General features: G+C 38.0%; 2 protein-coding genes and 1 long non-coding RNA gene across 12 annotated transcripts; 1 reads left to right on the top strand and 2 right to left on the bottom strand.

Annotated features, from left to right (window-relative positions):
- Positions 1-487: 487 nt before the first annotated feature.
- tfec (transcription factor EC) lies at positions 488-47,659 on the bottom strand. Of its 9 annotated transcripts, XM_084407330.1 has the most exons (13): positions 47,561-47,659; positions 47,315-47,431; positions 46,493-46,672; positions 46,247-46,378; positions 43,435-43,615; positions 31,263-31,462; positions 10,012-10,245; positions 9,587-9,688; positions 7,341-7,458; positions 5,270-5,326; positions 4,355-4,430; positions 3,447-3,594; positions 488-1,465 (listed from the first exon to the last, which is right to left on the bottom strand). In XM_084407330.1, exons 5-13 carry the CDS (start codon positions 43,451-43,453, stop codon positions 1,037-1,039), a joined length of 1,383 nt encoding a protein of 460 aa, XP_084263456.1. In that variant the 5' UTR covers positions 43,454-43,615; positions 46,247-46,378; positions 46,493-46,672; positions 47,315-47,431; positions 47,561-47,659; the 3' UTR covers positions 488-1,036. The 9 variants fall into 9 exon arrangements, with proteins under 9 accessions (XP_084263456.1, XP_084263457.1, XP_084263458.1 ...); XM_084407331.1 differs by lacking the exons at positions 47,315-47,431; positions 47,561-47,659 and having other exon boundaries at positions 46,493-46,674; XM_084407332.1 differs by lacking the exons at positions 31,263-31,462; positions 43,435-43,615; positions 46,247-46,378; ... (1 more) ...; positions 47,315-47,431; positions 47,561-47,659 and adding exons at positions 10,595-10,651; positions 13,755-13,980.
- A 3,867-nt stretch (positions 47,660-51,526) lies between these two features.
- Positions 51,527-55,611, bottom strand: LOC311289372. Of its 2 annotated transcripts, none has more exons than XR_014627110.1 (4): positions 55,248-55,611; positions 54,499-54,584; positions 53,176-54,316; positions 51,527-51,777 (listed from the first exon to the last, which is right to left on the bottom strand). It is a non-coding gene; the product is annotated as an uncharacterized lncRNA (long non-coding RNA). The 2 variants fall into 2 exon arrangements; XR_014627111.1 differs by lacking the exon at positions 51,527-51,777 and adding an exon at positions 52,677-52,727.
- Positions 55,612-76,837: 21,226 nt separating this feature from the next.
- LOC311289106 (sialoadhesin-like) lies at positions 76,838-143,901 on the top strand. Its single transcript, XM_084406864.1, has 22 exons — positions 76,838-76,912; positions 77,819-77,882; positions 78,010-78,369; positions 78,790-79,113; positions 79,211-79,477; positions 80,286-80,552; positions 82,282-82,548; positions 102,341-102,607; positions 112,606-112,872; positions 113,779-114,025; positions 116,987-117,147; positions 118,565-118,656; positions 119,399-119,642; positions 129,465-129,833; positions 130,427-130,759; positions 130,857-131,123; positions 134,720-134,980; positions 135,923-136,189; positions 141,062-141,361; positions 142,529-142,616; positions 143,201-143,267; positions 143,354-143,901. Exons 2-22 carry the CDS (start codon positions 77,834-77,836, stop codon positions 143,669-143,671), a joined length of 5,082 nt encoding a protein of 1,693 aa, XP_084262990.1. The 5' UTR covers positions 76,838-76,912; positions 77,819-77,833; the 3' UTR covers positions 143,672-143,901.
- Positions 143,902-144,179: the final 278 nt, after the last annotated feature.

Raw genomic sequence — 144,179 nt, 5'->3', positions numbered from 1 at the left:
CGAGGAATAAAAATCAGAATTGCTGGGATAAAAACTCACAATTGTGAGGATAATTGCGAGATATAAACTATAAAATGCTAATTATTTCTCAGATTTGTGGCTTTATATCTCGCAATCCATGGTGGAAACAAGCTTCCATACGAATTGGAGATTCACGATGAACATACTTTTCAAAAATGTAAACTTAAACGTAAAGTTCTAACATTTTATTATTATTTGATAACTTAAAGGGACAGTTCTCTCTCTCTCTCTCACACACACACACACACACACACATATATATTCTGTCATCATTTACTCACCTTCATGTTGTTCCAAACCTGTATGACTTTCTTTCTTCTGTGGAACATAAAAGAAGATATGTCCTTGTGTTTGTTTTTTTTGGCCACCAAAACAGTTTGGTTGCCAACATTCTTCAAACTATATTCTTTACCGAAACTTTGACTTGAATGACAATTTGAATATGCAAGAAATGTGAGACAGTGTGTTGAGTTTATCAAAAAGGGGTTTATTGTGTTTTCCCACACCCCTAGAGTTATATATAAAAAGTAAAAGAGTTAGAATAAGAAATGTTTTTTTTTTTTGAAAGAATACAGTGATTAAAACATAAATACTTGAACAGTATGTTTCTGGAAAAATACATTATGTATGATACAGAAAGATGTGTTAGGGTTTTCCTGCCTAGCATAATTACATCTGCATCGCTTCTGGTCTCAGTGGTAATAAAGTTAGCTTGCTTTGGGATAAGGCACAAAAAGATTTCTTTCTTTTAACTGGTCCGTCTCAACAATGCCATTAAGTGTCAGAAATATACATTTGGTAATCCAGTGATCGCTTGTAACCAGTGTTATCGCTGTACAGACAGTCCTTTATCTGCACAGTATGTCAATGTCAGTAGATCAATCAGTCAGGCTCCCTTTTTTGATGTGTCTGACTCAACATTGGGGTAAGATGTTGGGATGAGTTCCCGTCGTCTTTGTAATCCAATGGAAATGGGAGGTCAGTTACACAGTGTTGCAGGTCGGCGTCGGGACGGTCAGAGGTCGTCTGCTTCCTCTGAGCTGAAGCTGCTCCTGCGACTGCTCCCTTTGGACGCCGCGGGCGATCCGGCGGAGAGGAGTGGGTCGGTCCCGAAGGGCGAGAGGGGGTCGTCCATCAGGATCTCGTCCAGCCGGTGCTCTTCTTTCAAGGTGCTGCAGAAGAAGTCAGTGAAGTGGGAGAGAGGATCTGAGAAGGTGGTGGAGCCGTCGGTCTGTTCTCCGCCGTTCCCCACAACCATGGCCGCCGGTAAGGGTGTCCGCTGGGTGTAGTCCGGGCCGCTGATGTCCTCCTGAGGGTAGAGGGGGGGCTGGCCTGGCTGTGGGGGGGTCTGGTGCTGCTTCAGGAGCTGGGATGAAAGTTCAACTGCTCCCATTGAAGCAGCCATACTGGGCAGACCGTGAGCTCGAGCCTGGATTTCCAATTCCTGTCAAAGACACACACAGGCAGGTGGGTTGAGATAAACTGTCCGCATTGCATTCAGGCCGTCCGGGTCAAGTCTGACAGAAATAGATGGCACTCTAATTTGGTCTCTTTCCTCCTCCTTTTTTGCCATAAACACATGAAGGGTGCATTCAACTTCAAACTCATCCATCACAGAGATCAATTCTGAGGTAACTTCCAGAAAGCAGGGCTTCCCGTTACAACAGGACAGCTTAACGGTGTGTGGCGCACAATCATTAACTCGCCCAGACCTTTGGCCTTGAGCTGACACCATTACACTGTTTTTGGTGAAAATATTCTTAAATTGGTCATTTCATTGTCCTGTTTATTAATTTGAGTACATTTTACTGTGACTAGAATGGCATCTAATAACAATTGCCTGTTTAAAAAGCAAAATACCCCAAATAATTGACATTTTATACATATTTAAATATCGGATTAATGTGATATGTATAGAATGAGTTTGGGTGATTGGATCATTTAAAACATTATTATTGGATATTACATTAATGTTCTGGATTTTTCTTTGAAAAACATTAATATCAGGCTATTTTTTGTTGTTGAATAGTTTCATTTATTTTTATTATTTATTATTGAGTAATAGTATTTAACAACACGTACGCACTATATAATTAGGGTTAGTTGTTTGTAATTATGCATAATTTACTGTTTTGACTACAGTAAGTACATGTAAGATGTGTAACATGGACACTGTAAAAAAGTGTGACCTCATTATTTGTTTACTCATCTTTTTAATTAAAATAATTAAAATATAATGATTACTCATTTTTGTTATTGTTGATTAAATAATAAAAAATAAAAATAATGAACCAAGATTTGGTCGATGAGATTAACACTAATTACTAACCTACTACTCATGCAAGTGTCTACACTCACCGCTATGGTTTCATATTTCCATTACTCCCACACATCATCTGTAGCGGAGACAGTCTAAATGAGCTATTGCATTGCCTCTCAGCGTGGGTATCTTCAGACACTCAATTGAGGTATTATTAGCATTAGCTTTTGGAAAGGAAGCCTCGGGGTAATTACTTTGAGGGCTAATTGCGATGTCTTCACATGTGTGAAGAAGACTCGCGCCTGGTCCGTGAATATGTCAATACTGTTGGAAACTAATGCATAAATTCAGACGAGGAGCCCAGCTCTTCAAAGTTATTAGCCCTCATAATCTAATTCCGGGGCACATTCTGCTCAGATAATTATTAATCAGATAATCACCTCAGCTCACCGTGTTTTAAAGCAGGGCCGGAAAGGCGGTTACAAACACTGCCGCTCAGATGCCAGGCACATGGTGAGGTGTGTTTGAAGCTAAGATGGTCATCAGCGTAAGTGACCAGTTAAAACCACTGGTGTGGACACTATCATGCTGGTTTTAGCTGCTTGTCCATCAATGTCGTCGAACTAAAAGTACTGATACTTCTAGGTTTTACAGTAGTGACTTTTTTTTGTGCTAATTTTCCAACGAGAAACAAAACAAAAGTGCAATACAGTTTACCGCATTTTCTCATGTCTGTAGGTTTGACAAGGAGAGAGTAATTAAACATGGCCCTTAAATAATGAGAAGCCCAATTCATTTGAGAGAATTGCTTTGTTCAAACGATTTAGGTGATTACGTGATTCAGTGGTCAAACAAACAACTCACCAGTTCATTGTTTGCCCCTTTTGTCTGTTATGTAGGTAAATTCTGCGTAACTCTTTTTGACTGAATTATGAATTCGAGTTTTTCCCCATTTCTTTAAATAAAATTACAGTTAATTTAATGCTATCAGTCCAATTTAGATGTTATTTCGGATAAATGCTCAAAGTGCAGAATTAAATCGTTTCATCCGATAGTTTATAAAGATGTTTTTTTTTTTCTTGCCTTTCGCTCCCACAGCCATCGCTTTCTACCGTCTCTCACGTCTACATCTCATTCTCTGGCCGTATTCCCCTCGTGTCTTTACCTGGATTCGTAGCTGGAGTCTTCTGTTGGCCTGTTCTAGTTTCTTCTGTCGGCTCTCGAGATCACGGGCGTGCTGCTGCTCTTTCTGCAGCCACTTAATGTATTCCACCGAGGCCTTGAGGATCGTCCCTTTGTTCCAGCGCATATCACTGGCAGAGAAACGTAAAAGATAACCTTTCTCAACACCGCCTTTGCATCAGTAGAACTTTCATACACAGAGAAAAGCCTCACAAGGGTCTCCTTTTTTTCCCCGGGACCAAGAAACTGTGATTTACATGGCCAATTATTCATTCTCGGACATTACCTTGCCTTTGAATGGGAATTTTAATGGAATAGTTAAGTACGTCTGCAGAAAGACCATTCTATGGCCCCTTGTACGGTAAAATTAATCCCTGAGCAAAAATAGGTGTCGGAAGAGGCAGAAAAAAAATTGGACTTTGGAAGCCGAAAGTAAAGTGCAGTCATTCCCGATACCATTACTTTTTAAAAGGAGGAAAGTGTCGTGAAATTGTCTCTTTCTTTGGAATAAGATGTTGGCCTGATCTGAGCTAATAATCTCCTTTATCTTGTGTTAATGGCAAGGTGACAGCACTAGCCTTCCATTTAAATTCGATAAAAAGTCCAATTAAGCCGGGGCAATGGGCTCCCTGTCTGCACCGTACTTCATCTCCGGGTTCAGTTGTGCTTAAACTTTAGTTCAAATGGTCTATACTTTGCCTTGAACCTCATTTTCATCATTCAGATGGTGGTCTGTTCGCGCTGTAGGTATTTCCTTGAGAAATGAGCCCTGAACTGTCATCTTCTCTCTCCTTCAGCATCATTTTGCCCTGTCTTTAAGAGTCTATCTCTGATGTGATTTGATGTGAAGACTTTGAGTTCGGCTGTGAATCCAGTAAGACTTTTACTTACGGGTCATTTGATTTCGGTATCAGCGTTCCCAGCTCTTTGATCCTGTAGTTGATGTTGTATCGCCGTCGTCTTTCAACTGGAAATTATGAGAGCAAAGTAAGTCACGCAGCACAAACCTAATATTAATATTAAACAGAATTAATTAATGCATTATCGAATTACAAAATGAATGGCTTATTATTGAATAGAAATAATTACGTGAAATATTTAACCATCATATTTTGTTGAAAGTGACTTGAACTGTCTTTTGAGACCCTAATGTACATTTAAATAATAAATAAATAAAATAACATTTTGAAATTAGCCTCATTATCACAAAAAAACTGAAAGAATATTGGTAACACTCTGGAATAAGGTTCCATTAACATTAGTTAACAAACTAACAATGGAAAGTATTCTAAATGTTAATGTCAGCATTTACTAATACAATATTAAAAGTATCTGTTAATATAAATGCTTAGGGTCCAATTCCCACTATTAACTACAACTTTAGCCTCAATAAACTCCTAATTACCGCTTATTAATAGTTCTTAAGGAAGATGTCAAGTTCAGGTATTGGGTGGATTAAGGGGTGTAGAATGTGGTAATGTAGAATAAGGCATTAATATGCGCTTTATAAGTAACAGCCAATATCCTAGTAATATGCATGATAATAAGCAACTAGTTCACTAAACTGTGACCACATTATATAATGAACCTGAGCCAACATGAGCTACCAGGTAGGTAATGCATGTTAAGTAATGGTATATTTCTCTGACCTAATCATCCATCCAACATTTATTGAAATTGGAGTTAATCTGAGTCCATAAAAAGCACACCACTAAAAGTCATTTTTTGAGTATTTTTGTTATCAACAGATTCAACTTGAAGAAAAGAACTTGAGGGTTAAATAAGCAAGTGCAAATGCCCTCTTACTTAGATTGTGGTTGTCTTTTTTCTGTCTTTCTTTGGCCGTGACTCTGGTGTCGTGTTCTGTAAGAGAAGAAGAAAGGATGGGAAGGTTATTGCGGAAACTGATAAGTGTATATCCAAAGGTAAGTCGAACACCCATGCTGATGCAAAAGAAAGCTGTTAGATTAATAACATCATTAGTTTGAACAACTTCCTAGCCAGTCCTCAAGATTCCTGCCTAACGCTCCCAAAACAACACAGCCACACATCAGCACAAGCCCTCTTTTTGTGTCTGAATAAGTGTCATTCACCCCAGACTCGTCAACACCAGATCTGTCTTCATGTAGAAAAGCTGTGTATCTTCTTTTAATCCTTCCGGACCTTACGATTAACCAATCTGCTGCTGACGTCCCGGAGCGGGTGAAGAGGAGGGAGGCCTAATGCTTCTGCATTCATATTCACGTTCACATTCTTCCAAATTATATAATTGGGAGCAGTGATTGGATTTCTCAATTCATTTCTGCTGATTCAATAAGGTCATTTGAGCCATGCGTAACCAAACAAGAGCGCCGTGCAGCACGCTTATGTGAAAAAGATAGTAATGCACTTATTTTCCTGCCGGAGTGAAGAGTTCTCCAGGCATCCTTTCTATTTCCTGAATCAATTAGCTTTACTTGATGCATGACATTCATAAGAAAAAAGGCACCCACAAAGGAGGAATTGTGCCGTGTCTATCATGCTAAGAATACATGCTACCATATTCCGCTCACTGAAGCATTGATAATGAAGAATGAGAGCAACACAAAGGCGAGCTAAACACGGAGCATGCTGACTCTTAAGAGTAAGACAGCTGGATAATAACATGAAACATACAGTTGTGTTTGGCTTTCACAGCCTGGGCCTTTAGGAATAACACATGTGGAATGAGCCTGTCTGGGTTTGCTTTGCTAGATCTATTTACAGTATGCCCTAGATTTTATATAGTGTTGTTTTGTTTTTAATAGCTGTTGAATAGGACTTGTCTTCCCTACATACACCTATAAAATACATTATATTTGTGTATATTATATTTGTGTAAATATTTAATATTTGTATATTTATATGAAATAAAGCAGAAGTCAATTTAAAATGATTTAGAAAATATTGAAGTATGCCAAATGCATAAACGTTAATGTAATTTTGAGACCGCTAATTCATCATTCATAATTCAAGTATGGAGCTAGTTGTGACAAGGTTTATTCGTCCATTCATTTTATGTTTTTGTGTTCTTAGGTCACAAGTTAAGTCACAAGAAACACACAAAAAACATATTTGTCCCAACACATTTTTTGTGTTTTTAGGTCACAAAATAAGTCCCAAAAAACATTATTATTTATATATATTTTTTGTGTGTGTTCTTACTCTCTTAGAAGAAAAGGTTCTATATGGAACCTTAAAAGGTTCTGTCAGGTGTTTCATACATAAAACCTTTTTTGGGATTCGGGAATATATGGGATAATTTTGTGCATTCAGCTTTAATTAAAGGTATAGCGGAGGATTTTCCCGAATTTTAGAAAAGAACCGCCCTCTCCACTTTTTGAAAAAATGCACATGCGCAACACTCTACCTGCTTCCGAAAGGGAACGCCTATTAAACGTGTGCACGAGAGAGCATGCACGAGCTAATCATAGCTTACATTTCTTAATTTTCTTTAAATTAATTTACAATTTTATGAAGTAAACAGCTTGAAAACATACTTCATCACTAGAAACAAATTAAAATAAATGGTTAAACATGAAAGTATTACGCAATCATTTAAGACATTTGGGTTCTTTAAAATGAAGTCAAGAACCCTAGAGTTCTATATAGAACCCCACTGAACCTTTTTTTTTTTTTTTCTAAGAGTGTAGGGACTTCCACTTGTGACCTTGTCATGGCTATTGCAATGCTCTACCAGATGAGAAACAGAAAATTAACCGTTTCAAAACTGCAGTCGCATCTTTGCGGCTTTTAATCTGAAACGAAACCGCACCTGTAAGTGTATCTTTCTGAAATGCCTTTGCTAACAGCACAGGTCCTGCTCGGACAGGCGTCTGTGCCCTTCTGTGCTCCGTACCTGTGACTTCCATTTTAACTGAGAGCTTTGTGGGCAATGAGGGTGTCAGTCCACCGTGAGCGGCAGTCATACCTTGGTCGCCGCCGTACATCTCCAGCATGCTGTTGTTCAGTGACACCTTCAGAGGAAGAGAGAGCAAGTAAGTCTAGATTCACACAGGGACATTACATGTTCACCAAGTGTAGTGATTCTGCATGCATGTGATCTTTTCTCCAGTCTATTTTGCATCATATGTAATATTTTTGGTGTTACACGCATGATTTTTGACACCGACATTCTCTGTGTTAAGAGTAAACATTGTCAAACAGGCCTAGTTTTCCCACTTTTTTACACTAATTTTGAGGATTAAAATGTGAATATTACAGTCAAATGATGCATAATCAAATGAATTAAAATATGTAAAATGAGGACGTTATGAATGATGGATGCATGATCTGCAGAGCTTTTATATGCATAAAGTCAGTCTTAAATGAGCAGAGAAACTCAGCAAACAGATGTAGCACTCCAGGAGACAAAAGAGAGCGCTGTACAGCTTCTTTCTTTTTTATTCTCGGTTTCTATTATTCTGAGCTTACATTATTGTTCTCCCCACACACTGCAGGAGTTTTGCTATGGCATAATCCTTTAACCATTTACATGTATATACGTTTTTCGCCAACTACCAGTCCAACAAAAGCTAGAGCAGTGAAAAGCTCATTTCTGTCAGTGTTATAGGTGAAATGTAAACGTAGAGCAGGATTAAAGAGGAGGTCAGAGCGTTACAGGAAGACAGAAGCGGCAGGCGTTATAGTGTTTCCTCCGCTCGTACGCGCTCTCCATTATCTCGGTAGAGGAAAGAGTGCGCTTATCAACATGAAAGATTGCCACAGCGCCTTGACTGTTCACGTCGTAATCGCTTCAATCCATTCCCATCATGTTAGCAGATATGTTGACACGGGGAAGCGGTTTGATGCGTCGTGCTGTATGACTAATTAGAACGAATTGATCCGTTTAAGCATGGTATCATTTCTGAACAAGTCCACTGGGAGAGAAGATATTAGCTCAATCCGATGCTTGACTGCTTACTCAAATACAAAACTCTCGCTTGCTCATTCTCTCTCTCTCTCTCTACTTCCTCAGCACACTCTGCCTTATTCGTTCCCATCATGCTCTTAGTATCACATACCTCTCTAGTGAGCTCAGGTGTTGTAGTAATCACAACTCAAGCGATGCTTTGTCCATCCACGGACGTCAGTACGACAGTAACAATTTCATGCTGGTCTCACACATAGTTGGGCCACTTGTGTGCCCAGATGCTTACCTAAGGGTTTTCATTGGCTCTAGCTGAATTGCAATTCCTCAGCAGAATGCGCTTTTGGCATTTAGCAGAGTTGAGGTATTTTTCTAGCTTGCTCTCTCTTTCTGTTTTGGAGAAGTGATCACTCATTAACATAGTTTGGCTCTTCTAAGGCATACCTCTCTGCATGCTGACATCATTAACAGACTAATCTGTATTGTTCCACTGTTTAAAGCCTGAGATTTAAGTCTGTTCCCCCTTTTTTCACTGCAGAGACTGAACTTTGACTCTCAGCTGGACCTCACGCAAAGACAAACCCCTTTTCACAAGCACACCAAAGGCACGTGTTTGTGTTATTAATGTGTTTAATTCATTTTTAAACCAACAAATGTAGCTTATATTTTGGATTCAGACCTGTTTTATTCATCTAATTAAGTGTGCATTTTATGCACATGCAGAAGTACTTTAGTCATTTTCATTTCATTACATGGTAACACTTTACTCAAGGTCTGTTTATATAATGCATCAAATAGCTATTTATACTTTTTTATAATCTTAGTCGTTATACTTGTTGTAGGTATTATAGTTATAGTTAATACTTTATAAATGTTTTAGAAATGTTTTAAAATTAAACAATTATATAAAATAGTATTTGATCTAATTATTGATAATTAGTTTGTTCTTTATTGATATTCTGCAAATATTCTGGTTATGATTAAACTATTTTGTTTTCAATTAAACTGATTATAAGTTGTACTATAAGGCAATAAGTCTATATAAATAAGTTACTTTCAAGTATGATTTTTACTAGATATTTTGATGGTTAGTTATTTTGACATACTGTACAAGCCATTTCTTAACTTAAGTATAATTTCCCAGTACTTTTTACACCTCTATACACAGGTCGTTATCAAATGCACGGGACGTAACAGTTCAACAAAGTGAGGAGATTAACTTGGTATATACTTACGTTATTTTGCATTATGATTCCTGGCTCCATACAATCCAAACCCCCATCTTTGAACCCGGTTTCAAGGCTAATGAGATCATCAATAACTTCATCCATTGGAAACTAAAAGAAAAACAATGATTATAGCACATACTTCTGTCAATAGAGGTTGAATTTGTCAATCTGAGATGTTGTTTTAAGTTTCATTTTTTACTGCCGTCAGTCATTGTGTCAATCCAGAGTAAAAGTGAGAGACGTGTGAATAAACTGGGCCACTAATCCAATAACAGATGATTCATCATCTCTGAAAGACGACTGTGAGGATGAAGCACCACTTATCAGAGCAGCCGACCCATCCTTTAATTGTCAACATGATCAGAGCTGAGTGTTTAAAGTTATTGATGAGTACAAACACTCAGAGAGATGAGATCACAGGAAGTACTCACCTCGCTGTCGTGATTGTTGGCCAGTGTGAGCAAGGTGACGGGGCTTCCTGGCGTGCTGCTGTCGCTCATGGGTGGCATGTGTCCGTTGCGCATGACGGGCACCGTGCCCAGGGCCTGGCCCGGGTGAGGATGGGCCTGGCTAGCAAGTTTGCTGCCCAAAGTTAGGTACTGTTTGACCTGCTGGGCCTGGGTCTGGTGGAGGTGATACTTGGAGTTCTCCAGATGACTTTGAACCTTCAAAAAGAAGAGAAAAAAATGCTTTTTTTTAGCTTAGTAATTTGTCCACAAAGTATGTCCTTGTACTTCCATCTCTTTCATTTAACTTGTTTTCCAACATTAAGCATCTGCACAACCAAAACCACCTTACCGTATTCAAGATATGCAAAATATCTTCCAATTATTTCCTTCAATTAAGCATATATTAAGCCCAACATCGCAAGTCTCAATGTAATCTCAGTTGCCTGCTTAAAACGTCCCCAAAAGTGACTTAATCACTGCAATCCAACCACAGCCAAAAAACCAAACCAAAATTCTGAAAGGGATAGTTCACATAGAAATTTAAATGCTGTCATCATTTACTCACCCTCATATTGTCATGTATGACTTGTTTCTTCTGTGGAAGACCCCACTGAGTTTCATCCTATGGACAAAAACAGTTTTTTTCAGTTGTTCCACAGAAGAAAGAAAGTCCTACAGGTCTGAAATGACACAAGGAGGGTGAGTAAATGATGACAGCGCTTTCATTTCTGGGTGAACTACCCTTTAACCAAGCACCAAAACGGCCCTTATCTTGCGCAAAACAAGTCAAAGCAGAACATAGCGGGTCCTTACGTTGGAAACTCGAGCTCCGTCTCTCATCTTGTAGAAACTACAGTCAGTTAAATGTGGCATTCTCAATCCCTGTACTTCCACACGGAGGAACGCTAAGGTAGGATCCCAGGCAAGTGACTGTCCCCTCTTGTTCCTGTCCGGTCTTTATAACCAAGCAGGAGGAACTCCGTGACCTAATTAGTTTAAAGACCAGGCCTTTCCTTTTTATCGCAGGTCGTAGTAGTCACCTCAAGAGGAGAGATTTCTGATCTGACAGGTTTGATCACTGCAGGGTCGAGGTCTTTTGCCTATATGGCTAATTCGGTGAGACCGCCCAGTTTTGTTTGCGTGAAGCAGCCAATCCCAGACTTCCCCCTTCTACCACTTCTGCTTCAGGGGGTCCGAGACAATTACTGCTTGTTGTGTGTGGTTTCCAAATGACCCAGAGGCCCATCTCTGGACCAGACCCACTAGACAACATTGTCTTGTATCTGTTTTCAAAAACTAACTGTCTTGAACCCGGCGGCTCCCCTAATTTTAGTCTATAACATATCGTAAAGCTAAATATAGGAGGGAAGCATTCATTCGGGGTGATGGAGGCGACCCCTAGCAGTCATTATTATGTTGTCTACGCTCACAAAAGCACAACTGTTGAGTTACTTTTATGGCGGTCAAAGTATTTTCGGAAAAATCCAAAACTGAACTTTTACTGACCGTTGACTAAAGATACTCAATTGTGTGAGCGAAAGTTATGTTTAATTTGATCAAAACGTCTGTTTGCAATAACAAAAGAGGCATTTAAGACTCATGCTAGTTGAGTCAGAAACATTGTTGGAAGTTCGGCTGTATTGCCCTTCAATGGAAATCTTAAATAGAAAATATTATCCCATACGCACTGAAATAGTTATTTAAGCCCTTAAAGGATGAATCCGAGGACCAAATCGGATCTTCTATGCCCCTCTGACTGCATATTCAACAGTTCACCAGAGGTCTGTCTCTGTTTATCAGCCATTGCAAAGCTCTTTTCATTACACACACTAGATTTGGCTTCAAAAAGACCTAAGAGTCTAACTTCTCTCTTATCCCAGGCAAAGGTGAAAGAAGCCATTGTGTCTCAGAGCTCATCTCTGCAGTGGGGAAGGGAAGGGTTATAGTTGTGTTAAAGGGCCACGTCCTTGACTTACATCTCCCCTTTCTCTTGTGAATGCAGGATACAAGACTATTAACTAATCAAAGCCAGTAATGTGTTTGAAGTCGTAGTGATTTCGTTCACAAATAAAGTGTAGACAATGGAAGCCCTATATGTGAAGATGCATTAGATGGCATATTTAAAACAACATTACACACTCATCAACTAAACATTCAGCATGCAGATTATGAGCTGATCTTACACTAAATTATCAATGATACAGTTGAGATTTGCGTGCTTCATAAAGTTAATAAACTTATTTTTTTACACTTTTGATAGTTTATATTTTGATGTATGTTTCTATTGTCTACAATAGTAATGTGTACTCCTTTAAATAACTTTATTAAATAGAACTATTAGAATTAAACATAACATATAATATAATAATATAACATAACATATATATAATAACAAAAACATTTCCTTTACCTTGATTTGGTCTTTAAGTGTGCATCTTGCCTAGAAACCCTGTAAGTGTGTCTGGAATGATGAGATATAATCTATTGTGCTAGTGTTGATGTTGCATAATTTTGTTTCAGCATTAGTCAAGTTCTGGTTTCACTTCAGAAAAATCTGAGTTTTGAAACACTGGGGAGGGGGGCAATTTTTTACCGGCTTTAGAAATCATGGACAAAACCTTTCATGGCCAAAAGGTCAGGCATTATATTGAGTTGGAATGGGTAAAGAAGTTAAATCACTTCAATATAAATCTAAAGGATATGCCTTTATTTTGACAGATGTGAGTCAGAGATACTCTTTTGTTTTGTTTTGTTTCTGAAGACATCAGTTGTGCTATACTGAATATTCCTCTTAAGAATCAATGCTGTTAGACCACAAAAGTTTCTGAGGGGAAGAGAAAGTAAAACTTCTTACACACACACACACACACACACACACACACACACACACAACACACCAAAAGAACGGAATCCATTCACATCAGGTGTTGTTCCTTCTCTTGAATTTGACAGCATGTTCTTGATATTTCTTTGCACAGCAGCAATAAACATATTTAAACAATTTAGCCACACTCAAAAATGCAAAATGTAAACCATCAAACCAAGCATGATTTATTGTATAGAAATATAGGTTTCTAATATGAAAATATATTTGTATATTATTTTTACTATTAAAATATAAAATGCGATACATGCTTATAATATTTCTTTTTTAACATTTTGTCATTTTTGAGGACTTAAGAGTCCAAATACTTTTTGGGAACAATGTGTGCTTTACAGCCACTTAATGTGTGTGTGTGTGTGTGTGTGTGTGTGTGTTTTCTTTCTTTTTTTATCCTACTTCTGTCATTCAACTCTCTTTAAAAGTATCACAGCTATGTAAACATTTTGCTAGAGCCATAAATCTGTTTGATTGTATCATCTCTGTCCATTTAACCAAGGGTCCAACCCAAATAGATATTCAATGTATATTTATGCATTTGACAAACACTTTTATCCTAAGTGACTTATGGTGCATCCAAGGTATAATTTTTTTCATTGTGTTTTCCCTGGGAATCGAACCCATAACCTCGAGTACCATAGTGTACTTTACCAGTTGAGCAACAGGAAGCAATCTCTTCAAACCAGCACTTTTATGGACTCAGAGTAACTGAAGCTCAATCTAAACTCACAGTTTTCCATTAAACAATTCCAAGCAGCCATTAAAGAACATTGCACTCAAAGACTCACAAACAGCATTTGAACTCATGCAGCTCTCATCCCTCATCGCTTTTGCAGCTACATACCGGCAGCAGTTGGATCTCAGTGAGAGAGATGACTTGAACCACACAGCAGCGGCTCATGGTCCACAAGAAGGCCTTCACAGTAGGTCAGACTCAGCAGGAGTCACGCAAACAACACGCACAAACGGCCTGCAGTCTTTGCCCTTAAACCGCAAGCCAAGAGGAGTTGCAATCTCTCAGTCCAGTGTAAACGCAACAAGGCTAGGAAAGCAGAAGGATAACTGAGCATATGTGTGTGTGTGTGTGTGTGTGTGTGGCTTTCCTGAGCTGTGTGTGCAGAAACACGGGCCTGGAGAGGAAGGCATGACACAGCTTTCTCAGCTTCCTCTGTACGGGATCTAGTGGTCACCCAAAGGCCTGACAGAGGCAGAATTTCAGGTGCTAGAGACTCGGAGCGTTATTTTGTTCTTGGTCCTTCCTGTCTGACCCTTTTTACAGCCTTACTCAGCACATTCCCCTGATAGGTCATCTCTTTAACACTCACTCACACACACACACACACAACGTACATAAAAATTAATCAAACGAAATGTTACTGCAGACACATACGCTTGCATGTGCACTTGTAAGTAGTGTAGTGCACACACATTCACTTTGAGAACCAACAAGTACACTCAAGGCCAAAAAGTGCATAGTGCTGCGTACTGAAGCCTCTCGGACTAAAATGACTACATGTTTTGACTGTTTTCCATTCAATTTTGTCTTCCAGGGCAGTTTTTATATTGCACTATGGAGATTATTTTCCCCACAGTCTGCAGTGTTGTTTGTGTTTCTCTGTAGAAACACTACAAGTCTGACTTACTGCTAGTTTGATCCACCAAGTCAAACAGATGAGGAATTTATGGAAGTCTGTTTCCACCTCAGAGTAAAAAAAGAGCATGTTTAAAACAAGAAATAAAGTCATAGTTGTGATTGTGAGAGATGAAGTCACAAATTTGCAATTGGGAGACAAAAATTTGCAATTTTGAGAATTTCACTGTTGAGAGAGCTAAGTTTGCGATATTTAAAAATCGTGATGTTTAAAGTCACAAAGTGATATAAAGTCACAATTATGATAAATGAAGTCGCATTTGTGAGATATTAAGTGATATTGCTAAATATAAAATCACAATTGAGCAAAATAAAGTCGCATTTAGGAATAGTCGCTTTTCAGTGCTGCATAATATAAACTGAGCAGGAAAACTGAGGTCATTATAAAACTAGTATCTCAAATGATGATTTATGGCATGAGAACAGTGAGAAGATGCTTTGGAAATGATTGAAATCATTGCAGAGTAGACAGGATGTGTGTATCAGCATCCTTTTGTTGCCTTGTTTCCTGTTTTAAAGGAAATGCAAAGGAAAGTTTCTAGTAATTGACTAAAGTGCCATTGAACCTGTGTGTGTGTGTACGTGCGTGCGTGCGTGCCTGCGCCTGGTATTCCCTATGTTATGGGGACCAATTTGACCTCATGGGGAAATTTTTTTGGTCCCCATGAGGAAAACAGCTTATAAATCATACTAAATGAAGTGTTTTAAAAATGACTTAAAAAGTTTTCTGTGATGGGTAGCTTTAGGGGTAGGGTTAGTGTAGGGGGATCGAATATACAGTTTGTACAGTATAAAAATCATTACGTCTATAAAAAATCCCCATAAAACATGGAAACGTGTGTGTGTGTGTTTTCTAGAGTTTCTGTATGTGTTTGTATATTTACCTCTAACCCAAAATCCTGGTTGGCCATTTTTCCATGTTTTTCTCTGGGCCCGGTCTGAATTCTCACCTTTGTTAGTCCCACATACAGTATGTATAAAACATGAGCTACTTCCTGTAAGAGTTGGGCCGCTTCTGAGACAAGACTTCAAAGTCCAGCTCACACATCTGAGAGCTGTTTTATCCAAGTAGAAAAGGAATGCATAATAACCAGAAGACTTTAATGATTCATATATAAATTAAATATTACACTCATTTTAACTGTATGATAGGAGTGCCAAACTGTCCTCCCTGAGCTCAGTGCTTCAACCCAGTTTATCAACAAGAAATATGGAATGTGAAAATAGTACATTTATATATGACGTTTACTTGGATTCACTTTCATTGTATGATAAAGTGACCCCAAAAATGTAAATGTTTTATTTTATTCTATTTTATTTCAAATGTACCTGTGCAATTATTCTTTATTATTATTCTTTAAAATCAATACCAGAAGGTTTGTTATTTTGTTACCTATGGAAGCTTGTTTTTGCCACGGAATAGAATAATAAAAAAATAATACAAACTTTTTGTTTCTCTGAATTGGGAGTTTATATCTCGCAATTCAGACTTTATAACTCACAATAGCGAGTTTATGTCTTACAGTTCCGAGAAAAAAAGTCAGAATTGCAAGATGATATAAACTCGAGTTTATGGGCCCTATTTTAACGATCTGAAACGCAAGTGTCAAAGCGCAAAGCGCAAGTAACTTTGTGGGCGGGTCTCGGCGCTGTTGCTATTTTCCCGGCGGGATAAATGACTCTTGCGCCTGGCGCAAATCTAAAAGGGGTTGGTCTGAAGTAGCTTCATTATTCATAGGTGTGGTTTGGGCGTAACGTGAAATAAACCAATCAGAGCGTCATCTCACATTCCCTTTAAGAGCAGACGCACTTTTTCCTTGGCGTATTGCTATTATAACGGCGGATTTGCCAGGCGCGCGTCAAGAGGGGTTCACAGCCGAGGAGACCAACGCTCTCGTCACGGCCGTAAAAGAGAGAGAAGTGACATTGGGGATGGGAGAAACACACCCAAATTAGCTTCGGTTAAACAGGCATATAATAATGTGGGTAAATGTGTAAGCTAGATGTATGCTTTTATAATAAATTATTATATTTATAATAAATTGTCTATCTATCTATCTATCTATCTATCTATCTATCTATCTATCTATCTATCTATCTATCGTTTGTAATAATATGATTTGCAAAAATGAAAACTGCTGCTTCTGTGTAGATTAGAGAATCACAGTGTATGAGCGTTGTGCACTCTATACATTATGGTCAAGCATGCGCCCTTAAAATAGCATAATGAACAACGCGCAACGCGCCACTGACTTTAGACTAGGTTTTTTCTGGCCAGTGGCGCAATTGTTTTATGGAACAGTAAAATAGCACCAGGGAACGTTTGCGCCGGAACACGCCTCCTTTTTTTGCGCTGAACCGCCCAGGGAGCGCAAGTTCATTCCCTAGTTTAGCGACGTGCTTCTGTGGAGGGAAAAGCGCGCTTTGCGCGGGTGCAAAATAGGAATGAAACATGCGTCGGTGTACAAAGTCAATTGCGCTGGGTGCAAGATAGGGCCCTATATCTTGCAATTCTGACTTTTTTCCTCGCAATTCCAAATTTATAATTCACACTTTTTTTCCTCGCAATCCCGGGTTTATAATTCACAATCTTATATTTTATTATATAATTTAGAATCTGCACAAGCTTATATCTCGGAATTCTGAGTTTATATCTAAATTGCAAGAACTGCATGAAAAAAGTCAGAATTGTGAAATGTACAATCAATTCTTACTTTAATTCTTTACTTAATTTTTCGCGATAAAGTTTATATCTTGCAATTCTGACTTTTTTTTCTCCTCACAATTCCAAGTTTATATCTTATAAACTCAAGATATAAACGTGGAATTGTGAGGAAAGAAAATCTGAATTTTAAACTTTTCATGGCAAACGTAACGTGTCTTTTAGTATGCAGGGCCTTGTAACGATGCTTACAATAGTTTTGATTTTTATATTAAAAACAAAGTATTTGGACTGGTAAGTCTCGCTTAAAAATGTTTGAATGTCATTGCATTTGGTAACTCTGAAAGCTTGTCAATTCTGAGTTTTAGATATAAATTCAGATTTGCAAGATATAAACTTGGAACTGTGAGATATAAACTCTATTCCGAGGAAGAAACAAGCTTTCATAGTTAACAAATGTTAATCGTCTGCAATGTTACTTAAACAGCTTCATAGGTTGCTAATAGGTTTGTGCGTTTAAAGAGTGGGCTGAATAGAAACTTGGTTTCCCCAGAAAAGATGTGATTACGTCTAATGCGATTTTCGATGTAAATCAATTAGCCTCCACTCCATCAGGGCCGACAAGGCAAGCCGTTCACAGGCACACCTGAGAGGAATTCACTCAACCCCGTCCCATTCAGACCCACAGTTCCTGTGCGCGGACAGATTTAATTGAAGAGCCAAAACAAAAAGCAACAGTAAAACACATTCCTCTCTATTCAAATACAGGCTATCCGCTTCAAACAACGCATAGTGAATCCGATCAATAAACTGCTTTCATTGGGAAATTTATCCACAATATCTGGAGGAGCAAACGACTTTTCAGAAGCATCTAACCGTTTCCCATGATCTTCTAACTCGGCACCCCGCTTTGCACTGATCCCCTTAAAAATCACAAAATGACCAAACCACATCACATGACTTCCCTCCACACACCAGACTCACAAAAAGGACCCAGCACTCTCAGAACAAGGGCTTATGGGTAAGCTGTGGTTTTGAAAGGCCTTCTTTATCTGGGTTTGGGCTAATCACTGGTTTGAATCACCTACATGGATTTATTTTTGGCAGTGCAGAGTTGTGTTGTAACGACAGATCGTAAGTTAATTTCATGGTATGTCTTAGTGAGGTAAGCTGGGGTAAGGAACATTTGAGGATACAATACACATTCTGTTGCACACAAACGTAGCAAACATAAAGAAGTTACGGTATCACTACCGTTCAAAAGTCAGTAAGTCAGTAAGATTAAGGAAATTCATCATTTTATTTAGCAACACATTAAATTGATCAAAATGTCACAGTAAATACTTTTTATAATGTTACAAAAGATTTCGGTAACACTTTATTTTTAAGGTGACAAAGTTACTTACTATAGTAATAACTAACCCTAACCGTAACTCTATAAGTACATGTACTGAATTAATATTACTCAGTACTTAGAGTAAGTGCAATGTAACTACGTCACCTTAAAGTCAAGAGTCACCAAGATTTCTATTTCAAATAAATGCTGTTCTTTTGAACTTTCTGTGCATCAAAGAAAATTACCATGGTTTCCACAAAAATGTTAAGCAGCACAAATGTTTTCAACATTGATTGATAATAAGAAATATTTGTAAAAATCTTACAGACCCCAAACCTTTGACAGAAAATGCATCACAATCACAATGCTAGGGTGTTGCTCTGCGGTTTCTGAGGCGTTTTGAGCATTTTAAAAAAGTAGTGTTTGCTATGGTCTTCTGGATTGTTTCTTACTGGCCCAAGTTGAAAGAGCCCATTCTCAAATCTATCGGGTCCCTTTTTTCAATTTAAGCCTTTGAGATATTTTCTCACCTGTTTCAAGTTTGATTGCTTTGAAAAGCATACCTTTACCCAACAAACTAACTAGATATCATTCATGGTTGAGGGATGAGTTACATGCTAAAGTTTAGGCTTATGGGTTTGTTCAAATCGCTCACACTAAGTCTGAGGAATAGTAATAACAAGCACCACTGTCTATATTAATGTACAGTCATATAACATATTACAGACTCCTTAATTTCAAACTATACGGTTTTATTTTGAGTACTCAAGCCCTCATGTCATTGTCTCAGCTTTCTGTTGTAAAATAGCTGAACACAATCAATCCACTTTACTTCAAATGTCATGAAAGATTGAAACGGGGAATTCAATTTGGCCTTTAAACACAGACTCTTGCCTTATCTGATTGGAAGAATGTACATTAAGCATCTAAACTCTTATTTATGAGTGCAAGTTTAAGGGAGTATCAAAAGTTGAATGGGTTGTCACTCCAGATATCTGCACAATTGCTCTCTTTATCCTGAAAGTTGAGTTTATAATGTGAGTGATAGTATGGCCTATGGTCCAGAGTAAAATATATTGAACTTTACAACCTTTTTTTTTTTCTTCCAAGAGCACATAAAGTGCATTTGTGAGCTAAATTTGCAAAGCTCTGTTCAAAAGCTTTAGCTTGAGATATATTCATTACGGACTAAATCTAATTGTGTAAAATGAAATAATGCAATAGCTGTTTAATGAAGACTAAGCAGAAAATTAGATCAACTTTGACCTTACCCGAACTAATAATGCGCAGTTTGAAGGATGACAAAGAAACGCTTGTGTCCACGTTCTCTTCAAGTCAGCGTCGTGTATGTGTGTGTGTGTGTGTGTGTGTGTGTGTGTGATGTGTCTGTGGAGAATCTACACAGCGTCCATGTGCATTTGTGGACATACACAGAGGCACAAGTGTGTCTGATTGTGCCGTAACATGCGTGACACGTTAAAGCAGTCATGGTCGTCTCAAATACAGTGTAAAAGCCTTCAGTCATTACACTGACACAGTGAGACACACAAATCTTATACTCGCACACACAAAGATTGTTTATATCTATGCTCAATGTTTCAGCATTCATGTTTGATTTCAGTGTCATTTCTCAAGACATCATTGAACTGTTCTCAAACTTTGTTATATTGAGTGAAATGCATGTTATCACATTACTTGGCTGTACAAAACAAAGGTTTATTCACAAACCCTATAAATATCAGCTCATCAACAGTGCTATAAAAGAGGGGGTGAACTTTTCATATTTCAGACCTCTTCTCTATTACGACCTAATCAAATGAATTGTAATACCCAGACATTTCTTTTAAGATGAATACACTGATTTTGTGATTTAAATTGGATCATTGTAATTTCCTTCCACAGACCGAACTCTCCACACTCTCCCGGCCCAAATTGATTAATCAGCACAGCCTGAGTTGAATTTGATCGTGGAGTAGAAGAACAGACGCTAGTACAAAGTGACCAGTGTGGCGGCCTCTCATGTTCAGGATTGAATAAAAGGCCTTGTCCGTCTGGCTGAAACAGATCTGATCTTCTGGACGGACCCTTCTACTCTCACCTCTGATTTGTGGCATATCAGATGAGGTATTTTGGGAAGTTAATCACGTACAACATGGCTGACACCGCAAGAGAGAGGTTTATTACTACATACACAACAGGTGCATAATGTGGCCACTGAATGTCACTGCATTAGATAACAAAACATCAAACCAAGTGGCATCTGCAAATGAATATTGCAAGAGCTTTACTCAGAATAACCAACTTGTCTTCTTTTTATTTAGCAATCAGAAACACTAGTTTTGATATTTTGTTTTCTAAAGCAATGAAATTCATACACATTTATGTAGAAGTCCATTTCTGCTTCAACTGTAAAAAAAAAAAAAAAAAAAGTGACTTTTTCGTAGCGATTACGTTTTTTTTTTTGTATGTCACATTATGACTTAGTGTCCCTATTATGCTTTTTCGAAAATTGCCATGAGGCATTGTGAAATATGGCTGTTTGTGAATGTAAAAGGTCAGCAAAAATGTAAAGATCAAAGTGCACAACAAATAAAGTTATTGTCTCCGAAAAGAATCGATTCTGAACTGCCCAAAATGAGTCGTCAGCAATTCCAGTCTCACTTCCTGTTATACATACCTATACGTAACAATCTAACAAATTTGCATAATGCCAGTTTATGATCTTCATTGGCCGCCCACAAACAACGTTTACTTTGACCTGCCCTCAAACACTGCAGCTGTAGCTGAGACTGGAAGAGTTTGGGTCGTGTTGTCGACTTGTGTAGGAGATGCTGTTTTCTGTGCTGCAAACCAATCACAACAGAGACTGGACCATCTGACCAATCAGAGCAGAGTAGGCTCTTGGAAAAGAGGGGTTTAGAGAGACTGAATCTTTGAACTAACCATTTTCAAATTGAGAAATTAGGTGATGCTGCAATGTATATTATGAGACCATATTTATGTTTTTTGACCATTGGTGCATGTGAACCTATTGTAGGAGACCTAGACAATATACCATTAAAATAGCAGAATATAATTTATAACTCAGTTATTTCTCTTTCACATTTTGTGGCTTTGTCACAATTGCAACGTAATTGCAACAAAAATGATTTAAACTAATTACATTAATTAAATAAAACAAATTGACTTTTGACTTTATTTCTTATGATTGCAATTTTATATTTCACAATTATGACCTTGTATCTCACAATTTCACATTATGACTTTATATCTTACCATTGCAACTTTATTTCCTAAAATTGTGGCTTTATATCTCACAATTGTGTTACTATTTCTCATAATTGTCTCTTGATTGCGATTTTACGACTTTCATATAAATATTTCATATTTTATAGGAATATTTTTAATTTACTACAGTTAGGTATAGTCACAATATTTAATTGAATATCGAAGACAGGGGACATACTCATCATACTCATATCATACTCTGCCCAGAAATTCTTGAGATGTTTATTTACAACAAAAACAACAAAAAAAATCATTTTAAAACAATCAAATAATATACCAACTGATTTATAACTATTCCTGTTTTCCATTTCATAATTACTGGATAAGGATTTCACTCACCAAGAACAATGTCTAATGTCTAAAATCAGAATCAAAATAATGCAACAAACTTTTGACCCTTTAAAAATGGATTAGTAAATTCTGAGATGAATGTTAACTAAGATTAGCAAATGCTGTAGAAGTATTGTTCATTGTTAGTTTGTGATAACTAATGTAGTTAACTAATGTTAACAAATGTAACCTTTTTGTTAAGTGTCACCAATATAGTAAGTGTTTAATAACTTTTGGGAAAAGTACATATTTCATCAGTTTTCAACCAATAACATTAATATATAATAAGAGTGCTGATATCAATCAAGATTTATAAACGCTGAGTCATTTGAACTGAGGAACAGTTCCTTCCGAATTTCTTTCTCCTTTTTGAAGTTGTCAGCCAGAATTTTCACATCCCCAGAAGTCTTTTAAATTCCTATAAACCAGTGTGATGGCTGTCAAATGGCGAAAATGAATCTTTCTAACCACGCCACCACACTGACGAACAACAACACACTCCGTTGAACGGAATCCCACATTCTTGTGGAGCTTTCGCTTTTTTTTTTCTCATCTCGTTTCCCTCTCAGCTGAGTACGTGGGTGACGTTAACGTGAGACGATGCTTCTCTTTTCATCACTGCAGGGTGCTGCTCAAACCAAAAGTCTGACTTTAAGACCTATTAGGTTATTAAGTGCCTGATATGGCACACCCAGGTATGGGAAAACCACCAAAGTCAATCCTCTAGCAGTCCGAACCGCGCTGGGGGTACGAGCAGCTTCAGAGAGGGGAGTGGGGTGGAGGGCATCCGTCTGAGCATGTTAGGTTTGTGATGAACTGTTTTAAGGAATTTTCCCTCATCACGTGCTGGTAACTTGAACATTTAGATGGCGGCAATTGAGTGTGCGTGAGCAGAGCTAATCGCATGCGATACGCAAGGACAGATCGCGAGTCGTGACATTCTGTGCCACAACAAAGCAATGAAAAGCACCACTGTAAACGCACATGCTTTTGTTTACATACAGACACACACTTTAACAAGGGATCTACAGCATGCAAGCTAGAAATAAGTTTTCTCTGCTCAAAAATGTTTTACTGTTCTCATCCGTAGATGTTGACGGAACCTTGTCATTCATTTAAGGTTAGTTAAGTTTTTTGGACATTAATGTCATATTTTATAGATGCATGTTTGGACGCGTTGCATGTCGCTATAAGAGAATGAATAGAAATTAATTCATTATTGAAGTATTTGTTTTTTTGTTTGTTTGTGTTTATTTGGCCAATATATAAAATTCCATTACCCAAGTAGCCAAATTTGCATTTTTTAGATTAATTTCCATATCAAGACTGTGATGTTATGGCTGGTTTCCAGTCTAAGACGCTTTAGAAGACTGTTAGCTGAAAATATGAAGCGTAAAATGAACAATTATTATAACACACGCAACACCAATGATACAATTATGTGAATTAAATTAGCCAGATTGAATTTACTTTGACAAATGTAGCATAACATTGACACATTATATATGTTTTTCATTATACACCTAGTTTGTAATGTGATTTTTCACTACAGATTAATTTGATGCAATAGGACAGATTTTAAAGCATTTAAAGCAGTTGTTCCTTGAAGTTTGCATATTTGCACTCCCTCCAAAATAATACATTTTATGGCAGGACAAACCAGCATTGAAGCAATAGCTCAATCAGATTAACTATTTCAAGATCTAGAATGCAAAACATTAAATGCTCAACTGACTTACCTGACCGTACCAGTTATATTCCAGCATTTTGATTTTATGAGTGGTATCGCTCTCAAAAGCCAAACTGTTGCTCTCTATGGCACAACAATATCATGCATTTACTTGTGTAGACTCATCTACGGGTCCCACTAAGCCCTCGACACACACCCCAAGCCCGTTTAGCACTCCTAAGCTTACGACCTGTTGATAATGAACCTGAACCCATTATTTTGAGTCAATGAATTGAAAGAAATGGGGCAAGGAATGAAAGCCACAGGGCCAATTACTGATGCTCTTTGATGTATTATTCTCCCTCACTCACTCAAATGGATCTGCACATTTTGTCTTCATCCTCTGTTTTTCATTAATTATTTTGCTTGGGGTCAAAGTTCGACTGGCTAATTGTGCAGACGGTTCAGCTTTAAGAATGGCAGTGATTCTCCAAAAGCTGACACTCTCTCTAGCTGTGCTCAGCCACCTTGCATTATGCCAATTAATCCAATTCTTTGATTTTTTTTTTCTTTCTTTCTTTCTTTCTTTCTTTCTTGTTCAGCCTCTCTTTCTGTCCCTTCTTTTGTAATTCATCATCTTAAAATCTTAAAAGAGTTGGGGGGTCTTGGACTGGTTGGGAGATTGTTAGGTCAACTAGAGTAACTAATAGTTCAGTGTTGGCGACACATGGAGAGCTTTATTTTACAAACTGTATTCCAACCCATAACCTACTGAGAGAGAGAGTGTGTGTGTGTGTGTGTGTGTGTGTGTGTGTGTGTGTGTGTGTGTGTGTGTGTGTGTGTGTGTTTGGCGCAGAGTGTATGTATTATGTATGTATGTATACTTTTTTTGTTTTTATCTTTTCCAGCACTATGAAACATAAAATATTACTAAATATGCATGGCAAAAATTGGTGTTTGGGGGCGACATTGTAATAACTATAGTATTCATTTGCCAACATTTAATATTTCTTGTTTTGTAGGATTTATATATATTGTTAATTTACTTGTCTATTATACACTGCAAAAAATTATTTTCTAACTTAGTGTTTTTGTCTTGTGTCCAGTAAAAATATCAAAAAAAAATTCAAAGATAATACAAAAGATATTATGTCTTGTTTTCTGGGGAAATAAACCCAAATGAAGTGAGTTTTTGCTTAAAACAAGCAAAATTATCTGTCCATGGGGTAAGAAAAATAATCTGGTTTCTGTTTGAATTAAGATTATTTTTCTTACCCCATGGACAGATAATTTTGCATGTTTTAAGCAAAAACTCACTTAATTTTGATTAATCCCCCGGAAAACAAGACATAAATGCATCTTGATTTAGATATTTAGACTTATTTTTTTTTTTACAATCAAATAAGATGCGTAAAATAACTACTGTTTCCTAACTTTTCCAGTTTTCCATTCATAAATGCTGGATATTGATACCACTCAAGAACAATTTCTAAAACCTATATATATTTTTAAGCTGTAGAAAAGTAGAACGCTTATTTATTCATTGTTAATTAAACATTTTCAAGACAATTTCAGGCCTGGAAATCAAATTTTTAAATATCCACGATATCTCCAGGTTTGCATGGGAGCCCTGCATCGTCGCAGGGAAATGTACAAATCACAAAAATGAATTTCTTAGCACCAGTAGGATTAGATATTCTCACACCTTTCCTCATAAAGGGCACATGAATAATTTGATCATAAGTATATACTTTAGTAAAAGTGTTCTTTATGTGGAAAAGTTTTATTTTTTAAATCAGTTTTGCGGTCCAGACATGCAAATCGCTGGCCAATAACAATAAGCGGCTTTTCTCACTATGCTTGACCCTGGGTTAGCGTGCTTTTTAACTCTGGGTTAAGGCCACTTTTAACCAGCATCTAAGCCATGTTTCACAATTGTAATTTGTGCTTAGCAAAGGTGCTTAGCAAGGGAAGTAAATGGGGGGGTTGACCGGGAAATGCAGTGCAAAATGGAACAAGATAAACTAGGATTACGTTAGCTCAGGGAGAAAACGTCCCCACGAGAAATCACAATAAAAGAGCTGCATATTCATTTATAAAATTGTTCATTCTGACTCATGTCGTAGGGTGCTTATAAGGCCCTTACTTCCAGGCTGCCTCCACATTTCGATTCTCACTGTCTTTTAGCTTAGCCCTGCAACTATTTCACAGTGTGAGCCCGCTGATCACGCATATTAGAAGGCATTCTCATTTATTATTGCTGTAAAAGTCATCTTTCATCACTCCACCTCCAGGATAGTTCCCGCTTAGTGTTTTAGTTTACGTGTATGGCATCTTTCATACCGCTCAGTACATCCTAGTTTCTCTCTTACATAAATCCGTTTGCTTGCATCTTAATTGAAAAGGTCATATTTACTAAAATAAAAAGCCTGTTGGGGACTAGAACCTGTGGGGAAACCCACTCATTGACATCACAGAGGATTTAAGAAACAAAAGAAATATTATTCTAGAGATTAACTTTCCATAATGGGACAGATAGAGTAATCTAAATGAGATTAGGAAATGCTAATGACGTTTTCCCTCTGATCTTGATTGACATTTATCTGAATTCCTACAGGAAGCATTGGCTGCCCTTAATGGCTAATACTTGCCACTTTCCTGCTTTATTTTTATTTTCATTTTTTTTCATTTCAGTTTAGTCTAGTCCCTCACAAGGGACTCGTGCATCCTGACTGGAGAGGAACTCCTGTGTCCTTTTCAGTTATTTTGCCCAAAAGACGCCAGCGACTAATCAGTGTGGCTGAGCAGTGATTCTGAGACGTCGGCCTGGGGGTTTTGCGAGGGCCCCTGGTGATACACCACATTAAGGGCCATAGTGGCCCTGTTTGATACATGTTTCCCCATCAAACGCAGAAATGGACTCACACTAATCAGAGGCCAGAGGTCAGTTGGGACAGACAGATAATATCTTTGTAGACAAGAAGAGTCTAGTTCTCCTGCCTTTTACCATTTAATCAATATGATCCAAGCAATTCTACGTAGTGGAAAATCACATGCAAGATCTGTCACTGAGCAACAGACAACTGTGATACTGTGTTTAAAAACGTATTGTTAAAAAAAAATCTTGTATGTGTCTAAAAAATAGAAATTGCTCCACAGAAGCCTGTTTCTAAAGTGGGATTTTTCTCACTGTGAATGCCATAATCTGAACCAAAATAATTATTAAATAGCTATTTATACATCATTTGTTGCATGTACTTTCTAATTTAAATAATCTTTAGTACAGTTTTTTTCTGTAGGTCAGTACAGTAGAGCTTGAAATGTGATCTGAATGTTTTTGTCAGATTCACTCATTAAGAAATGTTCTTCTGCTCACTTTCGTGCTCTGGCAGATGAGGGCAGCAGTGTGGATGGACAGATTGTGGAGTTTTATTATACTGTCTGATTGTATTAAAAAGAAAAAGTAAAACCTTTACTGCTTGTAATAATCCCTGTACACCTAAATAGACCCCCTCCCTCCTTACGTCCCCTGTCTAGCCCTCTGGCCAGATCAGGCCTCACAGGTGCCCCGGGGCACAACGCTCTGTCCCGCTCAAGGCTAAAAGCCCACACTAGCATATATTCCATGCATTGAACCTTTTTCCTTTGAATCCTATTAGTGGCTGAACATGGTTTAACTGAAAAAGACTGCCGACTTCACTCAATTAGGCCTAATAGGATTACAGGGCTGGTATGGGCCGGGCGGTTTAAATAAGACAGGAATTTTGGCAGACACCTGCAACATGTACTGCATTAATCTTATAAAGGAGAGTATGCTGGCTTGTTAATGGGGATTGCACATGCCAAGACTTCAGCTGCCATCTTTGTTGAGGCAAGAATCAAGCTTGTGATGAAAGGACTGTTCACTTGTTTCAGGCCTATTCAGCACATTTGGTATTCGGGCATTTTATGTGCGCCAAAGCACGTGTGTATCATCAGAACCTCATGCAATTAATAATAATAATATTAAATTTTTTTATTTTCTATAATATAATATAAACAGATTCTTTTGAACTTCTGAATTCCTTTTTTCAGACAGATAAACAGGTTCCCATCCCACATTGTTTTGTTTTTTTTACACACAATATATAGAACTTAAAAGGCCGCTGAATCTTATTACCAGGGAACAACCCTGGCGGATCAAAGAGACACGGAAGGACCAAGCAACATCAGGGCTGTAAAAAGTCCCTGGAAATGCTGTACTTGATCAAGAGTACTTCTGATCAGACTCAGTTGTTTTATAGAAAGGCAGAACAGTGACGAGTCACTCCACTGTCCTGGAAAAACCCCATCTTATGTTGCAATTGATGACAGGCCGTTTGTCATAATCAGAGCTGCTAATACGGTTTCCTCTCACTGCTGATTCACAATGATTGGGTCCAAGTAAATTTTGATGTTCATGTCTCCATCCTTCCTTCCTCATTTGCTTTTATTCCATCTTTCATTATTTTTATCCTTGACGATTGTGTTGAGAAATGCCACAGTTTCTCCGGTGTTTGGTGTTTTTAGCCCCCAACGGCGCCTTCCAGACAGCGAGGGGATGGGTAGGTTTAAGATTGAGGTTAGGGTTAGCTGCCTGGAAGGAGTCATTGGGGGCTAAAAACACCATCGAGCCGTTTCTCCAGATCTGCGCTCCACCCACCCTGCTTTAGCAATGCTTGTTGATTGAAAATAGAATTCATACTGTGAGTGAGTATCAGTTATATTATCATGTAAATCTATCATGCAAAAATGCAAATATATAAATATACAATTGCCAAGGTGGCTACTTTTTTGTGGTGTAAACATCTACTTAAAATGGCACATGCACACATTGAATAAGCTGACGCAACACCGCTAAATGCTTTTATACGCATCGCTAAACCTGCAATAGAATTTAGGTCTGTTTAAACTGAAGTTGGGACAGATCTTTTCTTGCATACGCTCAGTCCACTCGAGCACGAGGTTCTCGGCAGCAGCCATCTCAGTGTCCGGCCAACGGATGTACATCCGAGCGAAATGACCAGTATGTTTTATTTCAGGGGGCGTTTACACGATACCGTTTTCAACAAAAAGGTTACAATAATATCATTCATTTAGAAAAATGAAACAATTTTTGTTTCATGCCAACTTTAAACCATTTATGATATTTCCACAATCAAACAACAGTTTAAGCCACTTAAAGGGCCATACATGTTCAGTATCATCAGAGTAAGATTGTGTATGTAACGCTTTCACAATTCTGTTAGCATTCAAGCATATCTGCTCCGTCAAGAGCATTTTAATTGTGCTGTCCAAGGTATGGACTGTTATGAACACCCGCGCCAGTGTACGCTACAACTGTCTATCCCCATTAGACGTCTCTTGACCTGCCCTCCCTCCTGCCAGTCCAGTGGGCCGCAGGATGTCAGACTGAGTTTGGGTCTGAGCCAGACGGGGTGGGTGGTCTTCCTCGCAGTCTGCTTTGGTCTTATTAGTCAGCCGGGATCCCCCCCCATCTCCGTCTCCCATAATACGTCTTCCCATAACCCCTTGGCTCTACCCGAACTGCCTCATAGGCGGGGAGGCGTGTAGATACACAGTTATAGATCTGTGTCTTCTTGAGTGAAAGTATGTGTGTGTACGTCTGCCGTAGCCTCAAGGGACAGCACGCTTCTAAGAGATCAGCCTCTTTCCTCCAAACACAGGTAGTGCTGCAGTGTTTGAAATACACAGATCCACACCAAAACACAGACGCACACACACACTTTAACACATGAAAGGCCTCTTGTGGACCAGAGCAAACACAAGGCAGCTTTGATGTGCTCCAGCCTCTTCTATTCCCTTTCACACACCCTAAAACTGACTGTCTGAAAATCTGATTTTTATCTTTCTCCTCCTGACAGGTATTAAAAGTGCAGATGAAGTGAATGTTTTTCTTCTGTCTGGCCAATTTAAGCAAAACTCATTTGAAAGACAAATGACCACAAAACACAAATGAGATGTGTATTTTTACTATTATTGTTATTAGATTTCCCCATATGTATATAAATAGAAATAATACATCTGGGTTACATAATTAAAGCACCGATTATTGGGTTCCAAGGACAAACGGCTTGTGTAGACAATACAGTTAAACAATGGCCATATCTCTTTTCAAATATAATATGAGTGTCATATATACATGTGTGTGGTTCAGGTGTATACCCTTCAGGTTCAGGTATACATAACACATATCATTATGTCTATGGAAATTCCCTATCAAAGTTGTATTGATTGATTGATAAATAGATCACATTTACTCAAACTGTGCCTAGATTTGATAATGTTAGAGATTTCAATATGAGTTCAATCTTTCTCTGTATTTTGCGCTATTATATAGCATATATTTATATTTAGCCATTTATATTGCTCTCCTATGCTGGTCAAAAGCACCTCTGAGCAAGATTTTTTCTTTTTTTTGCAAAGGATTAAGAAAATGCCTAAGAATGAAAAAGAATGAATGATATATAGAAACTCACAGCCCAGTACAGGAACTTTTACTTTTTACAGTCAAAATAAACACTTGTCGAATGTGACTACTGTGATTACAGTGTTCTGTCAGCACATAGTGTGGAATTACGCTCCGAAACAAAACCGCCAGCAAATCCACAGCATCGGAATTCCAGACAAATGAGTCCTGGGACACAAAGGCTGTTTGGGTGGTTTCTGGCTCAAATGTGCGGACATAGGCATGCGTCTATAATCACATTATGGGGTTAAGTATCAATGTGGCAGAAACGATAAAAAAGCCTCTTTATTTATACTAATAAAATCTTAATTATTTCTCCTGGCATCTAAGAATTTTTTATAAAGACTTTAAATATTTAATTTAATTTTCTTTTGTTTTATTTTTGAAGCACACTGAATGTGACCCTGTCAATGTCCATTTCTTTGAAATATATTCTTATACATTTTAATACATACTTAAACCTAAAATGAATCAGTCTTATTTTAATAAAATAAAATGAAATTATAATCTAATGAAAATAGTAGTAGAATAGTGACATTCACAGACACGCTGACTTTCTTTCTCTCTCTTTTTTAGATCATGTGCGAGTTTTTGCCCCCCTCCACACCAAGGGGTCATTTTAATTTGTGTTACGATGCATGTAACTAAATTAAAACCAGCTCTAATGATACTGCCAGCACTCTTGTGAGTGTGCTAATGACTACCAGTCGCTAAAATAAAGAGTGACTTAGTCAACACAAAGTCAGACTTGTTCCTATAAATGTTGTGAATGCATTTAACTCACAGTTCCACTTAATGAATAATATCAGTTAAGATGCATTCGATTTCATTCAACGCAATGTAATATTCTATTTTTCACAGTTAAATGCTATGAAGCAAAAACTAAACGTGTCAGAGATTTTGCATACCTCCCATTGGGTCCAAGGACAGGTTGAGGGCTGATTGCTGTGGTAGGGGCCCGGGTTCAGGTTTGTGTGGTAGGAGTAGGGACAGGTGGAGAACGAGGGCCCCAGGGCCCACTGGTTCTGCTGGCTTGATACATTAGTTGCAGGGGCCACTGGAACACCAGAGAATGACTGGAACATTGCTGGATTCCTAATGCTGCACGCTGAAAACACAACACGAGAGAGCTGTGAAATGTGATATCTCACTGTATCTACACAGTTCGTTTACTTTAATGTAGTGTATCATTTTAGAAATTAACATGTATTACTCATTTTTAGCCATTTTCAAAACATTTTGTTTTGATTTGCATCTTGAATAAATCTGTCTGACGCGTGAAGTCAGAATCAGTAAAAGCCTTCAAATGAATTTACTAAGCCGGTTGAGTGTACTGTCCCCTAGGGTCAATTTGAAATCTTATTTGAGGGATGTTTTCTTTTAGCCTGTGATCCGATGTTGCAGTGCGTCTTTGTTCAGACTCACGTCAATGTTGCAGGAGGTGACTGAAACGGAGCTGAAATAATAAGGGGCAGCATGCTGCATATATAGTCTCAGTTCAGCTGTCACACACAATCAGTGATTTTAGTGTAAAAGGCTAATTGCCTGTTTCAGTGATATCTACTTTAAAGTAGTATTGAAAATGACATAAATGCTTTAAAAATGTTTTAGTGTTGCAGTGTGACTGTCATTATTGTGATGATTTTCTTCTCTTTTTTTTGTATTAAGGTTTTATATGAATAATTATCATACTGTTAAGTGTTCTATCTATCTGTCTGTCTGTCTGTCTGTCTGTCTGTCTGTCTATCTGTCTGTCTATCTGTTGTCTGCCTATCTATCTATCTATCTGTCTGTTGTCTGCCTATCTATCTATCTATCTATCCATCTATCTATATCAATCTGTATACTCGTCTGTGTCCACTCGTCTGTCTGTCTGTCTATCCACTCATCCATCTATCTATCTATCTATATCAATCTGTATACTCGTCTGTGTCCACTCGTCTGTCTGTCTATCTATCTCTGTCTGTCCACTCATCCATCCATCCATTATGTCTGTCTGTCTGTCTGTCTGTCTGTCTGTCTGTCTATCTATCTACTGTCTATCCACTCGTCTGTATTATGTCTACTCATCTTGTCCATCTATCTACTCGTCTGTCTGTCCACTCATCCATCCATATCTCTCTCTGTGTCTGTCTGTCTGTCTACTCATATCTATCTATCTGTCTCTCGCTCTGATGTAGCTACACTTCAAAAGCTACAGCTGTTCCCCATCCATGTTTGACCACACTGCATATGCAAGGAATGTTTCTTCCTTATTGTATGACTCTTCTACATCTTTTAATTTCAGATATCTGATATGTTACAATATGTAGGCATGGTGTAGAGTTATGCAGCATGAGGATCTGATTCTATCAGAGAGAGATCAGTGAGACAGTGACGCCTCACACAATCAGAGGGGCCACGCTGAGAGCCAGACAGCACTGTGAAAGGAAAGAGCTCCATAATGGAGGAGCAGGAGGTTGAGCACAACGTAATTGGCAAGTCTTCCTCCTTTTTTTTGCCCACACCTCTCTACTTCCATGCATGGTGCAAGTGATTTTAAATTGCCTTCTTTCTCTCTATATTCGCTCATTATTTCTCTCTTCCTGTCAGCATTGCAGAACAGTAGAATATGCGATCCTAGACACCAGTCAGATTCAGAGATGGACCGAAATGCGGCTAAAAAATGTTTCTGTCCATCTGTCAGCATTCCAGGGACAGAGCTGCTTTTAGCTTCATTTACTTGAGACAATCGTCCCTGTCTGCACTTCAGTTGGGTCTGTGTCCACACTGGGCCACTATTTGTGTGTGAGCCTCTCCATTATGAGGAGAGTAAGTATTTCTCCCAAACAACAGGAGCATTTTACAGAGCTAATACTATAATGAGGGAAGGTAATGATACCAAACCAGGGCTTTTTGTTTCAGGCTTCCAACTCTTTAGCAATGGCACTATTTGACACATTCAGAGGTCAGAAATCCCAAGCCATTTTTTCATTTACTACAATTTACTGAACAGTAAAACACTATATTTGGCGTTCATCGGGATGCAAGGGGCATGCTGGCAAACGGGTTGTTGTGCAAAACTGCAACCTGCTGCATTTGGCATTCTTAACATATCTTTCATATGTTGATTTAAATGTTTTTGTAAAGAATTAATTGGTGTTGCTTGCTAAAGTAATTATTTAGCAAATTCTTCTCATTGCTCATTCTGCTTGAACTTCTCATACAAATCATGTGAGCTATTACTTTTCTAAATTATCTTTTTGGAGTTAGGATTAAGGTCTTGTAGACAATAAAACAAAATTAAAATTGAAAATGCATTAAAGAAAATACTCTAGCCACCTTGAGACTTTAATTTGACTTGAGCTCGTAAGCAACCACCCAGCAACTGCAAAAAACATTCAGGACATATCATTATGTCATATCATGCAGACAAGTTTTGCATAAGCAAATGCCTCAAAAAAACTCTAGTTTTTGATGATGAACATGGCTTTTCCCTGTTAGTGTCATTGATTTGCAAAGGGGTCATTTTTGGATGTCACCAGGGTGAAGATGAGGTCAGCGAGACACTGGTGAGCTTTAACTAGTGATTTACAGTGTATAGTAAAACCCTTCGGGCTTATGGGTCATTGGCTAGCTGGTTGTGTAGGTGAAGACAATAAAGTATAGGCTATACTTCGATATTGTAGCCTCAGGTGAAATGCATATCAGCAGGAGTATAAATCCTGCCCTGCTCTCATTAAAAGTCTAGAGGAGGCATTTCAATGTGTATATGTGAATATATGTTATATAAAATGTGTGTGAGGGAGATTTTAGAGGATGTGTCTCAGTCTGATGAGCTCTCCTTTTCCCCCTGAGCTTCATTAAAAAGCTTTCCCTCAGAAACGGCCCTGTGTGGCGCTTTGCCCCTTCACCAGCTCTGGGCTGAGAGACAAAACACTTGTTTCCCCTCTCTCTCTCTCTCTCTCTCTCTCCTCATTCTTTCTCATGTCGTCTCTCAGGTCCTCAAAAGGCTTTGTTACAGGCTTTTCAAGTTGAAGCACCTATTTATTTGCTCTTTTCAAGGCTAATTCTTGGTTTTGTGCTCTCGCTGGCTCTCCTCGGATGCCGAGTGGCGCTGCGGTGCTTCTGCCTGTGCTCAGGCCCTGAGTCACTGAGTCTGGATAATGGACAGACTTAAGCCGGGTTCACACTGTACGATTTTGACCACGCTTTGGCCGTCTGAGACAAATTTTTGAAAAGCCTAAAAGATTCCTCTGATCCTAGGCTAAAATCTGTAGTCTTTGATTGCTAGTTTGACAGCCGATGAGTTGTGCGTACAGTCTGACCATTGCGATCAAATGTTAATTCTGCCAGTGTCCGAAGTGCTGCAGTGTGGCTTGTCCTATGACAACCATTAAATAAAAAAATTAATAGGAGTGCAGAACCTGATGCCGCAATTAGTGTAGCGACAACATTAACGCTAGAGATTGTTTTTCGTTGCTAGCCACCATTTCAATCCTGCATTTAATGCAGCGTCATGGACTGATGATGTAAAACTCTGACGAGTCTCCTTGCCTTCGTCTGTTTTTAACAAGTTTTGGCATTAAAGGCAACATTAATGACAACTGAGATCCTACAGTGTGAAATGGCTTACAGTGAGCGTGATTTCACCAAGTACAACACTTGGCTTTTGGTTTTGGCTTCACCTATAATTTCCTGCTGATTTTAGGGATAACTGAGGGTAGGGTTAGGTTTAGGTTTTCGAACAGGAATGTTGTTCCAGTATCAACAAAATATGTTGAGTATGCAGTAAATTTCATCACGTCTTAATATATTGGATAAAATATTAAACTCAGTTTTCTATGATGAAACACATTTAGTTTTCATTCATCAAAGGTGTTTTCTTTGTTTTGTTTTGCCAGGTTCTAACAATTTTAAACTATTTTTAAAGGAGATATTCCCGTGGTTTTTTTTTGTTTTGTTTTTTTGTTTTTTACTATTTATTTATTTAGTTTTTTTAGAATATAGTTATACTTTTTAATATATTTATAGTGGGGGATCAAGGTTTGACTGTTTAGTATGGTCCAATAGGCAACACATAAATTGCAAATATTTTTACAATATAGGTTGCACTTTATTTTACAGTACATGCACTTTCAATATACTTAGTGTACTTACCCATAAAAGTACTGAGTAGGGTAAAGTAAAGTTTAGGGGTAGGTTCAGGGTTAGTACGTAGTTATTACCCAGTTTGTGTCATTACTAAAATAAGTGCATAGCATATTCATGCAAAACAGAGCTGTAAAATAAAGTGCTACCACAATACATATATTACAAACATTATATTATAGTAAATTATACGGAACCTTATTTTATTTCCTTTTATTTCATATAGCATGGCATGCAAGTTCCTACAGTGCTTCCTCTGGTTTCTCTCAATAGGCTTTTCTAAGGAGTTCACTTACAAGGCTGAGGATTTAGAAGGCCACAGAGAGTTTATTTGTTTTGGTGATTTCTGTCATGTTTGGTGTAATCTGGCAGCTGTAATAGAGCCTTGTCTGGACAGAGAGACTGTTCGCTCTCAATCTCAGTCGTCTATTTCTGTTGTAATCCTGTTAGGAATACCCACTGAGCTGGCATGATAAGTCACTGTTTGCATTCCCCACACCTGATGACCCCCCAGAGAAGGGTTCTGCACTTTTTACTCACACTCAGGTTCGCTATATCAGTGAGGACACCTCATAGAGGCAATGGATTTTGTATGTGATGTCACTTCTTGTGGGTGGGACCCCAAGATTTATGGAATAGTGATGTAAGTGCCATTAAAGAGGACCCGTTATGCTTTTCTACAATTTAAATTTCTTCAGTGTGTAATGTTGCTGCTTGAGCATGAAAAAGTCCATACCAAAGGGAGTTTTATCAGTTGCACACTGTTTCTGAACTCCCTGAAACGCTTTGATTGTAGTCTTGAGTTTTCTTCCAGGAACGTATACGTCACAAAATTCCTCATTTAAAGCTGCAGTCCGTAGCTTTTTCGGGTTAAAAATGATCCAAAAAAACGTTTTGAGCAAGTACATAACCAGCCAGTGTTCAAAACTATCTGCTTGCCTTAGCTCGATTCAAAATGTTAAGCTTGTAATAATGTTTTTAATTCCAGTGGTACTTTGCGTCATTACGTCACATCTGTACACATAAAGAAGAGTCTCGGCTAGTAGACTATATTGCGTGTGAGGATGTTGGTGGTGGAGATTTATAGCCTTGTCTCACAGCACTTGATATAATTAAACGTATCAATTTGATGGCGGATCCAGAAAGGTTCAAAGGACAATCACCAGTGACAACTGGAGATTCACCCATTGTAAAACGCGAAAGAAAAAAAAAAAAGGAGACTGTAACCGGGCCCATGCGAAAACAAGGATAAACATCGGAAGGGCATTAAATGTAGTCACGCAATGCTGATGTTGTTAACATTAACAATTTGAGAACAAAGTATAATTTGCACGGTTTGACGCGATATGATAAGCGATCGTTAGATTTAATCAGCACGATTTACTGCAATGCTTTTTTCCCCATTGTTGGTCAGAACAAAAGTGGATGTTACTTGTTCAGACGACATTTTCCGGTGAAAATTCTTATGTTGGTCATACTTCCAAAAAGTAGAATCTGTGATTGCGAATGACAGTATCCACACCACCAGGGCGGCGACTGACAGCCGCATATTCTCCTCAAAACATTGGATTCATCCGCGCTGTGCCGTGCCGAGGCACAACACACGTAAAGTTGATAATTCCGCGAATAACTGCAATTGCAGATTTCGAACAGAGATGGCGACAAAGAGGAGAAACTGCGGACTGCAGCTTTAAATAATCCCAAGACACATGCAAAATAAAGTGGCGAGGCCTGGTCGAGTTAGTTTGTAGTGTGTTGAAACTGGTGGTTATGGTAAAGGGCGTGACATTTCACTTACATGCTCTAAGTGGGTGACCAATCACAATACACTGCTCCAGCTGACCAATCAGAGCACATTGTGCTTTTCAGAAGGAGGGGCTTCACAGAGACAGGAACTAAACAGAGTGTTACTGACAGACTGGGACGAGAGGAGCTGCAACAATGTCACGTGTGAAAACTAATGGGTTTTTTTTACATTTAAACATAAAATCCTATTTTAGTAGACCCTAAAAACAAAAAAGGGCCCTTCTTTAAAAGGGCATAATATCTTAAAGTAAATTACATATTACATATATTTTCTTGGGCACCACATTTGGGGACGTTATGAACGTTGTCACACACAGTTCAGATGCAGAAAATTTTTGCAGCTTTTCCCAAATAGACCAGACAGAGAAATAGAGGCTTGTTTTTGTGTCTGTCTAGCCAGCGCTCCACTTGAGTCAGTCTCTTCTCAGACATGGAGCCTCAGTCAAACCCAAGAGCCACAGGCCGGGAAGAGCAAACATTCAATGTCATCTCTGATTGGCCAAGGTTGAGCAGCGCCTCACCTTCCCATGAACCCCTCCGCTGTCACTGATTGGACGAGGTGAGCCGAGCCTCACTTGTGTCTGAACCCTGCCTTGTGCGAGACGCCGGTTGTGTGATGTGAGGCCTCGTAGACGCTGTTGGGAGACGGACTCAGGGTGGGTGGTCTCGGTCATGAGGGCTCTCCAACCATCGCTTGCAGTGGAGAGCTCCTTCATCACCATGCCGTCATGATAGCACTACTCATAAGAGCACCACAACCACCACTCCTCAACATGGCAATTCAGACTTCCTCCCTGTCATTAAGCAATATGAAGTCTGGAATGTGAATTCCGAGATATTCGATTCCTGCCCTTTATGAACTTATCTGGGTTGGGGGAAGTTATTAGACTTGAATGTTGTAGAGGAACCCAGTGTACTACAGCTTTAACTGCAGTTCCTTTGATGCTCACAAGAGGTCACTGTGTAGACGGCACAGAACTCTGCCTTGACGACTTGAGAAGTCTGATAGTTTGCATAACTTGAATTTTTTCTTTTGCTTATTCAGTAAAACTCAATCTATTAGGCAGACATCTTCAACATTATGCAATTTTTTAAAAGGACTCATTTCTTTAACAGTTTTTTTTTCATTACAATTTCTTTAACAATGTATCACAGCAGGATGTCAAGATCATATTATTTTAAATAAATCAAAATGTGAAGATGATGATGTGTGTGTGTGAGAGTGTGTATATATATATATATGGTGTAATATTATTAAACATTAATTATAATTAGTTTAATTATTAAATTATAATTATTTAATATAATCTAAAAGGAAAATTATCAGATAAACATTTCTTAACATTTCAATTGCTCAGGGATGTTATGATCATGTTGAATAAATCATTAATTTATAATATACTATACAAGATATATAATAAAATATGATATATAAATACAGTACCAGTCAAAAGTTTGGAAACACTACTATTTTTAATGCTTTTGCAAGAAGTCTCTTATGCTCATCAAGCCTGCAGTTTAAAAAAAAAAAAAAAAGTAATATTATGAAATATTATTACAATTTAAAATAATGGTTCTCTTTTTGAATATACTTTAAAATGTAATTTATTTTTGTGATGCAAAGCTGAATTTTCGTCAGCAAGTACTCCAGTCTTTGGTGTCTTATGATTCTTCAGAAATCATTCTAATATGCTGATTTATGATCAATGTTGGAAACAGTTGTGCTGCTTAATATTTTTTTATAACCTGAGATACTTTTTTTAGGATTATTTGATGAATAAAAAGTTTTAATGAACTATTTATTTAGAATAGAAATCTTTTGTAACAATATACACTACCGTTCAAAAGTTTGGGAACAATAACTATTTTTTTTTTAAAGAAATTAGTACTTTAATTCAACAAGGATGCGTTAAATTGATAAAAGGTGATGGTAACGATTTATATTGTTAGAAATGTTTTTATTTTGAATAAATGCTGTTTTTATGAATTAATGCTGTTAACGTTTTACTCATCAATGAATCCTGAAAAAAGTATTCCAAAAAAATATATTAAACAGCACAACTGTTTCCATCATTGATAATAACTGAGTATCAAATTATCATATTAGAATGATTTCTGAAGGATCATAAGACACCAAAGACTGGAGTACTTGCTGATGAAAATTCAGCTTTGCATCACAAAAATAAATTACATTTTAAAGTATATTAAAAAAGAGAACCATTATTTTAAATTGTAATAATATTTCATAATATTACTGTTTTTTTTGTTTTTTTTTTGTTTTTAACTGCAGGCTTGATGAGCATAAGAGACTTCTTGCAAAAGCATTAAAAATAGTAGTGTTTCCAAACTTTTGACTGGTACTATATATATATATATATATATATATATATATATAAAATCTAATACAAAAATCTAATTTTGACAAAGCAAGGTGTGTATATGTATATACACACACATAAAAACAAACATATACATATATATACATATATATATATATATATATATATATATATATATATATATATATATATATATATGTTTGTTTTTATGTGTGTGTATATACATATACACACCTTGCTTTGTCAAAATTAGATTGTATTATTATGTATTGTGGGTAAAACAGGAAATAGGAAAATATAATAAAAATAAAATGGGAATAAATAGGAAGCTATTTATTTGCTAAATATAAATCTGAATGTCATGCATGACAAAATCTATATACTATTATCTATATACTAACTGAACTAGGGTGCAAACTCTCTTTTATTATAAAAATAATAGTAAACTAAATGTGACAAAAATAATGCACAGTGTCAAAGATGTTTTTAAGGAAAACAGTATGGGACGTGGATGCATTTTAGGGTTCAGCTGGACATAAAGCCACTGGAATTATGGCGTTCAGTTCAGTCCAAGTTTTTTCCTCATTTCTTTCCCCACACCTTGTCTCTGCTGATTTTTTTTCTCCTTTTCTAAGACTTATCCATTATCTCATTGTCATTGAAATGTTAGATATCTTTCCCTCTCTATTTTCACCTTCAGTGTCTCACATCACCTCTGTGTGCCACCGGCTCAACACCTGCGCATCTCCCGCTCTCTATTTCTCACTCATTCTCTCTCCATATAAATGCCATTAATCTTTTGATGGGCTCTTGCTCATCTTTCTCTGATGTTTCCTTTTGTGTTCTTTTCTTTCAGGGCATTTCAAGTAAGACGCTGCCTCACGTCTGTGGTCTCATGAGAGATCAGATGCTCAGCATTAATATACCCATCGACTGCCCAGCACTTCTGCTTTGTTAAAACTCCTCTGTCATGCAACATTATGTAATGTGTGGTGTGGGGTACAACAGGGCTCAAAATAATAATAATAATAATAATAATTATTATTATTATTATTATCATCATTATTATTATATAATTATTTCTTTATTAATATTTTTACTTTATTCTGGTGTTTTATTATTTTTTTCTTTATTTTTTATTCATTATTATATTCTGCTGTAGGATAAAGAACAACAGATTTGTCTGTTGTTCTACGATGACTATTGTGTCAGAAACTAATAAGTGCAGGACTTCAATAGGGCTGAATGAATTTCTGGTATGAATATATACTATATGAATATATTACACACACAATCATTTTTATTTTATTATTTTATTCTGGTGTAGGGTACAATAGGGGCTAAAGAAAATAAAAAATGTTGGGGGTCCCAAATTTTTTTTTTTATTATTATCATTATTATTATTATTATTATTATTATTATTATTACTACTCAATGAATTAGTTATTAACCCTCTGGGCTTCTTCGGTCACACTTAGCTTCCTCCCGGTCAAAAATGACCAGCATAGAAAATGAATGGGAAATACGAAAAAATACGAAAACTCAGAGACACTTTTGGTGGTACAAACTACAAATCAGCCACTGTGCAGAAAAAAAGTGCACAGCAATGAAGGGGTGACACTCTAAAACATCAAGAGTGCAAATAAGACACCCTCCCCCCCTTTTTTTTCTTTCCGAATGGGAATAAAAATAAATAAATAAATAAAAAAAGCTATAGGCAGCCTATAGGCGGTTATAGGACATGACACATATTTATATATTTTAAAGCCACTAGATGGCGCTCTTCTCACTTGAAATTGTTTTTGTTTTTTTTGGCCTGCACTCTATTTTGATGTGAAATGTTGCATTTATTGAAAAAAACAAATATATATATATATATATATATATATATATATATATATATATATATATATATATATATATATATATATATATATATATATATATATATATATATATATATATATATTAATTCTAATGGAAAAAATAGCTCATAAAAATTATATAATTAATGCAAAGTATCATAAAAAAAAAAACCTAAATAAAATTCTAAATAATAATCAGAAAATATTATAGAACAAAAATATATTTGATTGGTTATCCTGGGAAAAAATAAAGTTAAATTTTAAGGCTTCGTCCGTTTTTGACCGGGAGGAAGTTAAGTGTGACCCATTTACGAAGAAGCCCAGAGGGTTAATACTTTATTTGTATTAAAAATTGGAGCAACATTTATGTTTAAAAAAAAATATATATAAAAAAAAATTAATAGGAAAACCATCAGTCTTTGATCTTTAAATAAATATTATGATTTGCAATAGCATAAATGTGCAACATTTAAAATCATTAACTGTTTGATCAGATCGTCTCAAGCTCAAATGATGGCAATTTCGCAGTGCATAATGAAAAAGGTGTGTTTACTTCTGGATGTGTTTGGCCCATTGCCCTCTAATGTGTTAGTACTTGTTATTCACTCACTCTTACAGGGGCAATGGTCTTGAACAAAATCATTTAAAAAAGCAATTATAAATCAGTGTGCTTTTTTGCAGAGTCATACCTCGTGTCGTGATTGTGACAGTCGCTCATGTGCTCGATTAAACGCCCCCCCCGCCCCCATATAAGTGGCATCCTTTAAAGTGAGAAACCACATCCTCCACAAACAAGAAATGGGTTCAAAAATCCCATGATAGATGCGATTTCCTGTATGTAAAACAATAATAGAGGAAGTTTAATTGAAGAATGTGGTGGAGGCTGCCGCTTCTTCATTTTTGTTTTTTTTATAGTTTTCCTTTTTTGCAATGTCACTTTGTTGTTGTAGACACTAAGTTCTATAAACAGAATGCGAGTCCAGGAAATGAATTACCCAAGAGCAAATGCACCAGATTTATGAAAACAAAACCCCTTCCAAAAGATCTGTGTTTTACATTAATACATTTGGCAGACCCTTCTATCCAAATCAACTCTCAGTACATTATTAACATCGTATTAGTTCATGCATTCCCCGTTTCTAGCGCCAGTTGAGCTACAAGAACAAAAGCATATGCCTAATGCATAAAAGTAAATGTTTTATGAACAGATATTTTAGTTCCTTTCTGAGTGCTTAATGTAAGAAAATATATGTTATGGCAACATGCTTTTATATTAACTGATATATAAAAAAAAGACTTGCACAGCCAATTTGATTATACGTAAACATTTTAGGTATATTATTAAAAATTATTAAGTTATTAATTTGAAATAGATGGATTTTATTTTTATGTTTTTTTTTTTACAGAGTGCTATAAACTGCTTTTAGTAAACACTGTTTTTATACTCATAGAGAGACTGGGGCATTTTGCCTTATGAATTAACATTAGAATTATAGTGAACATCTTCACAATGTATTCAAGACTAAAATCCAGAGGTTTAGCAATACTACCTGAAATATTTGGAAATATCTATATTTACACTTAAGACATTGTCGCTAAGCAGGTTTGTTAGATTTGTCTGATGTTCTATGATGACTATTGTTTCAGAAACAAATAAGTAAATTAATAAGTGTATTATCCAGATCTGCAAGTTAATATTTTAAGGATCACTTTCGAAATGGCAAAAACAGTGACACCAGAGACCAATCAGACCTCTAAATTACAGTGATGCTCAGTATAGCTCTGATCTCTCATTACATGTAATATGCTCAAGCATCCCTGGTTACTGGACACAAACTTCTATGATATATTTCTTTATCATAAGCACGTTACAGAAGAAGCCGACTATCAATAGTTCTTGTTTGTGTGGCAGATTAAGCTCAATGAAAAATCGAAATTACCTGTGATTGTCGGCTGCATGCGTTTTCTTCTTCTTCTATGAAGTCAGCGGTTGCTCTCTTGTTATTACAGTTTGCAAGCAAGATCAGCAGGTCCAATATAAATCTTTATCCATTTCCTCTTTTTCTTCGTCCATGGAACCGGATGCAAATGGGAAGTCTCTATTTTACATACATCTTGAACCTAGAAAGTGAGATGTTATTCATTTTTATGTATAATAACCTTTCCCCCCGGTTTCAAAGACGAGGCTTAAGCCTAGTCCCTGATATAGACCCGTATCTTAAAATATGTCTGTGTCGTTGTTTTGTCTCAAGATGCACACCAGTAATGTTTTTTTTCTAAGGCAAGTTTATAAAGCTACGTAAATTTCCTAATTAAACTAAGGCCTAATCCTGGCTCTAAGCCCTGTCTGTGAAACAGGCCTTTATGTATATTACGTTTTTCTTATTGTTGTGTTCTTAATGTAGAAGTTGTGCAGTGTTGAATGTAAGTGTTCACATATTGAACTGATCATTTTTGCTCTCATTGAAAACCATTATTTTCTGGCATAAAAAAATAAAAATGGTCAGGAGGGTGAGCAGAAATGACACGGTGTGTGTGTGTGTATGTCTGTGTAAATGTCTGTGTGTGAGAGATGGTGTGGGTGAGAGAGAGATTGTGTGTGTGTGTGTGTGTGTGTGTGTGTGTGTGTGTGTGTGTGTGTGTGTGTGAGATGGTGTGGGTGAGAGAGAGAGAGATTGTGTGTGTGTGTGTGTGTGTGTGTGTGTGTGTGTGTGTGTGTGTGTGTGTGTGTGTGTGTGTGTGTGTGTGTGTGATATTGTGTTTGTGAGTGTGTGTGTGTGTGTGTGTGTGATATTGTGTTTGTGAGTGTGATATTGTGTTTGTGAGTGTGTGTGTGAGAGAGATTGTGTGTGTCTGTGTGTGTGTGAGTGCGTGTGATTTTGTGTGTGTGTGTGTGTGTGTGTGTATGTGAGAGAGACAGGGTGTGTGTGTATGCATGTATGTGAGAGAGACGGGGTGTGTATGAATATGAGAGAGAGAGAGAGAGAGAGAGAGAGAGTGTGTGTGTGTGTGTGTGTGTATGTATGTGAGAGAGAGAGAGAGAGTGAGAGAGAGAGAGAGAGAGTATGTATGTGAGAGAGAGAGAGAGTGAGTGAGTGTGTGTGTGTGAGAGAGAGAGAGAGAGAGTGAGAGAGAGAGTGTGTTTGTGTATGAGGGAGAGAAAACACTAAACCACAGTCTATATTAGTTAATGTTCTGCATACTGGATGTGACGTCTCAAATGTCAAATGAGTCATAATTAATAACATGACATTAAATGCCATATTAGAAATGTTATTCATCCGTATATATTTAAACATTTGTGTTAGTATGAGGATGAGAAGTGCATTGTGCATCATGTAGGTGTATGATTTATGTTTTTGAAAGAAGTCACTTGTGCTCACCCAGGCTGACTAAACAGTAATACTGTGAAATATTACATTTTTAAAACAATATTTGTTAACACTTTACAATAAGGTTCCATTAGGTAAGGTTCTTAATGCATTAACTGATATTAACTAACAATGAGAAATACATTCGTTACAGAACTTTTTAATCTTTATTAACATTAATTCATAAAAATACAACTGTTCATTGTTAGTTCAGGTACATTAATGTTAATAGATACAACTTTTTATTTTAAACACTTATTAGTAAATGTTGAGATTAACATTAACTGAGAAATATTTGTCATTGTTATTTCATGTTAACAAATGAAACCTTATTGTAAAGTGTTGCCCAATATTTTCTACTTGTATATGTTTTAAAAGGTTATTTACTCATATGATGGCAAAGCTGTATTTGCAGCATCATTACTCATTACATCATTGCTCCAGTCTTCAGTGTCACATGATCCTTCAGAAATCATTCTAATATGCTGATTTGCTGCTCAAGAAACATTTCCTCTTATTAATGTTGATGCTTAGTACTTTTGTGGCAAGTAACCATGATAAGTTTTTTTTCAGGATGCATTTCTTTGATGAATAGAAAGTTCAAAAGAATAGCATTTAATTGAAATGGAAATCTTTTGTAACTTCTGTAAAAGTCTCTACAGTCACTTTTGATCAATTTAATGCATCCTAAACAAATATATTGACCCCAAATTTTTGAACAGTAGTTTATTTGTTTTGTATTGATTGATTTATTCGATACTATTCTTTTTAATTAATTTTATGCTTAATTTTTTCACAAATTCGTTTTCTTTGTGAGGGACTAGATATGTGCAGCGAGATATGCAGGTTTTTCTAAATTGTAATTTTTGTTTGAAGAGCAGAAAAAAAAAGAAGTATATTTAGTGTTTTAAACAAGATGTTTGAAATCACCATACAAAAACACTGATAGAGAAAAAGCACATTTGTGTACTTGCCCTGGTCTATATATCGCATTTGTATGTGTGTGTGGTCATTTCGGCAAGAAATGAAAGATGCGTTAGAATCGACACGGACATCTCTGTGTTTAGCAGATTATCCGCAAGGAAAAGATTGTTCAAAGCAGAGATAAAAAAAATCTAAAGTGTTTTAAGTGTCCCTTTACGCAGCGCCCTCACCTTTATCCCAGAATTCCCTTTGTCCAAAAGTTTCTGGCGAGAACAAACTTCCCCCCGCATCTTCAAAACCTGATCACTTTGCTTTATTCTGATCAATGTGCTCCACGTTTCTCCTCTCAGTGTCAGAGTAGTAAGGAGATAAAAAAGCAGGAGGGAAGGAGGGGTGGGAGGGTAGACGGCTTACTTTTTTTAGATGCCAATTGTATGTGTCTCTGTGGCTGCCTTACCTGTGTTCCTTTGATCATAGCTGAGCATGGAGTGGCGTTTGATTCCAGGGCTACTTTGACAGCTCGCAGGCTGGCAGAAGCCTCTCGGATGACTGGAGATCAGAGAAGACAGGCTGGAAAGCAGAAGTCCAGCTGAGAGAAGATCAGAAGAGGCACAACTTCAACCAGAGCTATTGTGAAGGAACGTAATGGCTTAGATAACTTTTTCCCCTCCATCTTTTTTTTTTTTTTTGTGTGAAAACTTACCCTTCAGAATTTTGAATTGCCCACTTTAAGGTCTGTGGGGCTTTGTCTGGCTTTGACAAAAGAGGCATGTTTTTCTTTCGGTCTTGTCCTGGAGAGCCTGATCTATTTAAGCAGCGTCACTCCTGCTTCACCTTCTCTTGTTTTAAGTGCCGCTGGGGTGACTTTCTGTAGATCTACACACTACGAAGAGAATAATATAATTATATAAATGTGCAAAAATGCCTTCTTTATATCTCAAAATGTGTAAAACAGCTACACTACACTCAAATGCCTATGTAGACTTTATTTAATCTGCATGTCTTTGTTTGTTTTGGATACATTTTTTGAGTGTGTGCTAAGAATTTGCAAATGAAAATGTGTGTTCATTTAACTCTCAATTAATAGTAAATCCATCCAGCGGCATCTGTAACCACACAAAACATCCAGAGGGCTCCTGTGGTGTAATGTCTCCCTCTGGTGGAGGGTGTGATGAACATCTTACTCTGCACTGATTTATAAGTGGAAATCAACAGGTGGAATGTGAATAAACAAAACAAAAAAAAAGGTGGAATGTGTCTTAAACATAAAAAAATACTATTCAAAAGAAGAAGAGTAGTAAGCTCTTACAAAAATGCTACTGGGGTAAAACTGCCATAAATAAAATAAATAAAAACTATTCGTGCACAGTTTGAAGGTGGTCCCATATTCGGTTTAGTTTGAAATGCTTTCTAGAGGAAGTCCCTCCAAAACAGCACCTGCAACCGACCAGCAGCACACACTCTGTGTAGTTTCTCAATTGAAGATGTCAGAACATATATACACCTTTATAGAAGATCTTAATACCTCTGAACGTGAAGAGGTGACCGGAGAGGCGCGTGGAGACTGAGGAGAGAGCTGTACACCGCGAGCTGAAGAAAACACACCAGAACCACGTGTCGAATCGCGAGACTGTCGATTCTGCTGCAGAGAGAAGAGCGAGTGCAGGCGGTGGAAACACTACCACATCAATACAAACATATAATTACTCCAATACAAAGAAAAGAGAACTAGGGACTTTGACGAAAGGACGTCACGTGGAAAGTTACTTACAGGTGAGTCACGTTACACTCGAATTTTGCGAGTTTTAGTCGGTTTTCTTTGCTGTCGGCCTGTGATATGTGTTGTTGAGTGAAATTAGGATCTGTCACTGAGCTGTCATCTGCAGGGACTTACTTTCATACCATTAAAACGGTATGAATGTGATCAATCAATCATCAGGATCTACAGGTGTTAGGCTGAAAGTAAATCTCGCTTGTGCCGCCTAGTGGAGCGGATGGAAAATGTTTTTTTTCTGATGCAAGACTTTTATTTTAAAATACGTGCATGAAAGCTGTTGACTCTTCTTTCAGGTGCAGTTTAAGTAAAGTGTGCCTGTCCTTTGAAAAACGTGTTGTCCTGATTCAGTATCTGCTGTCAGATAGGTACGTTTCGTAATCAAAATTAAAAGTCTCCCCTCAGAAACATCAACTTTCCTGTCCTGTTTCCAGAACACTTGGAATATGCGTGTCTCATGGGATCATTATGTAATACTTTTGCATCTTATTTTAAAGCCGGATGCCGGTCGCTATTCACTGCCATTATATGGCATTTGTGGTCCATAAGTGTACAATCATGCATTAGATTAGAACAACACCAGGGTGAGTAAATTATGACTTAATTTTTATTTTAGCGTGAACTAACCGATTATTCAGATAAATTATTATTAAAGTCTGTATTAAAATGACAGATTTACAATCTAATTTATAATTTATTTATAAGACAACCTAACCTAACCATTTAAATTGTCTAATTGCAGCTTTTTACTGATTAATATAACGGGCACATTGCCCTGTTTCTCTACCTTCGGCCCGAGACGCTGGGACAGGCTCCAACATCCCCGCATAGGACCCTACACACACAGGACAAGCGCTTTGGAGAAGGGATGGATGGATGACGGGCACATGCATGAGACCAGATGAGTGTGTTAAAGTGCTTCTTGAGGACAATAAGTGCATTATTATAGGGAAACAGCAGGACCAGAAACAGCTGAAGCGGCTGATCAAGATCTTTAGGTTTACTAGAAATCTTCCAGGCTGGTGTGTTGGACTGTTTTGCATAAAATGTGACAAAATTCATTTAAAAAATAAAAATAAAAATATTTACAAGTTATGTATGTGTTGTCTCAGTTTGAGTTTGATGATAAAGTTCTTAATTTTGTGATTGTTTGTACATTTGATACAACTTGCTTTAATAAATGGTTTTGAATATTGTTTCCCTTTTTCCCCACATCAGCTTATGTGTAACAAGATTTTGTACATGATAGCAAATGATGCAGATTCAATCCTGAGCAAATCATCCTAATATTACTTCCATACAGATGAAACAATGAAGTTCTTCATATAATAATTACTGGAACACTTTAGAGTAAAAGCTGACAAGGCCAAGATCACAAAAGCTAAAACAAAGCAATGAATATAAAGGTTCTGTGGCTCAGAGGATAATTAATTTTCTTTTATACTGGAAAGTCATGGTTCAAATCCTACTATTTTTACATTTGAATTAAAGACTGAAAACGTTAAAGCTCTAAACTTGAATTTACCATGTATAGCTCAGTCGCTCAAATAATGTATTTTACGCATGGAGTCCTTTGTTCAAATCATATTGCATATAAAACAAAGTTCTCAGTAAAACTTTTTTTGAGCTCAAATACTGGAGTTCTGAGTTCAAATCCAATTATTGCTTATATTGTGTTAATACAGTAAATAAACAGACAATCTAACTAACCCTTAACAAAAAAATAATGCAAACATCACAAAGTCTGTGTAATGTATGTGAAAGTCTTGGTTCAAATCCCACTAATGCTACTGTTTTCCATCATACAAAACAAAGGTCTCAATAAAACACTTCAAAACACCCTCAAACTCAGAAGCTCAAGCGGTAAAGTGTTGCATTTTAGTCCTAAGTTCAAATCCCACTATTGCTTACATTACATTGTTTTAATTAATGATGTGTAGATAAACTGAAAATTAACCGAATTAAACTAAGTAAAACGTAAAATCTGTGGCTCAGTGGTAAAACACTTGCCTGTCATACAATGAGTTCCTGGTTCAAATCCTACAATTTCTAATATTTTCATTATAGAAAACAAAGCCCTCAATAAAGCTCAGCCCAACACACCCATCAGTATCTCAGACTCAGTGGCTCAGAGATAAAGCGTTGTGTTTTAATCTTGGAGTCACGAGTTCAAATCCCCCTTTTACATGCGTTACATTGTACATCCAACAAGATGTTCCAAATAACTTCAAAAATGTTAAAGCCATGATGGTGCAGTGGTTTAGCACACATTAACTACAAATAATACTGCAATGAAGACATGGGTTCACACCCAACAACAGCAGAAATTTTATTATTCTTTTATGATCATTAGATTTGATTTGCAACGTTGTAATTCACATAAATCACCACCGGAGGGTGAAACACTCTTATGTTTATTATAATTGATTTGCAACGGTGTAATTCACACAAATCACCACAAGAGGGTGAAACCCTTTTATGTTTATTATAATTGATTTGCAACGGTGTAATTCACAAAAATCACCACAAGAGGGCGAAACCCTTTTATGTTTATTATAATTGATTTGCAACGGTGTAATTCACACAAATCACCACAAGAGGGTGAAACTCTTTTATGTTTATTATAGTTGATTTGCAACGGTGTAATTTACAAAAATCACCACAGGAGGGCAAAACACTTTAATGTTCATTAGACTCAATTTGCAACGGTGTAATTCCCTAAAATCACCACAGGAGGGCGAAACACTTTATTGTTCATTAGACTCAATTTGCAACGGTGTAATTCCCTAAAATCACCACAGGAGGGCGAAACACTTTAATGTTCATTAGACTCAATTTGCAACGGTGTAATTCCCTAAAATCACCACAGGAGGGCGAAACACTTTTATGTTCATTAGACTCAATTTGCAACGGTGTAATTCCCTAAAATCACCACAGGAGGGCGAAACACTTTAATGTTCATTAGACTCAATTTGCAAAGGTGTAATTCCCTAAAATCACCACACGAGGGCGAAACACTTTAATGTTCATTAGACTCAATTTGCAACGGTGTAATTCACTAAAATCACCACAGGAGGGCGAAACACTTTTATGTTTATTAAACTCGATTTGCAATGGTGTAATTCACTAAAATCACCACAGGAGGGCGAAACACTTTTATGTTCATTAGACTCGATTTGCAACAGTGTAATTCCCTAAAATCACCACAGGAGGGCGAAACACTTTTATGTTTATTAGACTTGATTTGCAAACATGTAATTCACTAAAATCACCACAGGAGGGCGAAACACTTTTATGTTTATTAGACTCCATTTGCAACGGTGTAATTCACTAAAATCACCACAGGAGGGCGAAACACTTTTATGTTCATTAGACTCGATTTGCAACGGTGTAATTCCCTAAAATCACCACAGGAGGGCGAAACACTTTTATGTTTATTAGACTTGATTTGCAAACATGTAATTCACTAAAATCACCACAGGAGGGCAAAACACTTTTATGTTCATTAGACTCAATTTGCAACGGTGTAATTCACTAAAATCACCACAGGAGGGCGAAACACTTTTATGTTTATTAGACTTGATTTGCAACGGTGTAATTCCCTAAAATCACCACAGGAGGGCGAAACACTTTTATGTTTATTAGACTTGATTTGCAACGGTGTAATTCCCTAAAATCACCACAGGAGGGCGAAACACTTTTATGTTTATTAGACTCAATTTGCAACGGTGTAATTCCCTAAAATCACCACAGGAGGGCGAAACACTTTAATGTTCATTAGACTAAATTTGCAACGGTGTAATTCCCTAAAATCACCACAGGAGGGCGAAACACTTTTATGTTTATTAGACTCAATTTGCAACGGTGTAATTCACTAAAATCACCACAGGAGGGCGAAACACTTTAATGTTTATTAGACTTGACTTGCAATGGTGTAATTCCCTAAAATCACCACACGAGGGCGAAACACTTTAATGTTCATTAGACTCCATTTGCAACGGTGTAATTCACTAAAATCACCACAGGAGGGCGAAACACTTTTATGTTTATTAGACTCCATTTGCAACGGTGTAATTCACTAAAATCACCACAGGAGGGCGAAACACTTTTATGTTCATTAGACTCGATTTGCAACGGTGTAATTCCCTAAAATCACCACAGGAGGGCGAAACACTTTTATGTTTATTAGACTTGACTTGCAATGGTGTAATTCCCTAAAATCACCACACGAGGGCGAAACACTTTAATGTTCATTAGACTCCATTTGCAACGGTGTAATTCACTAAAATCACCACAGGAGGGCGAAACACTTTTATGTTTATTAGACTCCATTTGCAACGGTGTAATTCACTAAAATCACCACAGGAGGGCGAAACACTTTTATGTTCATTAGACTCGATTTGCAACGGTGTAATTCCCTAAAATCACCACAGGAGGGCGAAACACTTTTATGTTTATTAGACTTGATTTGCAAACATGTAATTCACTAAAATCACCACAGGAGGGCAAAACACTTGTATGTTCATTAGACTCAATTTGCAACGGTGTAATTCACTAAAATCACCACAGGAGGGCGAAACACGTTTATGTTCATTAGACTTGATTTGAAACGGTGTAATTCACTAAAATCACCACAGGAGGGCGAAACACGTTTATGTTCATTAGACTTGATTTGCAACGGTGTAATCCCCTAAAATCACCACAGGAGGGCGAAACACTTTTATGTTTATTAGACTCAATTTGCAACGGTGTAATTCACTAAAATCACCACAGGAGGGCAAAACTCTTTTATGTTCATTAGACTCCATTTGCAACGGTGTAATGCCCTAAAATCACCACAAGAGGGCGAAACACTTTTATGTTTATTAGACTTGATTTGCAGCGGTGTAATTCACTAAAATCACCACAGGAGGGCGAAACACTTTTATGTTCATTAGACTCCATTTGCAATGGTGTAATTCACTAAAATCACCACAGGAGGGCGAAACACTTTTATGTTTATTAGACTTGATTTGCAAACATGTAATTCCCTAAAATCACCACAAAAGGGCGAAACACTTATGTTTATTAGACTTGATTTGCAACGGTGTAATTCCTTAAAATCACCACAGGAGGGCGAAACACTTTTATGTTTATTAGACTCAATTTGCAACGGTGTAATTCCCTAAAATCACCACAGGAGGGCGAAACACTTTAATGTTCATTAGACTAAATTTGCAACGGTGTAATTCCCTAAAATCACCACAGGAGGGCGAAACACTTTTACGTTCATTAGACTCAATTTGCAACGGTGTAATTCACACAAATCACCACAGGAGGGCGAAAAAGATTTTAATTCATTGGACTTAATTTGTTTTGGTGTAATTCACAAAATTCAGCACAAATAAGCCAAAGTGTTTTGACTTATTTGCAAATATATTTATTTGAACAGAAGACAGGACGGAACATTGATAGTGTAAATAGTTCTGATTGGCAGTTCATATGTTTTTCTGCTCTCACCCTCTTGCAGAAGTGTAGCGGATTTTACACTTGCTTATTAGACTTAATGTAATTCACAAACTCACCACAGGAGGACGAAACTCTTGTATTTGATTTGTACCGCTGTAATTCACTCTAATCACCACAGGAGGGCGCAACTATAAGCTTAGATATAAAAATCAACTTGACAAAAAAAAGCAGTTTAACAAATCAAAAAAGTTTTTCATCAAGAACAGCTCAGAATAAACAGATCTTTTTATTTAGTCAGTAAATGAGTGAAGTATAATTAATCTTTGCAATATCAGTGATTATCAAGTATTGTAATTGAGTATTTTTACGCAATGACAAAAAGTATGTCTTAAGGTCTGAACTACGAAAAAAGTAATTAAATCTAATGTGAAAGACCAAACCAGCCCTGAGTTTGACACAATCTCTGTGAAAGAGAGGATCATTGTTTGATCAAACTTTTTTTTTTTCATAGTTCTTACACTACAAACAAGATAAAGTGATTATAAAGCACATTTATTAACTGAAACTCAGTGGTGTAATGGGTAAATGAGTGCCCTTAAAGCACAACACTGTAACAGAGACCTGTGATCAAATCCCACAGACACGATGAACATCTTTTCCTCAACCTAAGTTAAGATCAAATCTAAATGACCTTTAAAACATCATCAGTGCATCTCAGGCTCTGTGGCTCAGTGGATAGTTGTCTCCCTTTCAAATCAGAAAGTTCTGGTTCAAGCCCAACATTTGCTGAAGTTATTCATCATTTAACACAAAGCTCTGGATCAAACCTGTTGAAAACGCTCCTCATCTCTGCAGTCTCAGTGGCTCAGGAGAGAAAGCGTTGTGTTTCAATCACAGCGTCCTGAGTTCAAATCCCACTATTGCTGACTTTCAATCGTTCTCATTAGACAAGGAGTCCCAAAAAACAGTTATTGTTGTGAAATCCATGATGGCCGAGTGGATAAACACACACACTCTCAGAGGACAAGACTGTGATGAAGACACAAGATCAAATCTCACTTTAACTGCTTTATTGGAAACTCTCAGGATAATAGTGAAATAGAAGTTCCTTCACATGAAGAGACAAGAGATCTGTGGCTCACAGGTAAGAGCGCTGCCTCACGGTTCAGAGGTTGCTGGTTCAATCCCAGTCCGGTCTCTGCGATAGGAGTGTGTGGTGTGTGTGAGTGGCGCGCGCCCAAACAAGGGGGATACCAGTGCGGTCTCCCCCCGGAGCTTCCGGCACAGTCACCAGCAGCGGTTATGCTTTTGGACAACAGGGAACAAAAAAAAAATTATTAGTATAAAAAATGTCACTCCCCGTCCCTTCCCCACCCGTTTAGGTTCCCATCATTTGCTTTTCAAAGGAGTGGCCCTTCAGAAAGAAAGTGATGGGAACCTACATGTTTAGCACACTAAACCACACAATCACACATCATATACATTACCTGTCCATGAGCAGAAGTCCATCATTACAGTCAATGTCTGTCACACGACTCTGAGCTCGGGATGTAATGCTTCAAACACATTCCTTCTGTAAGGAAACACATATATAAAAACAACAATTACTCCATATTCTACATCTAAAAAATGAGCCTGTCAAAGTTAGTCTAAAGACTAGCTAATAAATGAAAATGGAATCAATTGAAAGCCTAAAGCTGTACAGTGTGAAAAATATATTGCTGAGTATATTATATTTCACTGATGCTGTATCAATAATAATCTTTTAATTCAATTCATATTAAGACCAGACTTTCCTTCACAATAAACAACAGTAATCCTAAAAGGCTGGTTTCCAGCACATGGTGTTAGCCCTGATCTGTTCTGGACTGTATTTATGATGCTTTTCATCAGAAGTAAAATCACTGCAGCTCTACAAAAGCCTGAAGCAGCAGAAACATCAGAGCTTCTCACTCCAGCTGACTCTATTAACTAACATCAGTCCAGTAGATTACTACAGTAAGACTACAACAACAACAACACACAACAAAACAAAACACCATATAATTATACTTATTAATATGAATATCGGGAGGCGATTCATTCAAAGGTTATAACTGTAACTCAACAACTACCGATTCATTAGTTCTGAAGGTCTGAGGGAGTTCAGCAATAGAGCAGAATGTAAACAAAGACTAAATTACCCGACAGAGCAACTCGTTTACTTTACAAATTCTCTTTGTGCAAAGTTACTTACTGGTGAATAGCGTGACACTCGATTCCCGCATTTTATCGGACTGTATGTCGGTTTATTTGCTGAAATGTGTCCAGTTGTTTGATACTAATAGCTGTGATCTGCATGTGTTGTAGCGACTGTCATCAAGCGACAATGTTGTCAAGGACCCGAAGGAGTCGCTCTGACAGTGAAACCCGCTCACGCCGCCCAGTGGAGCGGATGAAGAACTGCGCTTCAGTTTCTGTCATTCTATCGGCACTGTAGAGCTAAACTGGTGTTCTGGGTGAGTGAACTTTCGGTCTGGGTGAGAGAGTTGACACATTTAATTGTCATATAGTTGAACTAATGTATGATTCTGTCAGGATCTGAGTCAGATCAGCTCTCCTCTGATGGGGTAAGAAAGTTCGCGACTAAAGTTCTGATTCTTTTAGTTTGTCTATCAGTTAAGTTTATTTGTTTTTATCTATTTGAAGTAAGCAAATAGATCGAGATTACACTCAATTTGCAACTGTGCAATTCACACAAATCACCACAGGAGGGCGAAACACTTTAATGTTTATTAGACTCAATTTGTAACGGTGTAATTCATTAAAATCACCTCAGGAGGGCGAAACTCTTTTATGTTTATTAGACTCGATTTGCAATGGTGTAATTCACTAAAATCACCACAGGAGGGCGAAACACTTTTATGTTCATTAGACTCAATTTGTAATGGTGTAATTCACTAAAATCACCACAGGAGGGCGAAACACTTATGTTTATTACACTCAATTTGTAATGGTGTAATTCACTAAAATCACCACAGGAGGGCGAAACACTTATGTTTATTAGACTCAATTTGTAATGGTGTAATTCACTAAAATCACCACAGGAGGACGAAACACTTATGTTTATTAGACTCAATTTGTAATGGTGTAATTCACTAAAATCACCACAGGAGGGCGAAACCCTTTTATGTTCATTAGACTTGATTTGTAATGGTGTAATTCACTCGTTGGCGATTCTCAGACACCAGAGGCTAGTAGATCAACGACATCAAAGCAGATGGGACATTCTTTAAAACGTCTTCTTCATTCGGGTTCGAACAGCATGAGGGAGCGCAATAATGACAGCATTTTAGCAGATTTCTTTTGGCCGTAAAGCAATTGTTTACATCGCGAGACCTGATATCACGCGATACTACCTGACGCGGCGGCCCAAAGTTGCAAGTGCGGATTTTCCGCTCACGGGCACCAGGGGGGTGCGAAACGACCACCATTCAACCCCAACTAAGTAATATAACCATTCCAATGACTCTGAAGCTGTTCAGTTAAGGTAAAAAAGTTACTTAGATCAACTTTAACAGTGTTTTAGGAGTTCAAATATGGAGTGATTAGTCACATGACAATTGGGACTCTGGTGATTGGCTCAAAACAATGTTCTGAACCCATGTGACAATGAGGCAAAGATGGCAGAAACCAGGCCATGCGCTTCCAAAGCAACATGTAGAACTTGAGCGATTACCTCTGAGATGAATTTCAGAGTTACCTGAATAATGATTACCTCTGTGATTGAGGCTTGGGTTCAAATCACACAACTGAAAGCTTTAACTGGTTTATTTAAAAATCACAGGTCACACACAAGTAAATAGTGAAATACTGAATAAGTTCCTTCAAAATTATTAAAACACCGAATAAAACTAAAAACTAATTCCTCATTCAAAGAATGCCAGACCTACAAAACATCAGTCAAGATTACAGAAATTATACACGATGAAAACCAACCGCAAAGTGTCTAGTCACTGCTCTTTACTTCATTGTTTCATGTTTGTAGTAACATTATGACATTTTGAATTAAAATACCATTTTAAAGGATGTTATACTCTCATATCCCAGTCATAACAGGAAGTAGAAAAGCATGAAGCAACAGGAGAACATCAGAGCTTCACACAACTCCTGCTGACTCTCACATCAGTCCAGAAAACACTGCAATAGTCCTTCTTATTACACTTTATAGTGTGAATATCAGAGGGCGATTCATTCATTCACAGACTAAAAAGGTAACGCTACAACTAACGATTGATTTGCTATAGAGCGAGCAAGTCATTTGACAAGAGAAATTGACTTTATGCGTAAAGTTACTTACAGGTGAGTCGCGTGACACTCGTTTCCTTCATTTTATCCGTCTGTGTGTCGGTTTTATTTGCAGTTGAGCTGGAATATGTGCTGATAAAGTGACATTAAGAGCTGTCATCTTCTCATCTGCAGGATCTGCACGTGTTGTTGTGATTGTCATCAAGTGTCATGTTGTCAAGCAGCAGAAGTGTCAGACTGAAGGAGAACCCCGCTTCTGCCGCCTAGTGGAGCGGATGAAGAACTGCACTTTACTCTCGGGTTATAGTGGCGAGATCACATCTGAGACAAAGAGTCATGAAGCAGCAACAGAAACATGTTTAAATCCCACAGATGCAGTGGCCATCTTTTACAAAGCCTGAGCCTACGTTACTTTATACACCTACATTAGATACAAGCTCTGTGGCGCAGAAAATAATTGTTTGTTAATTGTTTGTTCGCCAATGACAAAAACTATGTCTTGAGGTTTGAACTACAAAAAAAGTAACTGAATCTTATGTAAAAGACCAAACCAGCCCTTAGTTCTACACAATCTCTGTGGTAGAAAGGATCATTGTTTGATTGTTTTAAACTCAGTGGTGTAATGGGTAAACGAGTGCCTTTAAATCACAACACTGTGATCAAATCCCACTGACACAAAGAACATCTTTTCCTGGAAGCAGTTGAACCCAGTGTGTCTCAGTGATTTGGAAATTCCCTCTTGATGGTAAAAATGCTTTAGTTTCACCAGTTTTGTCCAAATAACAAAGACATGCCTCCCAAAAAAGCATTGCATGTATGGAAGCTCCTGTGGCTCAGTGGTATGAGCATGTTCCACTCTGTTGGGAGGATCCTGGTTCAAATCCTTCTCTTTGTAGAAAAAATGCTTTAGTTTCTTTGGGGTTGTCAAAATAAAAAAAGACATGACCTCCAAAAAAAGAGGTGGAAGCTCCAGTGGCTCAGTGGGCTGTGAGTCGCTCCATCATGTGGAGAACCTGAGTTCTAGTCCCACTCTTTGTTGAAATGCTTTCGTTACACTGGTTTTGTCCAAATATAAAAGACCGCCAAAAAAAGAAGAATTCATGTGGAAGTTCCAGTGGCTCAGTGGTTTGAGCTTGTTCTCCTGTGTCGGGAGGATCCTGGTTCGAAACCGGCCTGGATACTGATGCATAGTTGCGTTGAGGAATGGTCACGATCAGGAGTCAGGTGTCAGAAGTGATCGGATCAGGTGAGAGAAGCTTGGAAATGAAGGGTGGAGGGACTTTCTCAGACTATAACCAGCAGTGGTTATATTTTACGTCAAATATTTACTTATATAAATAAATCCAGTTCATACACTAAGTGTACAATTTTACAGTTGCTCCACTGGGATCCTGACTATGGCTTCTCCTCAATCTACCATCCTCCTGTACTCACAACCAATCGTTGATTTCTTGGAGATCTGACCAGGACTCGAACCAGAAACCCCTGAACCGTGAGGCAGCACTCTTACCTGTGAGCCACAGATCTCTTGTCTCTTCATGTGAAGGAACTTCTATTTCACTATTATCCTGAGAGTTTCCAATAAAGCAGTTAAAGTGAGATTTGATCTTGTGTCTTCATCACAGTCTTGTCCTCTGAGAGTGTGTGTTTATCCACTCGCCCATCATGGATTTCACAACAATAGCTGTTTTTTGGGACTCCTTGTCTAATGAGAATAATTGAAAGTCAGCAATAGTGGGATTTGAACTCAGGACGCTGTGATTGAAACACAACGCTTTCTCTCCTGAGCCACTGAGACTGCAGAGATGAGGAGCGTTTTCAACAGGTTTGATCCAGAGCTTTGTGTTAAATGATGAATAAGTTCAGCAAATGTTGGGCTTGAACCAGAACTTTCTGGTTTGAAAGGGAGACAACTATCCACTGAGCCACAGAGCCTGAGATGCACTGATGATGTTTTAAGGTCATTTAGATTTGATCTTAACTTAAGTTGAGGAAAAGATATTCATCGTGTCTGTGGGATTTGATCACAGGTCTCTGTTACAGTGTTGTGATTCATTCAATGGCACTCGTTTACCCATTACACCACTGAGTCTCAGTTAATAAATGTGCTTTATCATCTCTTTATCTTAAAAACAATTAAAACAAACTTTAAGCAAACAATGATCCTCTCTAGAGAGTGTGTAGAACTCAGGGCTGGTTTAGTCTATTACATTAGATTTAATAACTTTTTTTGTATGTTGTACTTTTTGTTATTGTGGAAAAATACTCTATTACAATACTTGGTTTTCACACATTGCAAGGGTTTGTAATTTTACTTCACTTTTATTATCTGACTAAAAAATATCTGTTTAACTGAGCTATTCTTGATGGAAAACTTTTTGGAATTTAGTGTGAATACATTCGTGTGATTTGATTTTAGTCAAATTAATTTATATTCAAACTTATTATTGCTCTCCCTGTGGTGAATTTGTGAATTACACAGTCTAATGTGGTTAAATGCGCTACACAAGTTCTGTAAGAGGGTGAGAGCAGAAAAACATAGAAGACAGGACACATAGAAAGTGTAATTAGTTCTGATTGACAGTTTATATTCAAACAAATATATTTACAAATAAGTCAAAAGAGTTAAACGGGTTGCGCACTCCTGCGATAATTTTTGTGAATCACACCAAAACAAATTAAGACCAATGAACATAAAAGGTTTTTGCCCTCCTGTGGTGATTTGTGTGAATAACACAATTGCAAATTGAGTCTAATAAACTTAGAAGTGTTTCACCCTTCTGTGGTGAATTTTGTAAATTACATCGTTGCAAATCATGTCTAATGAACTTAAAAGTGTTTCACCCTCTTGTGGTGATTTGTGTGAATTACACCGTTGCAAATCGAGTCTAATAAACATAAAAGTGTTTCGCCCTCCTGTGGTGATTTGTGTGAATTACACCTTTGCAAATCTTGTCTAATAAACATAAAAGTCTTTCGCCCTCCTGTGGTGATTTGTGTGAATTACACCGTTGCAAATCGAGTCTAATAAACATAAAAGTATTTCGCCCTCCTGTGGTAATTTGTGTGAATTACACCGTTGCAAATCGAGTTTAATAAACATAAAAGTGTTTCGCCCTCCTGTGGCGATTTGTGCGAATTACACCATTACAAATTGACTCTAATAAACATAAGTGTTTCGCCCTCCTGTGGTGATTTGTGTGAATTACACCTTGAAAATTGAGTCTAATAAACATAAAAGGGTTTCGCCCTCCTGTGGTGATTTGTGTGAATTACACCGTTGCAAATCGAGTCTAATAAACAATTTTTTCACCCTCCTGTGTTGATTTGTGTGAATTACACCGTTGCAAATCGAATCTAATGAACTTAAAAAAAAATTAATGTATGTAAAAGGGGATCTAAATTCATGAACGGAACGCTTTATCTCCTGAGGTACTGAAACTTGAAGGGTTGTGCTGGTCTGAAGTTTATTGGGGCTTTGTTTTCTATAAAGAAAACATTAGTAATGGCAGGATTTGAACCAGGAACTCTTTGTATGATAGTAAAGTGTTTTATCACTGAACCACAGATGAATTCAGTTGCTTTTCAGTTTATCTACAGCATTAATTAAAACAACAATGTAATATAAGCAATAGTAGGATTTGAACTCAGGACCCTATGATTTAAACGCAATGCTTCACCACTTGAGCCACTGAATATGACGAGGAAATTTAAGTTTTGGATGGGTTTTTCTTGAGAGCTTTGTGTTATGTAATGGGAAAATATTTGCAATTGTGGAATTAGATCCAAGAATGCCACATATGAGAGGCAAGTGATTTACCACTGAGCCACAGACTTTGCAAACTTTGAGTTGGTTTAATACAGTTGATTTTAAGTTTATCTACAGCAACAGCATTAATTAAAACAACAATGCAAGCAATAATGGGATTTGAGCTTCTGAGTCTGAGGGTGTTTTGAACAGTGTTTTATTGAGACCTTTGTTTTGTATGATGGAAAACAGCAGCATTAGTGGGATTTGAACCAAGACTTTCATACATTACACAGACTTTGTGATGTTTGCATTATTTTTTGTTAAGGGTTAATTAATTAACACAATATAAGCAATTGTTGGATTTGACCTCAGAACTCCAGTATTTGAGCTCAAAAAAAGTTGCTAACTTTGTTTTATATGCAATATGATTTGAACAAAGGACTCCATGCGTAAAATACATTATTTGAGCGACTGAGCTATACATGGTAAATTCAAGTTTAGAGCTTTAACGTTTTCAGTCTTTAATTCAAATGTAAAAATAGTAGGATTTGAACCATGACTTTCCAGTATAAAAGAAAACTAATTATCCTCTGAGCCACAGAACCTTTATATTCATTGTTTTGTTTTAGCTTTTGTGATCTTGGCCTTGTCAGCTTTTACTCTAAAGTGTTCCAGTAATTATTATATGAAGAACTTCATTGTTTCATCTGTATGGAAGTAATATTAGGATGATTTTCTGCTCAGGATTGAATCTGCATCATTTGCTATCATGTACAAAATCTTGTTACACATAAGCTGATGTGGGGAAAAAGGGAAACAATATTCAAAACCATTTATTAAAGCAAGTTGTATCAAATGTACAAACAATCACAAAATTAAGAACTTTATCATCAAACTCAAACTGAGACAACACATACATAACTTGTAAATAATTTTATTTTTATTTTTTAAATGAATTTTGTCACATTTTATGCGAAACAGTCCAACACACCAGCCTGGAAGATTTCTAGTAAACCTAAAGATCTTGATCAGCCGCTTCAGCTGTTTCTGGTCCTGCTGTTTCCCTATAATAATGCACTTATTGTCCTCAAGAAGCACTTTAACACACTCATCTGGTCTCATGCATGTGCCCGTCATCCATCCATCCCTTCTCCAAAGCGCTTGTCCTGTGTGTGTAGGGTCCTATGCTGGGATGTTGGAGCCTGTCCCAGCGTCTCGGGCCGAAGGCAGAGAAACACCCTGGACAAATGGCCAGTCCATTACAGGGCAGTTGTTGAATCAATAACAGTTTATTGAAACCTACAGACTGATAGTCGTACATACTGGTAACAACCCCAAATACAATAAGGGTAATTCACAGGTTCTCTACTGGACCAAAGATTTTATGTGGGCTCAATAACCAAGAAAACACCCAAAAGTAGTAAAAAAAAAAAAAAAAAAAAAAGTAACAATTTTGTTTTTATACAATCATAGTATTAAAACCCAATTCAGCTGACTGTGTATTTGAAATGAATGATAAGCAGCAATAAGTTAGCTTAGAAAAGAATAAGACATCAACGAACAGGGTAACATATTCAGCATGGGGTTTCAAAGGTTGTTGTGAAATACATAGTTAATACGATCATCTAACATGCATAATTTCATTACACAGCAAACCTCAAAGCCATATTGATTAATCAGAAAAAGGAAAACATTTATTTCTTGCTTATGTTTTATCCTTTGCTTATGTTTTATCATTTAATCAAATGTCATCTGTTTAAATTATTTTCTTTTATTAATCTTTATGCCTCAAATATAGCTGATTGACATAGGGTGAACTTTTGTGCTTGCTGTTTAGATGAGGGCAAAAGTCTGCAAGTTTCCAACAGAGAGCGCACAACTGCTGAATGTCTTAAAATAACGTGATAAACGGATGTTATCTTAGCTGAACATCTTGCAGAAGGGTCATGTCGTGTAGTTGCTCTGTATTGTGCATTGTATTAAGATGAACAACTTTCTGACACATTTGGGGTACGAGACAATTTGTGTACGGCCCCCCCTCCACGTTGTGAAACCACAAAAGAAAGATATGTCTTTTTCGAGTCTGTTAAAATGTTAGAGGAAAGAGGAACTAGAGACCTTGCTCCTTTAAAACCTATCTTTTCAAAGAGAGATCTCTCAACAAACTTTAATTGTCTTTAGGCAAGAATATTATACTCAGAGGGCCCTATCTTGCACCCAGCGCAATTGACTTTGTACACCGACGCATGTATCATTCCTATTTTTCACCCGCGCCAAAGAGTATAGAAGCCCAAGAGGCGAAACTCAATAGAACGCTCCATAGCAACAGTTGCCCCCATGACGTGACGGCGCGGCCGCCATTATGGACTGAAAACTGAAGGAAAACGCCGAAAAATAATGGGAGTCAATGGCACTGAAAAACTTAACATAACAAAAACTTAACATAACTTAATTTTTTCTGGCCGTCATATCTAAATATATAACAATTTAAAATACATTAATGAGGATGACCGACGTTAAATGACGTTAAATGACAGAAAATATTCGTCTATGTGTTGGTTATGCATGGCCTAATTACCCTTAGGAAAATAGTATTTTGGGACAAAATATTACTATAGAAGTACTATAAGACTACTATAGAAATACTATAGCGGCTCTAGGATATTATAGAGGTATTACAGAACATAACATACTTCTGTGATGTTCTGTAATACCTCTATAATATTTTTAAGCTGCTATAGTATTTATCTTATCGTACTTCTGTAGTATGTCCCAAATTACTATAGTATTCCTATAAGATTAGGCTACTATAATATTTTGTCCCAAAATACTATAAGATTCCTATAGTACTTTTTAGTAAGGGTACGTCCCCAACCGAATCGGCTTCATTAGCCTACCACTTACGGTTTGCAAAGATACAATTATAAAATTACTGCAAAACTTTAATCTATCAATATTTATGTTCTATTTATGCATTTTCCTTGTTATATGACTAACAGAAATTCATGAAATAATATAGGCTATAGGCTATAGGCAGACACTCAGTAATTAGATATAACTAAGATATTTATTCAAATGTTGATTTTAAAATTAGTGAACATCATATGATTTGGAAAAAAAAAAAAAAATTTTTATAAATGAACATTTCTAAAGACAGTTAATATTTTACATAGAATATCACAAAAATATGAACAACTTGTTTTTTCAACATCTTCAGTGAAAGTGCACACAGTGAACGTTTCAATGGCAAGAAAACAATCTATGAATGTCCTATTACAGGCGGAAAGGTACAAAAAAGATGTGCAATCTAGCAAGTGCACACATGAACTATAAACACCTACTAAAATGGATTTTGCCATTGACTGGCGCTAACGATTTCAGCAGCTTTCAGTCCATAATGGCGGACGCGCCTCCGCAGCGCCATCTACAGACTGTTACCCATAACACAACAGAGTTTCGCCTCTTGGGCTTCTATACTCTTTGCCCGCGCACAGCGGACTTTCCCCTACACAGACGCACGTCGGTAAATTAGGGAATGAACTTGCGCTCCCGGGGGCGGTTCAGCGCAAAGAGGAGGCGTGTTCCGGCGCAAATGTTCCCTGGTGCTATTTTGCAGGTTTAGAAAACAATTCCGCCACTGACCAGGAAAAACTTAGTCTAAAGTCAGTGGCGCGTTATTCAGATGCTATTTTAAGGGCGCATGCTTGGCCATAATGTAGCGTGTGCACAACGTGCATACACTTTGATTCTCTACTCTACACAGAAGCAGCAGTTTTCATTTTTGCAAATCATACATTATTACAAGGAAAAATATTACCACACGAGGGAAATCATTGTTGTGTCCATGAAGATGTGAAAAAATAGGCATAAATCTAGCTTATACATTTACCCAAATTATTATACGCCTGTTTAACCGAAGCTAATTTTGGGTGTGTTTCTCCATCCCCATACAATGTCACTTCTCTGTGTTTTACGGCCCTGACGAGAACGTCGGTCTCCTCGGCTGTGAACCGCTCCTGGCGTGCACCTGGCAAATCCGCCGTTATAATAGCAAACCGTCATGGAACAAACGCGCCTGCTCTTAAAGGGAATGTGAGATGACGCTCTGATTGGTTTATTTCACGTTACGCCCAAACCACACCTATGAGTAATGAAGCTACTTCAGACCAACCCATTTTAGATTTGTGTCGGGCGCAAGTGTCATTTATCCCGCCGGTATAATAGCAACAGCGCGAGATCCGCCCACAAAGTTACTTGCATTTCGCGTTTCAGATCGTTAAAATAGGGCCCAGAGTGAGTTAATCATATTTTACTTAATATATAAAAGCAAATATTCAAAGCAATTTTAACTGTTAATTTTATGTTTCTTTATTAAACTTTTATTATGGATGAATTAATTTTACTCTTCATTTATTATTTGATTGTCTGCTGTTAAGAAATAAAATTTGACTTAATCATTTGACTGGATTTTCTCCCTGCATCACATATAACTGTAATGTTCTAATTTTCACGGAAACATGGTTAAACAGCGGAATACCGGACAACGCTATTGAGCTAGCGGGACGCCATACATTCCGGGCGGATAGAACATTAGATGGCTCCGGTAAGACCAGAGGTGGTGGATTGTGCATTTACATTAACAAAGCTTGGTGCACAAACTCTGCTATTGTTGGGAGACATTGTTCAGCTAACCTTGAGTTTCTCATGGTTAAATGTAGACCGTTTTATCTACCGCGGGAGTTCACTTCCACTATTATAACTGCAGCCTATATTCCCCCGGATGCTGATGCCAAGTTTGCTATGAAAGAACTTCACGCAGCCATCAGTAAACAACAGACCGTTCACCCGGAAGCTGCGTTTATTGTTGCGGGTGATTTTAATCATTCAAACTTAAAGTCAGTGCTACCGAAATTTCACCAGCATGTTTCCTGTCACACCAGAGGAAACAAAACCTTAGACCATGTTTACACAAACATGGCTGAAGCTTACGTCGCGACACCCCTCCCCCACTTGGGACAGTCAGATCACCTTTCTTTGTTCCTCACCCCCAAATATGCACCTCTGATCAATCGCGTGAAGCCATCAGTGAAGACCATCAAGGTGTGGCCTGCGGGGGCAGATTTCTCACTCCAGGAAAGGTTTCTACACACAGACTGGAGTATGTTTGCTTCTCAAGCCACCAGTGGCTCTCACACGGACATTGACTGCTACACCTCCTCTGTACTGGATTATATTAATACCACCATTGACAGTGTTACAACCCAGAAGCAGATCACCACATACCCAAATCAGAAGCCATGGATGAACAGGGAAGTGCGACTCCTATTGAAGACACGCAATACTGCCTTCAGATCAGGAGATGCACAAGCCTATAGTACATCCAGAGCAAATCTGAAAAGGGGCATCAAAGAGGCCAAGCACTGCTACAAGCTTAAGATAGAGGGACACTTTTCCAACGCTGACCCTCGGCGCATGTGGCAGGGCATTCAGGCCATCAGTGACTACAAACCCTCTCACTCCACCCCCGCAGCCACTGATGTCAACTTCCTGAACGAGCTAAATGACTTTTATGCTCGCTTTGAAAGAGACAACAGAGAAACTGCCACCAAGCTCAAATCCTCAGCTGACCACCCACCGATCACACTCTCCTCCACAGATGTCTGCAATGCACTGAGCAGGATCAGCGCACACAAGGCTGCTGGACCAGACAACATCCCTGGACGCGTACTCAGGGCATGTGCGGAGCAGCTCGCTGGGGTTTTTACAGACATTTTCAACCTGTCTCTTGCCCAAGCAGCTGTACCAACATGCTTTAAATGCACTTCCATTGTGCCAGTGCCAAAACACTCCAGCCCGAAGTGCCTTAATGACTACCGCCCTGTAGCACTCACACCCATCGTAATGAAGTGCTTTGAGCGGCTGGTCCTGGCACACCTAAAAGACTCTCTACCATCCACATTGGACTCACACCAGTTTGCCTACCGTAGCAATAGGAGCACAGAGGATGCAGTCTCCATGGCACTGCACTCTGTGCTCACACATCTGGACAATAAGAACACTTATGCACGCATGCTGTTTGTTGACTTCAGCTCAGCATTCAACACTGTCATCCCAACTAAGTTAATAGCCAAACTTGGAGACCTGGGCTTCAACACCTCCATGTGCAACTGGATTTTGGACTTCTTGACCAACAGACCCCAGAATGTTCGATCAGGCTCCAACTGCTCCTCGTCCATCACACTCAACACTGGTGTACCACAGGGCTGTGTGCTAAGCCCGTTCCTCTACTCCCTCTTCACCTCCGACTGCAAGCCTGTGTACGGATCTAATTCCATCGTCAAGTTTGCGGACGACACTACGGTGATTGGTCTCATCAGCAACAACGATGAGACTGCCTATAGGGAGGAGATCAAGCACCTGGCCACATGGTGCACCGAAAATAACCAGCTCCTCAACACCACCAAAACGAAGGAGCTCATCGTGGACTTCAGGAAAGTGTCAAGAGGCACACACGACACCATCCACATCAATGGAATGGCTGTTGAGCGTGTCTCCAGTTTCAAGTTCCTGGGGATCCACATCTCGGCGGACATGACCTGGACAACCAACACCTCCAGCCTGGTCAAGAAGGCTCACCAGCGCCTTTTCTTCCTGAGGACACTGAGGAAGAATCAGCTTTCCTCCACTATCCTGGTGAACTTCTATCGCTGTGCAATAGAAAGCATCCTGACCAACTGTGCTACAGTGTGGTATGGGAGCTGATCTGTTGCAGAGCGCAAGGCACTGCAGCGGGTGGTGAAAACCGCCCAGCGCATCACTGGGACTCCACTACCTGCCATCGAGCACATCCAGAGGAAACGCTGTCTGCATCGAGCTCGCAGCATCCTTAAGGACTCCTCTCACCCAGCCCACAGACTGTTTTCTCTCCTGCCCTCCGGCAGGCGTTTCAGGTGCCCCCGGACCAGGACCAGCAGACTAAAGAACAGTTTTTTCCCCAGAGCTGTCTCTTTATTAAACTCTAACCCTCATTGATCCCACTCCCCTCATATACTGATTGACTCTCCTCTCCCTCCTCACACCTGCCTCCATTTTGTTATTTGCAATACTATAATGTTCATTTGCACTGCTGACTGTTATTACAGTAACAACTGTTTACATATGCATCTTGCACTACTACCTTGACTGGAATATGCTCAATTTGCACTGCCGACTGTTTATTACAGTACAGACTGTTATATATACATTGCAATATCGTACCTTAACTGTAATATGCAATTACTTTCCACTGCACTTTCACTCGGATAGCTTCTGTCCAAACTTTATTTGCACTACTTTAAATCCATTGTTATACTGCTCATTAGCCTAACTTATACATATATCTATTTGTTAAATTCTGTTTATAGTAATAGCCATCTGTATATTATGCTCACATTCTGTTTATAGTAACAGCCATCTGTATATATATTCATAGTACATATCTATCTGTAAAATTCTGTTTATAGTAACAGCCATCTGTATATTATATTCAGTACATATCTATCTGTAAACATTCTGTTTATAGTAATAGCCATCTGTATATTATTATATTCAGTACATATCTAGCTGTAAACTCTGTTCACAGTAATAGTTATCTGTATATTATATTCATAGGACAATCTATCTGTAAATTTTTGTTTATAATAGTATTCAACTCTATATTTATTCAGTACATATCCATGTTCTGCACTTATGGAACCACTGTATATCCTGCACTTGCTGCTATTGCACTTCTGGTTAGACCTAAACTGCATTTCGTTGCCTTGTACCTGTACTTGTGTAATGACAATAAAGTTGAATCTAATCTAATCTAATCTAATAAATATCCATTAATTAATCACTTAAATACAACACATAAATAAATACACACCAAATATCAATCAGTGCCATTGATACCACTCAAGCTAAATACACAGCCATCGTCAATATACAGTATAGGAGACATATGGGAGATAACAATTACCTGCCCTCATACCCCCTTACTCCCACACACACACACACACACACACACACTCACTCACTTTACAAACAAATAGTGCTGGGGGACCAAAGAAACACACCAGCATATATATATATACAGCGGGGGAAATAAGTATTGAACACGTCATCATTTTTCTCAGTAAATATATTTCCAAAGGTGCTATTGACATGAAATTTTCACCAGATGTTGGTAACAACTCAAGTAAGCCATACATACAAAGAAACAAACAAAAATAAGTTCAGAAATTAAGTTATGTGTAATAATGTGAAATGACACAGGGAAAAAGTATTGAACAGAAAGGGAGGTGCAAAAAGGCATGGAAAGCCAAGACAACTGCTGAAAACTTACAGTAATTAAAAAGCAATCCAGCCCCCTGTCAGTGGAAATTAATAACAGCTGGTTCAGTCCCAAATGATGGCCTACAAAAAGGTCTCATTGCCAAGGTGTCACACAAGACACATCTCATGATGGGTAAAAGCAAAGAGCTGTCTCAAGACCTTCGCAACCTAATTGTTGCAAAACATAATGATGGCATTGGTTATAGGCGCCATTCTAAGCTTCTGAATGGTCTAGTGAGCACTTTTGGGGCCATAATACGGAAGTGGAAAGACCATAATTTCACCATAAATTTGCCTCGACCAGTGCTCCTTGCAAGATTTCTTATAGAGGAGTGAAAAGAATAATCAGAAGAGTTGTCCACTTAAAAGCTAAAAAATAACCTTAAACTATATAAATTAAACGTAAAAATTATATTTAAAATGTTAAATATGAAATAATAATATTAATGTTTTTACAATTTTCATGTAATAAATAATTTTTAAAACCAGCATGGCCAACACAACATGACATAAATGCTGTGAATGTAATACAGTAACTGCATAACACGATCTAGATTGCATTTGGATGCAATGAAAGTGCATTGTTTATGGTCATACAATAAACATGGATTGACAGGAAAAAGATGCAATTTCATCATAAAAGCATTATGTGATGTACACTTTGTTTCACACAGTCACAATATGACTTTCAGCACTGAAAAGACACTTTTGTATGAGGAGCCACTGTCTGATCATCTAGAATCAGTGTTGTAAATCATAATGTAATTGCTTGATTGATTTTCTCTTCCTTTAGATGGACATGTACATCTGTGTCTGTAAACGCAGCTGGTTTTGTAGGAGGGCCGTTCAGTGACTCTGAGCTGCAGAAGTGACAACGCTTACATGTGCACCAATAATGCGATTATTTCTAATAATCAGACTAGGTCTTAAACACAGTAAGATGTTTACATGACACGAGCAGAACTCTTTATTCACAGTTTATATGCAATTTTTTATTATTCTGATTATTCACTAATAAGTATGGTAATAACACACTCAGATAGGCATACAGTATGAATGTTTTAATCTACTCCTATCAAATTCATAATACATTTTTAAGGAGGTACTAGATATTATTCTGTGCCATGATGTATATTGCATTGCCAGTGTTCCGCCGAATTCTGTGACCCTAGTAGGCGCTGTATTGTGCTAATCCAACCTACTCCTACTCCTAATCCCAATCCTAATCTTAACCCTACCATCACTACAGCGCCTACTAGAGTCACAGAATTCAACACTACACTGGGTTTGCCTACACTGCCGTCACGTTCGTCTGGATGAAGATACGGAGCACAGACTGCGCAGCGAGTTGTGTTGACAGTTTAGTGATTTGGAGAAGAGAAAACTTCAGAAAAATATCACAGAGTTCATTCATGAAGTTGTGTGAACAACACACACGGCATCCGTGTAGAACCGAGCACTGAGATTAAAGGTGTTTAAATTCATGTTTATTGCGTTTAATGCAAATATGGTTACTACGATTATAAGCTTAAAGGGATACTTCACCTCTGGGAAGATGAATGTGTATTTAAAATAGGTCATTTAAGTAGAAGAAATGTGAAGAAGTTTTTGAATTTGGAGCTTTCTAGACTGAGAAAAGCCAGAAAATGTATTTTTGGCTTATGTGGATGAAAGACAACAACTCCCAGAATGCACTTGCTTCGCTGCCTTAGGAGGCCACGCCTACCGGTAAGAGTGCGCAGATGAAAACAACAAAGCTAGCCTACGTGATGAGTTTGCGAGGGATTTAGAGATCGTCCAAAATGTCCGGGATTCGGCTTTTGCGTTCTACAGTCACCATTCATTCATCATGTTTACTATGGCGAGCAGGACGAGGCTGACGGCCGCGGGAGAACGGCGCGAGGCCGGTGGTGTGATTACTGAGACGCGCCGGGTCTCGCATCTCTCACGGAGGAACGGGAATTTTTCTTAGCAATGGTAAAACGCACATCAACCGATCACTTGTTTAGCGTTCATGTAAACACTACATTCAAATTCACCAATCAGAATGAATTCAGTTAGATTGAAAGGTGTGCATGTAAACAATGAATGGCGACCGCAGAAAGCAAAAGCTGAATCCCGGACATTTTGAACGATCTCGCCCGCCGGACAAGTCCGGGAAAAGGAGGATGGTTACTTACTCAGCTTTCTCCTACTATTCAGCTTTCTCCACAGAACAAGAGCCTGCTAGCTTAGCTTCCAAAGAAAGACGGCTGACACTGTGTGTACATTCTGACTGAGTGAGATCCCACCAGGGGGGAAGGAATTCGACCGGAAGTTGAAGTCGGCCGCGTGCCGCCATCTTGTAGCAGAACTTCACCTGCAGTTAGCATCCCATTGACTCCCATTCATTTTGGCGTCACTTTGACAGCGAATAACTTTACATCTGAGGCGTTTAAAGACTCCATTTGTCCATTATTTATTTCTAAAGAAACACGACAATGTATAAAATGCTCCATTACCTTGTAGCTTATGTTATGGCCCCGTAGAAGCAGTTTTTGTAAAAGTAGGCTAACGATTGCGTCATAACCACGCGACTCTCTGTCGCACAGTAGAGAGATTACCGTATGGACGGGAGGAGAAGCTCGCGGGCAATCGGGGGGACGTGGAGGCAAAATGACAATATAATTAATCAGAATACCTAGCAAAAGTTGCTCCTGCTCCAAGCTCATGGACAGCTCCTACTCACACTCTCCGTCTCTGCAAGATTCGTAAGGGAATGATTCCGATTTCTCTTGGCACAGCTACTAGAAGACAGACGGGATGCTCACGTGGTCCGTGTAACGCTTTGCACGGTTTGAGTCTGCGCATCAGGAAAGGAAGTGCTAAGAAATCGCTAAAAATGGGCTTCACTTGTCTCAATTGAGTTCCAATGGGGTCGCTGTGTCCATTTCTTTTACTGTCTATGGATCCCACCCTGTATGGGCGGGCTGAAAACATGCGGAACAACGCCATCTACTGGCTGTAGTCTTTAGCCTCAGGACAGAAAATCCTCCGATGACGCAAAATGACGATTTTTGCGTCATCGGAGGATTTTTTCCAGACAAAAAATACATAAATCTCTTGTCTCAGGGGGATATGAGGGTGGAAAGCATGGTAATTCGAAAATACTACAGGTTTTCTACTAATACAAAGCTTAATGCTAAATCCTGAAGTAACCCTTTAATCGCATTAGTTTCATCGAAGTATTGCATTTACATGAGGTAAAGTTTATTGCCAAAATCCCATTATAATCGCATTATGAGGGTGCATGTAAACGTACTCAGTGATGCAAACCCACCGGTGCTCAACTACACCTGGTACAGAGACACTGAAGAACCACTGAAACCAGTGCAGAGCGGACAGAACCTGACCATCAGCAACACCGACCCGACACACAGCGGACGATACGTCTGTACAGCTCAGAACCACAATCATTATATATTGGACTCGAGTATTTACACCACAATATAGTGTATTTATATGGTGAAAATGTTTGATGTTGAATTTTTTGTAATGAAAGTGTTAGAATAGATTTTGCTAAATTGTTTGCTTAGTTTTGCTTAATTCTAGTGATGGGGACGAGACCGCCTATGCCGAGTCCGAGTCAAGACCGAGTCTTTGAAGGGTCGAGTCCGAGTCGAGACCGAGTCCGTTGGTTTTCAAATTCAGTCGAGTCCGAGTCAAGACCGAGTCTTTGAAGGGTCGAGTCCGAGTCGAGACCGAGTCCGTTGGTTAACATGGGAGGATTTGAACTTGAAACACGGAGTGTACTGACGCCTTTCCGTGGTTAAAACAACATTGCTTCTTATGTTTGTTCATGTTTATTTGAGGCTATAAATTAACTAGAAGGAAGAGATGATCGGTTCACGAGCAGCTTTAACTGATGCTCTACAGCGATCTGTCACTACACATTTAAGAGCCACAAAACGGTATTTATTGTTTAAATTTCTTTTAAAAAATGACCAAGTTTGAAAGGCGAGACTTTGTTTAATATGTTTAATATCAAAAGTAACCGAAAAGTAACCTGGTCTGTCCTGTCTGTCAGCGTGTTGTCAGTCTCCTCTCTGCTCCGCGATGTATTTTTCACTGCGTGAGAACATGGTGTGGCGTGAGAACGGTGTAGCTTGTCGGACATAGCGACAGTAACTAAGGGGGGCGGGTCTTTGCGAACAGTCAATTAAAATTTTCTAGTGGTATGTATTCTAGTGGACTAGTGATGGGACGAGACCGCCTATGCCGAGTCCGAGTCAAGACCGAGTCTTTGAAGGGTCGAGTCCGAGTCAAGACCGAGTCTTTGTAAGAACAAGTCCGAGTCGAGTCCGAGAAAGCAGAAATCGGTCTCGAGACCGGACTCGAGTACTACATCACTACTTAATTCCTATTTTATGCTCTCAAAATGATTAGTTTCTGACATGCTCACATAAAAATGCTCTTCACATGATTTAACAATAAGTCTAGAATTGAGTGAGTTATTAATATGAGAATACTGTCAGGCAGTTGGGCCAGTTGAGCTCCTGACACCATCTGTAGCAATTCTAACACGTCTCAGTTTGTAAAAAAAAGAAAGAAGTGAAACGTTAACAGTATTAGAGTTATGATGGAACAGTAGAAGTTAACCAAGTGAGCATCTCGTAAAGCTGACTACAGACACAGATGCAAGAGTGTAGATTCAGTTTGAAGAGCCACTGAGGCTGAAGTGTGAAGCGTTTGCATATTCTTTCTTTTATTGTGGTAGCAACTACACATGCAAAGCTGTTTACTGCAATTAATCAATAATGAACATAATTCCTTGTTTGCATGTCATTCCTTGTATGAAGTACTTATATTTGACAGAATCTTCTACTTCAAAGTGCCATGGGAACTGTAACTTTCCCAGAAGAGAAGATTTTCTTCTAATGAAAAATTTTAATTCCCACATTTAATTGTCATCATGCCCTTGATCATGATCTTTTTGGATATCAGAAAGCCAGGTTTTTCCTAATATCAATCATCAGAACAGAACACATTTTACACAGAGAAAACTAGCTTGGTCCATAATTCATGACAGTCCAGATTCTATGAAGCTCTTGATTCTTCTTTGTACATGTGGCGTTTGTTAAAACTATAATTACAGGTAAGATCAGTGCTTATAGGACAATGTACTACTGTATTTCTATTTGTATCTGTATCTCCCTTTAAGCTGTCTGTTCAACGCATTATGTTTAGATCAAAAACAAACTTTTCTCTTTTTCATCACAACTAGACAAGGGTGAACAAACTGTAAGAATTTCTATTAAAATATATATTATTTTACATTTATAATGTGAGAGAATCTTCAAAAAGATCAGGGGCTTTCGACTAAAATCAGGGAATTAAGCCACCAAGTAGCTACACACCAATGGCAGATCACGAGAGGACATACGTCTGTTGTTCAGGGCTGGCAACTTTTGAGTTTAGCTAAAACATTTGGTAACAAAACAGAATTTCATTATGTTTAGTGACAACATGTTACAATGTTTACATGGTAGAGAATTACTGGTAGGCTTCTGTTTTATTAGTTCTTGACACAAATTTCACGATTTCAATTCATAAGCTTCAACAGTGTAATTAGATTACTGTACTAATGACTCTTTCTAAAAAGTATTTTTGAAGTGCATTTGAACTTGATCCTGATCTTCATCTGTCAGTCTGTAACCTTGCTAACAGCATTAAACCCAACACTGATTATGCAATTATAATTGTTGTTTAAATCAATTCATGATATCTGAGCTGCATTAAATCCAAAGATGTATTTTGTTGATTTGATCTCATTTGATTGGTAGTCATACAGTGTCTTTTTTATTCTGACTGAATTTACTGATTAAAATGAAATAATCTGACATAAACATAACAGATGCTAGCTTTATTGCTCAGTGTTATTTCAGGGTTTTGATCTTCTCTCAACTGAGAGAGCACAGCCTGTATTTTATTGTATTATAATGACTATTTAATATTACCTCTAAACTTTGACTAGGCTAGGCATGTTGCATATTAATTGTTCTAGAAACCTCAAAGCATATTTTATGTTTGTGTATTTTGTGCTACTCCAAAATGATGTTCTAGTTGAGGTCATTTTTAGTGTAGGTAGGGCCCCGACATAAACTCAAGCCCAGAGGCCCCAGACCCCTCAGTCCTGCCCTGATTGCATTTATTTGTGCTACTGTTTGTACTTTGGTCATTTGTTGTTTTATTACTGACTGTAGAAAAGCTCCTTAGCGTTGAGCCCTGTAAATAAAGCAGAATCCCTTTCAAGACCTGCCTCTTTTGTTATAAAATAAAGTTTTGTTACAGGGAAAAAATAAAATATTGTTATAATAACTCTGGGCCCACCAGGAATTTCACTTGGCCCACCTTATATCTCAAAGCTGGAGCCGGGCCTGTGATCAGTTCACGTGCCACGATCTGTCACGTCACATTTAGGAGAGCTAAAACGATATATATTGTTTGAATTTCATAATAAAATTGACAGAATTAGAAAGCTGCATGAGACTGTTTCATATCATATAAACTTGCTCTGTCTTGTCTGTTGATGTCAATGTTCTCTTTGCTTCGCGATTTTTCACTGCGTGATAAAATGGACGTGCCGTGAGAGCGTGTCAGTGTCAATTGCGTGAATCTCATGTTGAATGCGTGAGAGTTGGCAGCTCTGCAAGTTGTTATCTTCTGAGCTATTCTGAGATGTGCCTGAAGACCGCGGTCTTTTGCTTCATATTTAATAGCACTCCATTATGATCGCTGTTGATGAGAAGATTAATATGATCAAGATTCACTAATGCGTACCTGAGCGTGGCAGAACTGACTCCTCCCCCCATCAAGACCATTGGTAATATAGGCATAATAAAATATTTATTCAAACTTATTTTATTTTTAAGATTCTTAATGACAAATTTTTGATGAAAGTGACACTGAGAGTAATACATTTTTTATTGGTTGAATTGGAAACAAGCTTCCTTACATTTGATCATCGGTGTCGGAATTAGAGAAACAAACATGAAACAAAACAGCAGTATTTGCTGAAATCTGTTCTGCTTTCGGTTTCACTCAGTATCTTGGGTACGAAAGAATCTGCAAGCTATTTAGTCCTGAATTTCCCATGTTTCTTACTGTAATACTATAATAGCCAACCTTAAAAACTAAGAAACACAAAAAAATGAAATGTTAATGTTTCCTTAACAGATTGCGTTTTAAATGTGATTCAACACTTATTCCTGAATAATATTTAGTAATTATTAAGCGTTACTGGATCTCACAAGATGTTTCAAGTAAATATAAAGAAATTATTTTTTGAATATTATTCAATAAGCTTCATACTGATTAGCATATATTACTCAGTCAGGCTATAGTTATTTAGTTCGGACTGAAAGGGGAAGTGGTAAAACTCTAATAGAAGTAAAGACATGTTGATTTCACACACAGATCTCCCTCTATCCAGTGTAGAAGAGTCACAGTCGCTCTTTCACTCTTCTCCGGTAAGTCACTTACACACAACACACTAAAACTTCTGTCGCTTAGAGATTTTCAGTCTTTTGACAAACTTTGTGGTTGTAAAACATGTTTAAAATGAAACTTAATTTTTTTAAAGATTTTCAGTGATTCAGAGTTTTGATTTAGTAGCCTGTATTTTTTTCTCATGACATTTCTCTCACTTATGAAAAATAGTTTTGGGATTTATAAATAGTGTTTACACCAAAGTTTAAAAAAGGAAATATCTGTTGTTAAGTTTATTAAAAATAAAGTTTCCAAAAGGGTGGGTTTTTTCACAGCGATTCCATAGAAGAACAATTTATGGAAACTTTCAGGGAACACTTCCTAAAATAATCATTTTTTCTTAATATGAAGAACCTTTTAATAATCTAAAGAACATTGTTTTTTCACTATAAAGAAGTGTTGTGGAAAAATTCATCTTTTCTTTGTATTTTATTTTCAACGATTTAACAAACGAATGCCATGCGTTCTTTGGCTGTATTTTGAGTTTCTTTTATGATATTGATACAGCTGCAGGGTGTGTGTGTGTGAGATTTCAGAGGTAAGGAGATTCCCGTGCTGGGGAGGGGTCAAGGGGGGTCCCTTTTGTTCCTTGTGCTGTGAAGGGTGACAAGAGATAACACTATAAAAATGCTGGCCAACCTCTGCTCTGGGTCTCACTCCGCCTGCAGCTGGACTGTGGATGGACTGGGAACTATTCTTGCAAGAATAAATGTCTTTTAAGGACAATTTGAATCCTGATGTCTCTTATGCCTGATGCTATTTTGTTAGTTACTTGTTTTTGCCTCAACAGAAGCTTTTATGGAATGGAAAGATTCAATGGATGTTAAAGGTTCTTCAGTTTATTTTAAGAGTGTATATGATTGTGTGTTTGTATTTTCTGTTGTAAGGTGGAGTGAATGTAAATGATGGAAATATCTGTGACGTTCCTCCTCACTGGATGTCTGATACAAGGTTTCATTCTTATAGATTATTTATCTGCTGAATTAATATTCTGAAAGCATTTTCATATGAACAAGTGCAGCAGTTTATTCTGCATGTAAACTCTGTGTGATCAGTTCCTCTTGTCTGTGTGTTTTAGGAGTTTTTTGTGGCTTTAGTATCAGTCTGCCGGAGAGAGTAGAAGCTCTACAAGGATCCTGTGTTTTCATACCCTGCACATTTGATATTGATCAAAATCATGTAAAAGACCTCACTAAAGATTCAAAGAGAATATGGTATAAAAACACATCTTCCACTGCAGTGTTTGACTCCAGTCGCCCCAACACTGGATCATTAAAAGGAGAAATATTTGGCACTCCTACAGAAAAAAACTGCACCACCCGCTTCGATAATGTCCGTCATAGGGATAAAGGGTTGTATTACTTCAGAGTTGAAGGCAGCAAAAGATTGAAACATAGCTACACCAAACCTGAATACAAAGTTGAAATTGCTGTCACAAGTGAGTGTCATATTGTTCATGCTGCTTCTATCTAAATGTAAGTGTGGCGCGGCCATTAGTAACATGATTGTGCGAAGCTTCTGGTGACATTCGCTACCAGTTATTAACTTGTACAAAAACTATTATGCTGCTTTATATTGCAAACTAGTAATTGTTATCATATTATTTTCATTTATTATCATAAACACACTAGTTTTACCAGTTACTGCAGAGTTTTTCTTCTAATCATTTACTAATATGCGGCTTATGAATCGGAAGTCTCGCACATTCACAGAAAACAGCTTATGTCTGCGATGCAAAATGATTTGGATAATGTTACTGGACATAAATAATAAATAAATCAACTACTGTACATATTTGTGCCTTCATTATTGGATATGATAATCCTGTAATGTTTGACTGTATCTCTATGTGTTGTAGATTCTCCACCCGAACCCACAGTGAGTCTGTTTAAGGATCAGCAGGAGGTGAAGAAGGTGACGGAGGGAAGCTCTGTGAATCTGCGCTGCTCGACTAAGATCTTCTGTTCCTCTCGTCCAGCAGTTTTCACATGGAGCTCGTCTCCTGAACACCTCCTCAACGAGAGCTTCACACAACAGCAGCGTCAGGAGCAAACTGAGCTCATCTCTGATCTGATCTTCACTGTAACTCACCGTCATCATTTAGCCACTTTCACCTGCACTGTAACACACCAGCTTCAGGAGCAGATCACAAAGCACAAGTCCCGTACGCTGCGTGTTCAGTGTAAGACAGGGATTATTTCAATCAATACTGTCTGATCATCTAGAATTAGAGCTGTAAATCGTAAAATAATTGCCTGAATGTTTTTCTCCTCCATTAGATGCTCCTAAAAACACATCTGCTCATGTAAGTGCATCTGGTTTTGTTCTGGAGGGCCGTTCAGTGACTCTGAGCTGCAGCAGTGATGCAAACCCACCGGTGCTCAACTACACCTGGTACAGAGACACTGAAGAACCACTGAAACCAGTGCAGAGCGGACAGAACCTGACCATCAGCAACACCGACCCGACACACAGCGGACGATACGTCTGTACAGCTCAGAACAAACACGGCGCTCAGAACGCATCAGTGATGCTGGACGTCCAGTGTGAGTATCAAGAGTTTCTTCTAATTTACTCACAGTCATTACTATATCAGACTTCAGATTTCAGACTTTATACACACACACACATATATACTAGAAGTATAAAATATTGCATATAATTAATTTTTGATGCAGAGAAAGAGAGAAAGGAATAGTGTAAATAAATACACAAAATATAAATTATACATATTATATTCAAATTATTTTATATTTTTAAATATAAAAACTTCACTTTAAATATTTGAAAGTAAAGATACAGTGAAGGTTTCATATCACAGTTTTTTTTTTACATACATAAATTTTAATGTAAATGTCAACAATAAAAATATTTAATGCATAAAATACAATATTAAATAATGTTATTTTATGTATATATATATATATATATATATATATATACACACACACACACACACATTTATTAATAATAAACATATTATATAAAACCTTCACTGTTACTTACTTTAATTCCAAATATTTAAGGTCAGTTGTTTTGCACAGAGTAGCATTATCAACCGTTAATATAAATGATCTTCGCTTAAACAGCTTTTTCAACCTTTACTGTAAATGTACAGTGAACGACAAGAACTAAATGCAAATATAATAAACATGACTTTGTAGTCCTTTAACCTGCTGACAACGGACCCTTTTACATGGATGAGAAAATGTGTACAATTTAAAAAGCATTTTCATTTGTCACTAATTACTTCCCATTCTTACATTAGTGATATTTCATAGCATTAATCACTTTACAATTATTCAAAAAAAAAAAAAAAAAAATGATGGCCTACATTTTTTTCTCCTCCATTAGATGCTCCTAAAAACACATCTGCACATGTAAGTGCATCTGGTTTTGTTCTGGAGGGCCGTTCAGTGACTCTGAGCTGCAGCAGTGATGCAAACCCACCGGTCCTCAACTACACCTGGTACAGAGACACTGAAGAACCACTGAAACCAGTGCAGAGCGGACAGAACCTGACCATCAGCAACACCGACCCGACACACAGCGGACGATACGTCTGTACAGCTCAGAACGAACACGGCGCTCAGAACGCATCAGTGATGCTGGACGTCCAGTGTGAGTATCAAGAGTCTCTTCTAATTTACTCACAGTCATTACTATATCAGACTTCAGATTTCAGACTTTATACACACACATATATATACTAGATTTTATATGCAGAGAAAGAGAGAGAGGAGTAGTGTAAATAAATACACAAAATATAAATTATACATATTATATTAAAATTATTTTATATATATTTTTAAAAATAAAAACTATAAACTATAAAAACAACCGCTACTATAAATGATCTTCGCTTAAACAGTTTTTTTCAATCTTTACTAGGCTTGTAAATGTACAGTGAACGACAAGAACTAAATGCAAATATAATTAACATGACTTTGTAGTCCTTTAACCTGCTGACAGCGGACGCTTTTTACATGGATGAGAAAATGTGTACGATTTAAAGGGGTGGTATAATGCCCTTTTCACAAGATGTAAAATAAATCTCTGATGTCCCCAGAGTGTGTATGTGAAGTTTTAGCTCAAAATACCCCACAGACATTTTTATATAGCATGTTAAAATGGTACATTTTTGAGGGTGAGCAAAAACCATAGACTGTAAAAAAATATGGACGTAGTGTCCGTGACGTCACCCGTAGGTTTCTGAAGACCGTTTTTGAAGCTTAAAGTGGGCTTAGCCGACCGTCGCCATCTTGGCAGCGCGTCACTCCCGAATTTATTTATTTTTACAGTCAGACAATTAGCTGAGGTAAGGTGATGGCTAACAGACAGCAGACAAACGGCTAATGATGACTAATGACCACAGCAGCGGGAATCCACCTGTCACTCAAAAGTGGACACACCCTTAATTATGCAGAAATTTAAGGCTTAATATAATTTAAACGGATGAGTTATAAAAAAATTCACCCCCCTCACAGTTGTCATGAAGGGCAAAATTAGCTGTATAGACCAAAGCCAATTTTTGCTCCAGGGTGTAAACAGGTTTTTTTCTGCTGTAAAGTTGGGCATTTCAACATGGGGGAGATACAGATTTGACTCACTTTTGCAGCCAGCCTCAAGCGGCTAGTTGATGAATTTCCGTTTAATTCACTTCTGTGTTGGTTTCAAGAGAGAGACAGGGAGGTTGCCGCTTGGCAAAAACGCACTGTTTTGTGTCTGTTCCTTTAAATGCAAATGAGCTGCTGCTCCCGGCACAGGGGGCGGAGCTTCAACAGCTTGCACTCACACAGACATGCACTGAAGATTTAAAAAACGTTTAGCCTTTTATGTTCAAACCGGATTCAGACAATGATGGAGAGACTCAAGAAGAATTGACAACATGTAGAAGCAACAGAACATATCTGAATGTTTAGTTGATGAATTTATGTAGCTTATGTGTAGTTATCTTCTAGTCATTGATTAGCATATTCTGTCTTGATAATCTATAAATCGTGTTCAAGGAGCGGGGTTTATGTAAATTCTAGGGTTGGTGATGTCACTAACCCTGGAGGAATGTTGTGTAGTCTCTACCAGCCGTTTGTTGTAGACCTTAAACAATTTCTTTAAAAGCAAATATCTCCCTTTGCTTTGAACTTTGAGCGTTGTCACTTTCCAGATGTTGCTTATGCTCAAACAGCAACATTACACACTAACTAAAGTTAGAAAAGTGAAATCATAATCAACCACCCCTTTGAAAAGCATTTTTATTTGTCACTAATTCCTTCCCATACTTACATTAGTCTTATTTCATAGCATTAATGACTTTACAAATATTAAAAATAAAATTTTTCTTCTCCATTAGATGCTCCTAAAAACACATCTGCACATGTAAATGCATCTGGTTTTGTTCTGGAGGGCCGTTCAGTGACTCTGAGCTGCAGCAGTGATGCAAACCCACCGGTGCTCAACTACACCTGGTACAGAGACACTGAAGAACCACTGAAACCAGTGCAGAGCGGACAGAACCTGACCATCAGCAACACCGACCCGACACACAGCGGACGATACGTCTGTACAGCTCAGAACAAACACGGCGCTCAGAACGCATCAGTGATGCTGGACGTCCAGTGTGAGTATCAAGAGGCTCTTCTAATTTACTCACAGTCATTACTATATCAGACTTCAGATTTTTAGACTTAAAAGCTAAAAAATAAATGCAATTATATTAAATATTTCATACATTAAATCATTTTAATGTATATATTTTAAATATATTTCATATATTTAACACATTTAAAAACCTTCACTTTTACTGCAAATACTTCCACTAGTGTTAATTCATTGTGTTTATGTCTTTACTATTATTTTACAAATGTGGAAGATTGTCATAATGCTATCTACTGTGACAGCCTGAATTCTGCTGGACGTCCATTGTGAATGTTTGGCAATCGCTATTATCAATCAGTTACTCACATTCGAGAGGACTGAATTAATTGATTTCTTATAATATACTCAATGCCAAAAAAAAAAAAAAAATGTTATTTTGATTAGGATTTTAATGTACAAACCCTAACATTAATGATCCAAGTAACTTTTTTCTGTGAACATCACTAAACTGCAAATTTATGATCAGTGTCAGTGGGTTTTGATTTATTCCCAGATGTGCTTCAGTTGCTCACAGTGCAGCTGTTCTCAGTTCAGACTAACACACTGTCCAGTCGACAAATGAAAAACAGTCCTATAATGTTTACTACAAATTCTCATCATATAGTCTGTGTTTGATTTGCTTTAGCACAGTAGCTAATTAAAACCATTACACAGCTAGTGTAAAGCGAACAACGTAATAGGTGAAATACAGACACATGGTGTTTTGTCGGTTATTTTGTATTGTGTTCGTCTAGATGTTTGCACACATGCTTCAACATACTGCCTACATCTGAAACTTGTAAAATAACAAGGTTTAAACATACAGCTATTCAGTTACTAACCCAGATCTTGAACTGCTACACTACACATCTTTTTTCCTCAGATGCCCCAAAAAACACATCGCTGTCATTCTTTCCCTCCGGCTCTATGATGGAGGGCCGTCCAGTGACTCTGACCTGCAGCACTGATGCAAAACCAGCAGTGCTCAACTTCACCTGGTACAAAGAGACCGGATCTCAGTTTGAGCTCCTCCAGACCGGATTTAATCATACCTACGTTGTGTCTAACCCTACACACTCCACACGGTATCGCTGTACAGCTCAAAACCAGCATGGCCAACACAACGCAACAATTGAACTGGATGCTCAGTGTGAGTACAAAGAAAAATTACTGCACTGTTATATTCACTTATTTAATCTGATCCCTTACAGCAAAAGCAAATCATTGCATTGCATTTGGATGCAAAGTGCAATGTTTATGGTTAAAATAAACATGTTTTGAGATTAAAAAGGTGAATTTTACCATAAAAGCATGTGGTGATACGGTTTCACGCAGTCACAATATGACTTTGAGCACTGAAAAGACACTATTGAAGAGTTGCAAAAACCACAAAACCATGTTTAAATGACTTCAATTTGATGTATAGCTTACGGTAAAGACTATTTGATCAAATAAACTACACAGTGGTTTAATATCTTATATGAAGGATGCATACTGACATTCGTAAAAAAAAAAAAACTTATGACAGGTGACCAACAATACAGTAAGTTGCAGTTCAGTTAAATGTTAGAAATGCTGTTAAATGTGTGTAACATTTTTGCATGCGTGTTTTCTTCATATACAGAAAATGTATATGGAAAGACCACAGGAGATCTGGTTCCCCTACAGAGCAACATGTTCAAGTTTTGAAATGCAAAATTTTTTAATATGATAATACCTTTGTGAAACTGCACTGAAGGAAGTGAAATTGCATGAAGCTGTGCCAGAATCACACTTTACATAGTAATACATGCAAAGACTCAAAGCAGAGCGGCATGTATATTGCTTACATGTATTGTAAGTGTACAGTTTGAAGTAAATGGATAGTTTACACAAAAATGAAAATTCTGTCATTTAGCATTTGTCATCCAAAACCTGTATGACTTACTTTCTTTTTTGAGAGAGATATTATCTCAGTGTTTTTCTCTTTTTTTTTTCATACAAGGGAAGTCAATGGGGTCCAATGTTGTTTTGTTCCCAACGTTCTTCAAAATATCTACTTTTGTGTTACATGCATGAAAGAAAGTCATATAGGTTTGGTGTATACAGTAAGTGACAGAATGTTCATTTTTGACACTTTTTACAATTGAATACTACTTTGTAAAGCTGTTTACACTGACCACGACACTTATGCGCATAAGTGACATGATACCATTCATTTCAATGGAGAGCTACCAATTTCAGGCAACACAAGCGACTGACCGTTGGCAACAGGATGTAGGCGTTTCCAACAGCTGCACGATTAATTGTTAAAAGATCACAATCTCGATTCAAACACCCATGCGATCTTATTCCTAAATGACAGCGATTCAGCTATATGTCTATTAAACCTTTAACAAGTATGATCACAGCGAACATTCAGATCTGGTTTGGCGGAGAGAGCAGTTGTGATGTATAAGTATGAAACAGTTTCCAAACAGTCTTTTCAACCACACAGTATTGATATTTTATCATAGAAGTACTGGGATAAATGTTTATACTTTGGATATAAACACCGATGTCTGCAGTAGCGATCAAAATACAGTAAATCACCTTGTGAATGTAACTTGATGCTTCAAATAAAGATTGTATCAATTAAATTGTTACACAGTCGACAAGTGACTTTTAAAAAATGTATTCGTCCTTAAATCATTCATTCAAGAGATTTGTTCAAAAACGCTGATTCATCTAGTAATGAAACAAGTGAATTCTTTGAGCGAGTCATTGAATCATTCATTCAACCCAACTTAAAAAAAAGAAATACTAATAATAATCTTTATAGACTACACTACACCAATTAACAATTTGTCAGAACCTTTAGTAAATTACATGTTGTTTTGTTTAGTTGTCCATTCAGAATCATGCAAGAATTTTAAACAAAACAAAAAATCGTCTCAATTCATCCAGAATCTAGCGTGTCCAGCGACGCGACAAAGTTGAGATAGGTTTAACTTTATGAAAAAAAAATGTGACTTTTGGGAGTGACAACCAACAGACCTTACTCAGAGCAGCGCCATGACAGGTATGAAAGCGAGTGAAGTCAGTGGAGCTCAAGTGATACAAGACTGCATCCTGTAGTGGATTCTCTGTGGCAAGATGGAGAAGTTAATCTTAGCGGTCAGCAACTTCCCTAATTTAGCATATGTCTCTGAGTATATATGGTGGTCCTCGCTGTGCTGACTCTGTGTTACGAAACTGCTCCGAGACACGAGGGTTAAGATCCAAACGCAGCTTTATTGTGGGTAATCCAGAGGCGTAATCCAGTGTACAGGCAAAAGGTCAAAACACAGGTAGGCAGTCCAAATAAACCAACAAAGAAACAAACAAAACAGGCAGGGACCAGAGGCAAAAGAGTAATCCAGGGAACAGGGCAAGAAATCCAAATAAACCAAAAGACAAGAAACCAGGGAAAACGCTCGGAATAGCAGTGTAACACTTAAACAAGACTTCGCGGTGAGTGAATGAATGAACATGGTATAAATAGACTGAGACTAACAGGATGATGAGACACAGGTGAACGCAATCAGTGAATGAGGTGAATGTGATCAGTGATAAGTGATGATGAGTCCGGGCAGTGAGTTATGGGAAATGCAGTTTGTGAGTGATAATAGTCTTATGTGGAGTGCCCTCTGGTGGCTCTCAAGGGCACTCCAGCTGGTGACCGTTACATAGCCCCCCCTTTAAGGAGCGGATTCCAGACGCTCCTAAAACTGTCCAGGAGGGAGGTGGAGCGGAGGCGGACCCGGGGGCGGGATGGAGGGCCAGGCCCGTGCAGCGGAAGAGGACCTGAAGACTCCGGCAGGGCGGAAGGCCAGGGCGGAGCAGGCTGTGCAGGCGACCAGGGCAGATCAGGCTGAGCAGGCGACCAGGGCGGATCAGGCTGTGCAGGCGACCAGGGTGGAGCAGGCAGTGCAGGCAACCAGGGAGGAGACGACCCTTCGGGCGGCCAGGGCGGAGACGACCCTTCAGGCGGCCAGGGAGGAGACGACCCTTCAGGCGGCCAGGGAGGAGACGACCCTTCAGGCGGCCAGGGAGGCGACCATGGCACAGGACCAGACACCGGCTCAGGAACAGGAACAGACACCGGCTCAGGGACAGGAACAGACACCGGCTCAGGAACAGACACCGGCTCAGCGACAGGAACAGACAGCGTGACAGCGGCCATCTCTGTTGAGGGCTCAGGTTCAGGCGTGTCGGCAGCTATCTCTGCTGAGGGCTCAGTCGACGTGGCAGCGGCCATTTTGTCCAGAGACACTGGCTCGGTGGCGGCCATCTTGTCTGGAGACACTGGCTTGGCGGCGGCCATCTTGTCCGGAGACACTGGCTCGGCACACGTGACTTGAACAGACTCTGGATCGGTGGCGGCCATCTTGTCCGGAGACACTGGCTCGGCGGCGGTCATCTTGTCTGGAGACACTGGCACGGCGGCGGCCATCTTGTCCGGAGACTCTGGATCAGCGGCGGCCATCTTGTCCGGAGACACTGGCTCGGCAGACGTGACTTGAACAGACACTGGATCGGTGTAGGCCATCTTGTCCGGAGACACAGGCGCAGAAAAAGGAAGAGGAACAGATTCAGGCTCAGTATCAGGATCAGATTCAGGCTCAGGAAAAGATTCAGTCTCGGCGGGACGAGACTCTTGACGGGCAGGCGTGACGTGAAGCTCAGTCTCTGGATCGGCTGACGTGACGTGAAGCTCAGTCTCTGGATCAGGATCAGCGCGCTCTGAGCTTGACGGGACCAGCGGCGGCGAGGGCTTTGAGCTGGGTAGGACCAGCGGCGAAGAGGACTCTGAGCTGGTTAGGACCAGCGATGAAGAGAGCTTTGAGCTGGACAGGACCAGCGATGAAGAGAGCTCTGAACTGGACGGAACCAGCGGCGAAGAGGGCTCTGAGCTGGGCAGGACCAGCGGCGAAGAGGGCTCTGAGCTGGACGGAACCAGCGATGAAGAGGGCTCTGTGCTGGACGGGACCAGCAGTGAAGGCTCTGTGCTGGACGGGACCAGCGGTGAAGAAGGCTCTGTGCTGGACAGGACCAGCGGTGAAGGCTCTAGCTTAGCGGGCATGTCGCTTGCTGTCTCAGTCGCGGCGGGCATGACGCATACTGCCTTGTCTTCGGCAGATTTGGCGTGAAGTGCGGGCTCGGCTGGACTGGCGTGAATTGCAGGCTCGGCTGGACTGGCGTGAAGTGCAGGCTCGGCTGGACTGGCGTGAAGTGCAGGCTCGGCTGAACTGGCGTGAAGTGCAGACGGTGACATGGCGTGCCACGGAAGGAAGCTCTCCAGACATCTGGAGAGTGCCTCTCTCCAATCCAGACCGGAGAGATCGGGGAGCTCCCTCGGGTCGACCTCCTTAGCCCCCAGCCGGTAACACAACTTAATTGCCTCGTCACCCAGAGAGCAAGAGGCAGCGAGAGGAACAAACCCCCAGGTGTACTGGAACAGATCGAGGCTATCCAGGGCCAAGGCCGCGATCTGTCCAGCGAACTCCCGGCTCATGCTGGGAAGATCAGGCGAGATCCGTACTGCTGGATTCCTGGAGGTCATAGCTGCTGGATCCGGGTGTGGCGAAGTCTTCTGTTACGAAACTGCTCCGAGACACGAGGGTTAAGATCCAAACGCAGCTTTATTGTGGGTAATCCAGAGGCGTAATCCAGTGTACAGGCAAAAGGTCAAAACACAGGTAGGCAGTCCAAACAAACCAACAAAGAATCAAACAAAACAGGCAGGGACCAGAGGCAAAAGAGTAATCCAGGGAACAGGGCAAGAAATCCAAATAAACCAAAAGACAAGAAACCAGGGAAAACGCTCGGAATAGCAGTGTAACACTTAAACAAGACTTCGCGGTGAGTGAATGAATGAACATGGTATAAATAGACTGAGACTAACAGGATGATGAGACACAGGTGAACGCAATCAGTGAATGAGGTGAATGTGATCAGTGATAAGTGATGATGAGTCCGGGCAGTGAGTTATGGGAAATGCAGTTTGTGAGTGATAATAGTCTTATGTGGAGTGCCCTCTGGTGGCTCTCAAGGGCACTCCAGCTGGTGATCGTTACACTCTGAGCCTGAACAGAATGAACATCCACAGATAAATGACCACGATAGTAAAGAGAACTCGCTATTTCGTTAATCTTTAAAAGTAAGCATTTTATGTACTGATTCCATTTATATTTAATCTTTTCACTCCAAAAGAAAACTGATTTGCTGTCTACAAAATAGAATAACCCAAGGTAAAGGAACGTTTCACACTTGTAATTTAGAAGTGCCATTAGCACCGCTTTTTACCCGGGGTTATGAAACCCTGCTCGGGAACAGGAGTAGCACTGCTATTGGCGTCATTAATCCCACATTGTGGTGCAACCAGTGCATTGTGAAATGATCTGTGTCAGAATGTAACGGCTAGACGCTTAGCAACAAACAGCCAAATGCGTGGCTCATAAGCACATGCTTTGAACAGTCATGGGCGTTGGATAAACAGTAGTTTAGCGTTTGAAGGGAAATTGTCAAATGGTGACAGAAAACGTGACAATTGTTGTGAAGAAGAGACCATATCATTCTTACCTTTATAGTCCGAAAAGCCCATTTATTATAAACTTGATAGTTCAGTCGATGAGAATGTGCAATGTGGCTGAATGGCAAATATGCAAATAAGAACATTTATGGTTTAGGAATGTGTTTATAAATACTCAGAAATAAATGTTAACCCCAATGTGAAACGTGAAGCAAGATAACCAAGAATTCTGTTAACCCGGTTTTTAGTGTGACCCAGAGTTTCACATATTCACATATTTCAAGTGTGAAAAGCCCTAGTGAGATGTTCAGCAGTTTTTCTTAAGTGAAACAGGTCCTCAAGCTGTTTTATTTTGCTCAGATCCTACACAGAAACTACAGTTAATGATCTTATTATCTCTTTCAGTTGCGCCCAAAATCTCCAGCTCTTGTAACAAAAGCAGCGTAATCACGTGTGTCTGTGAGGCTCATGGGAATCCCTCGCCTAAACTAGAGTGGCGTCTATCTGGAAATGTTCTCGCCAACTCTACAAACACGCTCATCAGGAATGAAACTTTAGGAAGCACAAGCCTGAAGAGCATCCTGACCATCAATCAGCTTCTCACAGACATGGACGTCCTGCAGTGTTTCAGTGCAAACACCCTCGGCACCGCCAGCGCCAGCCAACGGTTTCATCCCGTCACACGGACGTCTGGGACAGAGACAGGTGAGATTCGCTTCTCTGACGCACAACAACAGCTTTATCTGATCAACAAGAATGATCACAAATGAGATCTCCAGAATATCTTAACCCTTCTGAAAAAGAAGTGCACTTAATCTGAATTGAATTTGCGCTTGTAGAGTACTTCAAATCTTAAAAGTATACACTCTTAGAAGAAAAGTTTCTGTAAGGTGCTTCATATATAGAATCTTTTAGGGATGATTTTATGGATTTAGTTGTCCTTAATTTGTTTTGATTAATTTTTTATTTTAATTACATTTTATTAATTAAACAGCTCATAAACATACTAAATCAGTAGAAAAAAACTGAAAGACCCCTTAAACATGAATGTATTTTCGCAATCATTTAAGACATTTCTCCTTAGAACCTTTAAAGTGATCTTTAAAATTGATTCAAGAACCCAAGAGTTCTATATTGAACCCCATTTAACGTTTTTTACTTTAAAGCACATTTTAAATTATTGTTTTAATACATTTTGTTGTGCTTTAAAGTAGACTTATTTTAATGTGTTGACTAACATATTAAAAGCACACAAAATACTCCATTATAATTTTAATTGTAGTGTGTTATTCAATATTACATTTAAAGATAATATATTAAAAGCAGCTTCATTACAAATGTGTAATAAAAAACACATTTAAATATGTTTAAATATGCATAACCTACAATTTTCAGTTAAACATAATTTTAAGGTGTCTGTGTTATAGTGTAATTATACATTAAAGTACTTAGTAATAATAATTAACTACATGTACTTAGGATTAGGGTGTGGTTAGGGTTAGCTGCATGTAATTTATAGTTATTACTATAGTAACTACATGTAACAAGGACAGTGTCAAATAAAGTTACTCAATTTTCAAAAGAAATGACATTAAAGTTTATTTTAGTTTACATACAGTACATGCTAATCAGTATATGGCTGCACACTTTCACCATATTTCAAAGACAATAGAAGTAATTGAGAAATTACATAAAACTATGTACTTTAGTCTTATACTTCAAAAAAAGAACTCTATGTTTGGCTTATTGAATTGAATATAAATTTAACCTATAATTATAAATAACATGCAATTATGTGACTGAAAACATTACCTTCAATTCACACTTAAATATTAAAATTTTCTCTTACTTTTTCTCTTTTTTTTTTGTATGGTGAAGTGTACTTCTTTTCCACAGGGGAATTCTTTCTCCTAGACAGCAATGAGATCAAATGGAGACCAAATGGAGACTTTTCTCCAGAGAAATGTGCTCATATTTGCCAAGACACTAAAGTCTGTAATCAAATATCAGAGATCTCAGTATGAATCTATTATCAAATGATCTGAGTTGCTCTACACATTCATTTTTATCCCTCCTGAGAAACATTTTAGACACTTAAATGATCTCATTCTGAGCTATAAAAGACCAACCTCTGAGCAATAAAACACTGCTTTCCAGGTTTCCATCACCCGTCTGTGCTGCTCGGAGCTGCTGTCGGCGCATCAGCCATGATGATCTTGTGCATCATAGCAGTCTACAATGAACGGTGGGTACATCAGACAAATGTCATTTGTGGAAAGACAAAAAAAACATGATTATCACAGAACTGGTCCAATATATAATGAGCTGAGGCTAAACTATAGATGATTACAGAGATTTCTTTGGCTATTCTGGTAAATGTGTTCAAAAGTTTCACTCCAAAATATGCTTGTCTTGTTTTCCAGTACAAATATCTAAACGTTCTTAAATCAAGATACTTTTACTTGAGAAGCAAAATTACTTAAGTCACTTAATCGGATATTAAGTCTTGTTTTCAGAAAAATGCCAATGGGTTCAGAGAAATACACTTTTTTAACCCCATTGGCAGATATTTGTTCTTGTTCTTGTTCTTAATTTTGATAGATTTTTCAGAAAACAAGACTTTTTGCCCATTTTGCTTCTCAAGAAAATGTGTCTTAATTTAAGAATGTTCATATATTTGTACTGGAAAACAAGACAGAAATACAGAAGAACATCATTTTTTGCAGTGTGAAGCCAAATAAACAGTTATATCACATTGATTTGATGAGACTTTTACTTTACTAGCCTCATCACAAGGAGGATTTGTGATTCTAATTGACATATTATATCAGAAATCTAATCTATTTTTTGATGGCCTAAAAACATTTTGCAGAAGAAGGAATCCCAAACCTTCAAGAACCAGACAAGACGACACATCTGGACTCATACTGTCTCAAATAGTGAGTTAAACACACTCACACTATTCATTTTCAAAGACATCACAAACGGACATTCATCTGATTCTGCTGTGTTTCTGCTCCATCAGGCCACGGATTCCCATGGTGACGGCGAGTGTGTTTACGGGAATAAAGACATGCTGTCAGCCGTTACACCAAGATCATCAGAATCTCTTCATTATTCCACCATCGACTTCACGAACACAGAGCCGGAGTCAGGAGAGATCAGGGGCGCCTCCTCGCTGACCGAGGAATATGCTGAGATCCGTCATCATTCTGCAGGAGATGCAGCATCTGCGACCGACCTCAAGGAAGACCAAAGCCCACAAGATAGTAGGGCAAAGATCACGGATGTGTCATCAGAAGACACGATTTATGAAAGCATGACCCATCACTTGGTTGTTTAAAGACAGAAAAGGAACAGTTGCACTTTGTCCAAAATCGAATACTTCCCTGCTATACAGTATGTGAAAAACTAGTATCATGTCCGAATACATAGTATTAAAAAAAACATTAGGCTAAACATACCCAGGATGACCTACTACTTCTGAAGTGTGCACTCAATGAACACTTTATTATCCCAATTAGGCCCTGGGAGAGGAGTTGTGAATGGCAGTGAAGCGACGCAGCTGATGCTGTAGGTCACATGACCTGATAGTACCAACTCGGACAGAATGCAATTTCACCGTTGGTCAGTGCAGATGTTGTTGAACATTAAAGGCCTGTTTAGACCAATAACTATAACGAGTATGAGGCTAGTATATCTTCCACAACGATACGAAAGATAAACAACTTTTTTGTTTTCTAAAGGTGTAGGAACGGCACAAAAAATTATATTGTTGAAACTATTTTTTTTTTCAGCTGATGAACGATAAAAACATTGACAGCCAATCAGAATCCATCCTTCTGTAAAGAGCTCGAGCATTTAAAGCAGTAGACGACAAAACTGCAGAGCGCACTTATAATAAACAGAACGATATTGTTCGTTGGTGTGACTGTGGACGATATTATTGTTATGATTTTATAGTTATCATTCTTGGTGTGAACGAGCCTTTAGAATGAACTGAAACCTTCAAATCTTAATGCATAACTCAAACACCACAAATGGATTTTTCGAGCACATTTTCACCAACAAATTGCAATTCTATCATTCCAAACCTGTAGGACTTTCTTTCTTCTGTTGAACATAAAAGAAGATATTTTGAAAAATGTTCCAGTGTTTTTTTCCCTCAGTGTTAATGGAGTCCAATGATGTTTTTGGTTGCCACTGTTCTTCAAAATATCTTCTTTTATGAACTATCCATATACTATATGAATGAACTAACATTATGATGGACAGAAATTAGCTACTTTATGGCAAATTACTTGAAATAATCAGTAACACTTAAAGTCCCCCTGTATTTTATCCCTTAAAACTCATCCAAAATTACATATTTAAAAGGTTTTTTCTTTTCTTTAAAATGCCTTAAATAGTTTGAATACAACTCTACACCCTTGACTCATTTAGTATAGGCGGTTCTATGAATATGCAAATTAGCCCCGCCCCCACTCACTCACAGCAGCTCAGAGATCCACTCGTTGACTCCCGAAAGTTGAAACAAGTTTGTGACGTCAGAAACACCAGCGAATTCAAACTGTGTTTTTGAGACTGTCTTTGAACTGCAGTTTTAAGGAGAAAATACTCAGCAATAGTGTCGACTAATGCATTTGTACATGGTTTGTCTCAAAGCATATTAAAAACACCACATAGACATATAAACAACATTAAAAGCTTGATTTGTTAACATTTGTTAACATTAGGTAATGCAAAATTTGTTTAGTAAATGTTGAAATTAACAGTAACTAATATTAACAAAGCATTGTCCATCGTTCGTTCGTGTTTACTAATGATAACAAGTGAAAACTTACTTTAAAGCATTACCTAATAAGATCTGAAGTTTGTGACCTTTGGTCAGAGATCTTACAGAAAATATAGGAGTCAGAAGTTCATTTCTGTAAAATAGCATGAGTCTGAACAACCATTTCTTTTCTTACCAGATCAGCAGTGGGAAACGTACTTGACCTCAGTGTGTTGTTTATGTTGCACATTATTTGTGATTGAGAACACAGTCAGCTTCTTCTGGTGTCACACTTTCAGACAGAAACTCCTTTAAAAATAGGAGCTCCTTCTGGAGGGATAAAACATATTTTTAGGGCTGGGGGAATTAACGCGTTAATCTTTGCGATTAATTTAAGATGTTTAATGCGTAAAAAAAAAAAATAACGCAAACAATGCATCACTTTTTTTTGCCTCGTTTTAATGATTTCCTGTTGCGGCTGCTATTGAAAAGGCCGAAAATATGCGATCCCGCCCCTCCGTGTTCGGCGATCAGGTTTCATTCTCACGCAGCTTTCATGAGCGGGTCTTTTCCGCTCCGTGTGTGTGTGTGTGTGTGTGTGTGACGGCGCGCTGCCGCTGCGCTCTCTGCTCAATGTTCCGCTCCGTGTTTGCGCTGCGTGTTCTGCTCTGTCGTTAACGGCCCAAACGCTCGAATCATGTACCGATCACGCACTGGAAAAGCAAAGTCCGCTCAAATAACGTGAAATTTCTCTGTAGTAGACTTCTGTTTGCAATAACCCTACTGAGCTGGTATAGTCATGCTGGGCAACAATGGTAAAATAACCTGCTCTGATCACATGCTCTGGTAATAATAGCTTTGTAGGACTATATTTTATTTTGATCATTAGTAAAAATTGATTATGTTGATTGATTATTGAAAAATAATAATATATTGATATTGATGTTTAATATTATTTAACCATTATTTAAAACCATTAATTATTATTAAATATTATTTGATGTGATGATGCATTACATCAAAGGTCAAAAAACTGTTTCATTTTCTCATAAAATACATTTGCACATCACCACATTTTCAATGATTCTCAAACGACTTGTCAGATGAATCAATCTCTCTAAATCCCTCCTTTCCGCAAGTTACTCTGCTCTGATTGGCCAGAGAGCTCAGTCTGTTGTGATTGGTTTACAACGTGGCGTGTCTAAAACAAAAACGCCCATTGCCATAACAACGTCAGCTCTGCTTGTCCTGAGACTTCCTACACCGTAAACTAAACAGCGGTTTATATTGATATAATAAAAACAAAAATGTTAAATAAAAAAGTATCCTTTCATAATTTTTGGACAAATATCTTTTGATTATTGAAGGTTTTATTTTTTTATTATGAAGGTTTTAAAACTGCTGTGAGTTAAATGAACGAACACGTTTGTGCTTTTTTTTTTAAGTGAACAAAATGGAAAAGAGTACTGGGTGTCAAAGTTGAACGCTTAACTTGACATTGCGTTCTGAAACGTGGTGCGAGAAACTAAAAAAGCGTGACGGTTAAGCTGTCTGTCACTTCAACGCATTATGTTTAGATCGAAAACAACCTTTTCTCTTTTTCATCACAACTAGACAAGGGCGAACAAACTGTAAGAATTTATATTAAAATGTATATTATTTTACATTTATAATGTGAGTGAATCTTCAAAAAGATCAGGGGCTTTCGGCAATAATCAGGGGATTAAGCCACCAAAGTAATTACTCACCAATAGCAGATCACGAGAGGACATACATCTGTTGTTCAGGGCTGCCAACTTTTGAGTTTAGCTAAAACATTTGGTAACAAAACAGAATTTCATTATGTTTAGTGACAACATGTTACAATGTTTACATGGTAGAGAATTACTGGTATGCTTCAGTTTTATTAGTTCTTGACACAAATTTCACGATTTCAATTCATAAGCTTCAACAGTGTAATTACATTACTGTACTAATGACTCTTTCTAAAAAGTATTGCATTACTTTTTACTAGTAACTTTCAAAATCCCATATCAACCTTGACCAGTTGAACAATACAAAGATAGACATGAAACTGCTTTTAATTATTTCAAATAAATACTATAAAATTGCAAGGTTACATCACATTTTACCATAAAAGGCAAATTTTTTACATTAAATCCACTATTGTTTTATATAGAATTATTCAATAATCTATTTAATGGAATTAAACCATAAGTAACTGTACATAAATTACAGAAAAATTAGAGTAATCCCATTCTTTACTTTTTGAAGGAAAAGTTATTAAATTACAGTAATTAGTTAGTAATGCATTTGTTACAAAAATCAGTTGTGTTGGTTACTAGTTTTGTTTTCATGGACTTTTAGTTTGTTTTCATTAGTCACGTGTTCCTTTGTTTGACACTAATCTTTATCACAGCTCTTCATCATTTAGTTAACCACAATGTGCATTTAAGTTCCCCACCTTCACTCAGTGTTTGTCCGATCTTGTTCGAGCTAGTGTTTATGTGTTGCTACTACCTTCTGTTATTTTTGCCTGTTGGATTATTAAACCCTGCATTTGAACTTTATCCTGATCTTCATCTGTCTGTCTGTAACCTTGCTAACAGCATTAAACCCAACACTGATTATGCAATTATAATTGTTGTTTATATCAGTTCATGCTATGTCTGAGCTGCATTAAATCCAAAGATGTATTTTGTTGATTTGATCTCATTTGATTGGTAGTCATACAGTGTCTTTTTTATTCTGACCGAATTTACTGATTAAAATGAAATAATCTGACATAAACATAACAGATGCTAGCTTTATTGCTCAGTGTTATTTCAGGGTTTTGATCTTCTCTCAACTGAGAGAGCACAGCCTGTATTTTATTGTATTATAATGACTATATAATATTACCTCTAAACTTTGACTAGGCTAGGCATATTGCATATTAATTGTTCTAGAAACCTCAAAGCATATTTTATGTTTGTGTATTTTGTGCTACTCCAAAATGATGTTCTAGTTGAGGTCATTTTTAGTGTAGGTAGGGCCCCGACATAAACTCAAGCCCAGAGGCCCCAGACCCCTCAGTCCTGCCCTGATTGCATTTATTTGTGCTACTGTTTGTACTTTGGTCAAAACGATATTTAATGTTTGAATTTCATAATACAATTGATAGAATTAGAAAGCTGAGACTGTTTCATATCATATAAACCTGCTGTAACGGTCATCAGCTGGAGTGCCCTTGAGAGCCACCTGAGGGCACTCTACATCAGACTATCATTATTCACTCACAACTAGGCTACATTTCCCATAATTCACTGCCCGGACTCATCATCCCTGATTAACACATTCACCTGTTTCTCATTATATTGTTTAGTTCACCCCATATAAGCCTGGTTCACCTCATCATTCCCTGTGAAGTCTTGTATGTTGTTGCGCTGCATTTCGGAGCGTTTTCCCTGGTTTCATGTCTCTTGGTTTTTGGATTTTTTGCCTGTACCGTGGATTACTCTTTTGCCTCTGACCCCTGCCTGTTTTGTTTGTTTGTTTGTTTGTTTGGACGGCCTACCTGTGTTTTGACCTATTACCTGTATATTGAATTACGTGTCTGGATTGCCCCTTAATTAAAGCTGCATTTGGATCTCTAACTTAGTGTCTCAGAGCAGTTCGTAACACCTGCTCCGTCTTGTCTGTTGGTGTCAATGTTCTCTTTGCTTCGCGATTTTTCACTGCGTGATGGTAATGGAGGTGGCGTGAGAGCGTGTCAGTGTCAATTGCGTGAATCTCATGTTGAATGCGTGAGAGTTGGCAGCCCTGCAAGTTGTTATCTTCTGAGCTATTCTGATTTAATATTTATGATATATAATATTTAATAGCACTCCATTATGATCGCTGTTGATGAGGAGATCAATATGATCAAGATTCACTAATGCGTACCTGAGCGTGGCAGAACTGACTCCTCCCCCCATCAAGACCAATGTTAATATAGGCAAAATAAAATATTTATTAAAACTTATTTTATTTTTAAGGTTCTTAATGACAAATTTTTGATGAAAGTGACACTGAGAGTAATTCATTTTTTATTGGTGGAATTGGAAACAAGCTTCCATACATTTATGATCATCGGTGTCGGAATTAGAGAAACAAACATGAAACAAAACAGAAGTATTTGCTGAAATCTGTTCTGCTTTCGGTTTCACCAGGGACGTGCAACAGGGGGGTTGCTCAGGTTGCCCGGGCAACTGCCCATATGCCCTTCTCGACTCATGTTGCCCTTCCGAGGGGGAAAATAAATAACTAAATAAATCGTACAATGGATGCAGAATTTCACGTAGGCCTAGATTTAAAAAAAAATCGCAAAGCCTCATTCACTTCCATTCGGGCACCGAAAGTGAAAGTCGGTAGGTGAAGGGCAAACTCTTGTTTACGTGGCTGCAGCGCTGCACGCGACCGGTATAGCTGTCGATTCTGTTCCCTACCGGAATTCCTGTTCCCTTTACGCAATCATACTACAAATCATGCGTAGTTGCCCAGTTACCATACGTACAATCAGTGTCGCTACTCGATCCATACCGGTAACATGATCTGTTCTGTGCATGTGCGAGAACGAAGTTTTTCTGCCACTTCCTGTCATGGATCTGCCAAAAAACATGGATTATTTTGCATTTTATGTGAAAGTTCAAGAATTTCTCTTAAAAGGAGAAATGCCTGACAATCACGATGAGCGTCGGAAAGTGAAACGGTCGTCTGCGAATTTGATCACCAATAAATATCATCATGATGGATTGAGGGAGAGGGTGTGTGTGTGTGTGTGTGTGTGTGTGTGAGAGCGAGCGAGTGAGTGAGAGCGTGTGTGAGAGTGAGCGAGTGTGTGAGGGGGGATGGAGGAGGAAGGAAGAAGGGAGGGATGGATGGATATAGATGGAGGGAGAGATAGATGGAGGGGTAGATAGAGGGATGGATGATAGATGGATGGAGGTAGGTATGGATGAATTCATTTATTAATAAATAAATAAATTATTTTATTTTATTTTAAGTTTCTGTGTTTTCTTGAGTGCAGACATTTGTTAAAGTATGCTGAAATAAGTAGAACAAACCTTTACCAAATGAAATATTACATGTATTAATATTGTAAATATTACAATATATTACAATATTACTTCTGCAGAGGAGGCTGATTACAACCATCATACTGCCCACACTTAATGCACATCTGTATTTAATTGAATCAATTTAATGTAACCTTGATATATATATATATATATATATATATATATATATGTTAAGATAATCAGTAGTAAATAACTATTTCCGATACGGATCGTGTTTTTTTTTTTTTTTTTTTGATTTGATTTAGAATTTACAACAATAACTGTCTTATACAGAATTGACAAAAATATGAATGTTGACAGGAAACGGAGCACGTAGAATAACACACAACTTTAGGGAGAAGAAAACAGATTAAAGTTAAAATAAAATAAATAAACAATAAATAAATAAAATGACAAAGGATAAATAAAAGTAATAAAAGTCAGTTAAGGGGCTTCAGTTACGATACGGATCGTGTGGTATGGTGTCAACAACTGCCGTAAATGGTTTCGACATCAGACAGGAAGGAGACACGTTCTCGCACATGCGCAGTACAGATGGTGTTTCCGGTACGGATCGAGTAGCGACAATCAGAACTGAATACGAGCAAGAAGCACAACTGAATGTACGGGAAGCCAAAAGGTTAAAAAAGGATTGTATTTCTTCCCGAAATTTAAGCGTTTTTTATTTTTATTTATTTTTTATTAGAAGCGAGTTTTTCCCCATCTGTCAATTCAATCCAGATTATTTCTTTTCAAATTTAAAATAATAAAAAATAAAATAATAATAAAAAAATAAAAAATAAAAAATAATATGAGGAACTCTTTTTCTCATGTGTATTTTGGTGACATTTAACATATTGTTAATACATTTTGTATACTGTTTACAAAGTTGTATATCATAAACCTGTCATCTCTGACGTTTTGCAAGGTCAGGTCAGAGCAACTGCCCCTCAAAATTCCTGTGCACGTCCCGGGGTTTCACTCAGAATCTTGGGTACGAAAGAATCTGCAAGCTATTTAGTCCTGAATTTCCCATGTTTCTTACTGTAATACTATAATAGCCAACCTTAAAAAGTAAGAAACGCGAAGAAATTAAATGTTAATGTTTCCTTAACAGATTGCGTTTTAAACGTGATTCAACACTTATTCCTGAATAATATTTAGTAATTATTAAGCGTTACTGGATCTCACAAGATGTTTCAAGTAAATATAAAGAAATAATTTTTTGAATATTATTCAATAAGCTTCATACTGATTAGCATATATTACTCAGTCAGGCTATAGTTATTTAGTTTGGACTGAAAGGGGAAGTGGTAAAACTCTAATAGAAGTAAAGACGTGTTGTTTTCACACACAGATCTCCCTCTATCCAGTGTAGAAGAGTCACAGTCGCTCTTTCACTCTTCTCCGGTAAGTCACTTACACACAACACACTAAAACTTCTGTCGTTTAGAGATTTTAGTCTTTTGACACTCAGGTTGTAAAACATGTTTAAGATGAAACTGTTTTTAATCTTTCTAAAAATTAATTTAAGATTTTTCAGTGATTTAGAGTTTTGATTTAGTAGCCTGTATTTTTTCTCATGACATTTATCTCACTCATTAAGAATAGTTTTTGGATTTAGAAAATAATATGTTTACACCAAAAGCTAAAAATTCATATACAAGTTTAAAAAGGAAATAACTGCTGTTAAGTTTATACACTCTTAAAAATAAAGATTCAAAAAGAGTTTTTTACAGCGATTCCCTAGAAGAACAAATAATGGAAACTTTCAGTGAACACTTTAAAAATCTATTTTTTTTCTTAATATGAAGAATCTTTTAATAATCTAAAGAACATTGTTTTTTCCCTATAAAGAAGCTTTTATGGAATGGAAAAATTCCAGGGATGTTAAAGGTTCTTCAAGGAACCATCAATGCCAATAAAGAGCCTTTATATGATTGTGTGTTTGTATTTTCTGTTGTAAGGTGGAGTGAATGTAAATGATGGAAATATCTGTGACGTTCCTCCTCACTGGATGTCTGATACAAGGTTTCATTCTTATAGATTATTCCTCTACTGAATTCATATTCTGAAAGCATTTTCATATGAATAAGTGCAGCAGTTTATTCTGCATATAAACTCTGTGTGATCAGTTCCTCTTGTCTGTGTGTTTTAGGAGTTTTTTGTGGCTTTAATATCAGTCTGCCGAAGAGAGTAGAAGCTCTACAAGGATCCTGTGTTTTCATACCCTGCGCATTTGATATTGATCAAACATTTGTAACAGACCTCACTGAAGACTCAAAGAGAATATGGTATAAAGACACATTTTCCACTGCAGTGTTTGACTCCAGTAGCCCCAACACTGGATCGTTAAAAGGAGAAATATTTGGCACTCCTACAGAGAAAAACTGCACCACCCGCTTTGATAATGTCCGTCAGAGTGATAATGGGTCGTATTACTTCAGACTTGAAACCAGCGGAGGACTGAGATATAGCTACAACAATCCTGAATACAAAGTTGAAATTGCTTTCATTGGTGAGTGTCATATTGTTCATGCTGCTTCTATCTGTAATAAAAATGTAAGTGTGGTGCGGCCATTAGTAACATGATTGTGCGAAGCTTCTGGTGACATTCGCTACCAGTTATTAACTTCTACAAAAACTGTTATGCTGCTTTATATTGCAAACTAGTAATTGTTATCATATTATTTTGATTTATTATCATAAACACACTGGTTTGTAGTGCAAATAGTTTAAACAGTTACTGCAGAGTTATTCTTCTAATCATTTACTAATATGCGGCTTATGAATCGGAAGTCTCGCACATTCACAGAAAATACCTTATGTCTGCGATGCAAAATGAGTTGGATAATGTTACTGGACATAAATAATAAATAAATCAACTACTGTACATATTTGTGCCTTCATTATTGGATATGATAATCCTGTAATGTTTGACTGCATCTCTATGTGTTGTAGATTCTCCACCCAAACCCACAGTGAGTCTGTTTAAGGATCAGCAGGAGGTGAAGAAGGGGATGGAGGTGATGGAGGGAAGCTCTGTGAATCTGCGCTGCTCAACTAAGATCTTCTGTTCCTCTCGTCCAGCAGTTTTCACATGGAGCTCGTCTCCTGAACACCTCCTCAACGAGAGCTTCACACAACAGCAGCGTCAGGAGCAAACTGAGCTCATCTCTGATCTGATCTTCACTGTAACTCACCGTCATCATTTAGCCAATTTCACCTGCACTGTAACACACCAGCTTCAGGAGCAGATCACAAAGCACAAGTCCCGTACGCTGCGTGTTCAGTGTAAGACAGGGATTATTTCAATCAATTCTGTCTGATCATCTAGAATTAGAGCTGTAAATCGTAACATAATTGCCTGAATGTTTTTCTCCTCCATTAGATGCTCCTAAAAACACATCTGCGCATGTAAGTGCATCTGGTTTTGTTCTGGAGGGCCGTTCAGTGACTCTGAGCTGCAGCAGTGATGCAAACCCACCGGTGCTCAACTACACCTGGTACAGAGACACTGAAGAACCACTGAAACCAGTGCAGAGCGGACAGAACCTGACCATCAGCAACACCGACCCGACACACAGCGGACGATACGTCTGTACAGCTCAGAACGAACACGGCGCTCAGAACGCATCAGTGATGCTGGACGTCCAGTGTGAGTATCAAGAGTCTCTTCTAATTTACTCAGTCATTACTATATCAGACTTCAGATTTCAGACTTAAAAGCTAAAAAATAACCTTAAACTATATAAATTCAACAAAAATTATATTTAAAATGTTAAATATGGAATAATATTATTAATGTTTTTATAATTTTCATGTAATAAATAATTTTTAAAACCAGCATGGCCAACACAACATGACATAAATGCTGTGAATGTAATACAGTAACTGCATAACACGATCTAGATTGCATTTGGATGCAATGAAAGTGCATTGTTTATGGTCATACAACAAACATGGATTGACAGGAAAAAGATGCAATTTCACCATAAAAGCATTATGTGATGTACACTTTGTTTCACACAGTCACAATATGACTTTCAGCACTGAAAAGACACTTTTGTATGAGGAGCCACTGTCTGATCATCTAGAATCAGTGTTGTAAATCACAATGTAATTGCTTGATTGATTTTCTCTTCCTTTAGATGAACATGTACATCTGTGTCTGTAAACGCAGCTGGTTTTGTAGGAGGGCCGTTCAGTGACTCTGAGCTGCAAGAAGTGACTACGCTTACATGTGCACCAATAATGCGATTATTTCTAATAATCAGACTAGGGGCCCTATTTTAACGATCTGAAACACAAGTATCAAGCGCGAAACGCAAGTAACTTTGTGGGCGGATCTCGGGGTTGGTCTGAAGTAGCTTCATTATTCATAGGTGTGGTTTGGGCGTAACGTGAAATAAACCAATCAGAGCGTCATTCCCTTTAAGAGCAGGCGCGCTTGTTCCATGGCGGATTGCTATTATAACGGCGGATTTGCCAGGCGCACGCCAGGAGCGGTTCACAGCCGAGGAGAGCGACGTTCTCATCAGGGCCGTAAAAGACGGAGAAGTGACATTGTATGGGGATGGAGAAACACACCCAAATTAGCTTCGGTTAAACAGGCGTATAATAATTTGGGTAAATGTGTAAGCTAGATTTATGTCTATTTTTCACATCTTCATGGTCACAACAATGATTTCCCTCGTGTGTTAATATTGTTCCTTGTAATAATGTATGGTTTTCTAAAAATGAGAAATGCTGCTTCTGTGTGTAGATGAGATAAGCACATCTCAGCACAGATAAGTGCACATGCTACATTTATTATGGCCAAGCATGCGCCCTTAAAATAGCATCTGAATAACGCGCCACTGACTTTAGACAAGGTTTTTCCTGGTCAGTGGCGGAATTGTTTTCTAAACCTGCAAAATAGCACCAGGGAACATTTGCGCCGGATCACGCCTCCTCTTTTCGCTGAACCGCCCCCGGGAGCGCAAGTTCATTTCCTAATTTACCGACGTGCGTCTGTGGAGGGGAAAGTCCGCTGTTCGTCGGGTGCAAAATAGGAATGATACATGCGTCGGTGTACAAAGTCAAATGCGCTGGGTGCAAGATAGGCCCTAGGTCTTAAACGCAGTAAGATGTTTACATGACACGAGCAGAACTCTTCACTCACAGTTTACATGCAATTTTTTATTATTCTGATTATTCACTAATAAGTATGGTTATAACACACTCAGATAGGCATACAGTATGAATGTTTTAATCTACTCATATCAAATTCAATAAATTTTTAAGGAGGTACTAGATATTATTCTGTGCCATGATGTATATTGCATTGCCAGTGTTCCGCCGAATTCTGTGACCCTAGTAGGCGCTGTATTGTGCTAATCCAACCTACTCCTACTCCTAATCCTAATCTTAACCCAACCATCACTACAGCGCCTACTAGAGTCACATAATTCAACACTACACCGGGTTTGCCTACACTGCCGTCACGTTCGTCTGGATGAAGATACGGAGCAGAGACTGCGCAGCGAGTTGTGTTGACAGTTTAGTGATTTGGAGAAGAGAAAACTTCAGAAAAATATCACAGAGTTCATTCATTCGCATTAGTTTCATCAAAGTATTGCATTTACATGAGGTAAAGTTTAATCGCAATATTGCCAAAATCCCATTATAATCGCATTATGAGGGTGCATGTAAACGTACTCAGTGATGCAAACCCACCGGTGCTCAACTACACCTGGTACAGAGACACTGAAGAACCACTGAAACCAGTGCAGAGCGGACAGAACCTGACCATCAGCAACACCGACCCGACACACAGCGGACAATACGTCTGTACAGCTCAGAACCACAATCATTATATATTGGACTCGAGTATTTACACCACAATATAGTGTATTTATATGGTGAAAATGTTTGATGGAGAATTTTTTGTAATGAAAGTGTTAGAATAGATTTTGCTAAATTGTTTGCTTAGTTTTGCTTAATTCCTATTTTATGCTCTCAAAATGATTAGTTTCTGACATGCTCACATAAAAATGCTCTTCACATGATTTAACAATAAGTCTAGAATTGAGTTATTAATATGAGAATACTGTCAGGCAGTTGGGCCAGTTGAGCTCCTGACACCATCTGTAGCAATTCTAACACGTCTCAGTTTGTAAAAAAAAAAAAAAGAAGTGAAACGTTAACAGTATTAGAGTTATGATGGAACAGTAGAAGTTAACCAAGTGAGCATCTCGTAATGCTGACTACAGCCACTGAGGCTGAAGTGTGAAGCGTTTGCATATTCTTTCTTTTATTGTGGTAGCAACTACACATGCAAAGCTGTTTACTACCATTAATCAATAATGAACATAATTCCTTGTTTGCATGTCATTCCTTGTATGAAGTACTTATATTTGACAGAATCTTCTACTTCAAAGTGCCATGGGAACTGTAACTTTCCCAGAAGAGAACATTTTCTTCTAATGAAAATTTTTAATTCCCACATTTAATTGTCATCATGCCCTTGATCATGATCTTTTTGGATATCAGAAAGCCAGGTTTTTCCTAATATCAATCATCAGAACAGAACACATTTTACACAGAGAAATTAAATCCAAAGATGTATTTTGTTGATTTGATCTCATTTGATTGATAGTCATACAGTGTCTTTTTTATTCTGACCGAATTTACTGATTAAAATGAAATAATCTGACATAAACATAACAGATGCTAGCTTTATTGCTCAGTGTTATTTCAGGGTTTTGATCTTCTCTCAACTGAGAGAGCACAGCCTGTATTTTATTGTATTATAATGACTATTTAATATTACCTCTAAACTTTTACTAGGCTAGGCATGTTGCATATTAATTGTTCTAGAAACCTCAAAGCATATTTTATGTTTGTGTGTTTTGTGCTACTCCAAAATGATTTTCTAGTTGAGGTCATTTTTAGTGTAGGTAGGGCCCCGACATAAACTCAAGCCCAGAGGCCCCAGACCCCTCAGTCCTGCCCTGATTGCATTTATTTGTGCGACTGTTTGTAATTTGGTCATTTGTTGTTTTATTACTGACTGTAGAAAAGCTCCTTAGCATTGAGCCCTGTAAATAAAGCAGAATCCCTTTCAAGACCTGCCTCTTTTGTTATAAAAAAAAAGTTTTGTTACAGAAAAAAAAAAAAAAAAAGTTAAAACTCTGGGCCCACCAGGAATTTCACTTGGCCCACCTTATATCTCAAAGCTGGAGCCGGACCTGTGATCAGTTCACGTGCCACGATCTGCTTTTGCGCGTTGGCAGGAGCTGAGCCAGAGTCGGACGCATTCAGCGTTGTCATATATCACAGCTAAGCAGTGTTTTCAACCTCATAATGTTTATTTGAGGTTCCAGATATTACACATAAGCACGAGTAAAACAATACATTTGGAGTTTGTAAAATACACACTGATGTCTGTGGAAGCAGCAATAACAATCTATTCAAATATAATTTGCCGACATGTTTTATTCATATCAGACAAACATAGTGGAAGTAACTATAAAGTTTACTCTATTCTTCTCAGTTCACCGGCCACTTTCTTGCATTTATTTCGGGAGAAACTGATGAATTCACGTGCTATAAATCCGACTGACAGAACAACATTGCGGCACCCATCTCATGTTATAGATCAAGATTATTTATAATCTTGTTTAAAGGTTTTTAAACGACCAAACACACTCACTTACACGTATTTGAGAATCGGAATATCAGATAGGCTAGTTGATGACATGGTAAGCAAGTTTGTGAATATTTTGAATAAAAAAGGAAAAGCGAAATAAAAGCGACACATCTGTCATATGGTATTATTGTGGCTGCGGTGACGCGTCGCCATGGAAACATTAAAGGGAACGTTCGCCTTGAAAAAACTAAAGAAAAGAAAAGATCGAAAATAAATATTTGTGTAAAGTGGTTAGAAAAAAATTGAATCGGAATCGGCTAAAATCGGTATCGGCAGGTCAAACTCAATGAAAAATCGGAAATCAGAATCGGCCTAGAAAATTGTAATCGGTGCATCTCTAGAAATAACTGCTGTTAAGTTTATACACTCTTAAAAATAAAGATTCCAAAAGAGTGTTTTTTCACAGCGATTCCATAGAAAAACAATTCATGGAAACTTTCAGTGAACACTTCTTAAAAAAAAAACCATTTTCTTAAGAAGAACCTTTTAATAATCTAAAGAACATTGTTTTTTCCCCATAAAGAAGCTTTTATGGAATGCAAAGATTCAATGGATGTTAAAGGTTCTTCAGTTTATTTTAATAGTGTATATGATTGTGTTTGTATTTTCTGTTGTAAGGTGGAGTGAATGTAAATGATGGAAATATCTGTGACGTTCCTCCTCACTGGATGTCTGATACAAGGTTTCATTCTTATAGATTATTCCTCTGCTGAATTAATATTCTGAAAGCATTTCCATATGAATATGTGCAGCAGTTTATTCTGCATGTAAACTCTGTGTGATCAGTTCCTCTTGTCTGTGTGTTTTAGGAGTTTTTTGTGGCTTTAGTATCAGTCTGCCGAAGAAAGTAGAAGCTCTACAAGGATCTCGAGCTGCGTCGAAACGCTGCGGGAACGCTAATACCCATGTCGCCATGCGAGCAAGTGACCGTCCGTGTGAAATCAGAGTGCACATGCGGACGAAAGCACCTGCGCCCCTGGAGTGGAGCTGAGGTCAAGATCATAAAACCTGATGAATGTGTGCGGTGAGGACCAGCCTGCCGCATCACAGACATCATGAAGTGAAACTCCTGACAGTAAAGCTTTAGAAGCGGCCATACTCCTAGTAGAGTGAGCCGACCAGCCGACTCGTAGGCAAGTGAGATAGCCTCAACCACCCACTTGCTCATCCTCTGCTTAGATGCAGGACATCCCTTCCTGGGTGACCCAAAACAAACGAACAACTGTTCAGACTTCCTCCACAGGGCAGCTCTGTGGACGTAAGCATCTAAAGCCCTAACTGGGCAGAGCAGATTTAGTTTCTCTTGGTCCGACGTCTGGAAAGGAGAAGGACAGAAAGCCTGCAGTACGATAGGCCGAACAACATTAGTTGGAACCTTCGGAACATAACCTGGTCTGGGATAGAGAAAGGCCTTCACCATGCCAGGCTGAAAATTCCAGGCACGAGGGAGAAACTGAGAGAGCTTGAATGTCTCCAATCCACTTGAGAGACGAAATAGCAAGCAAAAAGATAGTCTTAAGAGTGAGAAACTTCTCAGGAACCTCCTCAATAGGCTCAAACGGAGCTAGGGAAAGACCTTCCAAAACAATGGCCAGATCCCAAGTCGGTACCCTCGTGCGGACTGCTGGCCTCAACCTCAAAGTGCCACGAAGAAAGCGTGTTATAAGTGGGTGTCTCCCCAAAGAGACTCCACTCAAAGGGACGTGGTAAGCCGCTAGTGCCGCCACGTACACCTTCAGTGTGGAGGGGGATAACCCTGTGGAGAAGCGCTCCTGCAGGAACTCCAGCACTGCACCCACCGGGCAGTTAACCGGGTCCAACTGGTGTTCTCCACACCAAGAAGTAAATCTCCACTTCAAGGCATATAACTTCCTCGTGGACGGAGCTCTGGAGTGGAGAATGGTCTCAACAACCTCAGTTGAGAGACCAGAACTTACGAGCTGGGCCCCCTCAGAGGCCAAGCCCACAGTTTCCACAGTTCTGGGCGGGGGTGAAGGATCGACCCACACGCCTGAGAGAGTAGGTCCCTCCTGATCGGAATCTCCAGAGGAGAGCCGTCGAGGAGAGACACTAGGTCCGCAAACCATACTCGGGCCGGCCAGAACGGGGCTACCAACAGTAGACTGACCCCGTCCCGACGGACCCTTTCCAGAACTCCTGGGAGCAGAGCAATCGGGGGAAATGCGCACAGACGTGACCTCGGCCACGCCTGCACCATGGCATCCAACCCCAGAGGGGCTGGATAGCTCAGGGAGAACCACAGTGGACAGTGCGATGTCTCCCTGGAAGCGAACAGGTCTACCTCGGCACGACCGAATTCCTTCCAAAGGAGCTCCACCACCTCGGGATGGAGTCTCCATTCCCCGGGCCTCAGCCCCTGCCTCGACAGGATGTCTGCCCTCTGATTCAAATACCCTGGGATATACATAGCCCTCAATGAAAGAAGGATCTGGCGAGCCAGCTTGTACAAGGGGCGCGAACGCAGACCCCCCTGATGGTTTATATAAGAGACCACCGATGTGTTGTCTGACCGGACGAGCACATGATGACCCCTGAGGTCTGGTAGGAAATGTTTCAGAGCCTGAAACACCGCCAACATTTCTAGACAATTGATGTGCCATGAGAGATGATGGTCCTGCCACAGACCTTGGGCTGAGCGACCACTCATGATCAGTGGGGGAGGCATCCGTCGTTAGCGTGACGCGACGACAAAGAGCTCCCAGCACGGGCCCTTGGGAAAGAAACCAAGGTTCTTTCCACATAACCAGGGCACGAAGACATCGTCGCGTGACCTTGATCATGCGGAGAGGTTGGTTCTGAGCCACCACTGCAACGGTCTCATGTGCAACAGGCCACAAGGTATAACGTTGGACGCTGCTGCCATGAGACCTAATATTCTCTGAAACTGTTTTACAGTGAGTGACTGGCCTAGTTTTGCTTGTTTCACCGCTGAGAGGATCGAAGTGATACGAGCAGGAGACAGACGTGCCTGCATCATCCTCGAGTCCCAAACTACACCGAGAAAAGTGGTCCTCTGTAATGGAGAAAGCACACTTTTCTTGGCGTTTAGCCTCAAACCCAATCTCTTGATGTGAGCGAGAACGACATCTTGATGCCGAACCGCTTGTTGTTCCGATTGAGCTAGAATCAACCAATCGTCAATATAACTTAGAATGCGAATGCCCTGGAGTTGCAGCGGAACCAGAGCTGCATCCATACATTTCGTGAATGTGCGGGGAGACAAAGCTAGGCCGAACGGAAGAACCCGATACTGGTATGCTTCGCCCCCGAAAGCAAACTTCAGGAACTTCCTGTGTTGTGGAAGGATGGAGACATGGAAGTAGGCGTCCTTTAGATCTATCGTGACAAACCAGTCCTCGGATCTGATTTGTGACACGATCTGCTTGAGAGTGAGCATCTTGAATTTGAGCTTCCCTACTGTGCGATTTAACAGGCGCAGATCTAAAATTGGACGCAACCCCCAATCCTTCTTCGGAACTATGAAGTATCGGCTGTAATAACCTGACTCCCTGCTGGGAGGAGGAACCCGTTCTATAGCCTCCTTTCGCAGCAGAGTCTCTACCTCTTGTTTCATTACCAGAGCCTGCTCGGGGCCCACCACTGTGGACAGGACCCCTCTGAATCGAGGTGGACGAGACCTGAACTGAATAGCGTAACCGTTTTTGATTGTTTGCAGGACCCACTGAGAAATATTTGGAAGGCTTTTCCACTCCGCCAAAAAATCTACTAAGGGTACCAGCCTCTCGAGACTGGCCTCTGGAATACTTTGAGCTGCAGACAGAGTGCCCTGTAACGGCGCACCGGCAGGGAACAACTGGCCTGACTGCTCTGGACCCCTCGAAGGAGGAGGCGAGCTCCCCTCGGGGAAAAACTCGCCGGGACTGTCCACGCCCTGGCATAAAGGCAGGTTTGGCAGAGCGATCCCCTGAGGGCACCGAGAGAGAGCGGGCACCGTGTGATGCGGTGAACTCTTCTCATTGAACTTTTCTCTCGGCGGGGACTACCCTCAGCATCCTGAAGCATGCCTGGAGCGTCAGGATTTTCTCTTAGACGAAGCCTTCTTAGCAATAATAACTGTCCTCAGATTTTACCCCTCGAAGACTTTGTCTGAGAGCGCCGCGCCGCGTCCCATTCTTTCTGTGGGGGAGCGCGAGACGCAACACTCTGCTTTTGTTGCCCCCGGTGTGAGGAACTAGCCGACGGCTGGGACTGATCTTTTTTACCCGCAGCCCCAGAGACATGAACTCTAAGCGGGAGGAATTTTTGGATATATATATATAAATGTGAAAAACTCCTGCTTAGTGACACTAAAGACAGACAAAAACACTTCGACAATATAGAGACAATATGATTCACACACAGAGCGCTTGCTGAAGTCACAGAAGCTAACGCGTTTGTGTTTTCTGGGGTGCTTTATAGTTTCCTGGTCGATGACGTCACCCGCCTATGACGTTCCGTCTCGCCACTGGATTGATTCCATACGTGCTTCATGACGCACTCACGCAGGGGCGTTCCCGCAGCGTTTCGACGCAGCTCGAGTTCCCTTGAAAGGGAACTGCACCACCCGCTTCGATAATGTCCATCCGAGTGATAATGGGTCATATTTCTTCAGAATTGAAGGCAAAGATAAATTAAAAGTTAGCTACAGAAAAAGTAAATACTCCCAAGTTAAAATTGGCGTCATAGGTGAGTATCATATTGTTCACGCTGCTTCTATCTATCTATCCATCTATCCATCTATCTATCTATCTATCTACCATTTGTTATTATTCCTTTGCTGAATTAATATTCTGTAACGTAATTGTGCGTAAAATCTATTTACATATAGAAAACAGTCCATTATGAAGCTTTATATTGCAAACTGATAATTATCACATTATTTTCATTTCTCATATCATATTCATATCATAATCATAAAACACTATGGTTTGTAGCGCAAGTAATTTTATCATTAACTGCACTTTGTTATTAGTTATTATTATTTACCAATAGAGCTTATGTAGCCCCGCCCAATTTCAGCACTGTGCTCGTCAAGTTCTGTCTTCTGGTTTGTATTTTCACAGCATGTAAGATCTTATGGATTTATGAATGAACCGCTCGTTTTAAAATCTTCCAGGCCTACAGGGATTTTCTATGATATTACAGACATTACAATGCTCATGATAACTTTCATTAACTCTACAATAAGTAAATCCACTTTACCAGCTACTCTTCAACAGCGCTGCCATAGAAATATACAGAGCTACGGCAAAAACACAAAATTCTAAAGATGTCTGCACGCTTGTTTCTCTTGTGCATAATGTCTATAGTGGCTAATGAATCGGAAGTCTCGCACATTCACAGAAAATAGTTTAAGTCCCAAATACAAAATTAAGTTTTGTATGTAAGTTGCAAAATGAGTTGCATTGAAAAATAATGCATTATTTTTATATGATTAACATTATTGGATATGATAATCCTGTAATCCTGTTTGACTGTATCTCTATGTGTTGTATTCTCCACTCCACCCGTGTTGTAGATTCTCCACCCGAACCCACAGTGAGTCTGTTTAAGGATCAGCAGAAGGTGAAGAAGGTGACGGAGGGAAGCTCTGTGAATCTGCGCTGCTCGACTAAGATCTTCTGTTCCTCTAGTCCAGCAAATCTCACATGGAGCTCGTCTCCTGAACACCTCATCAACGAGAGCTTCACACAACAGCAGCGTCAGGAGCAAACTGATCTCTGAATCTCTGATCTGATCTTCACTGTAACTCACCGTCATCATTTAGCCAATTTCACCTGCAATGTAACACACCAGCTTCAGGAGCAGGTCACAAAGCACAAGTCCCGTACGCTACGTGTTCAGTGTAAGACAGGGATTATTTCAATCAATACTGTCTGATCATCTAGAATTAGAGCTGTAAATCGTAACATAATTGCCTGAATGTTTTTCTCCTCCATTAGATGCTCCTAAAAACACATCTGCGCATGTAAGTGCATCTGGTTTTGTTCTGGAGGGCCGTTCAGTGACTCTGAGCTGCAGGAGTGATGCAAACCCACCGGTGCTCAACTACACCTGGTACAGAGACACTGAAGAACCACTGAAACCAGTGCAGAGCGGACAGAACCTGACCATCAGCAACACCGACCCGACACACAGCGGACGATACGTCTGTACAGCTCAGAACGAACACGGCGCTCAGAACGCATCAGTGATGCTGGACGTCCAGTGTGAGTATCAAGAGTTTCTTCTAATTTACTCACAGTCATTACTATATCAGACTTCAGATTTCAGACTTAAAAGCAAAAAAATAAATGAATAAAAATAAAACATACATACATAATTTTTATGTATATATTTTAATATTTCATATTTTTAACACATTCAAAAACCTTCACTTTTACTGCAAATACTTCCACTAGTGTTAATTCATTGTGTTTATGTCTTTACTATTATTTTACAAATGTGGAAGATTGTCAAAATGATATCTACTGTGACAGCCTGAATTCTGCTGGACGTCCATTGTGAATGTTTGGCAATCGCTATTATCAATCAGTTACTCACATTCAAGAGGACTGAATTAATTGATTTCTCATAATATACTCAATGCAAAACAAAAAAAAACTAAAAAAGAAAGAAAATTTTATTTTGATTAGGATTTTAATGTGCAAACCCTAACATTAATCATCCAAGTAATGAGGCTTGTCTGTAGATACTGACTTTTTTCTGTGAACATCACTGAACTGCAAATTTATGTTCAGTGTCAGTGGGTTTTGATTTATTCCCAGATGTGCTTCAGTTGCTCACAGTGCAGCTGCTCTCAGTTCAGACTAACACACTGTCCAGTCGACAAATGAAAAACAGTCCTGTAATGTTTACTACAAATTCTCATCATATAGTCTGTGTTTGATTTGCTTTATTTATTACAGTAGCTAATTAAAACCATTACACAGCTAGTGTAAAGCAAACAACGTGTTTTGTCGGTTATTCTGTTTTGTGTTCGTCTAGATGTTTGCACACATGCTTCAACATATTGGCTACATCTGAAACTTGTAAAATAACAAGGTTTAAACATACAGCTATTCAGTTACTAACCCAGATCTTGACCTGCTACACTAAACATCTTTTTTCCTCAGATGCCCCAAAAAACACATCGCTGTCATTCTTTCCCTCCGGCTCTATGATGGAGGGCCGTCCAGTGACTCTGACCTGCAGCACTGATGCAAAACCAGCGGTGCTCAACTTCACCTGGTACAAAGAGACCGGATCTCAGTTTGAGCTCCTCCAGACCGGATTTAATCATACCTACGTTGTGTCTAACCCTACACACTCCACACGGTATCGCTGTACAGCTCAAAACCAGCATGGCCAACACAACAATTGAACTGGATGCTCAGTGTGAGTACAATGAAAAATTACTGCACTGTTATATTCACTTATTTAATCTGATCCCTTACAGCAAAAGCATAACATTGCATTTGGATGCAAAGTTCAATGTTTATGGTGAAAATAAACATGTATTGAGATTAAAAAGGTGAATTTTACCATAAAAGCATGCAATGATACGGTTTCACGCAGTCACAATATGACTTTCAGCACTGAAAAGACACTATTGCAGAGTTGCAAAAACCACAAAACCATGTTTAAATGACTTCAATTTGATGTATAGCTTACGGTAAAGACTATTTGATCAAAGAAACTACGCAGTGGTTTAATATCTTATATGAAGGATGCATACTGACATTCGTAAAAAAAAAAAACTAACGACAGGTGACCAACAATACAGTAAGTTGCAGTTCAGTTGCATGCTAGAAATGCTGTTAAATGTGTGTAACACTTTTGTGTGGGTGTTTTCTTCATATACAGAAAATGTATATGGAAAGACCACAGGAGATTTGGTTCCCCTACAGAGCAACATGTTCAAGTTTTGAAATGCAACGTTTCAATATGAAACCTTTGTGAAACTGCACTGAAATTTAAGAGAAAAAAAAAAAATTCTGGTAACTGACATCTCAAGTTCTCTAAAGTTCCTTGAACATCAAGTCAATTGCTGTATATTAGTAATGCGAAAATATGATTAGATGAGTAATACAAGACTTCACGATACAGAACATGGCGGAAAAAAAGTTAATTATACTAGTACAAATATTTGCACATCTCTAAAATTGTACTTCTGTTAAAAGATGTGTAAAAAAAAAGAAAAAAAAAAGGTGCCAGAATCACACTTTACATAGTAATACATGCAAAGACTCAAAGCAGAGTGGCATGTATATTGCTTACATGTATTATAAGTGTACACTTTGAAGTAAAGGGATAGTTTACACAAAAATAAAAATTCTGTCATTTATCATCTGTCATCCAAAACCTGTATGACTTAAAGATATTGTCTCTGTGTTTTTCTCTTTTTTTTTTTTCATACAAGGGAAGTCAATGGGGTCCAATGTTGTTTTGTTCCCAACGTGCTTCAAAATATCTACTTTTGTGTTACATGCATGAAAGAAAGTCATACAGGTTTGGTGTATACAGTAAGTGACAGAATGTTCATTTTTGACACATTTTACAATTGAATACTACTTTGTAAAGTCCTGTTTACACTGACCACGACACTTATGCGCATAAGTGACATGATACCATTCATATTGTGTTGCATTAATTCAAATGATCATAGAAGTACTGGGATAAATGTTTATAGTTTGGATATAAACACCGATGTCTGCAGTAGCAATCAAAATACAGTAAATCACCTTGTGAATGTAACTTGATGCTTCAAATAAAGATTGTATCAATTTAATTGTTACACAGGCGACAAGTGACTTTTAAAAAATGTATTCGTCATTAAATCATTCATTCAAGAGATTTGTTCAAAAAACACTGATTCATCCAGTAATGAAACAAGTGAATTCTTTGAGCGAGTCGTTGAATCATTCATTCAACCCGACTTATAATAATAATAATAATCTTTATAGACTACACTACAGCAATTAACATTTTGTAAGAACCTTTAGTAAATTACATGTTGTTTTGTTAAGTTGTCCATTCAGAATCATGCGAGAATTTTAAACAAAACAAAAAATCGTCTCAATTCATCCAGAATCTAGTGTGTCCAGCGACGCGACAAAGTTGAGATATGTTTAACTTTATGAGAATAAAAAGTGACTTTTGGGAGTGACAACCAACAGACCTTACTCAGAGCAGTGCCATGACAGGTATGAAAGCGAGTGAAGTCAGTGGAGCTTGAGTGATGCAAGACTGTAGTGGATTCTCTGTGGCAAGATGGAGAAGTTAATCTTAGCGGTCAGCAACTTCCCTAATTTAGCATATGTCTCTGAGTATAAGAGTTTGTCAGCACAACAATGGCATAATGGCATTTTGTGTCACAATAAGTGGCGTGTTGCAGACTTAAAGGAACTAACAGTAACCGCAACTTCGAAATCGTTGCTTGTTTCTCTTTTCTACTTCAGTGCACTATAAGCTCTCAGTTATGGAGGTTTTCATCAGTACTTGTCATTATCTTATTCATTTTTGTACTCAGTAAGGCTTTTCACACTGCACTTAACCCTGGGTTATCATCGTTTTAAACACCACTTTTAACCCAAGGTAAAGGAACGTTTCACACTTGTAATTTAGAAGTGCCATTAGCACCGCTTTTTACCCGGGGTTATGAAACCCTGCTCGGGAACAGGAGTAGCACTGCTAATTTGGTGTCATTAATCCCACATTGTGGTGCAACCAGTGCATTGTGAAATGATCTGTGTCAGAATGTTACGGCTAGACGCTTGGCTCATAGCCAAATGGTGACAGAAAACGTGACAATTGTTGTGAAGAAGAGACCATATCATTCTTACCTTTATAGTCCAAAAAAGCCCATTCATTATAAACTTGATAGTTCAGTCGATGAGAATGTGAAATGTGGCTGAATGGCAAATATGCAAATAAGAACATTTATGGTTTAGGAATGTGTTTATAAATACTCAGGAATAAATTTTAACCCCAATGTGAAACGTGAAGCAAGATAACCAAGAATTCTGTTAACCCAGTTTTTAGTGTGACCCAGAGTTTCACATATTCACATATTTCAAGTGTGAAAAGCCCTAGTGAGATGTTCTCAGTTTTTCTTAAGTGAAACAGGTCCTCAAGCTGTTTTATTTTGCTCAGATCCTACACAGAAACTACAGTTTATGATCTTATTATCTCTTTCAGTTGCGCCCAAAATCTCCAGCTCTTGTAACAAAAGCAGCGTAATCACGTGTGTCTGTGAGGCTCATGGGAATCCCTCGCCTAAACTAGAGTGGCGTGACGTCTATCTGGAAATGTTCTCGCCAACTCTACAAACACGCTCATCAGGAATGAAACTTTAGGAAGCACAAGCCTGAAGAGCATCCTGACCATCAATCAGCTTCTCACAGACACGGACGTCCTGCAGTGTTTCAGTGCAAACACCCTCGGCACCGCCAGCGCCAGCCAACGGTTTCATCCCGTCACACGGACGTCCGGGACAGAGACAGGTGAGATTCGCTTCTCTGACGCACAACAACAGCTTTATCTGATCAACAAGAATGATCACAAATGAGATCTCTAGAATATCTTAACCCTTCTGAAAAAGAAGTGCACTTAATCTGAATTGAATGTGCGCTTGTAGAGTACTTCAAATCTTAAAAGTATACACTCTTAGAAGAAAAGTTTCTGTAAGGTGCTTCATATATAGAATCTTTTAGGGATGATTTTATGGATTTAGTTGTCCTTAATTTGTTTTGATTAATTTTTTATTTTAATTACATTTTTTTAATTAAACAGCTCATAAACATACTAAATCAGTAGAAAAAAACTGAAAGACCCCTCAAACATTAATGTATTTTCGCAATCATTTAAGACATTTCTCCTTAGAACCTTTAAAGAGATCTTTAAAATTGATTCAAGAACCCTAGAGTTCTATATAGAACCCCATTTAACGTTTTTTTACTTTAAAGCACATTTTAAATTATTGTTTTAATACATTTTGTTGTGCTTTAAAGAAGTAGACTTATTTTAATGTGTTGACATATTAAAAGCACACAAAATACGCCATTATAATTTTAATTGTAGTGTGTTATTCAATATTACATTTAAAGATAATATATTAAAAGCAGCTTCATTACAAATGTGTAATAAAAAACACATTTAAATATGTTTAAATATGCATAACCTACCATTTTCTGTTAAATATCATTTTAAGGTGTCTGTGTTATAGTGTAATTATACATTAAGTACTTAGTAATAATAATTAACTACATGTACTTAGGATTAGGGTGTGGTTAGGGTTAGCTGCATGTAATTTATAGTTATTACTATAGTAACTACATGTAACAAGGACAGTGTCAAATAAAGTTACTCAATTTCAAAAGAAATGACATTAAAGTTTATTTTAGTTTTCACACTTTCACCATATTTCAAAGACAATAGAAGTAATTGAGAAATTACATAAAACTATGTACTTTAGTCTTATACTTATACTATAAGTTTGGCTTATTGAATTGAATATAAATTTAACCTATAATTATAAATAACATGCAATTATGTGACTGAAAACATTACCTTCAGTTCACACTTAAATATTAAATTTTTCTCTTACTTTTTTCTTTTTTTTTTTGTATGCTGAAGTGTACTTCTTTTCCACAGGGGAATTCTTTCTCCTAGACAGCAATGAGATCAAATGGAGACAAAATGGAAACTTTTCTCCAGAGAAATGTGCTCATATTTGCCAAGACACTAAAGTCTGTAATCAAATATCAGAGATCTCAGTATGAACTTGAATCAAATCTATGATCAAATGATCTGAGTTGCTCATTCATTTTTATCCCTCCTGAGAAACATTTTAGACACTTAAATGATCTCATTCTGAGCTATAAAAGACCAACCTCTGAGCAATAAAACACTGCTTTCCAGGTTTCCATCACCCGTCTGTGCTGCTCGGAGCTGCTGTCGGCACATCAGCCATGATGATCTTGTGCATCATAGCAGTCTACAATGAACGGTGGGTACATCAGACAAATGTCATTTGTGGAAAGACAAAAAAAACATGATTATCACAGAACTGGTCCAATATATAATGAGCTGAGGCTAAACTATAGATGATTACAGAGATTTCTTTGGCTATTCTGGTAAATGTGTTCAAAAGTTTCACTCCAAAATATGCTTGTCTTGTTTTCCAGTACAAATATCTAAACGTTCTTAAATCAAGATACTTTTACTTGAGAAGCAAAATGACTTCGGATATTAAGTCTTGTTTTCAGAAAAATGGCAATGGGTTCAGAGAAATACACTTTTTTAACCCCATTGGCAGACATTTGTTCTTGTTCTTAATTTTGATTAGACTTTTTGCCCATTTTGCTTCTCAAGTAAATCTGTCTTAATTTAAGAATGTTCATATATTTGTACTGGAAAACAAGACAGAAATACAGAAGAACATAATTTTTTGCAGTGTGAAGCCAAATAAACAGTTATATCACATTGATTTGATGAGACTTTTACTTTACTAGCCTCATCACATGGAGGATTTGTGATTCTGATTGACATATTATATCATAAATCTAATCTATTTTTTGATGGCCTAAAAACATTTTTCAGAAGAAGGAATCCCAAACCTTCAAGAACCAGACAAGACGACACATCTGGACTCATACTGTCTCAAATAGTGAGTTAAACACACTCACACTATTCATTTTCAAAGACATCACAAACGGACATTCATCTGATTCTGCTGTGTTTCTGCTCCATCAGGCCACGGATTCCCATGGTGACGGCGAGTGTGTTTACGGGAATAAAGACATGCTGTCAGCCGTTACACCAAGATCAACAGAATCTCTTCATTATTCCACCATCGACTTCAGGAACGCAGAGCCGGCGTCAGGAGAGATCAGGGGCGCCTCCTCGCTGACCGAGGAATATGCTGAGATCCGTCATCATTCTGCAGGAGATGCAGCATCTGCGACCGACCTCAAGGAAGACCAAAGCCCACAAGATAGTAGGGCAAAGATCACGGATGTGTCATCAGAAGACACGATTTATGAAAGCATGACCCATCACTTGGTTGTTTAAAGACAGAAAAGGAACAGTTGCACTTTGTCCAAAATCGAATACTTCCCTGCTATACAGTATGTGAAAAACTAGTATCATGTCCGAATACATAGTATTAAAAAAAACATTAGGCTAAACATACCCAGGATGACCTACTACTTCTGAAGTGTGCACTCAATGAACACTTTATTATCCCAATTAGGCCCTGGGAGAGGAGTTGTGAATGGCAGTGAAGCGACGCAGCTGATGCTGTAGGTCACATGACCTGATAGTACCAACTCGGACAGAATGCAATTTCACCGTTGGTCAGTGCAGATGTTGTTGAACATTAAAGGCCTGTTTAGACCAATAACTATAACGAGTATGAGGCTAGTATATCTTCCACAACGATACGAAAGATAAACAACTTTTAAAAATTGTTCTAAAGGTGTAGGAACGGCACAAAAAATTATATTGTTGAAACTATTTTTTTTTTCAGCTGATGAACGATAAAAACATTGACAGCCAATCAGAATCCATCCTTCTGTAAAGAGCTCGAGCATTTAAAGCAGTAGACGACAAAACTGCAGAGCGCACTTATAATAAACAGAACGATATTGTTCGTTGGTGTGACTGTGGACGATATTATTGTTATGATTTTATAGTTATCATTCTTGGTGTGAACGAGCCTTTAGAATGAACTGAAACCTTCAAATCTTAATGCATAACTCAAACACCACAAATGGATTTTTCGAGCACATTTTCACCAACAAATTGCAATTCTATCATTCCAAACCTGTAGGACTTTCTTTCTTCTGTTGAACATAAAAGAAGATATTTTGAAAAATGTTCCAGTGTTTTTTTCCCTCAGTGTTAATGGAGTCCAATGATGTTTTTGGTTGCCACTGTTCTTCAAAATATCTTCTTTTATGAACTATCCATATACTATATGAATGAACTAACATTATGATGGACAGAAATTAGCTACTTTATGGCAAATTACTTGAAATAATCAGTAACACTTAAAGTCCCCCTGTATTTTATCCCTTAAAACTCATCCAAAATTACATATTTAAAAGGTTTTTTCTTTTCTTTAAAATGCCTTAAATAGTTTGAATACAACTCTACACCCTTGACTCATTTAGTATAGGCGGTTCTATGAATATGCAAATTAGCCCCGCCCCCACTCACTCACAGCAGCTCAGAGATCCACTCGTTGACTCCCGAAAGTTGAAACAAGTTTGTGACGTCAGAAACACCAGCGAATTCAAACTGTGTTTTTGAGACTGTCTTTGAACTGCAGTTTTAAGGAGAAAATACTCAGCAATAGTGTCGACTAATGCATTTGTACATGGTTTGTCTCAAAGCATATTAAAAACACCACATAGACATATAAACAACATTAAAAGCTTGATTTGTTAACATTTGTTAACATTAGGTAATGCAAAATTTGTTTAGTAAATGTTGAAATTAACAGTAACTAATATTAACAAAGCATTGTCCATCGTTCGTTCGTGTTTACTAATGATAACAAGTGAAAACTTACTTTAAAGCATTACCTAATAAGATCTGAAGTTTGTGACCTTTGGTCAGAGATCTTACAGAAAATATAGGAGTCAGAAGTTCATTTCTGTAAAATAGCATGAGTCTGAACAACCATTTCTTTTCTTACCAGATCAGCAGTGGGAAACGTACTTGACCTCAGTGTGTTGTTTATGTTGCACATTATTTGTGATTGAGAACACAGTCAGCTTCTTCTGGTGTCACACTTTCAGACAGAAACTCCTTTAAAAATAGGAGCTCCTTCTGGAGGGATAAAACATATTTTTAGGGCTGGGGGAATTAACGCGTTAATCTTTGCGATTAATTTAAGATGTTTAATGTGTAAAAAAAAAAAATAACGCAAACAATGCATCACTTTTTTTTGCCTCGTTTTAATGATTTCCTGTTGCGGCTGCTATTGAAAAGGCCGAAAATATGCGATCCCGCCCCTCCGTGTTCGGCGATCAGGTTTCATTCTCACGCAGCTTTCATGAGCGGGTCTTTTCCGCTCCGTGTGTGTGTGTGTGTGTGTGTGTGACGGCGCGCTGCCGCTGCGCTCTCTGCTCAATGTTCCGCTCCGTGTTTGCGCTGCGTGTTCTGCTCTGTCGTTAACGGCCCAAACGCTCGAATCATGTACCGATCACGCACTGGAAAAGCAAAGTCATCTCAAATAACGTGAAATTTCTCTGTAGTAGACTTCTGTTTGCAATAACCCTACTGAGCTGGTATAGTCATGCTGGGCAACAATGGTAAAATAACCTGCTCTGATCACATGCTCTGGTAATAATAGCTTTGTAGGACTATATTTTATTTTGATCATTAGTAAAAAAAAAATTATGTTGATTGATTATTGAAAAATAATAATATATTGATATTGATGTTTAATATTATTTAACCATTATTTAAAACCATTAATTATTATTAAATATTATTTGATGTAATGATGCATTACATCAAAGGTCAAAAAACTGTTTCATTTTCTCATAAAATACATTTGCACATCACCACATTTTCAATGATTCTCAAACGACTTGTCAGATGAATCAATCTCTCTAAATCCCTCCTTTCCGCAAGTTACTCTGCTCTGATTGGCCAAAGAGCTCAGTCTGTTGTGATTGGTTTACAATGTGGCGTGTCGAAAACAAAAACGCCCATTGCCATAACAACGTCAGCTCTGCTTGTCCTGAGACTTCCTACACCGTAAACTAAACACAGAAATGAACAATGACGTCGATTTTACCATATCAATCCGAGCGCGATGATGAAACACTGGAAGAACTAGTCATTCAACCCGAACCTCCATTGCAAGGACTCAAGCGATGCAGGTCGTTTCTCAGTGATACACACTGAGCGGTTGATATTGATATAATAAAATATATTTTTTAACTCATTTAAAATGCTAAACAAAAATGTTAAATAAAAAAGTATCCTTTCATAATTTTTGGACAAATATCTTTTGATTATTGAAGGTTTTATTTTTTTATTATGAAGGTTTTAAAACTGCTGTGAGTTAAATGAACGAACACGTTTGTGCTTTTTTTTTTAAAGTGAACAAAATGGAAAAGAGTACTGGGTGTCAAAGTTGAACGCTTAACTTGACATTGCGTTCTGAAACGTGGTGCGAGAAACTAAAAAAGCGCGACGGTTAAGCTGTCTGTTCAACGCATTATGTTTAGATCGAAAACAACCTTTTCTCTTTTTCATCACAACTAGACAAGGGCGAACAAACTGTAAGAATTTATATTAAAATGTATATTATTTTACATTTATAATGTGAGTGAATCTTCAAAAAGATCAGGGGCTTTCGACAAAAATCAGGGGATTAAGCCACCAAAGTAATTACTCACCAATAGCAGATCACGAGAGGACATACGTCTGTTGTTCAGGGCTGCCAACTTTTGAGTTTAGCTAAAACATTTGGTAACAAAACAGAATTTCATTATGTTTAGTGACAACATGTTACAATGTTTACATGGTAGAGAATTACTGGTAGGCTTCAGTATTATTAGTTCTTGACACAAATTTCAGGATTTCAATTCATAAGCTTCAACAGTGTAATTAGATTACTGTACTAATGACTCTTTCTAAAAAAGTATTGCATTACTTTTTACTAGTAACTTTCTAAATCCCATATCAACCTTGACCAGTTGAACAATAGAAAGATAGACATGAAACTGCTTTTAATTATTTCAAATAAATACTATAAAATTGCAAGGTTACATCACATTTTACCATAAAAGGCAACATTTTGACGTTAAATCCACTATTGTTTTATATAGAATTATTAAATAATCTATTTAATGGAATTAAACCATAAGTAACTGTACATAAATGACAGAAAATTTTGAGTAATCCCTTTCTTTACTTTTTGAAGGAAAAGTTATTAAATTACAGTAATTAGTTAGTAATGCATTTGTTACAAAAATCGGTTGTGTTGGTTATTAGTTTTGTTTTCATGGACTTTTAGTTTGTTTTCATTAGTCACGTGTTCCTTTGTTTGACACTAATCTTTATCACAGCTCTTCGTCATTTAGTTAACCACAATGTGCATTTAAGTTCCCCACCTTCACTCAGTGTTTGTCCGATCTTGTTCGAGCTAGTGTTTATGTGTTGCTACTACCTTCTTTTATTTTTGCCTGTTGGATTATTAAACCCTGCATTTGAACTGTACCCCGATCTTCATCTGTCTGTAACCTTGCTAACAGCATTAAACCCAACACTGATTATGCAATTATAATTGTTGTTTAAATCAATTAATGCTATGTCTTAGCTGCATTAAATCCAAAGATGTATTTTGTTGATTTGATCTCATTTGATTGGTAGTCATACAGTGTCTTTTTTATTCTGACCGAATTTACTGATTAAAATGAAATAATCTGACATAAACATAACAGATGCTAGCTTTATTGCTCAGTGTTATTTCAGGGTTTTGATCTTCTCTCAACTGAGAGAGCACAGCCTGTATTTTATTGTATTATAATGACTATTTAATATTACCTCTAAACTTTGACTAGGCTAGGCATGTTGCATATTAATTGTTCTAGAAACCTCAAAGCATATTTTATGTTTGTGTATTTTGTGCTACTCCAAAATGATGTTCTAGGTGAGGTCATTTTTAGTGTAGGTAGGGCCCCGACATAAACTCAAGCCCAGAGGCCCCAGACCCCTCAGTCCTGCCCTGATTGCATTTATTTGTGCTACTGTTTGTAATTTGGTCAAAACGATATTTAATGTTTGAATTTCATAATACAATTGATAGAATTAGAAAGCTGAGACTGTTTCATATCATATAAACCTGCTGTAACGGTCATCAGCTGGAGTGCCCTTGAGAGCCACCTGAGGGCACTCTACATCAGACTATCATTATTCACTCACAACTAGGCTACATTTCCCATAATTCACTGCCCGGACTCATCATCCCTGATTAACACATTCACCAGTGTCTCATTATATTGTTTAGTTCACCCCATATAAGCCTGGTTCACCTCATCATTCCCTGCAAAGTCTTGTATGTTGTTGCGCTACATTTCGGAGCGTTTTCCCTGGTTTCATGTCTCTTGGTTTTTGGATTTTTTGCCTGTACCGTGGATTACTCTTTTGCCTCTGACCCCTGCCTGTTTTGTTTGTTTGTTTGTTTGTTTGGACGGCCTACCTGTGTTTTGACCTATTGCCTGTATATTGAATTACGTGTCTGGATTGCCCCTTAATTAAAGATGCATTTGGATCTCAAACTTGTCTGTTGGTGTCAATGTTCTCTTTGCTTCGCGATTTTTCACTGCGTGATGATAATGGAGGTGGCGTGAGAGCGTGTCAGTGTCAATTGCGTGAATCTCATGTTGAATGCGTGAGAGTTGGCAGCCCTGCAAGTTGTTATCTTCTGAGCTATTCTGATTTAATATTTATGATATATAATATTTAATAGCACTCCATTATGATCGCTGTTGATGAGGAGATCAATATGATCAAGATTCACTAATGCGTACCTGAGCGTGGCAGAACTGACTCCTCCCCCCATCAAGACCAATGTTAATATACGTAAAATAAAATATTTATTAAAATTTATTCTGTTCTTAATGACAAATTTTTGATGAAAGTGACACTGAGAGTAATTCATTTTTTATTGGTGGAATTGGAAACAAGCTTCCATACATTTGATCATCGGTGTTGGAATTAGAGAAACAAACATGAAACAAAACAGCAGTATTTGCTGAAATCTGTTCTGCTTTCGGTTTCACCAGGGACGTGCAACAGGGGGGTTGCTCAGGTTGCCCGGGCAACTGCCCATATGCCCTTCTCGACTCACGTTGCCCTTCCGAGGGGGAAAATAAATAACTAAATAAATCGTACAATGGATGCAGAATTTCACGTAGGCCTAGATTAAAAAAAAAAAAAAATCGCAAAGCCTCATTCACTTCCATTCGGGCACCGAAAGTGAAAGTCAGTAGGGGAAGGGCAAACTCTTGTTTACGTGGCTGCAGCGCTGCACGCAACCGGTATAGCTGTCGATTCTGTTCCCTACCGGAATTCCTGTTCCCTTTACGCAATCTTACTACAAATCATGCGTAGTTGCCCATTACCATACGTACAATCAGTGTCGCTACTCGATCCGTACCGGTAACATGATCTGTTCTGCGCATGTGCGAGAACGAAGTTTTTCTGCCACTTCCTGTCATCGTCAATGTTTTTACGACAACGTCACTTTTTTTTTTATTGCAATATTAACAAACAGAACAAGTCGATACATACAAGAAATATAAACAATCTTTCAAAACAAAAGAGAAATTATGGTTCAGTATACATTAAAAGAGGAAATGTGAAAGAAATTTAAATCTATTCAACAATAGTCTTAAAAAAAGAAAAAGAAGAAGAGAAGAAGAAAAGAAAAAAGAAGAGGGCACAAAAAAAGAAAAACATATTAAGGGAGAATATTAAACATGGCACAAATTCTGGATGTTTTCATTGCTTTCTTGTTAATAGAAGTTAAAATTGTATTTAAATACATCTTCAATTCTTCTTTGAAAAAGCTAAAGTGGGGTTTACTTTTCATATATTTACATTTATGGATATGAAACTTTCCAATATATATTTAAACGAAGATTTATACAAAAACTCTGTATTAATAAGATTCTTGTCTTTGACATAAAACCCAAAAAGAATGTGTCTATATGATAAAGAAAAGTTACAAAAAAAACTTTTGGACTCGATCCGTACTTTACTCTCACGATTTGTACTGCATTTGCGGAAAAAAACATGGATTATTTTGCATTTTATGTGAAAGTTCAAGAATTTCTCTTAAAAGGAGAAATGCCTGACAATCACGATGAGCGTCGGAAAGTGAAACGGTCGTCTGCTAATTTGATCACCAATAAATATCATCATGATGGATTGAGGGAGAGCATGTGTGTGTGTGTGAGAGCGAGCGAGTGAGTGAGAGCGTGTGTGAGAGTGAGCGAGTGTGTGAGGGGGGATGGAGGAGGAAGGAAGAAGGGAGGGATGGATGGATATAGATGGAGGGAGAGATAGATGGAGGGGTAGATCGAGGGATGGATGATAGATGGATGGAGGTAGGTATGGATGAATTCATTTATTAATAAATAAATAAATAATTTTATTTTAAGTGTCTGTGTTTTCTTGAGTGCAGACATTTGTTAAAGTATGCTGAAATAAGTAGAACAAACCTTTACCAAATGAAATATTACATGTATTAATATTGTAAATATTACAATATATTACAATATTACTTCTGCAGAGGAGGCTGATTACAACCATCATACTGCCCACACTTAATGCACATCTGTATTTCCCATAAGTAAACTATTTATTTAATTGAATCAATTTAATGTAACCTTGATATATATATATATATATATATATATATATATATATATATATATATATATATATATGTTAAGATAATCACTAGTAAATAACTATTTCCGATACGGATCGTGTTTTTTTTTTTTTTATTTAGAATTTACAACAATAACTGTCTTATACAGAATTGACAAAAATATGAATGTTGACAGGAAACGGAGCACGTAGAATAACACACAACTTTAGGGAGAAGAAAATAGATTAAAGTTAAAATAAAATAAATAAACAATAAATAAATAAAATGACAAAGGATAAATAAAAGTAATAAAAGTCAGTTAAGGGGCTTCAGTTACGATACGGATCGTGTAGTATGGTGTCAACAACTGCCGTAAATGGTTTCGACATCAGACAGGAAGGAGACACGTTCTCGCACATGCGCAGTACAGATGGTGTTTCCGGTACGGATCGAGTAGCGACAATCAGAACTGAATGCGAGCAAGAAGCACAACTGAATGTACGGGAAGCCAAAAGGTTAAAAAAGGATTGTATTTTTTCCCGAAATGCACAACTGAATGTACGGGAAGCCAAAAGGTTAAAAAAGGATTGTATTTTTTCCCGAAATTTAAGCGTTTTTTTTTTTTTTTTTTTTTTTTTTAATTAGAAGCGAGTTTTTCCCCATCTGTCAATTCAATCCAGATTATTTCTTTTCAAATTTAAAAAAAATTATAATAAAAAAATAATAAAAAAATAAAAAATAAACAATAATATAAGGAACTCTTTTTCTCATGTGTATTTTGGTGACATTTAACATATTGTTAATACATTTTGTATACTGTTTACAAAGTTGTATATCATAAACCTGTCATCTCTGACGTTTTGCAATCTTTATAAATAATAATAAGACCATAATATGAGGCATTGATTTTGGACATAAATACGGTCAGATAAGGCAATTTGTATGGGCAAAATTCAACTGAATATATTCAGATATAATACAAAAACTATGAACAAGTGCAAGATTAATTCAATTCAATGTTTAGTATGTAAATGTGGAGAAACCTATCAGTGACTTGTCTTGATAGGATATTGATGTAGGGATTTTCATGACTCAAGTCATGTTTTTCTGTGTTATTATTAGTAGTAGTTAAGGTGATTGAGTGCTGTACTTCAGTGTTTTACTTCTTTGTGTATATATATTTTAATATATGGGGGGGGGGGGGGGGGGGGGGGGGGCTTTTTTCAGGTCAGAGCAACTGCCCCTCAAAATTCCTGTGCACGTCCCGGGGTTTCACTCAGAATCTTGGGTACGAAAGAATCTGCAAGTTATTTAGTCCTGAATTTCCCATGTTTCTTACTGTAATACTATAATAGCCAACCTTAAAAATTAAGAAACACGAAGAAATTAAATGTTAATGTTTCCTTAACAGATTGCGTTTTAAACGTGATTCAACACTTATTCCTGAATAATATTTAGTAATTATTAAGCGTTACTGGATCTCACAAGATGTTTCAAGTAAATATAAAGAAATAATTTTTTGAATATTATTCAATAAGCTTCATACTGATTAGCATATATTACTTAGTCAGGCTATAGTTATTTAGTTTGGACTGAAAGGGGAAGTGGTAAAACTCTAATAGAAGTAAAGACATGTTGATTTCACACACAGATCTCCCTCTATCCAGTGTAGAAGAGTCACAGTCGCTCTTTCACTCTTCTCCGGTAAGTCATTTACACACAACACACTAAAACTTCTGTCGTTTAGAGATTTTAAGTCTTTTGACACTCAGGTTGTAAACATGTCCAAGATTAAACTGTTTTTAATCTTTCTAAAAATTTATTTAAGATTTTTCAGTGATTTAGAGTTTTGATTTAGTAGCCTGTATTTTTTCTCATGACATTTATCTCACTCATGTAAATAATATGTTTACACCAACAGCTAAAAACTCAGATACAAGTTTAAAAAGGAAATAACTGCTGTTAAGTTTATACACTCTTAAAAATAAAGATTCCAAAAGAGTGTTTTTTCACAGCGATTCCCTAGAAGAACAAATAATGGAAACTTTCAGTGAACACTTAAAAAAAAAAAAATAATTCTTGAGAAGAACCTTTTAATAATCTAAAGAACATTGTTTTTTCACTATAAAGAAGCTTTTATGGAATGCAAAGATTCAATGGATGTTAAAGGTTCTTCAGTTTATTTTAATAGTGTATATGATTGTGTGTTTGTATTTTCTGTTGTAAGGTGGAGTGAATGTAAATGATGGAAATATCTGTGACGTTCCTCCTCACTGGATGTCTGATACAAGGTTTCATTCTTATAGATTATTCCTCTACTGAATTAATATTCTGAAAGCATTTTCATATGAATAAGTGCAGCAGTTTATTCTGCATGTAAACTCTGTGTGATCAGTTCCTCTTGTCTGTGTGTTTTAGGAGTTTTTTGTGGCTTTAGTATCAGTCTGCCGAAGAATGTAGAAGCTCTACAAGGATCCTGTGTTTTCATACCCTGCACATTTGATATTGATCAAAATTATGAAAAAGACCTCACTGACGATTCAAAGAGAATATGGTATAAAGACGTAAATCCTCCTCCCACTGTAGTGTTTAACTCCAGTCGCCCCGACACTGGACTATTAAAAGGAGAAATATTTGGCACTCCTACAGAGAAAAACTGCACCACCCGCTTTGATAATGTCCGTCAGAGTGATAATGGGTCATATTACTTCAGACTTGAAGCCAGCGGTACATTGCAATATAACTACAAAAAATCTACATTCACCCAAGTTGAAATTGCTGTCATAAGTGAGTGTCATATTGTTCATGCTGCTTCTATCTTAATGTAATTGTGGCGCGGCCATTTGTAAGGTGAAAGTGTGAAGCTTCCGGTGTAATTAACTTCCAGGTACTTACCTGTACAAAACAGTCCGTTATGCTGCTTTATATTGCAAACTGATAATTATCATATTCTTTTAGTTTATCATAATCATAAACGCGCTGATGTGTAACCCGTTTACTGCACTTTGTTATTCTTTGTTTTTTATGACATTACAGACATTACAATGCTCATGATAACTTTCATTAACTCTACAATAAGTAAATCCACTTTACCAGCTACTCTTCAACAGCGCTGCCATAGAAATATACAGAGCTACGGCAAAAACACAAAATTCTAAAGATGTCTGCACGCTTGTTTCTCTTGTGCATAATGTCTATAGCGGCTTATGAATCGGAAGTCTCGCACATTCACAGAAAATAGCTTAAGTCCCAAATACAAAATGAGTTTTGCAAACAAGTTGCAAAATGAGTTGCACTGAAAAATAAAACTGTACAATATGTGCCTTCATTATTGGATATGATAATCCTGTAATGTTTGACTGCATCTCTATGTGTTGTAGAGTCTCCACCCAAACCCACAGTGAGTCTGTTTAAGGATCAGCAGGAGGTGAAGAAGGGGATGGAGGTGATGGAGGGAAGCTCTGTGAATCTGCGCTGCTCAACTAAGATCTTCTGTTCCTCTAGTCCAGCAGTTTTCACATGGAGCTCGTCTCCTGAACATCTCCTCAACGAGAACTTCACACAACAGCAGCGTCAGGAGCAAACTGAGCTCATCTCTGATCTGATCTTCACTGTAACTCACCATCATCATTTAGCCAATTTCACCTGCACTGTAACACACCAGCTTCAGGAGCAGGTCACAAAACACAAGTCCCGTATGCTACGTGTTCAGTGTAAGACAGGGATTATTTCAATAAATACTGTCTGATCATCTAGAATTAGAGCTGTAAATCATAACATAATTGCCTGAATGTTTTTCTCCTCCATTAGATGCTCCTAAAAACACATCTGCGCATGTAAGTGCATCTGGTTTTGTTCTGGAGGGCCATTCAGTGACTCTGAGCTGCAGCAGTGATGCAAACCCACCGGTGCTCAACTACACCTGGTACAGAGACACTGAAGAACCACTGAAACCAGTGCAGAGCGGACAGAACCTGACCATCAGCAACACCGACCCGACACACAGCGGACGATACGTCTGTACAGCTCAGAACGAACACGGCGCTCAGAACGCATCAGTGATGCTGGACGTCCAGTGTGAGTATCAAGAGGCTCTTCTAATTTACTCACAGTCATTACTATATCAGACTTCAGATTTCAGACTTCATACATACACACATATATATATACTAGAAGTAGGGGTGTCGCAATATACCGGTATTGACGATAATCGTGATATTCAAAGCATGAAATATCGACATCGTGTTAATTTAGAGCAATACAATATACCGGTATTGGCGATATTGGCGTTTTCTAGACGCAGCGCTCGTCCGCGCCCGCGCAGCTAGAGTGAAACACTCTGTCCACACCCGAAAAAAGTAAGCTGAGCTCGCCAGTATTAACAACAGAGTTCTTCGGCTTCAAAGAAAACAGCACCTTTGAGGTGGTCGCACACCCGACGAGAAGCGCAGCGCCACGTCTTTAAATTTCGAACACATTCTGTATGAGTGTACACACACCGGACGAGAAGCACAGCGCGGTTCTATTCGGCGTCTGTCCGCGGCGCCCAGCAACGGCTCAGCCTTGTTCAAAATCCTGCCGCGACACAGAGCGCAGAAAAAAGTGTTCAGATCACAGACTCAGCAACTATTGTATTTAATTGTACAGTATAATCATAACATAGTACAGACATTATCTCAATTCCATGTCCTTAAACATAATGATATTGCTGGCCATAAACTGAGAAAGTGCGTGTCCGGTGTGCAATACCTCGAGTTGTCATAGACGCGGCTATTATTTTACTAGTCATCATGGAATGGGAAACGTGACATTAACTGTTAAAAGGGATATCTGTGTTCATATATTTAATAAAGGGTGATTATTAAAATTAAGAACCCCGTTTTCTTTACTCATCTTATTTTTGTATTTGTATTTGCACTTGATTTTTTTATTCAAATCTGCTATCTGCATGACTTTATTGGCACCAGTGCAACAACAGGTTTAAGAGCTTTTCAGTTCTTCAGGAAACCTTCAGACAGTGTTTGGCTTCAGTTTGAAACCAGATAAACTTCACATGCTTGTCTTCCTTCACAAAAATTTGCCATAGATTGAGTATAGATTCTATAGATATCGCGATATATCGATATCGTGAATTCTTTTGGCCACAATAACCGTGGTGTGAAAAATCTAACATCGTGACAGCCCTAACTAGAAGTATAAAATATTGCATATCATTTATTTTATATGCAGAGAAAGAGAGAGAGAAATAAATACACAAAATATAAATTATACATATATATTAAAATTATTTTATATATATTTTTAAATATAAAAACTATAAACTATAAAAACAACCGCTACTATAAATGATCAGTTTTTTCAACCTTTACTAGGCTTGTAAATGTACAGTGAACGACAACAACTAAATGCAAATATAATAAACATGACTTTGTAGTCCTTTAACCTGCTGACAGCGAACCCTTTTTACATGGATGAGAAAATGTGTACGATTTAAAGGGGTGGTATAATGCCCTTTTCACAAGATGTAAAATAAATCTCTGATGTCCCCAGAGTGTGTATGTGAAGTTTTAGCTCAAAATACCCCACAGATATTTTTATATAGCATGCTAAAATTGTCACTTTTTGAGGGTGAGCAAAAACGCAAAGTTTTGTGTCTGTTCCTTTAAATGCAAATGAGCTGCTGCTCCCGGCACAGGGGGCGGAGCTTCAACAGCTTGCACTCACACAGACATGCACTGAAAATTTCAAAAACTTTTAGCCATTTATGTTTAAACCGGATTCAGACAATGATGGAGAGACTCAAGAAGAGGAGACATGTAAAAGGAACAGAACATTTCTGAATGTTTAGTTGATGAATTTATGTAGCTTATGTGTAGTTATCTTCTGGTCATTGATTAGCATATTCTGTCTTGATAATCTATAAATCGTGTTCCGGGGGCGGGGTTTATGTAAATTCTAGGGTTGGTGATGTCACTAACCCTGGAGGAATGTTGTGTAGTCTCTACCAGCCGTTTGTTGTAGTCCTTAAAAAGCAATTTCTTTAAAGGTGCCATATGTAAAAATTGAGGTAAAAATATCCAAAAAATGACCTACACGCATCAAAAGAATGAGAAGAAATAAGGGCGATGATGTCATTAAAAAAATGTCAAGTTATAGTGCTGCAGAGATATCAACCTTAATTAGCATTAGCATTACTAGCCACGGCCCGACAGGTGTCGTAATACCAGTTTCGGCCATGGGAGGCGGTATGCGGGCAACATAACCACCAGTCAGTCAAACATGCAATACACGAATAACTCGCACGGCTTGTGGGCGTACTTGAACCTGATGTTAATCGTGTGGAAAGTAGCCTACAGCCCACTACAACATTCAAATAAAATCTGATAAAAAAAAAGGAACAGAACCAGAGTAAACATTGGCACTGCTTTCCATCGCTGGAGACAACTAATGGACATGAAAGAAATGAGGTTCGACTCCGAACTTGCAACATTTCTTTTGGATTGGTAAGTAAGATGCTGTTAGTATTTCGTTAGAAGTTTGTTTTATATGTTTGTGTAGTTTTTTCGGGAAGTTATAACATAGAAACGTATCGAAGGCTGTTCGATAAACGTATATATAACGCACATAAATATATTATTGTAATAGTTCACATAGCACAATCTCTATAGCTCTTTTTTCTTGCCAACTACGTGACCTATATTATGTTTATTAAATGGCTTTCCTGAGGTAAATCTGACATAATTGTTCTCCAGCTGTGTTATTGACCTCTTCACGCTGATAAAAACACTGATTGGTCGATATTATGTATGAGGAATACATTTTGGTAAGTTGTAGCCTACTGTATCTTTCAACAGAGTTCGTGTTTTTTTTACTATTAGCTAACAGTTAACGTTAGTAGAGTTGATCGGTTCACGTGCGCTAGGGATCTGTCGTGTAACAATTACAAGCGCCAAAACGGTATTTATTGTTTGAATTCAATAATAAAATTGACAGAATCTGAGAGCTGAGATTTTTTTTATATCATAACTAACCGGCTCTGTCTAGTCTGTCGGTATCCGTGTTCTCTTTGCTTCGCGATTTTTCTGTGCGTGAGAAAATTGATGTGTGATGTGAGAGCGTGTGAAAAGTGTCAATTGCGTGTGTCTCACGGTGAATGCGTGAGAGTTGGCAGCTCTGTATAAGTTACGTTGGCGCTAGCTTGGTCAACATCAGCGAATGCTGTCTGTCAAATTAATGTAATTTAAACTAACAATAAAAATGTAATATGAACAAAACGAATATGAACATATTCACTGGTAAAGGTGAAGGGGAGTAGCTTGAAGATGTCATATTCATACTCTAGAGTAGACCAGGTATACTGCCCCCGTCTGGTATGGAATGTGGTGTATGAATTTATTTTTTTTGAAGGATGGCACCTTTAAAAGCAAATATCTCCCTTTGCTTTGAACTTTGAGCGTTGTCACTTTGCAGATGTTGTTTACGCTCAAACAGCAACATTACACACTAACTAAAGTTAGAAAAGTGAAATCATAATCAACCACCCCTTTGAAAAGCATTTTTATTTGTCACTAATTCCTTCCCATACTTACATTAGTCTTATTTCATCGCATTAATGACTTTACAATTATAAAAAATATTTTTTTGATGGCCTACATTTTTTTCTTCTCCATTAGATGCTCCTAAAAACACATCTGCGCATGTAAGTGCATCTGGTTTTGTTCTGGAGGGCCGTTCAGTGACTCTGAGCTGCAGCAGTGATGCAAACCCACTCAACTACACCTGGTACAGAGACACTGAAGAACAACTGAAACCAGTGCAGAGCGGACAGAACCTGACCATCAGCAACACCGACCCGACACACAGCGGACGATACGTCTGTACAGCTCAGAACGAACACGGCGCTCAGAACGCATCAGTGATGCTGGACGTCCAGTGTGAGTATCAAGAGGCTCTTCTAATTTACTCAGTCATTACTATATCAGACTTCAGATTTCAGACTTAAAAGCTAAAAAATAAATAAATTAAAATACAATTAAATTAAATATATTAAATATATTTTATATATATATATTATATATTTTAATGCATATATTTTAAATATTAAATAACACATTTAAAAACTTTCACTTTTACTGCACTTTTACTTACTTCCACTAGTGTTAATTCATTGTGTTTATGTCTTTACTATTATTTTACAAATGTGGAAGATAGTCATAATGCTATCTACTGTGACAGCCTGAATTCTGCTGGACGTCCATTGTGAATGTTTGGCAATCGCTGTTATCAGTCAGTTACTCACATTCGAGAGGACTGAATTAATTGATTTCTCATAATATACTCAATGCAGCAAAAAAAAAGAAAATGTTATTTTGATTAGGATTTTAATGTGCAAACCCTAACATTAATGATCCAAGTAATGAGGCCTGTTTGTAGATACTGACTTTTTTCTGTGAACATCACTAAACTGCAAATTTATGTTCAGTGTCAGTGGGTTTTGATTTATTCCCAGATGTGCTTCAGTTGCTCACAGTTCAGCTGTTCTCAGTTCAGACTAACACACTGTCCAGTCGACAAATGAAAAACAGTCCTATCATGTTTACTACAAATTCTCATCATATAGTTTGTTTGATTTGCTTTAGCACAGTAGCTAATTAAAACCATTACACAGCTAGTGTAAAGCGAACAACGTAATAGGTGAAATACAGACACATGGTGTTTTGTCGGTTATTTTGTATTGTGTTCGTCTAGATGTTTGCACACATGCTTCAACATACTGCCTACATCTGAAACTTGTAAAATAACAAGGTTTAAACATACAGCTATTCAGTTACTAACCCAGATCTTGAACTGCTACACTACACATCTTTTTTCCTCAGATGCCCCAAAAAACACATCACTGTCATTCTTTCCCTCCGGCTCTATGATGGAGGGCCGTCCAGTGACTCTGACCTGCAGCACTGATGCAAAACCAGCGGTGCTCAACTTCACCTGGTACAAAGAGACCGGATCTCAGTTTGAGCTCCTCCAGACCGGATTTAATCATACCTACGTTGTGTCTAACCCTACACACTCCACACGGTATCGCTGTACAGCTCAAAACCAGCATGGCCAACACAACGCAACAATTGAACTGGATGCTCAGTGTGAGTACAATGAAAAATTACTGCACTGTTATATTCACTTATTTAAAGTGTAAATTGCAGGTTAAATTTTTCACGAAGATAATGCAATGTGTTTATTAAACATAAAGATAAGAACCGCCCACCATTGTTTTTTATACCAAAATGCTGATATAATATGAAAAGTTGGCACTTTTAACAGTGGTTTTAACCGCTCCCGCTCCCTTCCACTAGATGGGGCGTGACATCATAAGAGGAACTCACTAGTAGAGTTACCGTACGCTAGCAGCTATAGATGCCTTACATAACTTCAGAAAAGTTGGTTGTATGTTTTATTTGATAAAAAAAATGATGGATAAAATAACTCAATTGTACACATACTCGTGTGTGCTCACTTCAAGGGGACCGTGATCCTGCCTGAAATGAGAATAAGCTATTCGCAAAACAAACGGGTTCAGGCACCGAGTTCAGGCACGTTAGATCAGCCGGTCGCAGGTTGAGCTGTTCCACTAAACTCCAAAACGCGTTCACCTCACGGCAGCACATACTCTCCACTGCTGATTCAATTGGGTGGCATAGCCCACACAAACACAGCGATGGGGACATCGATCTCTCTTTTTCTTTTCTGACAATAAACATCGCTAATTAAATCGTGAGAAATTGATAACGCATGGATTGAGGAAGGGTATTACATGACGTTTGAGACGTCGATGAGACTAGCGATTGATGCCTGTGCAGTGTGTGCATCTCTAACGTTACAGCTCTGATTTGGACTGACACCATGTAAGTAAATAATGTCTTCAGTCGTTGTCCCTCCTTGCTATTCTACATGACGGCAATATTTTGAAAAGACTTGCTTGTTCCGTTATATTATCCGGGTTAAGTTTGCACCAGGCTAGACTAGCTCTAACGTAGCTACTCACCAGGACACCTTGCCAACCCTCCACTCATTCTCCTCACACCAAGCATTAATAACTCTTTGAGTGCCATGGCTCCCCTCTCTCACGCCTGACCGGTTAAAAATTGTAGGGCTGTGGTCCATAAAGAATTTGATGGTTAAATAATTAAATATATACATATAGAGCACTTTAATTTACACATTAATTAGCTGTGGTGGTTAACCTGCAACTTACACTTTAATCTGATCCCTTACAGCAAAAGCATAACATTGCATTTGGATGCAAAGTGCAATGTTTATGGTGAAAATAAACATGTATTGAGATTAAAAAGGTGAATTTTACCATAAAAGCATGCGATGATACGGTTTCACGCAGTCACAATATGAATTTCAGCACTGAAAAGACACTATTGAAGAGTTGCAAAAACCACAAAGCCATGTTTAAATGACTTCAATTTGATGTATAGCTTACGGTAAAGACTATTTGATCAAATAAACTACACAGTGGTTTAATATCTTATATGAAGGATGCATACTGACATTCGTAAAAAAAAAAACTTATGACAGGCCGACGGTGACCAACAATACAGTAAGTTGCAGTTCAGTTGCATGCTAGAAATGCTGTTAAATGTGTGTAACACTTTTGTGTGGGTGTTTTCTTCATATACAGAAAATGTATATGGAAAGACCACAGGAGATTTGGTTCCCCTACAGAGCAACATGTTCAAGTTTTGAAATGCAACGTTTCAATATGAAACCTTTGTGAAACTGCACTGAAGCAAGTGAAATTGCATGAAGCTGTCAACAGCCTTTTTTATAATACTAATGCAATGTGATTAAATGTAAGAGAAAAAGCTAACTGACATCTCAAGTTCTCTAAAGTTCCTTGAACATCAAGTCAATTGCTGTATGTTAGTAATGCGAAAACATGATTAGATGAGTAATACAAGACTTCACGGTACAGAACATGGAGGGAAAAAAAGTTCATTATACCAGTACAAACATTTGCACATCTCTAAAATTGTACTTCTGTTAAAAGATGTGTAAAAAAAAAAAAAAAAAAGAAGTGCCTGAACCATACTTTACATAGTAATACATGCAAAAACTCTAAGCAGAGTGAAAATTCTGTCATTTATCATTTGTCATCCAAAACCTGTATGACTTACTTTCTTTTTTGAGAGAGATATTGTCTCAGTTTTTCTCTTCTTTTTTTTTTTTGTTCATACAAGGGAAGTCAATGGGGTCCAATGTTGTTTGGTTCCCAACGTTCTTCAAAATATCTACTTTTGTGTTACATGCATGAAAGAAAGTCATACAGGTTTGGTGTATACAGTAAGTGACAGAATGTTGACACTTTTTACAATTGAATACTACTTTGTAAAGTCCTGTTTACACTGACCACGACACTTATGCGCATAAGTGACATGATACCATTAATTTCAATGGAGAGCTGCCGATTTCAGGCAACACAAGCGACTGACCGTTGGCAACAGGATGTAGGCGTTTCCAACAACTGTACGATTAATTGTTAAAAGATCACGATCTCGATTCAAACACCCATGCGATCTAATTCCTAAATGACAGCGATTCAGCTATATGTCTATTAAACCTTTGACAAGTATGATCACAGCGAACATTCAGATCTGCGTTGGTGGAGAGAGCAGTTGTGATGTATAAGTATGAAACAGCTTCACAAACAGTCTTTTCAACCACACAGTATTGTTATTTTATCATAGAAGTACTGGGATAAATGTTTATACTTTGGATATAAACACCGATGTCTACAGTAGCGATCAAAATACAGTAAATCACCTTGTGAATGTAACTTGATGCTTCAAATAAAGATTGCATCAATTAAATTGTTACACAGGCGACAAGTGACTTTTAAAAAATGTATTCGTCATTAAATCATTCATTCAAGAGATTTGTTCAAAAAACGCTGATTCATCCAGTAATGAAACAAGTGAATTCTTTGAGCGAGTCGTTGAATCATTCATTCAACCCGACTTAAAAAAAAGAAATAATAATAATAATCTTTATAGACTACACTACAGCAATTAACATTTTGTCAGAACCTTTAGTAAATTACATGTTGTTTTGTTTAGTTGTCCATTCAGAATCATGCAATAATTTTAACCAAACAAAAAATCGTCTCAATTCATCCAGAATCTAGCGTGTCCAGCGACGCGACGCGACAAAGTTGAGATATGTTTAATAATAATAATTCATTACATTTATATAGCGCTTTTCTCAGCACTCAAAGCGCTTTACATAGAAGGGGGGGATCTCCTCAACCACCACCAATGTGCAGCATCCACTTGGATGATGCGACGGCAGCCATATTGCGCCAGAACGCTCACCACACACCAGCTTACTGGTGGAGAGGAGACAGTGATGAAGCCAATCAGTATATGAGGATGATTAGGAGGCCATGATGGACAGAGGCCAAGGGGCAAATTTGGCCAGGATGCCGGGGTTACACCCCTACTCTTTCGAAAGACATCCTGGGATTTTTAATGACCACAGAGAGTCAGGACCTCGATTTTACGTCTCATCCGAAGGACGGATTTAACTTTATGAAAATAAAAAGTGACTTTTGGGAGTGACAACCAACAGACTTTACTCAGAGCAGTGCCATGACGGGTATGAATGCGAGTGAAGTCAGTGGAGCTCGAGTGATGCAAGACTGTAGTGGATTCTCTGTGGCAAGATGGAGAAGTTAATCTGTTAGCGGTCAGCAACTTCCCTAATTTAGCATATGTCTCTGAGTATATATGGTGGTCCTCGCTGTGCTGACTCTGAGCCTGAACAGAATTAACATCCACAGATAAATGACCACGATAGCAAAGAGAACTCGCTATTTCGTTAATATTTAAAAGTAAGCATTTATGTACTGATTCCATTAATTTTTAATCATTCGCTCCAAAAGAAAACTGATTCGCTGTCTACAACATAGAATAACATCCGTTAATATCATTCACAAACGTTCCTGGGCAGTAGTGGAAAGCCCTCTCACCGCCAGCCACTAATGACAAAGCCTCTGGCAGAGTAAATGCAGCTTTAAAGAGTTTGTCAGAGCAATAATGGCATTTTCACCAGAGTGGCATGTTGCAGACTTAAAGGAACTAACAGTAACCGCAACTTCGAAATCGTTGCTTGTTTCTCTTTTCTACTTCAGTGCACTATAAGCTCTCAGTTATGGGGGTTTTCATCAGTTCTTGTCATTATCTTATTCATTTTTGTACTCAGTAAGGCTTTTCACACTGCACTTAACCCTGGGTTATCATCGTTTTAAACACCACTTTTAACCCAAGGTAAAGGAACGTTTCACACTTGTAATTTAGAAGTGCCGTTAGCATGTTATGAAACCCTGCTCGGGAACAGGAGTAGCGCTGCTATTGGCATCATTAATCCCACATTGTGGTGCAACCAGTGCATTGTGAAATGATTTGTGTCAGAATGTAACGGCTAGACGCTTAGCAACAAACAGCCAATCGCGTGGCGGTATAAGTATAAAGTATATAAGTATAGTCATAAGCACATGCTTTGAACAGTCATGGGTGTATAAACAGTAGTTTAGCGTTTGAAGGGAGTCAAATGGTGACAGAAAACGTGACAATTGTTGTGAAGAAGAGACCATATCATTCTTACCTTTATAGTCCGAAAAGCCCATTCATTATAAACTTGATAGTTCAGTCGATGAGAATGTGCAATGTGGCTGAATGGCAAATATGCAAATAAGAACATTTATGGTTTAGGAATGTGTTTATAAATACCCAGGAATAAATGTTAACCCCAATGTGAAACGTGAAGCAAGATAACCAAGAATTCTGGTAACCCAGTGTTTAGTGTGACCCAGAGTTTCACATATTTCAAGTGTGAAAAGCCCTAGTGAGATGTTCAGCAGTTTTTCTTAAGTGAAACAGGTCCTCAAGCTGTTTTATTTTGCTCAGATCCTACACAGAAACTACAGTTTATGATCTTATTATCTCTTTCAGTTGCGCCCAAAATCTCCAGCTCTTGTAACAAAAGCAGCGTAATCACGTGTGTCTGTGAGGCTCATGGGAATCCCTCGCCTAAACTAGAGTGGCGTCTATCTGGAAATGTTCTCGCCAACTCTACAAACACGCTCATCAGGAATGAAACTTTAGGAAGCACAAGCTCGAAGAGCATCCTGACCATCAATCAGCTTCTCACAGACACGGACGTCCTGCAGTGTTTCAGTGCAAACACCCTCGGCACCGCCAGCGCCAGCCAACGGTTTCATCCCGTCACACGGACGTCCGGGACAGAGACACGTGAGATTCGCTTCTCTGACGCACAACAGCTTTATCTGATCAACAAGAATGATCACAAATGAGATCTCCAGAATATCTTAACCCTTCTGAAAAAGAAGTGCACTTAATCTGAATTGAATGTGCGCTTGTAGAGTACTTCAAATCTTAAAAGTATACACTCTTAGAAGAAAAGTTTCTGTAAGGTGCTTCATATATAGAATCTTTTAGGGATGATTTTATGGATTTAGTTGTCCTTAATTTGTTTTGATGAATTTTTTATTTTAATTACATTTTATTAATTAAACAGCTCATAAACATACTAAATCAGAACCTCCTTAGAACCTTTTTGGTATAAAGTGATCTTTAAAATTGATTCAAGAACCCTAGAGTTCTATATAGAACCCCATTTAACGATTTTTTTTTTAAATGTATTAAAAATCTGTACTTGCAGTTCAAGTTTACTTAAAGAGATTACACGTTCATGACTGTTTCTTGCACTTTTAAAAAGTGCACTTTGTAATGATGCCAAATTAAAAGTTTTACTTTAAAGCACATTTTAAATTATTGTTTTAATACATTTTGCTATGCTTTAAAGAAGCAGACTTGTTTTGATGTGTTGACTAACATATATATATATATATATATGCACACGAAGTACTCGATTAAAATTTGTAAAATTAGTGTTATTCAATATTACATTTAAAGATAATATATTAAAAGCAGCTTCATTACAAATGTGTAATTAAAAACACATTTAAATATGTTTAAATATGCATAACCTACAATTTTCGGTTAAACATTATTTTAAGGTGTCCGTGTTATAGTGTAATTATACATTTAAGTACTTAGTAATAATAATTAACTACATGTACTTATGATTAGGTTGTGGTTAGGGTTAGTTGCATGCAATTATGCATAATTTATATTTATTACTATAGTAACTACATGTAACATGTAACAAGGACAGTGTAAAATAAAGTTACTCAATTTTCAAAAGAAATTACATTAAAGTTTATTTTAGCTTACATACATGCTTATCGAATCGAATCTATGATCAAATGATCTGAGCTGCTCTTCACATTCATTTTTATCACTCTTGAGAAACATTTTAGACACTTAAATGATCTCATTTAAAGAGTCCTGAGCTATAAAAGACAAACCTCTGAGCAATAAAACACTGCTTTCCAGGTTTCCATCACCCATCTGTGCTGCTCGGAGCTGCTGTCGGCGCATCAGCCATGATGATCTTGTGCATCATAGCAGTCTACAATGAACGGTGGGTACATCAGACAAATGTCATTTGAGGAAAGACAAAAAAACATGATTATTACAGAACTGGTCCAATATATAATGAGATTTTTTTTTCGGCTATTCTGGTAAACGCGTTCAAAAGTTTGCTTGTGCTTGTCTTCAAGTACAAATATCTAAACGTTCTTAAATCAAGATACTTTTACTTGAGAAGCAAAATGACTTCGGATATTAAGTCTTGTTTTCAGAAAAATGCCTATGGGTTCAGAGAAATACACTTTTTTAACCCCAATGGCAGATATTTGTTCTTGTTTTAAACATAATCTTAATTTTGATAGATTTTTCAGAAAACAAGACTTTTATATCCCATTTTGCTTCTCAAGAAAATGTGTCTTAATTTAAGAATGTTCATATATTTGTACTGGAAAACAAAACAAAAATACAGAAGAACATCATTTTTTTGCAGTGTGAAGCCAAATAAACAGTTATATCACATTGATTTGATGAGACTTTTACTTTACTAGCCTCATCACAAGGAGGATTTGTGATTCTGATTGACATATTATATCAGAAATCTAATCTATTTTTTGATGGCCTAAAAACATTTTGCAGAAGAAGGAATCCCAAACCTTCAAGAACCAGACAAGACGACACATCTGGACTCATACTGTCTCAAATAGTGAGTTAAACACACTCACACTATTCATTTTCAAAGACATCACAAACGGACATTCATCTGATTCTGCTGTGTTTCTGCTCCATCAGGCCACGGATTCCCATGGTGACGGCGAGTGTGTTTACGGGAATAAAGACATGCTGTCAGCCGTTACACCAAGATCAACAGAATCTCTTCATTATTCCACCATCGACTTCACGAACGCAGAGCCGGCGTCAGGAGAGATCAGGGGCGCCTCCTCGCTGACCGAGGAATATGCTGAGATCCGTCATCATTCTGCAGGAGACGCAGCATCTGCGACCGACCTCAAGGAAGACCAAAGCCCACAAGATAGTAGGGCAAAGATCACGGATGTGTCATCAGAAGACACGATTTATGAAAACATGACCCGTCACTTGATTGTTTAAAGACAGAAAAGGAACAGTTGCACTTTGTCCAAAATCAAATACTTCCCTGCATGGGCGTCAGTTTGGTTTGAAATGTGCTGGGGACAGAGACGCATTCGGAAGTGCATTTTCAGAAGTGCTCGGTACAATGACGCATTCATTATTTTATTTTATTTCGTGCAGGTCATGTTTTGAAAGATGATGTCCTGTAGCTTACTAATGTAAATAAATAAAAATGTATACAAAAATGTGATGATGTTCGACTCGTTTTATGAAGAAGAAAGCCTTAAGTTTTCAAAAAGCATTAGACTATGACCCACTATTCTGCTTCATATCTTAAGTACCATGTTGACAATATGACATGACGTGGTTTAATGTACCTAAACAATGATCACCAAATTTCTCTCTCATATTGCTCCTCATAACCACTGAAAATGGTCAAAAAATCAAACCAAAAGTCAAATTATGGACGTAATCTGATATTAAGCATTTCTGCTTCATTAGAGCCTATTGTAAGGAAAAAAGCTTA

The sequence above is a fragment of the Rutilus rutilus genome (assembly GCF_951802725.1).
Source record: "Rutilus rutilus genome assembly, chromosome: 4".
In the NCBI taxonomy this organism is placed as follows: Eukaryota; Metazoa; Chordata; class Actinopteri; order Cypriniformes; family Leuciscidae; genus Rutilus; species Rutilus rutilus.
This window is presented reverse-complemented; position numbering and strand designations above follow the sequence as displayed.

Bases quoted from the DNA above. Each gene is read 5' to 3' on its own strand.
- tfec (XM_084407330.1), bottom strand. The intron at 9,689-10,011 runs GTGAGTACTTCC...TTTTTCTTTTAG, and splicing joins CCAACAATCACGACAGCGAG to TTTCCAATGGATGAAGTTAT. The intron at 1,466-3,446 runs GTAAAGACACGA...TGTCTTTGACAG, and splicing joins GACTCCAGCTACGAATCCAG to GAATTGGAAATCCAGGCTCG.
- LOC311289106 (XM_084406864.1), top strand. From the start codon at position 77,834: ATGATGGAAATATCTGTGACGTTCCTCCTCACTGGATGTCTGATACAA. The intron at 79,114-79,210 runs GTAAGACAGGGA...CTCCTCCATTAG, and splicing joins CCGTACGCTGCGTGTTCAGT to ATGCTCCTAAAAACACATCT. The intron at 134,981-135,922 runs GTGAGTATCAAG...TTTTTTCCTCAG, and splicing joins AGTGATGCTGGACGTCCAGT to ATGCCCCAAAAAACACATCA.